The sequence below is a fragment of the Schistocerca gregaria genome, chromosome 10 (genome assembly GCF_023897955.1).
Source record: "Schistocerca gregaria isolate iqSchGreg1 chromosome 10, iqSchGreg1.2, whole genome shotgun sequence".
Classification (NCBI taxonomy): domain Eukaryota; kingdom Metazoa; phylum Arthropoda; class Insecta; order Orthoptera; family Acrididae; genus Schistocerca; species Schistocerca gregaria.
In genome coordinates, this window is record NC_064929.1 from 80,635,805 (window position 1) to 80,757,700 (window position 121,896).

Sequence of the window (121,896 nt, forward strand, 5' to 3'; positions counted from 1 at the left end):
AATTCTGGTAGTGTTTGGTTTACCCTAGCCATTGCCGATTGTGAAAATGCCTCCATCCCTGGACTGGAATCATCCGCCGACCGAGATGTCATTGACACTGTGGAATAGATCCTAAGTAGCCCTAGTTATGTTGACCCGCTCCAGTAGAAAAGTTAGTAATGATGAAAAGATACATGTATCATTTACTTGCAAGTATTTGCAAATAATCAACAATAAAACAAAAGCAATTTTTCCTTTTCAGGACTGCTAAATCTTGCACAAGAATACGCTCACCTTTAGTTAGCGAGTGGTTTAGTCTTTTCTTCAGTTAGTCTTTTACTTTGTTTAGTCTACGAGTTAATGAGTTCACTCGTTAATAAGTAGGATGTTTAGTTAGTTAGTTAGTTAGTTAGGAGGTCAGACGATTTGTTTGATACTACAATTAAAAGTTGTGCGACCTCATGACCACGAAAGAAACAAAACTTATCCAAATCTGCAGAAAAAAAGTAATATCTGGGTCAACATTTGTAACACTAACTCCACTCCCTCAAACCTCACCCTATGGGGGGGGGGGGGGGGGGGGGGGGGGGAGTTTTAGTTCTAGCGAATAAAAATTTGTGAAGTAAATTTTTTGTTTATCCATGACTATTTTCCATGCAAAAACGAGAAGATGGATTTTTCTTGAATTACAGTGCCAAATACCAAGAATCAAAACAAATGTTTAAGACAAAATGTAAGTAATTTTTTATGTATAATCTGACTCTGCAGTAAAAAAAAAACAAAGGGGATTCCGATTCGAACTTTTAATGTTGCCTCCCACCCCACCCCAATGGGCTGGGGTGGCAGGCTAATTTTAGCAGCAGAAGATGTCCCACTCGAAAATAATCAACTTTACATTCCACATATTTTTCGTGTGAAGCTTACTTTTCGAGTTACTCTGGTCTGTCAACATTTACACCCTGTATAATGGCCACCACAGCAGCAGTGAAGACAGTCAGTTGCTCCTGACAATGACGATGGAGGCTATCGTTGAAAGCTTGAAGGCTTCCAGCCTTTTTCAGTTGTTCAAGATTTTAGGCTAGATAGTTTTGAGTGGGTTCTTAATCCTCCTTATGAAATCCCAAGAAACAAGCACTTTTAAGATTTAGTGCTGCCAGCAGCATAAACATCAGCAAAGGTGAAAGTGAGATACACCTTTACTGTATAATTAAATGATGATGGCGTCCTCTTGGGTATAATATTCCAGAGGTAAAATGGTCCCCAATTCGGATCTCCGAGCGGGGACTACTCAGGACGTCGTCGTTATCAGGAGAAAGAGAACTGGAGTTTCACGGATTGGAGTGTGGAATGTCAGATCCCTTAATCGGACAGGTAGGTTAGAAAATTTAAAAAGGGAAATGGATAGGTTAAAGTTATATAGAGTGGGAATTAATGAAGTACGGTGGCAGGAGGAACAAGACTTTTGGTCAGGTGAATACAGGGAGTACGGGTAAGCTACTACAAACAGCATAGTGAATGCATTATTGTGGCCAAGATAGACACGAAGCCCATGCCTACTACAGTAATATAAGTTTATATGCCAACTAGCTCTGCAGATGAAGAAGAAATTGATGAAATGTATGATGAAATAAAAGAAATTATTCAGGTTGTGAAGGGAGACCAAAATTTAATAGTCATGGGTGACTGGAATTCGACAGTGGGAAAAGGAAGAGAGGGAAACGTAGTAGGTGAATATGGATTGGGGCTAAGAAATGAAAGAGGAAGCCGCCTGGTACAATTTTGCACTGAGCACAACTTAGTAATAGCTAACACTTTGTTTAAGAATCATGAAAGAAGGTTGTATACATGGAATGACTCTGGAGATACTAGAAAGTATCAGATTATATAATGATAAAACAGAGATTTAGGAACCAGGTTTTAAATTGTAAGACATTTCCAGGGGCAGATATGGACTCTGACCACAAACTGTTCGTTATGAACTCTAGATTAAAAACGAAGAAACTGCAAAAAGGTGGCAGATGGGACCTGGATAAACTGACTAAACCGGAGGTTATACAGGGTTTCAGGGAGAGCACAAGGGAACAATTAACAGGAATGGAGGAAAGAAATACAGTAGAAGAAGAATGGAGTAGCTTTGAGGAATGAAATAGTGAAGGCAGCAGAGGATCAAGTAGGTTAAAATGCGAGGGCTAGTCGAAATCCTTGGGTAACAGAAGAGATACTGTATTTAACTGATGAAACGAGAAAATACAAAAATGCAGTAAGTGAAGAAGGCAAAAAGGAATACAAATGTCTCAAAAATGAGATCGATACGACAATGCAAAATGGCTAAGCAGGGATGGCTAGAGGACAAATGTAAGGATGTAGAGGCTTATCACTAGGGGTAAGATAGATTCTGGCTACAGGAAAATTAATGAGACCTTTGGAGAAAAGAGAACCACTGGCATGAATATCAAGAGCTCAGATGGAAACCCAGTTCTAAGCAATGAAGAGAAAGCAGAAAGGTGGAAGGAGTATACACAGGGTCTATACAGGGGCGATGTATTTAAGGACAATATTATGGAAATGGAAGAGGATGTAGATGAAGATGAAATGGGAGATACAATACTGCAGGAAGAGTTTGACAGAGCACTGAAAGACCTGAGTCGAAACAAGGCCCCGGGAGTAGACAACATTCCATTAGAACTACTGACGGCCTTGGGAGAGCCAGTCATGACAAAACTCTACCATCTGGTGAGCAAGATGTATGAGACAGGCGAAATTCCCTCAGACTTCAAGAAGAATGTAATAATTCCAATCCCACAGAAAGCACGTGTTGGCAGATGTGAAAATTACCGAACTATCAGTTTAATAAGTCACAGCCGCAAAATACTAACATGAATTCTTTACAGACGAACAGAAAAGCTGACCTCGGGGAAGATCAGTTTGGATTATGTAAAAATGTTGGAACACGTGACGCAATACTGACCTTACAACTTATTTTAGAGGAAAGATTAAGGAAAGGTAAACCTACGTTTCTAGCATTTTTAGACTTGGAGATAGCTTTTGACAATGCTGACTGTCAAATTCTGAAGGTGGCAGGGGTAAAATACAGGGAGCGAGAGGCTATTTACAATTTGTACAGAAGCCAAATGGCAGTTAAAAGAGTTGAGAGACATGAAAGGGAAGCAGTGGTTGGGAACGGAGTGAGACAGGGTTGTAGCCTCTCCCCGATGGTATTCAATCTGTATATTGAGCAAGCAGTAAAGGAAACAAAAGAAAAATTTGGAGTAGGTATTAAAATTCATGGAGACGAAGTAAAAACTTTGAGGTTCGCCGATGACATCATAATTCTGTCAGAGACAGCAAAGGACTTGGAAGAGCAATGGAACGGAATGGACAGTGTCTTGAAAGGCGCGTATAAGATGAACATAAACAAAAGCAAAAAGGGGATAATAGAATGTAGTCAAATTAAGTCGGGTGATGCTGAGGGAATTAGATTACAAAATGAGACACTTAAAATAGTAAAGGAGTTTTGCTATTTGAGGAGCAAAATAACTGATGATGGTCGAAGTAGAGAGGATATAAAATGTAGACTGACAATGGCAAGGAAAGAGTTTCTGAAGAAGAGAAATTTGTTAAAATCGAGTATAGATTTAAGTGCCAGGAAGTTGTTTCTGAAAGTATTATATTGAGTGTAGCCATGCATGGAAGTGAAACATGGAAGATAAATAGTTTAGACAAGAAGAGAATAGAAGCTTTCGAAATGTGGTGCTACAGAAGAATGTTGAAGATTAGATGGGTAGATCACATAACTAATGAGGAGGTATTGAATAAATTGGGGAGAAGAGGATTTTGTGGCACAACTTGACAAGAAGACGGGATCGGTTGGTAGGACATGTTCTGAGGCATTGAGGGATCACCAATTTAGTATTGGAGGGCAGCGTGGAAGGTAAAAATCATAGAGGGAGGCCAAGAGATGAATACACTAAGCAGATTCAGAAGGATGTAGGCTGCAGTAGGTACTAGGTGATGAAGCCTGCACAGGATAGAGTAGCATGGAGAGCAGCATCAAACCAGTCTCAGGACTGAAGACCACAACAACAACATATGTCAAAGCAAACAGTTTAAGCGAAAGATGCAGTGTAGATATGTATTTTACTAAGTAGTGTGGATCTGAAACAACTGACAACACATGAATGGGTTATCTGCTTGGAATTGCGCTCTGTGTTGACACCATTTGAGCAGGTTTCAACACAACCTACTGCTGAGTCCTATCCTGCTGGCAGCCAAGGAAGTTTAACAGCTGTTTCCTCACTAACATGTTAGCTATGGTTTTATGTCATTCTTTTCTTTGTTGTATGGGAGCGAAAGCTGGGTGCATTCAGGTTACCTTATCAACAAGGTTGAGGTTACGGATATGAAAGTAGTTAGAATGATTGCAGTTACTAGTAGATGGGAACAATGGCAGGAATGTGTCCACAATGAGGAAATCAAAGCAAAACTGGGAATGAACTCTTATAGATGTAGCAGTCAGGGAGAACAGGCTTAGATGGTGGGGTCATGTTACATGCATGGGGGAAGCAAGGTTACCCAACAGACCCATGGGTTCAGCAGTAGAGGGTAGGAGGAGTCAGGGTAGACCAAGGAGAAGGTACCTGGATTCGGTTAAGAATGATTTTGAAGGAATAGGCTTAACATCAGAAGAGGCACCAATGTTAGCACTGAATAGGGGATCATGGAGGAATTTTATAAGGGGGACTATGCTCCAGACTGAACACTGAAAGGCATAATCAGTCTTAAATGATGATGATGATGATAGTAATAAACATCGGTCACCGAGCAGCTGACCACCACATTGCCGACCCCCTGCAGGTGTACGTCCGCGCTCCTCAAGGCACGGCAAAGATCCACGAGTAGGGCAAATGTAGATTCCACGGCTAGGTATGAACTGAACGAACCACCCACCCAAATCATCGAGATGGTGTTACAACAACAAATTGAAAAAATGCAGGGACAACAGAAAGCTGTAATGACTGCCAATGACGGTGCCAACATAGCCGCCGACTATCAAGGACAAAGGACAGACTACCATATGGAAGACAAAGATAATGATGCAGTAATGGAGTATCAATTGTCAAACCGAGACACATCAAGCGAGGAGGAAATGGAACAAGGAGAAAATGAAGGAGAATTCCAAAGCCCACTCAGCCGGAAAACCATAAAAAGGAAAAACTCCACAGATGAGGGAACCCCCAATAAGCAGTTCACGGTTACAACTCAAAACCGTTTCGAACCGCTAGCAGGGAGAACAACCACAAGCAACGCTGCAAACATCAAGGCAGCAAATCCACCTACACAAGAAGAACGCAACATGCCTCCAACAGTGGAAAAAAGACCGCGCGTACCTCCGAGCTCAAAAAACACATGGAAGGACAAATCAAAGCCATCCACAAGGTCAAAACAATAAAGTACCATTTCGACACCATCAGCCATCAGCAAACAGCACACTGGCGTTCTTCCAATGCCACAAGATTCATAATTTCACACATCAACCACAGGAAAAAAAGACAACTGAAAGTCGTAGTAAAAGGACTACCGGTCAATATCACGGAAGACGAAGCAGCAGCCGACCTCTGACTACTAAATTTCAATCCCAGACACGTCCACCAATACCGAAAGAGAAATACAGAAACCAAGGATCTTTACCCAATGGACATCTTCGTCATCGCACTAGACAAAAAAAACAGAAAATGACGCGATCTACCATGTCCGGTATATATTGGACATGAAAGTCACAATCGAAAGTTAAGAGAACATGGAAGGCCGCCCTCAATGCAAAACATGCCAGGGTTTCTTCCATACAGCAAACTATTGCGACATGCCCACCAGATGTGTACGCTGTGGAGGGGACCACAGAGCTAGAGACTGCACCAAACCACCAAATGCAACTCTCCACTGTGCAAACTGCATCCTTCAGAGGGTGTGACGAATACCAGAAAGCAATCAGGGCCTACCACAAACAAAGACCAGTCAACACAGCAACTACCACCAGACAACTGCAACAAACCATATAGAAAACTGCAATGCCAACCGCAGCAGAAGCACAACAAATGAGGCGCAGAGCCTGGGCAACTAATGTACAAGCAAACGAAGCAACCACCTCATCCAGAGACAACCAAAACCAGAAGACCACAAACAACAATCAACAGAACAACTTTTCATCCTTCTTCGAAATGTTCAATCAGATCAAATCACTGTGGGAACGTTTTCAGTGGAAAAAATAATTACAATAGCAACAACAACTATTCAAGAATTTACAGCAGCACCAGACATCATGTCAAAGATCAAGGCAATCATCGGAGGAGTGATGAAATTCTTCGGCTCCGATAATGGAAATTAGACCCCCAAAATGTTCAAACCTCCGAATTTGCAATTTTAACGCAAGAGGAGTTAAAAACAAGAAACACATCTTAAACAAATTTGTAGAAGACCAAAAACTCTATGTCTTATTCGTCACAGAAACCCACCAGAGCCCAACAGAAGACTTCAGACTGCGAAATATGACATGCCACAGAACAGGTAAGAGCCAACCAACTGGGAGGAGGATCAGCAATTTTCCTAAGATCGCACATAACACACAACCCAGGACCGACACCACCGATGACATCACTAGAGGCCACAATCGTCACAATAGAAACAGACCACGGAAAAATAGCGCTAGTAGCAGCATACCTCAGCCCACGCGTCGTCTTTGACGAAAACAATTTACTACAAATCTTCGACAATTATAGGCAGGTAATTCTGTGCAGAGATTTAAAGGCAAAAAACACAGCTTGGAACTTGCGTCGAAATAACGCAAGAGGCTACATGCTCCAAAACCTAGAAGGACGTCTCCACGCTGTTATTACAGCTCCTGAAGAAATCGCCTACATCTCCTAAAATCGAAGACACCAACCAGACGTTCTCGACATCACCATCGCAAAAAACATTGACTCCGATTTCAACCTAAGGGTACTAAATGAACTCACGTCCGACCACCTTCCCGTGATCGGCCATGTCGGAAAAGTGATTGAGCTGCCAAGACCGAGATGCACCACCACAATAGACTGGGATCACTTCGAAAGATGGCTGAACAACAATGTACGGCCAAACATCGAACTAAACATGCACCAACAAATTGATGAAGCAATAGAGAAACTAACAGGAAAAATCAAATCAGCACATAGGCAAGCATCAACAAAAATCACATTTCTGGAAGAAAAATTCAACACCCTCGCACCACTTATCCAAGACCTCAAACATCTAAAGAACCAAGCAAGACACAGGTGGTTATGATCCCAAAATTCGGCAGACAGAACAGAAATAAACTGACTAACAAAACAGATCCACCGTACAGTGAAGGAATGGAAGGCAGAAATCTGGGAGGATTGAACGAGTGAACTTCACCTCCACAACCAAGACAATTGGAAGTTAATCGAAGGCATCAGAAACTTCAAACCGAGAAAATCCGCACTCGAAGACAACAACACCTTAATCTTCGACGCCCTAAGAAAAGCGGAACTCTTTGCCGCCACATATGAAAATCAAAACACGATAAAAGACGAAGCTCAGCCACACCCCGAAGCAGCAGACTTCAAAGACAGAGTCGTAGCCACAGCAAATCGCAGAAGAGAGGACCCAGTGAACGATAGACCACAACTCACGACACCTGGAGAAGTCAGAAAAATAATTAATCAGCTAGGAACAAACTCTGCACCAGGACCGGACCAAATCTCCAACATGCAATTGAAAGACCTGCAATGGAATCCCTCGGTTCTCCTAACAACAGTAATTAATGCGTGCATGATCCAACACTACTTTCCTCATGCATGGAAAATCAGTAAAATCGTGCCAATACCGAAGAAAGGAAAATACCTGTAAAAGCCAGAAAACCATAGGCCCATAAGCCTACTCTCCACTTTATCTAAAGTACTAAAAAGGGTGCTATTACCCAGAATCAGACAACTACAATTAGACGGAAACATTATACGCAGGGAACAATTCGCCTACCAAGAAACTCTATCTGCAGAACTCCAGCTACTAAGAATAACCGAATACGTAACAAGAAGCATGAATTTCTCCAAATACACTGCGGCAATCCTACTAGATGTCGAGAAAGCCTACAACTAGGTGTGGAAGGAAAATCTACTGGCTAAACTCCGAGTGGACACAGACATCACACATTGCTACCTAAAAACCATTGACAGCTACTTAACAAACAGGAGGTTCTACGTACAAATCGACGGCAAGAGATCCGAAGCAAGACAGCTGGACCAAGGAATCTCCAACAACCCGTGTTATCGCCCACCCTGTTTACAATTTACATACATAACATACCACTAACTGGAAACGCCCTACTCGCACAATTTGCAAGTCACCGTCGTCTGGATACCACAATACGAAGGCTCCAAGAACAGGTCGACCTCACAGAAAAATGGGTGAAGCTAAATAAAGTCAAAATAAACGTGGAAAAAACAAAAGCAATTATGTTCACTCGCAGAAGACCCATTCTCCATGACAGAATCGAACTAAATGGAAGACGCGTTGAGTGGTCCAATGACATTAAATATCTCTGGGCCACAATCAACAACAAAATGCTATTCAAGAAGCATGTAGAAGAGAAAAAGACAAGGATCAACAAAGCCATCAATGCAATCTACCCACTACTTTCCAGTAAGCAGATGCTACCATCAACGAAACTGAAAATCTACAAATCAATAATACAACCCATGATGCTGTATGGTTGCTCGTCCTGGGGAATCACAAGCAAAACTGACGCCAAACCACTACAAATATTACAAAATAGATGTCTTAAACTGGCGCTCAATTCCCCATGGTGGACAAACACCGAACTGATACACTATGAACTTCAAATGCTGAAGGTAGAACAACAGATAACAGAAACAACAAGACGGCTAATAGAAAAGGTAGATCAGCTCAGACCTGCTAGGAATCAACTAGATAACCTTGTCACTTTTGAGCCAGCCCCATGGCACAAAGTCAAGAGTACCCCTGACGATTATAAGAAATTAAAACAAAATTTCGGAAAAGAAAGACTACAAATCAAAAAGGAATGCCTAAAGGACCAAATTGAGCCCAAAGGCATCTCCAAAGACGACAAAATGGTACCCAAATAATATTAATAAATGGTGTCCCAAGTAAGCAACCTTATCTCCCCAGGAGATAGAGTCCTGTCCTCGAACACACACACACACACACACACACACACACACACACACACACACACACACACACACGTGTGTGGGGGGGGGGGGGGGGGAGGGGGGTAATAAAGGAGTTTTACTATTTGGGAAGCAAAATGACTCACAATGATCAAAGTGGAGAGGATATTAAAATGTAGACCAGCAATGGCAAGGAAAGAGTTTCTGAAGAGAAATTTGTTAACATCGGGTATAGATTTAAGTGCCAGGAAGTCGTTTCTGAAAGTATTTGTATGGAAGTGAAACATGGATGATAAATAGTTTGGACAAGAAGAGAATAGAAGCTTTTGAAATGTGGTGCTACAGAAGAATGCTGAAGATTAGATGGGTAGGTCACGTAACTAATGAGGAGGTATTGAATAGAATTGGGGAGGAGTTTGTGGCACAACTTGACAAGAAGAAGGGAACGGTTGGTAGAACATGTTCTGAGGCATCAAGGGATCACAAATTTAGCATTGAAGGGCACCGTTGTAGTGTAATATGTAATGTACTGAATCAACTGTGAGAAAGCTAAATGCCAAAGATGTTATCTGAAAGACTAAATGATAATTATATGGTTGACTCTGAATATTACTCTCTCTGTAGTTTACTCGTAACTAGAGTTTTCTGTTCGCTTCTTTTGATGTTATGTGGAGAACTGTACAAGAGACACAATAAACCGTTACTATTTTATGGGAACAAAGGTGAGCGTCACAACCTTTATTAGTATTTTTGGAAGTATTGAAATAGCAGAATCGTTTCAGATTGAATACGACGTGTACGGGAAGAGACGTGGACAACAGCACTCGAACCTGCAATCTCATGTATGAATAGTTGCTAAAAGATGTAGCCGTCTCTTCCAAGACTCTTCATACGCACAACAAACAGTAATTCTTTTAACAGCACTATCAGAGACAATTTTATTACGTTGTTACGACCTTTTACTGCAAGCATAATACATCAACAACAGACAAACAAAAATAGGCAAACACACAAAAGGATCTACCACAGCATGGAGGGTAAAAATCGTAGAGGGAGACCAAGAGATGAATACACTAAGCAGATTCAAAAGGATGTAGGTTGCAGTAGGTATTGGGAGATGAAAAAGGTTGCACGGGATAGAGTAGCATGGAGAGCTGCATCAAACCAGTCTCAGGACTGAAAACAACAACAAAATCTCTATCTCTGTTACTATGTATCTGGTTTTAAGATATACTGCTTAAAACACAGATGCAATAGCTGTTCTAAACATTGTTGAAATTTGCTTTGAAACATGTACACCGATTCTGGACTTCTATGTACAAAGCTTGACATACGAGGTGAGTTCATATATTTTTATTTTTTGGTAAGAAATTTGTTTGTTAATCTATAGCAATGTTATCCTTTTCAAAATATCCCCCATTACATACTATACCCTTATGTCAGTGCTTTTTCCATTCCCGACACATTTTTGGAACTGTTTCTTTGGGTAATTTATAGGTCTCTGAATTACGCATTTTTAAACCTGTCATCCTGTAAGAAACGCTTTGAAATGTTTTTACCACGTGGATGGCAATGTTTTACTCATTGCAGATGCACCACCAAAAGCAATATTTAACATTTCAAAAAATTTGATACAGTTTATTCCATTCTTATAACAAAATTTAATACAGATTCTCTACTCTATTCATATACAAAAGAAATAATCTTTGATGCTATTGAAATGTTTGTAACCTTTTTGACAGCTGACAAACAAAACACCTAATATGCATAAGATTGTACAGATACTTTTCAGATATGTTTAAGGAGACAGTGACAAAAAGAGAAGTGCGAATCTGACTAACATGACACATGAAATTATAAATTTCTCGTTACTTTTTTGAACATCCTTCGAGTTGCAAGAATTGTTTAGTTCAATGCAGTCCTTCAGGGAAAACATTGACCTGTTAGTGGAGACACAAAATAAGAAAAAAATCTTCAGTTATACAGATTGATTGCACTATGAAGGGTTCGTTTATTAACAGCAGTAGAGGAAAATACATTCATACGAGCACGTAGTTGGTTCTATGTTTGTAGTAGAATCCTGATGTCTGTTCTTATATTAACATTATTTACTCTATAATGTTGAGTTCTGGAATAAGTGTGTGTGTGTGTGTGTGTGTGTGTGTGTGTGTGTGTGTGTGTAGCGCGCCACAGCAGGGCCGGTACTGTGTTGTGAAGCAATCTGTAGAAGCACCTTGTGATGTAAATGTGTAAGCAGGGTGTGGGTTCACTCACGCTTCAGTTTACCAACAGACTACAGCACTGGCCAAAGCAGGCTCTTCGAAGCAGAAAAATCACATGTTGGAAGCCACCAAAAAGGCAAGAATAAGAAGTAGTGTCCAAAAGAGAAGGGAGGAAACCAACAAAGGAAACAAGGTGACTATGGACCTGGAATGCATTAGTGCCGTGCGAGTTTAATAGAAAAAGTAAGTTTTAACTTTAACTTCAGTTTCCCGATAGTTTAACAGTTCTTGCTCTGGTTGCCTTGGCTAAGAACTATTAAAGATAGAGAGCTGAAATGTTGTATATTGTCTTAAAATTTGCTTAACTGGTAAGTACACTACTCTTGTGACTTAACATTGAAAATAAAATGATTTTTTTTAAGAAAAACTAAGTATCATCGTCAAAAATTTTGGAAATGAATTCAAATTGTTTTTGAATCCATTTTATGACAGTATCTATCTTTTCAGTAGTCTGCTTTAAAGATAATAGTGTAAAGAACTTACAGGAAAAATATAAACCTTCCACTTTGTATGTTGAGTAATGTGTACCTATGATTTACATCAGTAATTAGCATGGTTTATTACACTTGCAACAATAAAATACAATTAAAAGTGTAGGAGCTAAAGCTGTGGTACAGACACAAATGTGTTTCCAAAAGATGTCTTAAGAGATAGTAAGCATTATAAGGGCTTACAAATCTTATTCTTTGAGTTACACTGTTTAGAAAACTGACAATTTTTCAAGGTTTTTCCTGGTATTCATGGGACAGTCCCCTTAAAAAAAAATTATTTTTACTTTTGCAAGAAGCCCAAGGAAGAAAGGAAACAGAGATCAGATTTTTCTAATCTCCGTTCTCCATAGAAAGCACAAGCCAAAGAGAGTGCATACTCTCAAGAAGAATACACGGTTCCCTTCTAGATCAACCGATTTGCAACATGAAGCTCTTTTTTTTAATGCATCTGTAGACAATATTAATTGGTAATCTAGCTTAGCTTGCGTGCCTCAACGACACAAATAGCCGTACCGCAGGTGCAACCAAAATGGAGGGGTATCTGTTGAGAGGCCAGACAAACATGTGGTTCCTGAAGAGGGGCAGCAGCGTTTTCAGTAATTGCAGGGGCAACAGTCTGGATGATTGACTGATCTTGCCTTGTAACACTAACCATAATGGACTTGCTGTGCTGGTACTGCCAACGGCTGAAAGCAAGGGGAAACTACAGCCCTAATTTTTTCGAGGGCATGCAGCTTTACTGTATGATTAAATGATGGTGGCATCCTCTTGGGTAAAATATTCCAGAGGCAAAATAGTCCCCCATTCGGATCTCCGAGTGGGGACTACTCAGGAGGACGTCGTTATCAGGAGAAAGAAAACTGGCGTTCTACAGATCAGAGCATGGAATGTCAGATCCCTTAATCGGGCAGGTAGGTTAGAAAATTTAAAAAGGGAAATGGATAGGTTAAAGTTAGATATAGTGAGAATTAGTGACGTTCGGTTGCAGGAGCAACAAGACTTTTGGTCAGGTGAATACAGAGTTGTAATGCAGAACTAGGTTTAATAATAAACCAAAAAATTGGAGTACGGGTAAGCTACTACAAACACCATAGTGAACACATTATTGTGGCCAAGATAGACATGAAGCCTACACCTACTACAGTAGTGCAAGTTTATATGCCAACTAGGCTCTGCAGATGACGAAGAGATTGATAACATGTATAATGATAAAAAAGAAATTATTCAGATAGTGAAGCGAGACAAAAATTTAATAGTCATGGGTGACTGGGATTCAACAGTAGGAAAACAAAGAGAAGGAAACGTAGTAGGTGAATATGGATTGGGGCTAAGAAATGAAAGAGGAAGCCACCTGGTACAATTTTGCACAGAGCATAACTTAATCATAGCTAACGCTTGGTTGAAGAATCATGAAAGAAGGTTGTATACATGGAAGAATCCTGGAGATACTAGAAGGTATCAGATAGATTATATAATGGTAAGACAGATTCAGGAACCAGGTTTTAAGTTGTTAGACATTTCCAGGGGCAGGTGTGGACTCTGACCACAATCTATTGTTCATGAACTGTAGATTAAAACTGAAGAAACTGCAAAAAGGTGAGAATTTAAGGAGATGGGACCTGGATAAACTGAAAGAACCAGAGGTTGTACAGAGTTTCAGGGTGAGCATAAGAGAACAATTGACAGGAATGGGGGAAAGAAATACAGTAGAAGAAGAATGTTTAGCTTTGAGGGATGAAGTTTCATTTTATTAAATACGTGGACAAAAATTTGTACTGGTATAATTTCAAATCTGCTTTTAGGTCATGTGCTCCTGAAAAAGAGAATTTTTCATCACTGACGAAAGTGTTATCCAACAATAACAACAACAATCTAGCGCAAACTAAGAAAAGTATGCACATTGTTTATAATGTCACATTATTTAGTTATAAAATGGTTACAACATTTTGCACTGATATGTAAGATGGTTTGTGTGTGTAGTTCAGTCATTAATGGTTAAAACACTTCAAATTGCTTTTTATATTATAGATTTCTTCAAAGTATACAGAGTTACATTTCTGCATTGCTTATTGTACTATGTTACATTATACAGTACTAAATGTGCTCTTTATCACATCAGGTTAACAATATTGAACACTTCTGTCATTTATATGTAATTTCAAATAGTCAACAGTACAACTACCCTTGTGTAATATCTATGCATTTGTTTTATCTTTGACCCCATAAGAAAGCTTATTACACAATTCATTTTTTTTACATTCTACACAGATATTATTGCTTCATTTTCTCTGCTGGAGTGTAAATCATGATTAAATGTGGTCTCAAATATCTGTGTCGACCTGTTGGTCAGTTACTGTTAAATGATTTTTTATATATGAAGTGCTATGAATACTATCTGTACATTCCTTTACTAAACACACACACTACTTATAAGCCTGCTGAGATGTGGAAACAAAAACACTGAGTTTTGTAGTTAGGCTGTCTTCTCAGCCTTATTTTACAGATACATCGATATGTTGGTCAAATACACCTAAAAATGAGTATCTCGACAACACATTACTACACCTTTTTGGCGGATTTTAGTACATCTTTAGAAAACTTACATATGGCCAGGAGAGAGGTGTGCTGATCACATGCCCCTCCATATCCGCAGCCAGTGATGCCTATGGGCTGAGGATGACACGGCAGCCGGTCGGTACCATTAGCTTCATGGCAGCTGCCGGTCTATACATGTCACATCATTTTACTTCCATGTTAAAGCGCTACCTACTCAAGATGTTGGTTGCCATCCCCTTATCTGTAGACTGGAAACAAAAACATTTACAAGTCAGGCCATCTGAACAGTTGACCTAATCAAAAGTACTTTGCAAAAATTATTTAAATATCTTCTGTGACTTTGCGATTAAGCATCTGAGTAGGCTTCTGTGACTTGTTTTTCAGCTGTGTGTTATTGTTTTGAGTAACTTTACTTATTAAGGAGTCAAGCATAGATTCATCCTTAGCTGAGATGTCTGAGAAAATTGCACTTGTACTGTTTGAGATTTAGAATCATTTAGATTCACACAGTTTGTACTTACATCCAGACCAACCATTTCTAAATGCCGAGATAGATTGTTTAACTTAATCTCCATTGAAATAGGTCAATAAAAAAATTTTGAACAGAGGGTGTTCCATTTATCTGACGACTGCCTGCTCAGGGTATCGCAGGCCGGCCACGGAAACCGCACCTGCCGGTCGAACGGCTCTCGTGGGAAAACACTATGCCCTCCCCGTTTTTTGTGGGTTTCGGCCTGAATGCCGTACAGACATACGTACTCTGTTGGCCAGTGTCATGCAAGCAGTGAAACAGGCATCACGAGTGTAACATTGAAGTTTGCGAACGCAACAATGGGCAGAGCGAACTATTCAATTCCACAATTACTTAAGATTCATATGTGCTTACTGAGTCTGTGCATACTTTTCGGGGACTGTTTGAACAGAAGTTTCCAGAAGTTCCAGTTTCGAGTTGTGATGCAACTCACAAATAAGTAAACTAATTTCGTGAATCAGAAAGTGTTCAAGACAAGAAGCATAAACGATAATGTACTGTGATCACAGAAGCTCGTCTCAACGTTGCATACACAGAGAAAATTTCCCTAAAAAGTCTATTTGACGTCTTTCGCAGCAAACACAAATGTTGTGAACCTCTGTACAAAGAGGTGATAAGCTGCTTGGGCTAAAACACTATAAAGTATCACTAGTACAAGAACTTCAAACTCATTCATCCTGCACACAGGGTTGAGTTTTGCAAATGGGCTTTAAAACAAGTGCATGACTGTGAAATGGATCCTTACCTCATTCTGTTTTCAGATGAGGCTCTGTTCTATTTACAAGGGCATGTTAATTTCCAAAACTGTCAACACTGGAGTGCAGATGGATCTATTGTGCTTCATGAGAAATCCCTTCATAATCAGAAAATAGGGGTGTGGTGCGCAGTTACTGGTGACAGAATAATAGGCTCAATTTTTTTAAATGACATACTTACAAGTGAAAGATACGTGCAAAACTTTTTGCAACGGTTTTTAGGTGAACTGAGTGAAAGAATGAAGTTTTGCAGTTTTTCAACAGCATTCAGCAAGCTTCGCATTTTCCAAGGTCATTTGGTAAGGGCTCATACAACCAACATTCCTTTGCACATTGTTTCATGACGAGTTTGAGGAAAGATTAATTAGTATCAATATCTATCTCCTTAGAAGTTCTGATTTAACTCTGATTTTTATTTGTGGGGTGCACTGAAGGACAAGGTTTACACAACAAATCCTCACACGATAAAGGACCTCAAGGATAATGTCCTTAAATCAATTAATTTAATATCTCAGAGAGAATTACATTGTGGTATTAATAATTTCTTGAGTAGATGTCAGAAATGTGTGGAAAATAACGGCAGGCAGCTCCAGCACATCCTTGCGTGACATGGGTGAGCGCAAAATTTATTTGCTTCTATTTTAAATGTAATCATGTCATACCACAGCAGTAGATGGGCGACATGGCATCTGATTGCCAGGCAACGGAGCACTCACTGCCCGGCATCTACTGCATTGCACAGGCGGTCATCAGATAAATGGAACACCCAATATATTTTGTTAACATGAAGGCAATATTATGGAAAGGGAAGTGGACACAGATGATGAGAGGGGAGATAAGATACTGAGAGAAGAATTCGACAACACTTTGGAAGACCTAAGTGGAAACAAGACCTCAGGAGTAGACTATATTCCTTCAGAACTACTGATAGTCTTGGGATAGACAGGCAAAATACACGCAGACTTCAAGAAGAATTTAATAATTCCAATTCTAAAGAAATTACTTGTTGAAAGGTGAGAAAATTACCAAACTATCAGTTTAATATGTCTTGGTTAAAATATACCAAAGCTAATTCTTTACCGGAGAATGAAAAAACAGACAGAAGCAGACCTGGGGGGAAGATCAGTTTAGATTCCAGAGAAATGTAGGAATATGCGAGATAAAACTGCCCCTATGACTTATCTCAGAAAATAGGTTAAGGAAGATCAAATCAGTGTTTTTAGCGTTTGTAGACTTATAGAAATGCTTTTGACAAAGTTGACTGGTGAAGGTAGCAAGGGTAAAATACAGGGACCCAAAAGCAATTTACAATCTGTACAGAAATCAGACAGCAGTTACAAGAGGCAAGGGCCATGAAAAGTAATCAGTGGTTGAGAAAGGGTTGTAGTCTGTCCCTGGTGTTATGCGGTAATCTGTACATGCACACCAGCAATAAAGGAAACCAAAGAAAAATTTGAAGCTAGAATTAAAGCTCAGGGAGTAGAAATAAAAACTCTGAGGTTTGCCGATGTCACTGTAATTCTCCCAGAGACAGCAAAAGACTTGAAAGTGCAGCTGAAAAGAATTAACAGTATCTTGAAAGGAGTATATAAGGTGAACACCAACAAAACCGAAACAAGGATTATGGAATGTAGTCAAATCAGGTGATACTAAGAGACTCGGATTAGGAAATGACACACACAAATCAATAGATGAGTTTTGCTATTTGGGCAGCAAAATAACTGATGATGGCTGAAGTCAAGAGGATATCAAATATGTAGGCTGACAATAGCAAGAAAAGCTTTCCTGAAGAAGAGAAATTTGTTAACATTGAATACAGATTTAAGAATTAGGAAGTATTTTCTGACGGCATTTGTGTGGAGTGTAGCTATGTATGGTAGTGAAACATGAACGATAAACAGTTTAGAAGCTTTTAAAATGTTGTGCTACAAAATAATGCTGAAGATGATTAGACTGGTCGATCACATAACTAATGAAGTACTGAACAGAGTTGGTAAGTTGTGGCACAACTTGACCAAAAGAAGGGAACAGTTGATACAAACATTCTGAGACACCACGGGATCACCAATTTCGTGCTGCAGGGGAGAGACAGAGGGGGGGGGGGGGCGGGGGGGGGGGGGGGGGAAGAGGGGGGAGAGAGAGAGAGAGAGAGAGAGAGAGAGAGAGAGAGAGAGAGAGAGAGAGAGAGCTGGGAGGTTGTGTGTGTGTGTGTGTGTGTGTGTGTGTGTGTGTGTGTGTGTGTGTGTGTGTGTGTGTGTGTGTACAAATCATAGAGGGAAACCGAGATACGAATTCAGTAAAAGCTCATTCAGAAAGAAAGCTACGTAGGTTGCAGTAATTATTCAGAGATGAAGAAGCTCCCTCAGAATCGAGTAGCACAGAGAGGTGAATCAAACCAGTCTTCGGACTGAAGATCACAACATATTTCTGAACTCATTTAATTCATTTTAATTTAACCCTTTCATGGTTACGGGTGTACATGTATGCTTGGCAGGTAGAAAGACCGGACAGCAACAGGTGTAGATGCATGTCCAGCGGGCAGGAAGTCCGGATGGCTAATGGCATCCATACACACCCAAGCTCGGGAGAAGGTAAACGTACACAATAAAACAACTACTCGCTGTTGTCCGCATTTCTGACAACAGTGTCATTATCTGGTCTTCGTTGTAATGTAGGAAAGCACTTTAATTTTCATCTTCCCTGGGCCCTTTCTGCTTAAAGAGTTCAACACTCGGCCAGTCCTCTTTGCACTGCTGGTAAGACAGCAGCATTCGCTTGTGTAGCCTTTACCATGTCGGGACAATTTATCCAACAAGGAAATCATGGATATTCCTATGAATAGCAGCGACGGAGACTGTAATGCTGTAGAATGGGGTAAAGTGGATCACAAGACATTACATTAAGTCACAGTCATCTAGGTGACACGAGAGAGCAACACCAACTCTGAGATGTACACAGATGACTGTGACTTGTATGTTTGTTACCTGTGTCATAAGCAACTACCATCTTAGTCTACATTTAAAGATTTGTGATTTCAACAATAACAAACTGTTACAGTGCCCACAGGTTAGTAGCTACAACTATTTTTCAACTGAATTCTATCAGGGCAACACTACAATTACAATGTATGTGAAACTCACTTTCTTGGCATAGGTTATCTATTAGTTATTGTGCCAAACATGATCTTTTTGTAATTCCATGAGTAAAGTGGATCATGTCCCAAAAATACATAAAGCAGCTTGGAACAAAAGAAAAAAGGAATTTTAATGAAGCTTATTTACGTGAAGTAGTAAAAAAAGTAAAGAACAATGAAATGGCTTTGTGAAAAGCTTCTGAAATTTATGCTATGCCTTATACTACACTTCAAAGATGGGTGAAAGAAGGTGATAAATTAATGAAATGTGGAAGGCCAACTGTGTTAAGTGAAAAAAGGATAAATGACTTGTGGAAGTTCTTCATCTATGTGCACATTGGGGGTTTCCACTTGGAAGTACGGACATTAGAATTGTAGTACAGCAGTATCAAAACAGGAAGGGAATAACAGTCATGATTCACAGACAATGAGCCAGGTGTGGACTTCTCAGTCATGTCACTGAACTGTGAAATGTTCAGAGAATATAAAGAGAGCAAGATCTGGGATATCAAAGGAAGTTATTATATCTTATTACAGAAACCTAGTGAACTCTTTAAGAGGAGTTCCATTGTCTCGCATCATAAATTACAAAGAGACAAGCCCAACGAACTGAAGCACGTTATTTGAAAATTTCATTTACTGAAAATGAAAACGGGTTCCCTCTCAGAAGTGAAACATTTAGATTTGTTATTCGTCAGTCGAATACCGGTTAATAATGCACAAACTCCCACTTACGTTCCAGCAGGTAATTTTAATTTATTCGAAGGATTATTGTGATATTGGTAAGGCCAGCACATTAAATATCATTATCAGAAATACTTTCACTTGTCTTTTCATGCCGAGTGAGTTCCTCTGCAGTCAACAACGTGTGAAGGTGAGCGAAGGTGGTCATATGCAAATTATTATATAGTGAATGTGAACGCAATAAAGGAGGTATAATGCACAGTGTATTTCAATAAAATGTGCATATCCAGAATACAGAATTTTTCCAATGCATGGTTATTTCAAGGAACAATATTTGTCTCTCGTGAAGTTATAGTACTGTCATCTGAGGTATCTTCGGGGCTGAAATCTGTATGTTAGAAGACTACGTTTATTACTTTTCTTCTGAAAACTTCTTAAACCACTGGTTTTTTTCCATTATTTGGCACTAAGCCTCTGTGTATAGTTTTTCGGGTCTGAAACCATCCACAAATGATACAATGAAGGAATCTTTCTAACGACTCATAGTCCTGCTATATTCAAATACTGGATGATCTGCAAAATCAAATCTGTGGTACATTTGTTGTAATTACGAAACTTACATACTATAGAGCGCGAATGTGTCAGCGTTGTTCATTTAATACGAAAATACCGCCGTATATTCCATAGTCCATGCTGTGAACACGTGAGTAGGTGATGTCACAGGTGGTGTTGGAATAGCTCCTGCACAAACGAAGACAGCAAATTCAAATTGAGCAGCGACCTGTCAGCTGACGGGAAAGACCACAGATCAAGCAACTATCGCAAACAAAATGGTGTCACATTAAAAAGTCACACACATAAATGTTAGAAATAAACTATTTCTCTCTTGCCATTTTACCTTTTTGTAGTCTGATTAAATAAAAATGCCAATAAATGGTTTACATTATTATTTGTGGACAAATTTTGGAGGAAAGTTTTCATAACTGTTCCTGACAGTTAAGTTTTTCGTTTAAAAATACTATTTTTATCATCATTATTATATATGAAGACATAGTTCTGAGATGAACGTTACCTAATTGTAGTAAAGCCGTATTTGCAGTGCGCAAATGTAGAAAATGGACAAAAGTCGTCTTTTATAGATTTTTTTCCAACATTGTAATGTTGGGAATATTATTCAGATCAGAAGACCTCGTGTAGCGATGATGTGTAAGAAAGGTGCAAAACTTTCATCTTAGGCTTAAGCCACCTCATAAACACAGCTTTCCCAAAGGTCCACTGAAACAAAAATGCAAGACAAGGTAAGAAATGGATCAACAGAGAAATCATGAATGCTAGATTTGAACGAAAGTTGTGGGTCGTTTAATACTCAAGCAGACTGTGAAATGTACAGATACAAGAAAAATGAATATAGCAGGGTGATAAGACAAGAAAATATCCCCATGAACCATGGACCTTGCTGTTGGTGGGGAGGCTTGCATGCCTCAGCGATACAGATGGCCGTACCGTAGGTGCAACCACAACGGAGGGGTATCTGTTGAGAGGCCAGACAAACGTGTGGTTCCTGAAGAGGGGCAGTAGTTGCAGGGGCAACAGCGTGGATGATTGACTGATCTGGCCTTGTAACATTAACCAAAACGGCCTTGCTGTGCTGGTACTGCGGACAGCTGAAAGCAAGGGGAAACTACGGCCATAATTTTTCCCGAGGGCATGCAGCTTTACTGTATAGGGTGGCATGGAGAGCTGCATCAAACCTGTCTCAGGACTGAAGCCCACAACAACAACAACAAGCTGAAACCTCATAAAATATTTCTTAGACAGGCTGGTTAGCTAGTTATATGTTCCATATGCATAAATACAAAGAGGAATGAATTAAGTGGGGACATAGTACTTACAACACAAGGGAACAAACTGACTGACCCATGTGAAGTGTGTTCAACTTTAAATAAGTGTGATGTAAATATAGTTTAGAAGCTGAAGATACACACAAACTTTCCTGAGAAAAATCTGCTAACAAAGTTTCAAGAACCAACTTTGAATGATGACTTAGAAGCTGAAGATACACACAAACTTTCCTGAGAAAAATCTGCTAACAAAGTTTCAAGAACCAACTTTGAATGATGACTCAAGGAATACACTACAACCCACTACATATCACTTCCAAAGGGTTCATGAGGACAAGAGTAGATTAATTACAGAACACATGGATTCTTTTAAACAATCATTCTTCCCACACTCAATACCTGAGCAGAACAGGAAAACACCTTATTACTGGAATGTACCCTCCACCATTCATTTCACTTCACAGTGGTTAGCAGACTATAGCTATTGATGTAAAAGCAAATAAAATGAAGCATTGACTAAAGGGAGTATAGCTTCACCAGAAATAACAGAATGCCGATTTCTAATTCCAACAGATCGAACACATTAAAAATATTATGAGTTTAGCAATAAACGGAGATAAAGAGAGAAAAGATAGAATATCTACAAAAGTAAGCAAATACTGCTCACAGTATCTAGCGTAGGCTCTGACATTCCTAGTAAACTTGGTAACAGAAAGAGGTTTATTTCCAACATGTCTGAGAAAGAGTAAGGTAGTCTAATTTATAAAGTCAGTAACAAGGGGGATCCTGAAAATATAGACATATAACAATATTATGAAAAGGATGCTTCTCGCCTTGTAGTGGAGAAGCTGAGTCACAGATAGGCACAACGAAAGGACTGTTAGAAAATGTGCTCTTGGCCAGTGTGTGGTTTTCGTCTCTGACGAAGACTTTGTTGGCTGAAAGTCCATTTCCTGACAGTCCTTTTTTGTGTCTATCAGTGACTCAGCATCTCCACTATGTGGTGAGTAGCAACTATCCTTTTCATAATATTGTTACATACCATCCTGAATTTTCCATTGTTGAACAGACACATAACAGATACACATACCTTATCAAAAAACTGTAGAAACAGCCACAAAATTCATAGAACAAGAATATCCTGGGTGAAGCGCAACATGGATTCACAGAAGGGAACTGTACGAAAACAGCAGTAGCAAGTTTCATGGCACACTTAATCAGACCTTTGGAAGAAAAGAAAGATTATCGAGTATTCTCCATCAGAATCCTTTGCCTGTGTATGTCATTGCATAAATATAGTATCCAGTCTAATAAAACCATTTGTGGAAAACAGAGAAAAAAGTGTAGAATTAAGATAAAAGGTGAAGAATACAATGGAAACTTTATACTCTGAGTTTCAAGTAGTAAAGCATGTTGTAGCACAAGGCTCAAAACTTGGTCCACTAATGTTTAAACTGTATGTGAGAACATGGCAGTATCAGTAAAAGAAAATGAAATAATGTAAACGTCTTATTTTACATCTATGCTCTGCAAACCACCACAATGTGCATGGCAGAGGGTACATCCCATTGTACCAGTTAGTAGGTTTATTCCCATTCCATTGACATATAGAGTGTGGGAAGTATGACTGAATGCCTCTGTCCATACAGTGATTATTCTAATCTTGTCTTCACAATCCCTATGTGACTGATACATAGCAGATTTTAGTATATTCCTAGAGACATCATTTAATGCTGGTTCTTGAAACTTCGTTAATAGACTTTCTCAAGATGGTTTATGTCTTCCTTAAAGAGTCTCTCAGTTCAGTTCCTTCAGCATCACTGTAACACTCTCCATGAGTCAAACAATCCCATCACCATTCGTGCTGTCCTTGGCTGCATATGTCCAATTTCTCTTGTTCATCCTGACTGGTAAGAGCCCACAAACTTGAGCAATAGTCTAGAACTGGGCACACAAGTAATTTGTAAGCAATCTCCTTTGTAGACTGATTGCACTTCCACAGTATTCTACCAATAAACCAAAGTCTACAATTTGCTTTACCCACGACTGAGCCTATGTGATCATTCCAATTCATCTCCTTACAAAGTGTTACACTCAGGTATTTGTATGAGTTGGCCAATTCCAGCAGTGACTCCATGATATTATAGTCATAAAATAGTACATTATTTCGTTTTGTTAAGTGCACAATTTTACATTTTTGAACGTTTAAAGCAAGTTTCCAGCCTTTGCACCTTTTGAAATCTTATTGGGATGTGACTGAATATTTATGCAGCTTCCTTCAGATAGTTCTTTGTCACAGATCACTGCACCATCTGAAAAAAGTCTGATTTTACAATTAATATTGTCTGTAAGATCACTAGTATATAACATGAACAGCGTATGTCCCAACACACTTCCCTGAGGCATGCCTGAAGTTACTTCTACATCTGACAATGACTCTTCATCCGAGATAACATGCTGTGTATTCCACACCAAAAAACCCTCAACCCAATTACAAATTTCACTTTATATCCCATATGATAGCACTTTTGACAATAAGTGTAGGTGCAGTACTGAATCAAATGCTTTTTGGAAATAAAGAAATACAGCTTCTACCCGATTGCCTCGATCAAACGCTTTTAGCTTGTGATGTGAGAAAAGTGTGATTAGTTTTCACGTGATCAATGTTTTCAAAATCCATGCTGGTTGGCATTAAGGTGGTCATTCTGTTCAAGGTACCTCATTATGTTTGAGCTCAGATTATGTTCTAAGATTCAACAACAAATTGATGTGCTCCCTGCCGCCATTGGATCTGCAACTGCCAGCAGCAAGTCGCATACTCCTAGCTCACTTATTTGTTACATAGTTTAATTCTTAATTTCTTTGTGTGTTTATGGGTACTTGCATTGTTTAATTCATAAATTTCGGTCGTATTATAGTATTTGAGAGTTTTAGCATCGCGCTTTAGTGTTTACTTCATAGATTCTTTCTTAAATTCCGTGAGAGTTTCGTATAAGACGCGTAATTTCGAGTTTTAGTTACTGTAATCATAAATTCAGGCAGATTGTAGCACAGTCATTAGGTATTTGTAACGGTTAGTTAATACATTCTTTGCGTGTTTCCCTTGCGTTATCTAGGCACAGACTCGTGTTCAGGTAACTGTTGTTCAACATCGATTAGAATGGACAGGGACTGCGATTGCTGTGTTCTGATGAGGGCTGAGTTGGCATCCCTTCGCTCACAGCTGCAAGCGGCGCTGACTTCGGTCGCGCAGCTGGAGGCTGTTGCCAATGGGCACCACTGTGGGGAGCCGGACTTGGGTATCATGGGGATGTCAACCTCGTCCCGTCTGTCCCCAGATTGGTCTGCCACTGTGGTTGCCCCGGTTTCTGCCGCAGTGGGGCTGAGCCCTCGCCTGTGGTCGATTGGGAGGTCGTTCCAAGGCGGGGCAGGCAGCGAAAGACGTCACGTCCCTGGAGGCTGATCAGATAGTCTCCCCGGTGCGTCTGACAAACAGGTTTCAGGCACTGTCTCTGGCTGAACCAGATGCAGCTGCCTGCCCTGTTTCAGAGGATGATTCTCAGCCTTCAAGGCCCGGGCAATCGCAGAGGGTGGGCTTATTGGTAGTTGGGAGCTCCAGTGTTAGGTGCATAATGGGGCCCCTTAGGGATATGGCGGCTAAGGAGGGGAAGAAATCCAGTGTGCACTCCGTGTGCATTCCGGGTGGAATCATTCCTGATGTGGAAAGCGTCCTTCCGGATGCCATGAAGAGTACGGGGTGCAGCCAGCTGCAGGTGGTGGCACATGTCGGCACTAATGACGTGTGTCGCTTTGGATCTGAGGAAATTCTCTCTGGATTCCAGCGGCTATCAGATTTGGTGAAGGCTGCCGATCTTGCTTACGAGATGAAGGCACAGCTCACCATCTGCAGCATCGTTGACAGAACTGACTGTGGACCTTTGGTGCAGAGCCAGGTGGAGGGTCTGAATCAGAGGCTCAGACGGTTTTGCTACTGTGTTGGCTGCAGATTCCTTGACTTGCACCATAGGGTGGTTGGATTTCGGATTCTGATGAATAGGTCAGGAGTTCACTACACTCAACTGGCAGCTACACGGGTAGCGGATGCTGTGTGGCGTGGACTGGGCGGTTTCTTAGGTTAGAAGGCCTCAGGAAGTACGGGGTGGTCTGCAATCTCAAAGTGTGCATGGCAAATACAGGACGTGCTTGGGTCAAGGAACAGTCAGAATTGTGGTTGTAAATTGTTGTAGTTGTGCTGGGAAAGTCCCTGAGCTTCAAGCGCTAATAGAAAGCACAGAATCTGAAATCGTTATAGGTACAGAAAGCTGGCTAAAGCCTGAAATAAGCTCTGCAGAAATTTTTACGAAGTCTCAGATGGTGTTCAGGAAAGATAGATTAGGCAGAATTGGTGGTGGAGTGTTTGTGTCTGTCAGTAGTGGTTTATCTTGTAGTGAAATCGAAGTAGATAACCCTTGCGAATTGGTATGGGTGGAGGTTATACTTAACAGCCGAACTAAGTTAATAGTAGGCTCCTTCTACCGACCCCCAGACTCCGACGATATAGTTGCTGAACAGTTCATAGAAAATTTGAGTCTCGTAACAAATAAATACCCCACTCGTATGGTTATAGTTGGTGGTGACTTCAACCTTCCCTCGATATGTTGGCAAAAATACATGTTCAAAACCGGTGGTAGGCAGAAAACATCTTCCAAGATTGTCCTAAATGCTTTCTCCAAAAATTCTTTCGAGCAGTTAGTCCACGAACCCATACGAATTGTAAATGGTTGCGAAAACACACTTGACCTCTTAGCCACAAACAATCCAGAGCTGATAGAGAGCATCATGACTGATACAGGGATTAGTGATCACAAGGTCGTTGTAGCTAGGCTCAATACCATTTCTTCCAAATGCACCAGAAAAAAAAGCAAAATAATTTTATTTAAAAAAGCGGTTAAAGTGTCACTAGAAGCCTTCCTAAGAGATAATCTCCATTCCTTCCGAACTGACTATGCAAATGTAGACGAGATGTGGCTCAAACTCAAAGATACAGTAGCAACAGCAATTGAGAGATTCATACCTCATAAATTAGTGAGAGATGGAACTGATCCCCCATGGTACACAAACCAGGTCCGAACGCTGTTGCAGAGGCAACAGAAAAAAGCATGCTAAGTTCACAAGAACACGAAATCCCGAAGATTGGCTAAAAGTTACAGACGCGCACAATTTCGTACGGACTTCAATGCAAAATGCCTTTAATAGGTTCCACAACGAAACATTGTCTCAAAATTTGGTAGAAAATCTGAAGAAATTCTGGTCGTATGTAAAGTACATAAGCGGCAAGACAGAGTCAATACCTTCGCTGCACAGTGCCGATGGCACTGCTACAGACGACTGTGCCGCTAAAGCGGAGTTATTGAACGCAGTTTTCCGAAATTCCTTCACCAGGGAAGACGAATTGAATATTCCAGAATTTGAAACATGAACAGCTGCTAGCATGAGTTTCTTAAAAGTAGATACCTTGCGAAGCAACTCAAATCGCTTGATACAGGCAAGTCTTCAGGTCCAGATTGTATACCGATTAGGTTCCTTTCAGATTATAGTAGTAGAAGTAGAAGGGGAGGAGTCAGCCACTCTGCAATACACTAAAACCTCCAGCCTAAAAGTTTAGGCCAGAGTCCAGACACATCACAAAACTTAAAAACCCTATACACACACGTCTCATCATTAGCTAAAACAGAAGGCAGATCCCCATCAACTTGTGCTTCTGCCTTTGCATCACAGTATAAAATGCAGTCTGTTAAAATGTGCCGGACAGAGATGTGCACACCACAAGCATCACAAAATGGAGGATCCTCCCGCCGTAATAAAAAGCCATGTGTGAGAATCATAAAAGGAGGTTGTATACATGGAAGAATCTTGGAGATACTCGAAGGTGTCAGATAGATTATATAATGGTAAGACAGAGATTTAGGAACCAGGTTTTAAATTGTAAGACATTTCCAGGGGCAGATGTGGACTCTGACCACAATCTATTGGTTATGACCTGTAGATTAAAACTGAAGAAACTGCAAAAAGGTGGGAATTTAAGGAGATGGGACCTGGATAAACTGAAAGAACCAGAGGTTGTACAGTGTTTCAGGAAGAGAATAAGAGAACAATTGACAGAAATGGGGGAAAGAAATACAGTAGAAGAAGAATGGGTAGCTCTGAGGAGTGAAGTAGTGAAGGCAGCAGAGGATCAAGTAGGTAAAAAGATGAGGGCTAGTAGATAACCTTGGGTAACAGAAGAAATATTGAATTGAATTGATGAAAGGAGAAAAAAAAACACAGTAAATGAAGCAGGAATGTAAGAATGTAGAGGCTTATCTTACTAGGGATAAGATAGATACTGCCTACAGGAAAATTAAAGAGACCTTTGGAGATAAGAGAACCACTTGTATGAATATCAACAGCTCAGATGTAAACCCAGTTCTAAGCAAAGAAGGGAAAGCAGAAAGGTTGAAGGAGTATATAGAGGGTCTATGCAAGGACGATGTACTTGAGGACAATATTATGGAAATGGAAAAGGATGTAGATGAAGATGACATGGGAGATACGATACTGCGTGAAGAGTTTGACAGAGCACTGAAAGACCTGAGTCGAAACAAGGCCCCGGGAGTAGACAACATTCCATTGGAACTACTGACGGCCTTGGGAGAGCCAGTCCTGACAAAACACTACCATCTGGTGAGCAAGATGTATGAGACAGGCGAAATACCCTCAGACTTCAAGAAGAACATAATAATTCCAATCCCAAAGAAAGCAGGTGTTGACAGATGTGAAAATTACCGAACTATCAGTTTAATAAGTCACAGCTGCAAAATACTAACGTGAATTCTTTACAGACAAATGGAAAAACTAGTAGAAACCGACCTCGGGGAAGATCAGTTTTGATTCCGTAGAAATGTTGGAACACGTGAGGCAATACTGACCCTACGACTTATCTTAGAAGCTAGATTAAGGAAGGGCAAACCTATGTTTCTAGCATTTGTAGACTTAGAGAAAGCTTTTGACAATGTTGACTGGAATACTCTCTTTCAAATTCTAAAGGTGGCAGGGGTAAAATACAGGGAGCGAAAGGATATTTACAATTTGTACAGAAACCAGATGGCAGTTATAAGAGTCGAGGGACATGAAAGGGAAGCAGTGGTTGGGAAGGGAGTGAGACAGGGTTGTAGTCTCTCCCCGATGTTATTCAATCTGTATGTTGAGCAAGCAGTAAAGTAAACAAAAGAAAAATTTGGAGTAGGTATTAAAATCCATGGAGAAGAAATAAAAATGTTGAGGTTCGCCGATGACATTGTAATTCTGTCAGAGACAGCGAAGGACTTGGAAGAGCAGTTGAACGGAATGGATAGTGTCTTGATAGGATGATATAAGATGAACATCAACAAAAGCAAAACTAGGTTAATGGAATGTAGTCGAATTAAGTCGGGTGATGTTGACGGTATTAGATTAGGAAATGAGACACTTAAAGTAGTAAAGGAGTTTTGCTATTTGAGGAGAAAAATAACTGATGATGGTTGAAGTACAGAGGATATAAAATGTAGACTGGCAATAGCAAGGAAAGCGTTTCTGAAGAAGAGAAATTTGTTAACATCGAGTATTGATTTAAGTGTCAGGAAGTCATTTCTGAAAGTATTTGTATTGAGTGTAGCCGTGTATGGAAGTGAAACATGGACGATAAATAGTTTGGACAAGAAGAGAATAGAAGCTTTTGAAATGTGGTGCTACAGAAGAATGCTGAAGATTAGATGGGTAGACCACATTACTAATGAGGAAGTTTTGAATGGAATTGGAGAGAAGAGGAGTTTGTGGCACAACTTGACAAGAAGAAGGGACCGGTTGTTCTGAGGCATGAAGGGATCACAAATTTAGTATTGGAGGGCAGCGTGGAGGGTAAAAATCGTAGAGGGAGACCAAGAGATGAATACACTAATCAGATTCAGAAGGATGTAGGTTGCAGTAAGTACTGGGAGATGAAGAAGCTTGCACAGGATAGAGTAGCATGGAGAGCTGCATCAAACCAGTCTCAGGACTGAAAACAACAACAACAACAACAACATGTGTGAGAGGACAGTGCCTGATCTGAAGACGTGTGAGGGCCACCTCCTCCCACCTGAGCTACCGGCAGGAGGAACACCATGGCCGAGTGGTTGACTATCAACCGCAGTTTATTGGCCGTCACCGCCAGCCATTCGTCCTCCCGTAACTCCATGCACTTCCTGTGGAGTGCAGCGATGACTGACTGCAAGGGGATGGGACACTGGACCACATCCTGCTCTCTGCAGGCCTCCTTGGCAGCCCGATTGGCCTGTTCATTGCCCCATATTTCTACATGACCAGGCACCCAGCAGAAGGATACTTCTGTACCCCGCCATTGGAGCAAGTACAGTTGGTCATGTATCAGCTGGACCATCTCCTCAGTCGGATACAAGTTCTGCAGTGATTGTAAGGTGCTAAGAGAATTGGAGCAGACAAGAAATCGATCGCCCCGAACACGATTCATCTGCTCCAGCGCCTTCAGGATCGTGTGGAGTTCCGCTGCGAAAACGGTATATTCAGCAGGGAGCCGAATCCGGGTAACTTGATCAGAGAACATTAAAGAACAGCCAAGGAAATTCTCCTGTTTGGAGCCATCAGTGTAAATGACAGTGAAGCCGTGATGCACATCTAAAATGTTAAAAAACAGAGATTGGAATGTAAAATCTGGTGTGCTATCTTTCTTAAAATTAGTCAAATCTAAAATAAGTTTGCGTCTCCGGAGGAGCCAAGGTGGAGATCTGCTCCAACTGTGATGCAAAACACGAAGACCAGCCATAGACATCGCAGCGGGGCAATCCTGTGCGCGAATCCCATAGGGCTGCGTCGCACGTTGCCGGTTATGAAATAACTGTGCCAGTGGAGGCTGAGCACAGTTATGCAGGGGTGTTTGGTGTGGACAAAGTTTTATACGCCTGGCACACTGTAAGTAGCCGTCGCCGCATATGAAGTGGCGGTTCACCTGCCTCTGCACACAGGCTCGGTATGGGGCTCGTTCTGAACGCTCCAGTGGCCAACCGAAGCCCTTCATCGTGCACAACGTCCAACATCTTTAAGTAAGAAGGCCTCGCAGACCCATACACAGTGCACCCATAATCGAGCCGAGATCGCACAAACGCCCTGTAAAACTGGAGCAGACAAGTCCTGTCAGCTCCCCATGTACTGTGGCTAAGACATTTTAAAATACTTAAAGCCTCAAGTGACCGCCGTTTCAGGTCTTTAAGATGAGGTAACCACATGAGCTTCGAGTCACAAATGAGCCCCAGAAACCTCACCGTGTCTTTAAAGGTAAGAATAGCGTCCCTCATCTGCAACTCGGGAAAGGTTAAAATCGAACGAGTTAAAAAGAACACATACAGACTTCTCGGTGGAAAACTTAAAACCACTATTCCGCGCCCAGTCATCCAAACGCCTAATCGTAAGTTGCAACTGATGAGTTGTCATTGCAAGGCTTGAAGAAGAGCAAAAAAAGAGAAATCATCCACAAACAAACAATACTGGACAGGACTTTTCACTATGGACGTAATGCTATTAATAGCAATGGCAAAGAGCGTCATACTTAAAACGCTACCCTGAGGGACTCTGTTCTCCTGCTCAAAGCGGTCAGACAGGACGTCACCAATTCGGTATCGAAAATATCGTGGCGAGAGGAAAGACTAAATAAAAAGAGGAAGACAACCACGAAAACCCCATTCAAGGAGCTGCTCCGGGATGAGACGCCTCCAAGTGGTATCGTAGGCCTTCTCGGCGTTGAGAAATACACCTAGAAGGTGATGACGGCATAGGAAAGCGCGTTGTATAGCCGCCTCCAGGAGGGCAAGGTTATCGAAGGTGGAACGAAACCTCCTGAACCCACACAGAAACCGACTAAGGAGTTGCCAGGATTCTAACATCCAGACAAGGCGGCGGTTGACCATCCGCTCCAAGGTTTTCCCTATGCAACTAGTGAGGTCAACACTACGGTAGCTACTTGGGCTCGTGCGGTCTTTCCCAGATTTTAAAAAAGGGATTAAAACTGCCTCATGCCACGCATCAGGAAAGTGACCCGACACACAAATGGCATAAAAAAGTGTGAGGAGGATTTCTTTGTTGTGAGGTGCCATAGCATAGTGTAATGGATCCTATCGTGACCAGGGGATGTGTCACGAGCTCCAGACAAAGCAGAATCCAGCTCCCACATAGAAAATGGGCAGTTGTAAACTTCACGACTGGTGGACTGGAAGTCCATCTCTCAGCAACGGCTCTATGGCACTGGAAACCTGGATCCTGACTGGTTGTTGCAGTAACTGTGGCAAAATACGCTGCCATAGTCTGGGCAATGTCTCGCAGATCCGCGTGGAGAGTGCCGTTATTCATTACAGCAGCTATGGGGTACCTCCTTCCTCTGCCAGAAAGTCTCCTCATGGTCACCCACACGATGGAACTTTTGGTGGAACGGTTAATGGTGTTCAGTAACTTTTGCCCCAACCTCTTCTTGCTCTCATGAATAATGCGGCGACATCTTGCCCTCGTCACTGGAAAGGCTGCAAGATTCTCAGCAGTCGGCCGACACTTGAACCGACGCAGAGCCGCACACCTGGTCCTGATTGCAGAGCGGCATTTGGCACTCCACCAAGGCACAGGTGGCCTCCTCCGGTGGCCTGTGGACTGTGGAATGGATGCTGCAGCGGCGTGGTGGACCGTTTTGGTAATATGATCCACCTACACCTCAACATTCGCACAGTGTTCGAATTGGGCCAACTGGCTAGTAAGTGTCCAGTCAGCTCCACTGCGCACCCATCGTGGTGGTCTCCTTTCGGGGGCCACGGCATCTGGCAGGTGAATCCACATTGGGAAATGATCACTGCCGTGCAAGTCAGCGACCACTTCCCGGTGAGCGCTGGCAACAAGAGCAGGAGAGCAAAGTGAGAGATCAATGGCAGAGAATGACCCAGTCGCTGTGCAGAAATGAGTACTCTGTCCTCCACTGAGCAAGTAGGTACAGGATGACAGGAGAAGCCTCTCAATTGCTCTACCCCTGGGACAGGTAATTGCAGAGCCCCAAAGCACATTGTGGGCATTAAAATCACCACAAATAATGAATGGCTGGGGGAGCTGTGTCAGAAGGTCGGTAAGAGCCGCTTGATCGAGTACTTCATGTGGGGGAAAGTAAAGCGAACATACAGTCAATGGAGTCCGTCCTGACGAAAATACCTACACCTCCTCTAGCTCTCTCCACGCAGGTCGTCCTTTTTGTGGAGTGTATAGCCTCGTATCTCAGGGGAGTATGATGGATGGAAATACATCTCCTGGAGACATAGAGACAGTGGTCTACCCTGAGAGAGTAGACGAAGTTCCTCCACATGCGTCCTGAACCCTTGTAAGTTCCACTGAAGTATGGGAGCCATCCATGTTGGGGGTAGCACCTTCATACTGTCTCTCCGACGGGGCGGGGAGACCGCAGCAGGTGGAGGGGCAGGCGTGGGACGAGATGATTGCCCCACACATACATCGAATTCCATCAACTCAGGAGAAAAGTCAGATGAAGCCTCACGTAAAACAACATCCGTGTGGTCAGACGGTTTACAACGGGATTTGACCCGCTGTTGCTGTACAGGAGCTTTCTGTGGTTTGGTGGGCTTTGGGGGAGCTGATGTGGGAGCAGTAATTGGCGCACTGGGCTTGGGAACAGCCTCAGCTGTTGGAGGCGCCAGGGGCTGGCCCAAGTTCGCCACTGTCCCTTTGTCTGCCGTTCGAGTAGGGGCTACCGGCTCTGAAACACTGGCTGCGTTGCAACTGCACTTACAGCTGCAGGTGTTAGTGCCAACACTCACCACCTCGGTCTGCATTGAGCCATCGACTTTTGGTGTAGGCTTCTGAACCAGCGATGCAAAAGATGTAGCAAATGTGGGAGGTTGCATCGAGTTATAGATCATCTTGGCCTCACCGTAGGGGATACGCTTGGTTGTTTTTATTTCTTGGACTTTGCGTTCCTCTAAAAATATTCGGCAGTCCCTACTCCAAACAGGGTGGTTCCCAGAGCAATTAATACATCTGGCTGGAGACGAGCAACCAACTCCTTCATGAGCAGCCTTACCACAGTTTCCACAAGTTGCTTCGCCTTTACATCCTAAGGTGGTAAGCCCAAAATGCTGGCATTTAAAACAGTGCATTGGGGTCGAGAGATAAGGCCTCACACTAAGGCGAAGGAAGCCAGCTTTAACATGTTCAGGAAGTTTTGTGCTACTGAAGGTTAGAATAAAGGAGTCGGATTTGACAAGATTGCCATCAACCCTCTTCATGATGTGTTGGACATCCATGGTACCTTCCGGAGCCCACTCACGTTGCAGTTCGTCCTTGGGAATGTCAACTAGATCCCGGCATGTCACAACACCTTTGCTGTAGTTCACAGTGCTGAGCAGTTCAGTGTCTATGGCATACTCCCCAAGGCATTTAGCAGCTTGCAGGTTAGTTGCTTGCTGGGAAGTGGAAGTTTCCACTAGCAAGGTCCCATTACGTAAGCGCTTCACCAATTTTAAGGAGCCACAGATGCCCTCCAATCCCTTTTGTATATAGAAGGGCGAAATCTTCTCGAAACTACCCTCCTTCTGTTTCACAATGAGAAACACATTCGGATTACCAGAATGCATTCTGTTACCTAAGACTGGACTTGTCAAAGAAGTGCCGGAGTCAGGGGGACTGACTGCACGAGCCCTCTTAAGAGACTGGATGTTAGAACCTTCCAGTGGCCCACCCTTTCCGCTGGGAGGAGGAAAAGAGGATTTCGAAGGATCCATCTCGGTCCCACGAGCAGCTAGGGAACTAGAAGTCCACCTAGACAGAGCCCCGCGTGCCTAGGTGAGCCTTATACAACTGAGGTGCGGCAGGTTCCCCAGAGGTTGCCCGCTAACGACTGTTCCACCTCAACAGCCATGCACCTCATCGGCGCGCAGCACACCTTGAGACTGAGTGGTTGTTTATAGATGTTTATTCCATCCTCGCAATCCGGGCGGCCAAGCCAAGACCCCCAATCCCTGAGACACACAACATTCCACCGCCGCGCCGCACGGAGGTAGTTGAAGCATGCCCAGAGCTTACGGTGACAGGGGGCTGGCGGCGCTTACCAGTCCCCAGCTCAGGAACCCCAGGGTCGCCAAGCCCGTACCCAGCAAATGAATGCTGAGCCCCTGGGTGCTTTCAGATTTGCGCTGCGCTGATACAATAGCTCCCTACTTAGCAATCATATACAACCAATTGCTCACCGATAGATCTGTACCTACAGATTGGAAAATTGCGCAGGTCGCACCAGTGTTTAAGAAGGGTAGTAGGAGTAATCCATCAAACTACAGACCTATATTGTTGACGTCGGTTTGCAGTAGGGTTTTGGAGCATATACTGTATTCAAACATTATGAATCACCTCGAAGGGAACGATTTATTGATTCACAATCAGCATGGTTTCAGAAAACATCGTTCGTGTGCAACACAGCTAGCTCTTTATTCGCACGAAGTAATGGCTGCTATTGACAGGGGATCTCAAGTTGATTCCGTATTTCTAGATTTCCGAAAAGCTTTTGACACAGTTCCTCACAAGCGACTTCTAATCGAGCTGCGGGCCTACGAGGTATCGTCACAGTTGTGCGACTGGATTCGTGATTTCCTGTAAGGAAGGTCGCAGTTCCCAGGGAAGTGTTCTGGGACCTCTGCTGTTCCTGATCTATATAAATGACCTGGGTGACAATCTGAGCAGTTCTCTTAGGTTGTTCGCAGATGATGCTGTAATTTACCATCTAGTAAGGTCATCCGAAGACCAGTATCAGTTGCAAAGCGAATTAGAAAAGATTGCTGTATGGTGTGGCAGGTGGCAGTTGATGCTAAATAATGAAAAGTGTGAGGTGATCCACATGAGTTCCAAAAGAAATCTGTTGGAATTCAATTACTCGATAAATAGTACAAGTCTCAAGGCTGTCAACTCAACTAAGTACCTGGGTGTTAAAATTACAAACAACTTCAGTTGGAAAGACCACATAGGTAATATTGTGGGGAAGGCGAGCCAAAGTTTGCGTTTCATTGGCAGGACACTTAGAAGATGCAACAAATCCACTAAAGAGACAGCTTACACTACAGTCGTTCGTCCTCTGTTAGAATATTGTTGCGCGGTGTGGGATCCTAACCAGGTGGGACTGACGGAGGACATCGAAAGGGTGAAAAAAAAAAACAGCTCGTTTTGTATTACCACGTAATAGGGGAAAGAGTGTGGCAGATATGATACGTGAGTTGGGATGGAAGTCATTAAAGCAAAGACGTTTTTCGTCGCGGCGAGATCTATTTACGAAATTTCAGTCGCCAACTTTCTCTTCCGAATGCGAAAATATTTTGTTGAGCCCAACCAACATAGGTAGGAATGATCATCAAAATAAAATAAGAGAAATCAGAGCTCGAACAGAAAGGTTTAGGTGTTCGTTTTGCCCTCGCACTGTTCGGGAGTGGAATGGTAGAGAGATAGTATGATTGTGGTGCCATGAACCCTCTGCCAGGCACTTAAATGTGAATTGGGGAGTAGTCATGTAGGACAATGGATGATAGTTTTGTGGATCACTTCACTACCCTTCTTGTAGACACGTGTGACCTTTGCTTTTTTACGAGAAATGGACACAGCTCTTTGTCCAAGGGATCTATGATAGATTGGAGGGGCTAACTGGTTGCCAATTCAGTGTACAACCTGATAGCGATTCCATCCGCGCCTGCTGTTTCTCAACATCACTGACACTAATACTGATCACACTCATCTTTAGAATGGTACATGGATTAAATTGGGGCAACTCTCCTGGGTTTTCCTATGTAAAGGAACATTTTGCTTTGCTACTGTCAATTTCAGTTTCTGTCTCATTGACTAGAGACTGGAAAGTAACTGTGGTGCCACTTCAGCCTTCACAGATGACCCGAATTTTTTCATGTTCTGTGAAAGATCATTTGATAATATTCTGCAACGATAGTCACTGAAGGCATTACATACTGCTCTTGACAGCCGAACACAGTTTATGCAGTATCTCTCTATCTAGAGCCCTATCCTTTGTTTTACACCTATTATGCAGTAATCTTTGTTTCTTTGGAATTTTCTTTACAGTGACTGTATACTATGAGATCCCCCTCCCCCATTACAAACTGTTCTACTGGGTACACATCTATCCAGGGTTGGTCAACTAGTCTTTCAATCTTGAGCCAGAGTTCCTCTACATGCTCCTGCCTGAGCTGAACATTTCAAGTTCCTCATTTAGCTATGACACTGCTGATTTTTTATTTGGTTTACTGAACACATATATCTTTCTGCATGATTTAGTTGTACTTTGATAATCATTGTTTTCACAACTGCATCATGGTCACTGATACCAGTTTCAGTGTGGACATCATCACACAGGTCAGGTCTATTTGTTGCCATTAGATCCAATATATTTCCATCATGATCTAGTTTCCAAACTATCTGTTCTACGTAGTTTTCAGAGAAGGCATTTGGTAATGTTTCAAAGAATGTCTTATCATACCCACCACTAACAATACTGTAATTTTTCCAGTTAAATGTTGGATGATTAAAGCCTCCACGATCTATATAGTATGATTGGGGAAATTAATACAAGTGAACTGAGGTTTTCTCTAAAGTTTTCAGTTACATGAGGAGATGAGTCTAGTGGGAAATAAAAGAATCCAATTACCATTTTATACTCATCCATGATAGTGAGACAAGCTAAGATAATCTCAAATGCAGCTTCAATTTCTGTGGATTTGAGTTTCTTGTCTATTGCGCAGGAGAGCTTCTGTGTTGTTTGGAAGGTAGGAGGCAAGGTACTGGCAGAATTGAAGCTGTGAGGATGGGGTGCGAGTCGTGCTTGGGTAGCTCAGTGGTAGAGTGCTTGCCTGTGAAAGGCAAAGGTCCCGAGTTTGAGTCTCGGTCTGGCACACAGTTTTAATCTGCCAGGAAGTTTCAGAAATATTTTAGATTTAGCCGTAATACTACAGGGCGTATCATTTATATACGAGGGTATGTCAATTATTATCCACAAAGTAGATAATCAAATACGAAACTTACAAGAACATCATTTTTCGATATAGTCTCCTTGTGGTTCAATGCATTTGGTCCATCATTGTACCAACTTCCTGATGCCCTCATAAAAGAAGAGTCTCAGTTGAGCTGCAAGCCAGCAATTCACTGCTTCGTCTGAGGCAAATCAATGGCCCCTTAAGGATACAGGGTACTTTTCCGGCTCAATATTATGTAAAAGTCAACACCTATTTCTTTCAGGCACTGTTTATAAGGTATACAGATTATTTTTTGATATCGGGTAATGCAGCACACTTTCCAAGCAAGTATTCAGAATATTATTGAACCTGCTTAGGGTTATTAAAAAAAGAAACTGATGCAATTTTTTTCCAAAATGCTGTGTCAAATTGAGGTATCATTTAATCCAATGTTATTTATTTGAAGGAGACCAAATTTTTACCATATGCGTGACATCCCCCCCTATGAACCGTGTACCTTGTCGTTGGTGGGGAGGCCAAACAAACATATGGTTCCTGAAGAGGGGCAGCAGCCTTTTCAGTAGTTGCAGGGGCAACAGTCTGGATGATTGACTGATCTGACCTTGTAACACTAACCAAAACAGCCTTGCTGCGCAGGTACTGCGAACGGCTGAAAGCAAAGGGAAACTACAGCCATAATTTTTCCTGAGGGCATGTAGCTTTACTGAATGGTTAAATGATGATGGCATCCTCTTGGGTAAATTATTCTGGAGGTAAAATAGTCCCCCATTCAGATCTCCAGGCGGGACTACTCAGGAGGACATCGTTATCAGGAGAAAGGAAACTGGCATTCTACAGACCGGAGCGTGGAATGTCAGAGCCCTAAATCGAGTAGGTAGGTTAGAAAATTTAAAAAGGGAAATTGATAGGTTAAAGTCAGATATAGTGGGAATTAGTGAAGTTCGGTGGCATGAGGAACAAGACTTTTGGCCAGGTGATTACAAGGTTATAAATACAAAATCAAATAGAGGAAATGATGGAGTAGGTTTAATAATGCATAAAAAAATAGGTGTGCAGGTAAGCTACTACAAATACCGTAGTGAACACATTATTGTGGCCAAGATAGACACAAAGCCCACACCTACTACAGTAGTGCAAGTTTATAAGCCAACTAGCTCTGCAGATGACGAAGAGATTGATGACATTTATAATGACATAGAAAAAATTATTCAGATAGTGAAGGGAGACAAAAATTTAATAGTCATGGGTGACTGGAATTCGACAGTATGAAAAGGAAGAGAAGGAAACGTAGTAGGTGAATATGGATTGGGAGTAAGAAATGAAAGAGGAAGCCACCTGGTAGAATTTTGCACAGAGCATAATTTAATCATAGCTAACACTTGGTTAAAGAATCATAATAGAAGGTTGTATACGTGGAAGAATCCTGGAGATACTAGAAGGTATCAGATAGATTCTATAATCTTAAGACAGAGATTTAGGAAGCAGATTTTAAATTGTAAGACATTTCCAGGGGCAGATGTGGACTCTGACCACAATCTATTGGTTATGAACTGTAGATTAAAACTGAAGAAACTGCAAAAATGTGGGTATTTAAGGAGATGGGACCTGGATAAACTGACTAAACCAGAGGTTGTACTGTGTTTCAGGGAGAGCATAAGGGAACGATTGATAGGAATGGGGGAAAGAAATACAGTGGAAAAAGAATGGGTAGCTCTGAGGGATGAAGTAGTGAAGGCAGCAGAGGATCAAGTATGTAAAAAGATGAGGGCTAATAGAAATCCTTGGGTAATGGAAGAAATATTGAATTTAATTGATGAAAGGCGAAAATACAAAAATGCAGTAAATGAAGCAGGTAAAAAGGAATACAAACATCTCAAAAATGGGATCGACAGGAAGTGCAAAATGGCTAAGCTGGGATGGCTAGAGAATAAATGTAAGGATGTAGAGGCATATATCACTAGGGGTAAGATAGATACTGGCTACAGGAAAATTAAGGACACCTTTGGCGAAAAGAGAACCACTTGTATGAATATCAAGAGCTCAGATGGAAACCCAGTTCTAAGCAAAGAGGGGAAAGCAGAAAGGTGGAAGGAGTATATGAAAAGGAGTCGGATTCGGTGTAAAATTTTTATGGAGGTCCAGTTAAAAAAGTAAAAATTACAAGGTACTGTGGGAGCATGCAGACAAATAGTTGCATGTGCATAGTACGGGGGCAGCGGCAAGGACTCTAGTGTCCAAATATTCATTTACTTTTTGCTTTGTGTTTGTTTTTGTCTTACATGTTGTATGTTAATGTCTGGCTCACTAAGAATATGAACGAGTCTATCATTAATAGAATGGAGCTACATAGTGGCTACAAAGTTGTGACCCCAAAGGCAAAAGAACACGTACGGCAAGAGGCAGAGGAGAAGGACAACAAAGGTACACTACAACACACGCAAAACGATGGAAGCTCTACAGCACTATCAGTACACTCGCAGGGTACACTGCGCAGTCACGTTAGGGAATTATGGAACGACGTTCGACACCACGGAATGGATTCAGTGGAGTGGGACAGTGATATTACCAGGACAATATCCGAGGCCTGAACACACATGCAAGAGGAAGATTCGCTGGGACAACGCATGAAACTACGCCCGCCGCCGTTCCTGGCCGATAAACTAGAACTTTGGTTCTCCCTGGTGGAACTGGCATTCATGCATAATCGGGTAACTGATGACTGGGAAAAGTTCATGATAGTGGCAAACAGTCTGGATGCCATGGCAGCGATATTGGTTGAAGAGATAATTAGACAGCCACCGGAAACCAAGCAATATACAACACTGAAGGGCTTTTAAATAGGCCGGCTTACTAAACTGCTAGATCAAAGAGTCTGCCTGGTGTTGCGAGGTGAATGTAGAGGTGACAGAATTCCCTCTGAATATTGGAGGCATTTGCGTGGAATTGTTACGGAAAATGTATTTTCAAACACTACACTTCATTCTGTTTGGGCAGCACAGCTTCCGTCTGCAGTAAGAGCAGCTAAGGCAGCAAATGACAGATACGATATACGAGCACTACTCCAACTCGCCGACAGGGTTCATGCGATGGTTGAACCAACAAATTCTCTCAGTATAGCAAAGGTGGAGGTGGCAACAGAAGAATACGAAGCGGCAGTGATTAATAAGCAGTGGCGCGCTGTTACTGGTACACAACTTCAAAAACTCAAGGAGCAGCTAGATGGGCTGCAGAGGCAGATGGAGGCGTTGAGAGCTACCGGTTCGTAGGTCCTGCCGACACGTAAGGACAGCGGAAATGCTGGGAAGGAGCAGTTGTGTTGGTACCATCGACGATTCGGGGAGCGAGCTTCAATGTGCATCCTACCGTGCAGTCACACTTGCCGCGTAAATAACGTGGAGACCATAAGTACAGATGTTTCTTTATTAACAGTATCTCAGCGACTTTATGTTCGTGATGTGACGGCTTCTCGTTATTATTTGATAGACACGGGGTCTGATGTCAGCACGTGGCCAAAGGGAAAATTTATTTCCCTCAGTGACAGCACATCGTTTTGACTTAAGACTGCAAATAAACAGCCCATAATGTCGTATGGTAGTTGTGTCGAAGAAGTGAAGTTAGGACTTAGTATTATTGGTCATTGCAGATGTGGCAGAGTGCATATTACGAGCAGATTTTCTACAAGCAGTCGGTATTGGGGTGGACATTCAGTTATCACAGCTTAGAGGGGGCATGTCACTGGTTGTGGCCTAAGCACTGCTAGCTAGGGCATAGCCACCTATGGTAAACTAACATACAGAAACAAGTGACAAACGTCGGCAAGCCCTTGCAAATCAGCAACACTGACTGGTAACTACCAGCTGCTATTAGAGCCGACCAACAGGCCACAGCAGGGACACCGACGAGCTCGCCCACAGACGAATAAACAATCCGCCAACATTCCCTCACACTGTGCTTCCAGTATATGACCTATCGGACACAATATCGATAATAAACATAACTGTTGCAGGTTGCTGACGCTGAACGAGGACTCTGTACCAGCATCCAGCGCCAGCGGCTGAGCAGCATAAATGCACGTCAAGGTATCGACATGCATGATACCCACTACTAACAAAGCCTATCCTTGCACAATCTATTGCAGGCAGCGAGCCAACCGCTACTGCTCTTACCACCCGACCAAACTATTGCAGAGGTTTTTTTCCCTTGGCTCTTGCCTTGGCACTTTTTTTCCTCTGCCCTTCAAACCGCTACCCTTCATTCGATTTCGACCCAATCTATCTCCAGATGAGCGCGTATTAATGGTTAACCCTAACCAGACGTACACAAACATCGCAGTACCCACATCCTGTGACACCTCAGTTTAGCGAATACTAACCCTTATGCAGAGATGGCAGTAGACCTATTGTGTTGGTTATCATGCCGGTGTGGGTGTGGAGGGGCTCCACCTATAGATTTCACTTTCACCTTTTTAGACAATATGCTGGTGTTCTCAGCGACAGCAGCCCTCCACGAAGAGCACCTCCGGACAGTTTTCGAGAGCCTACGTACTTATGGTGTAGTAGTGGATGACACCCAATGCAGTTTGTGTAAAGATTGGGTGACTTACCTGGGTCACACAGTCTCAGCAGCTGGCATCCGTCCCTTGGAGGAGAAGGTCGAGGTTATACAGCAGATGCCTCGCCCGTTAGATTTGCAACAGTTGGGGAGGTTCCTAGGTGTTTTAAATTTTTACCGCAGTCATCTGCCAGAAGCTGGGGCTTTATAAGCGCCACTCATGGAGTCTTTGGCGGGCACGAACACCGGGAAAAACCAGAAGCTACAATGGACATCAAGTATGCAGCACGCGTTCAAGCGGATCGAGGAAAGCCTAAAGCAAGCGATTTTACTAGCTCACCCAGAGAAAGATGCGAAGCTAGCTGTTGTTGTTGACGCAAGTCAGGTGGCAATTGGGGCAGCGTTGCATCAGTGGACTGCTGGTCACTGGCAGCCTTTAGGATTCTTCTCCAAGAAACTCACAGACCAACAGTGGAATTGAAGTGCGTATGATAGAGAGCTGCTGGCTGCTTACGGAGCCATAAGGTATGTCCGGCTTTATGTGGAAGCCAGTCCATTTACATTGTTTACAGATCACAAACCGTTGACTTTCGCATTCTGCATGCGTTCGGATACTTTGTCACCTACACAATTCAGGCAACTGGAATATATAAGCCAGTTTACTACTGATTTATGACATATTAATGGGGCAGAGAATACAGTGGCAGATTACTTCTCACGAGTTGCAGCAATAAAGTATTCAGAGAACTGTGCTACAATGGCGAGAGAGCACAAGGGCGATGCACAACTGCAAGTTTTTCGGCAGAGCACGCCCACTGGGTTGAAGTTAAGAAAACTGTGTCCGGAAGGTGAGACAATACAGTTATGGTGCGATACCTCTCAGGGACGGCCTAGACCTTTCGTGCCGGAGAGTTTGTGCCGGGAAGTATTCGAAGGGTTAAATGATTTGGCTCATCTGGGACCCCGAGCGAGTGTAAAATTAATGATGGAGTGTTTTGTATGGCAAGGAATTAAGAGAGACTGTCGGAAGTGGGCACAGACGTGTCTGGATTTCCAGCGATGTAAAGTGGGATGCCATGTGAAGAAGCCAGTGGGTAAAGTTGACGGGCCAACTGGTTGTTTCAAACATGTGCATCTGGATATTATTGGACCATTGCTAATGTCCAAAGGCTATTGACAGATTTACGAGGTGGGCAGAAGCAATCCCCATTTAATTTCAGACATATCAGCAGAGATAGTCAGCCGGGCATTCTTGACGACGTGGATAGCACGGTTCGGATGTCCGGTACATGTCACGATGGACAAAGGACGTCAGTTTGAATCTTCCGTGTTCCTGGAGCTGGCAAACATGTGCGGGTTCCGCCGTCACTGTACCACAAGTTATCACCTGGAAAGCAACAGGATGGTAGAGCGGTGGCACCAAACACTTAAGGCCGCGTTAATGTGCCATGGTGAGCAGCATTGCCACTAGTGTTACTAGGCTTATGCACTGTTTTCAAACCTGAAATCTGAGCATCTACAGCAGCATTAGTATACAGGAAAACCTTACGTCTACCTGGTGAGTTTTTTCAGAAGAGTACATGCGAGACGGACCTACTGTACTTGTCAATGAGAGTAAGGACTCAACTGGCCGAGCTTAGGCTACAACCAGTGACATGGCATGGCGTTAGGCCATCATTCGTACATCGAGGATTGAGCAAATGCTCGCATGTAATGTTGCGAACCGACGCAGTCAGAACTCCATTGCAACCGGCATGTACGGGACCTTATAAAGTACTACACCGTACGGACCAGGCCTTGTTCACGGAAAGAGTGTTACTGTATCAATAGACTGGGTGAAGCCGGCTCACTTACTGCTAGAAGATGTAAGACAAGAAGAGGAGGCGGGCCTGCAGCAAGGCAAGGGGCCCCTGCAGGATCCAACAGACGGTAGGACAGCGAACCAGATGAAGCCGCGAAAGGATACAACGATGGAGGAAGTACAGCCGGAAATTCGCACAAGAGCCGGGCGACGGGTCCGGTACAAATTTACACACATTCCTGGAGCTCCACTCTTCATGGAGGGGGCTGTGTGGGAGCATGCAGACGAATAGTTGTGTGTGCGCAGTACAGGGGCAACAGCAAAGACACTAGTGTGCACATAATCATTTACTCTTTGCTTTGTGTTTGTTTTTGTCTTAGATGTTCTACGTTAATGTCTGGCTCATTGGTTCACAAAGTTGTTTCAAGAATACGAACAAGTCTATCATTAATAGAATGGAGCTACATAGTGGGTGTATTTTATTTTGTTTTCAAGACGAGTTAGTTTCCAAAAAAAAAAAAGGGTAAACCAAGTAAAACAAGTAGTTCTCAGTTAATATTATAATATTATTGAAATGGAAGAGGATGAAGATGAACGTGAAATAGGCGATATGATACTACGTGAAGAGTTTGACAGAGCACTGAAAGACCTAAGTCAAAACAAGGCCCCGGGAGTAGACAACATTCCATTAGAACTACTGACAGCCTTGGGAGAGCCAGTCTGACAAAACTTTACCATATGGTGAGCAAGATATAGGAGACAGGCAAAATACCCTCAGACTTCAAGAAGAATATAATAATTCCAATCCCAAAGAAAGCAGGTGTTGACAGATGTGAAAATTACCGAACTATCAGTTTAATAAGTCACAGCTGCAAAATACTAACGCGAATTCTTTACAGACGAATGGAAAAACTAGTAGAATCCGACCTCGGGGAAGATCAATTTCGATTCCGTCGAAATGTTGGAACACGTGAGGCAATACTGACCCTAGGACTTATCTTAGAAGCTAGATTAAGGAAGGGCAAACCTACGTTTCTATCATTTGTAGACTTAGAGAAAGCTTTTGACAATGTTGACTGGAATACTCTCTTTCAAATTCTGAAGGTGGCAGAAGTAATACAGGGACCAAAAGGCTGTTTACAATTTGTATAGAAACGAGATGGCAGTTATAAGAGTCGAGGGACATGAAAGGGAAGCAGTGGTTGCAGCCTCTCTCCGATGTTATTCAATCTGTATATTGAGCAAGCAGTAAAAGAAACAAAAGAAAAATTCGGAGTAGGTATTAAAATCAGTGGAGAAGAAATAAAACTTAGAGGTTCGCCAGTGACATCGTAATTCTGTCAGAGACAGCAAAGGACTTTGAACAGCAGTTGAACGGAATGGAGAGTGTCTTGAAAGGAGGATATAAGATGAACATCAACATAAGCAAAACGAAGATAATGGAATGTAGTCAAATTAAGTCGGGTGATGCTGCGGGTATTAGATTAGGAAATGAGACACTTAAAGTAATAAAGGAGTTTTGCTGTTTGGGAAGCAAAATAACTACTGATGGTCGAAGTAGAGAGGATATTAAAATGTAGACCGGCAATGGCAAGGAAAGCGTTTCTGAAGAAGAGAAATTTGTTAACATCGTGTATAGATTTAAGTGTCAGGAAGTTGTTTCTGAAAATATTTGCATGGAGTGTAGCCATGCATGGAAGTGAAACATGGACAATAAATAGTTTGGACAAGAAGAAAAAAGAACCTTTCGAAATGTGTTGCTACAGAAGAATGCTGAAGATTAGATGGGTAGATCACATAACTAATGAGGAGGTATTGAACAGAATTGGGGAGAAGAGTCGTTTATGGCCCAACTTGACAAGAAGAAGGGACCGGTTGGTAGGACATGTTCTGAGACATCAAGGGGATCACAAATTTAGCATTGGAGGGCAGCGTGGAGGGTAAAAATCGTAGAGGAAGAGCAAGAGATGCATGAATACACTAAGCAGATTCAGAAGGGTGTAGGTTGCAGTATGTACTAGGAGATGATAAGCTCCTGCACAGGATAGCGTAGCATGGAGAGCTGCATCAAACCAGTCTCAGGACTGAAGACCACCACCAGCAGCACCAGCACCAGCACCAGCACCAGAACAACAACAACAACAACAACAACAACAAGTTGTCTGCTCATGAAAATCACACCTATAGATTTCCATCCTGTTCGGATCATTCCTTCATGACGCATATCTCTCTCTCTCTCTCTCTCTCTCATTTTTATTGTAGAGTGTATGTGATGATTGCAATCAGAAACAGATTAACATTCTACACTGCAAAATATGGACATGCTCTGATTTCTACTAAAATGGATTTATTTTAATTTCTGTGTATTCAGTCACTAGAAATTTTCTTTCTTTAAATTTATGAAACTCTCAAAATATTTCTTCACACTGGCTGAAAAACAAATTGGTAGCCAAAGATGTACACACTGCACGAGTGTACCCAAAATTATTTTGTTAATGACACGAAAAGAAAACATAGCACATGATAAATTTTTATCATTTCTTTCCCAAAAGTCAAATTTCTTTTGGTTGCACCATTGCCTTTTAAGTAATGAAATGAGTTGTAAGTTCAACATTCGTTCTTGACACTTCTATTTACTTGTCCTTAGAAAACATTGCCATACATTTCTGAAAATGAACACATAGATCGTTGCCAACAACACTTTAGTCATTTTAATTCAAAACTCTTCTTTTGCCATTCTCAAGTTCATGATCTAGAGGTGCACCTAGATCAGAGAAAACAAAAGACCAACAGCAGAAACATTCTTCTGCATGAGGTTACGCTTATTGTAAGATCAAAAATACAGTCGGCAATTTTGTGTACACTTAGCAATTTTAAGCCAACATAATCACTTAAACTGTAGAAATTCTTCTAAACAACAATTTCTTTTACATTCTGTTCTAAAAAAAACCCTGTGATTCTACAACATCTTATTGTATATCAGCAGTGTATCCTAAAGTATGACACCACTGTAACTCCCATGTCAAGAGTTGTTCTCGCTTGCACGCTAAGGGACCCCCAGTTGAGCATATTGTAGCATTGTACACTGATGAGCCACTTGCTGATAGGTTTGTGGGGGCATGTGGCATTAGATGTCTATGCACAGGTCATGCAATATGTGTAAATAATGGGCCACTGATTTGTGGGTTGTTACCTCTAGATTACGTGGTGCTGAGTTTGATTCCCAGCTGGGTTGGAGATTTTCTCTGCCCGGGGACTGGGTGTTTGTTTTGTCCTCATCATTCCATCATCACTCATGAAAAGTGGCGAGATTGGCCTGTGTTCAGATTGGGAATGTGTACGGACACTGATGACCATGCAGTTGAGTGCCCCACACACCAATCACCACCACCACCACCACCACCACCACCACCACCACCACCACTGATTTATGTATGTGGTGGTGGTGGTGGTGGTGGTGGTGGTGGTGGTGGTGGTGATGCCTGATAGTGACTTGGAAGTGTTCTACAGGATTTACATCAGGCAAATTTGGTTGCCGAGACATTAATGTGTATTCATTATAATGCTTCTCAAGACACTGTAGGATGGTTCTGGCTCCGAGATATTTGCAATTATACTGCTGAATAATGACATTGCCTTGGTGGAAGACATCAAGTACGGACGAATGCAGGTGGTTCACAGCTGTCAGTGTGTCTTTGATTACTATCGCGGGTCCTGTGTATGTGGAAGAGAATGTCTCACATAGCATAATACTGATCCCACCAGCCCATGTCTGTGGCACACTGCATGAATGCTACCATTCACCTTAATGGGGGTGTTTGTGGAAACGACCATCGACCTAGTGGAGCAAAAATGTGATTCACCTAAAGAATCAACACATTTCCATTGATCGATGGTTGAATCTCAATGGTCAGATGCCCACTTCAACCCTAACTGACAGTGTAGTTGGATCAACATGTGAACATGTAGGGGTGGTCTGCTGCAGAGCTGCATCTTCAAAAATGTATGGTGAACGGTGTGCTCCAAAACACTTGCGTGAGGACTAGCATTTTGCTCTTACAGCAGAGATGCTACAGATCGCCATCTACCTTTCTTTACAGAGCAGACAAACCTTCAACATTCTGTAAAGAATCATGGATGTACAGCCATTTAGCACCTAGTGGTAGTTTCACTATCATTCTACCTCTTTATGTAGATGATCACAACAGTAGCCGGTGAACATTTGACCAGCTTCACATTCTCATGATCCTCATTCACAGGCTCTGCATAGTAAAATGTGTCCTTTGTCAAAGCCGCTTATCTCAATGGCTCTCCTTCTCAGAAGCCCATATCTTCACTAGGGTGATCCCTTGTCCTTGTTTGTTCTCCTGACATGCTTCTGTTATCACATCATTTACCTGCATCACCAGGTGGCATCCAATGTTGCGGTGGCCAGTGGTCATAATGCTTTGGCTTATTGGTGTATAATCCCTGTTGGTTTGCACAGCTCCAAGTTTGGCTTCAGAAATACCACATATTTTCATATGTAGTACGTAGTTACTATAATTTTGGATTGTTGTTGTTGTGGTCTTCAGTCCTGAGACTGGTTTGATGCAGCTCTCCATGCTACTTTATCCTGTGCAAGCTTCTTCTTCTCCCAGTATTTACTGCAACCTACATCCTTCTGAATCTGCTTAGTGTATTCATCTCTTGGTCTCCCTCTACGATTTTTATCCTCCACGCTGCCCTCCAATACTAAATTTGTGATCCCTTAATGCCTCAGAACATGTCCTACCAACCGGTCCCTTCTTGTCAAGTTGTGCCACAAACTCCTCTTCTCACCAATTCTATTCAAATCTTCCTCATTAGTAATGTGGTCTACCCATCTAATCTTCAGCATTCTTCTGTAGCACCACATTTCAAAAGCTTCTATTCTCTTCTTGTCCAAACTATTTATCATCCATGTTTCACTTCCATACACGGCTGCACTCCACACAAATACTTTCAGAAATGACTTCCTGACACTTAAATCAATACTCGATGTTAACAAATTTCTCTTCTTCAGAAACGCTTTCCTTGCTATTGCCAGTCTACATTTTATATCCTCTGTACTTCAACCATCATCAGTTATTTTTCTCCTCAAATAGCAAACCTCCTTTACTACTTTAAGTGTCTCATTTCCTAATCTAATACCGTCAACATCACCCGACTTAATTCGACTACATTCCATTAACCTAGTTTTGCTTTTGTTGATGTTCATCTTATATCATCCTTTCAAGACACTATCCATTCCGTTCAACTGCTCTTCCAAGTCCTTCGCTGTCTCTGACAGAATTACAATGTCATCGGCGAACCTCAACATTTTTATTTCTTCTCCATGGATTTTAATACCTACTCCAAATTTTTCTTTTGTTTACTTTACTGCTTGCTCAACATACAGATTGAATAACATCGGGGAGAGACTACAACCCTGTCTCACTCCCTTCCCAACCACTGCTTCCCTTTCATGTCCCTCGACTCTTATAACTGCCATCTGGTTTCTGTACAAATTGTAAATAGCCTTTCGCTCCCTGTATTTTACCCCTGCCACCTTTAGAATTTGAAAGAGAGTATTCCAGTCAACATTGTCAAAAGCTTTCTCTAAGTCTACAAATGCTAGAAACGTAGGTTTGCCCTTCCTTAATATAGCTTCCAAGATAAGTCATAGGGTCAGTATTGCCTCACGTGTTCCAACATTTCTACGGAATCGAAATTGATCTTCCCCGAGGTCGGATTCTACTAGTTTTTCCATTCGTCTGTAAAGAATTCGCGTTAGTATTTTGCAGCTGTGACTTATTAAACTGATAGTTCGGTAATTTTCACATCTGTCAACACCTGCTTTCTTTGGGATTGGAATTATTATACTTTTCTTGAAGTCTGAGGGTATTTCACCTGTCTCATACATCTTACTCACCAGATGGTAGTGCTTTGTCAGGACTGGCTCTCCCAAGGCTGTCAGTAGTTCCAATGGAATGTTGTGTACTCCGGGGGCCTTGTTTCGACTCAGGTCTTTCAGTGCTCTGTCAAACTCTTCACGCAGTATCTTATCTCCCATTTCATCTTCATCTTGATCCTCTTCCATTTCCATAATATTGTCCTCAAGTACATCGCCCTTGTATAGACCCTCTACATACTCCTTCCACCTTTCTGCTTTCCCCTCTTTGCTTAGAACTGGGTTTCCATCTGAGCTCTTGATGTTCATACAAGTGGTTCTCTTATCTCCATAGGTCTCTTTAATTTTCCTGTAGGCAGTATCTATCTTACCCCTAGTGAGATAAGCCTCAACATCCTTACATTTGTCCTCTAGCCATCCCTGCTTAGCCATTTTGCACTTACTGTCAATCTCATTTTTGAGACGTCTGTATTCCTTTTTGCCTGCTTCATTTAGTATGTTTTTATATTTTCTCCTTTCATCAATTAAATTCAATATTTCTTCTGTTACCCAAGGATTTCAAATAGCCCACGTCTTTTTACCTACTTGATCCTCTGCTACCTTCAATACTTCATCCCTCAAAGCTACCCATTCTTCTTCTACTGCATTTCTTTCCCCCATTCCAGTCAATTGCTCCCTTATGCTCTCCCTGAAACTCTGTACAACCTCTGGTTCTTTTAGTTTATCCATGTTCCATCTCCTTAAATTCCCACCTTTTTGCAGTTTCTTCAGTTTTAATCTACAGGTCATAACCAATAGATTGTGGTCAGAGTCCACATCTGCCCCTGGAAATGTCTTACAATTTAAAACCTGGTTCCTAAATCTCTGTCTTACCATTATATAATCTATCTGAAACCTGTCAGTATCTCCAGGCTTCTTCCATGTATTCTTGAACCAAGTGTTACCTATGATTAAGTTGTGCTGTGTGCAAAATTCTACCAGGCGGCTTCCTCTTTCATTTCTTTGCCCCAGTCCACATTCACCTACTAAGTTTCCTTCTCTCCCTTTTCCTACTACCGAATTCCAGTCACCCATGACATTAAATTTTCGTCTCCCTTCACTATCTGAATAATTTCTTTTATTTCATCATACATTTCTTCAATTTTTTCGTCATCTGCAGAGCTAGTTGCCATATAAACTTGTACTACTGTAGTAGGTGTGGGCTTCGTATCTATCTTGGCCACAATAATGCGTTCACTATGCTGTTTGTTGTAGCTTACCCATATTCCTATTTTCCTATTCATTATTAAACCTACTCCTGCATTACCCCTATTTGATTTTGTGTTTATAACCCTGTACTCACCTTACCAGAAGTCTTGTTCCTCTTGCCACCGAACTTCACTAATTCCCACTATATCTAACTTCAACCTATCCATTTCCCTTTTTAAATTTTCTAACCTACCTGCCCGATTAAGGGATCTCATGTTCCACGCTCCGATCCGTAGAACGCCAGTTTTCTTTCTCCTGATAACGACATCCTCTTGAGTAGTCCCCGCCCGGAGATCCGAAATGGGGGACTATTTTACCTCTGGAATATTTGACCCAAGAGGACGCCATCATTTAATCATACAGTAAAGCTGCATGCCTTCGGGAAAAATTACGGCTGTAGTTTGCCCTTGCTTTCAGCCGTTCGCAGTACCAGCACAGCAAGGCCGTTTTGGTTATTGTTATAAGGCCAGATCAGTCAATCATCCAGGCTGTTGCCCCTGCAACTACTGAAAAGGCTGCTGCCCCTCTTCAGGAACCACACATTTGTCTGGCCTCTCAACAGATACACCTCCATTGTGGTTGAACCTACGGTACAGCTATCTGTATCGCTGAGGCACGCAAGCCTCCCTACCAAGGTCCATGGTTCGTGGGGGGAGGAATTTTGGATATTATGATTAATGTTATACAAAGATTATTGAAATGATTTAAATTTTGTCCTCTCTTTAAGTTGTTGTTCACACAGTAGCCATTTGTTCAATTTTTTCTTTTTTTTTCTTTTTACATACTTAAATATGATGAATTATATAATTGTCTTCTACAGCATGTTCATTGTAAAATACTATATGGGGCAGGGACAATATTTTTTAAAAATCATCATGTGTCCTTCAGAAAGCTGATAATAGACAGCCCTTAGGAAAATCATAATGCTTCTACTAACTAGTTTCTTCAAATGCTGTAAATAAATGAGTATCTGTGGTAACAGATGACGAAAGACTGGTTTTACAGGTTTCACAGTCTTATAGTACATCTACATTTTACAGTACATAGCCTGCTATGTAACTTAAGGCCTAGTAATCTTCTACAGGCTCACTAAACTGAGTAAGAATTAAAAATTAAATGAGGTAGATAAGTGACTTAAATTGTTCAGTGGAATGTAAGCATCAGTTTCACAGTACTTACATGAAAGTTGAAGCCAAATGATTCATAAAACAAGCCCTCAGAGCTTGTACAAACTAAAAACAAGTTGGATTTTTTTTAGCAATACCATGTTGCCTTATAAAACAAAAATGTTCTCTGAAGCAATTTGAATGAAGGCCTTTAAATTTAAAGTACTTAAAGCCAACTTCTTTTAAAGCCTTCCTGAAGAAAAATAAAAGACTCAAATGTTATCTGCCTGCCACCACATACAGTACAAACTTCTTTGAATCCAACATTATGAAAGTCACTTGTGATGTGGACAACAGTGTTTTCAAATGACCATAGTGAAATGCAGTTGCGGTAAATTAATTTGCAAGAACTTGTTTCCAAGTTCTGTGGATGCCTTTTAGCAAAAAAAAGGCTGCATGATTAGAAGCTACAGGTAGTCATCCTAAATGATCAAAGTCTATGACTTGAGAGCCATTGATAAGCTGTTTGTGCGTCTATAATATATACTATCATCCAGAGATATTTCATCAAAGACTAAGATGTTTAGCAAAGCAGATTAAATTCTGTATCGAGTAGTAAGCAGGAATGCACAAACTGGAAAAGTCTGAAGATAGATGGCATGTGGCCAAGTATTCATACAACTGGGAACTACTCGTATAAATGGATAACGCAAATGCATTATCTTATACAAACCATCATATTGCTGTGGATGTTTCACTGGCATTCCTTAACTGGCTATTAATAAATGTTTTGGTGAGATCATTTAACTTTTCAATTAACTGAAATTTCCAGTCATCATATGGCTTTTTTAGTATTTTCAACTGGTTCACCTCATTTTATAGCTGTGTTTTTCAAATTTACCTAATCTGCAACCTGTATTTTGATGCAATTTATACATTCTTTCTTTTCTTTGAATTGAATCACATGTTGAAACTCTAGAGCCCATTACATCCTTACTCCTTTCACTGTCATAAAACAGTGTGGATAAGAATCTGTTATCATACTCTGTGTGCTGAAAATGGGAACTGGTTGGCTTTTCCAATATTTTATGGTTTGCACTGCAACCTATGTCATGCACAGTTATATTTGCATCTGATTGGTGAAAACATTGTCCCCAGTACTAATACCACTACCACAACTACTACGACCACCACCACCACCTCCCATGTAACCTTAACAGGGCAAGTGCTAGTATAATGCCAATTCTATATGTTATGGAATACCTGTGCCTAGTGATGTTTACAAAATCTGCTTGCTAGAATTGATTTTCGCACACATAATAACAACTACAGTTAACTTATTCAGCTACATTGCAAATTAACTTCCATTTTTTTAATACCCCCTTCTGATGCAACTGGGAATTCATAGATGTTAATCTGGCATTTTGTATTTGCATTTAAGTTTATAAGATTGCCACTAGTGCATTCAGAAATCTTACACAAGTATTTCAATTCCAAATTCTAATTTTTCTTTCCTGTACAATTCATCTTCGCTTCCTTAAAGTACGCTTAAAACAAAAAATTCTGAAATAAAAAATTAATAAAAATAAAAATTAGGTTTTGCAAATATGGATAGTAAGCATATTTCACACACAGTTTTCTTTAGGAAACTTTCACAAATCAATTTAATTTTTGTTTAAATACAGTTATGATTCTGCTTTGTTTAACATGATGAAAACTAAAGTTCCTTTAGGTACAATAATATTTACATGAGGTTAACCACACTCTCTTATAGAGAGTTGTTTTTTTGTACATAATGAGAAAAATATTTCAGTGTGAAGCTTTAGTCCTCACTGAGATAGATAAAATTGAATGCATTGTTTTTATGGTTGGAGGGAGAGTTGCTGAGCTTAAGTTTGTGACAGATTTTAAAGTGTTAACTTTGTAGTAGCAGTGCAGGGTAGTAAAGGACAGGTTATGAAAATAGTGATTCTATACTTATTTAATGCTACTGCTTCGTAACACTGAAGATATGTGCAACTTTCTTGTACTGACAGACATTGGTTATTGTCACTAAGTAGGCCTATGGCCTGTTCAAAAAATGGCTCTGAGCACTATGGGACTCAACTGCTGTGGTCATCAGTCCCCTAGAACTTAGAACTACTTAAACCTAACTAACCTAAGGACATCACACACATCCATGCCCGAGGCAGGATTCGAACCTGCGACCGTAGCAGTCGCACGGTTCCGGACTGCGCGCCTAGAACCGCGAGACCACCGCGGCCGGCCCTATGGCCTGTGATTTTGGTGATGAGCTACTGCTATAAAGTGGTCTGAGAAAAACAAGATTCTCCCATTTGCACTCCTTATCTGTACATTCTGCTACTTATTTAATATTACAGTAAATTTATACAGCACATATCTGTAATGCAACTGCATGAATTAGTTCTATACAAAGAAGACCAAACCCAGTAACTTGTGCAAGGAATCATTCTCCTGAGGTATGTTATACAAGCAATGTGTGATGACGCATAGCTGTACATATTCGGATTACAGATGTGTAGGGCAAGACTATTGAATATATACCCATCATCCATAATGGAGATAAAAATAGGACAGCTTAATGCCATGAGAAGTGTCAGCATATTGCATGGGGTTAGAAGAGTGGCAGTTAGATGTAATGTGCCTCCAAGAACAATATACTAAATCAGGAAAGAACCCCAGTCTGCCAATAACTGACTAAATAGTTACCGAAGGACAACATTCTAGGGCAACAGCACAAAATGATGGATGATAATGATAACAACAGCAATGCTTAACACAGTTAATTCAGCTGCTGTTAAAATTTATTCAGTGGGCTATATACAACTTTACACATGAATAGCTAAACTATATTAAATGTCATGGAAATATAAAAGTGTAAGTATTTTTTAAGGTGTTTTATGATTCATTCACAAGAAAAAGCACTCCAGTCTGCAGTGCTGGCTTTTGCAATTTCCTCCCACAACTTATCTTCATTGGGAGATTCCTGTGAAAATGGTTTCACATAGTAAGTTTTCTTATTCACAACATCTGAGGCAAAATTAAGGAAAACATTCACAACAAACCATGCAAGAGTTTGAACTTACATATACAATATCTAACAATAGTTTACCGAAAGACCTACAAGAGCTCATTAAATCAGTGTATGATACACACATATAAATGCTCTCTGATTTTTCCCCCAATATATTTAAAGGCTACAATTGCAGCATACTGAATTCTCAAAGCACATTTAACAGGCGACTGAAAGCAGAAAAATTGAGTTTTATATTAAACCAATGTCAAAGTGAAGAGTCAATACAGGTATTAGCATTTTTATATTCAAACAGCTCAACAAGTAAATTACAGAATCTGAACATCACTTAAAAAGTCAATCCCTAATTCGTGAAATGAGTGTTGGGGGCAGATGCGGGAACTGTGCACCATCATCTTGGACAAGATCCTAGCAGATGATGGTCGATTCGCTGGAGGAGACCAAACAGCGATGTTATCAGTCCCATCAGATTAGGGAAGGATGGGGAAGGAAGTCAGTCGTGCCCTTTCACAGGAACCATCGCAGCATTTCCCTGAAGTGATCTAGGGAAATCACAGAAAATCTAAGTCAGGATGGACGGATGGGGGTTTGAACTGTCATTCTCCTGAATGCAACTCAAGAGCGCTAACCACCGCGCCACCTCACTCAGTAAGATCCTAGTGGAAGTGTTTTGTAGCTGTCTTCCTCCAACCTGTTCTGAAGTGCATATCTGTGTTGTGTTGGCAACTGTGAGAAGTGCTTGTATAGAGTAATGTTGTGTTTGTATTTATATGGATGAAGGGAAAGGAGAAGATGAAACCAGGGCTCAGCAGACAGGCAACTGTAATTGAATAGCTTTTAAGATTTGCATCTGACGGACACATCACCTTCACTCCATAGGACACTGTCGATCGGTTTGTAATGTAATACAGGATGTTGGCGTAATATTTCTGACTCGTGCACATACCAGCCAAATAGTGCCACTGAAAAATTTTTATACCACTAGGTTTTGAAAGTATCAGCCTCCGAGTCAAGGGAAATCACACATGTATGTGTTAGTGACCTTAACTGCAGAGATAGTTTAAGCTCTACGCCAAACAAGTACAAAATTAAAGAGAGAAAAGGAAATTACACAAAAAAGATGACACTGATAGTTGATAACAGATAACTTACAAAGCTCTATAACCGTCAACAGAACAGGAAACAGCTGAACAGTTTTGTAATACAGGAATGAGTAATTTAATTTTTAGAACATTTCTCTTAAGAGAAAATCCGCAGCCTAGTTAAAATATTTTAGAATGGATTAAAAACAGTCTTGGTTGCAGTAAAATACTTATGTATAACGGTAACTGGTTTCAATCAGAATAAGGCCATATTCAGATCATTTATACCATGACGGTAAGTGGTGGCAGTGAATGGAGAAGGTGCCGTTGACCCACAAACGTCTGCTACTCAACTGAGTATCATCACAAATAAATATTTTATTGCAGTCAAGACTCTTAATCCATTTTAAAATACAGGAACAGATAAATCATTATCCAAACCTTTTGTATTATGAACTAAAGAAAAACGTGCCTAACACAGTAAGATGGCCAATGTTTCAACGTTGAAGTTGGAGTCTTCTACGGCTAATTAAGCTGCTCTACTGTATTCTTTTTAACTATTTCCCTTATATTACACACAAACCCCACTTGTTTATGTTAAACTGCATTTCGCTGGCTGTTAATTGCTGATGGTATACGAAAATGTAGCTGCATCGTGACTGACTGCCACTGTGGTAATTGAGTGACAAGTGGTAAACTTGGGTTCTTGCTTATGCTGATATTTACATTTTCTAAGTAGCAATCAGCAACACACATCAGTGCCAAGTATTCGACTCCCTAGTAGCTGGTACAAAAACAATTTAAATTATTGAGGAGACTGCACGAGATTCCCTTATCTTCTGCAGCAAGAATGTGTGTGTTTCCAAAGTGTTCCTTTACGTGTTCTTGAATAAGTTCCAGCCATCTGGTACACAACAACACTCTCATGATCTGGAATACAGAAAGGAACAGCTTGACTGGTACGACAAGCATGTAAATGGCAGTCACCTCAACATAATCTTAAGGATTGAGGAGACTGACAATATTAAAAGGAAGATCAGGATTTAATTACCTGTCAACAAAGGGGTCATTAGAGACAGAGCACACGCTTGAGCTTTGGAATGTGGGTAGGGAAACTGGCTGTGGCCTTTTCAAAGGAACCAGCCTGGCATTTATTTTAAAAATTTAGGAAAACCACAGACCATCTAGATCTCTATGGTTGAACAGAAATTTGAACATCAGTCCTTCCAAACGAGTCCACCTTGTTCGATACTGACACTGAAGTTGCGGCTCTAGATGTCCTGGTTTGCAAGATATTAGTAGAAAATGTAATATAGTATAGCTTTCAGAACCCAACTTTTTAGGGCAAGAAGGATGTAGGTTGAAGTAGGTACTGGGATATGAAGAAGCATGCACAGGATAGAGTAGCATGGAGAGCTGCATCAAACCAGTCTCTGGACTGAAGACGACGACAACGACAAACCAGGAGAAAACCGGGAAAATACCGGGAATTTTTTAGAATTCCGTGAATTTGTTAGAATTCCGGGAACTTTTCCTTGTTTTAGTTACCAATTAAATTTTTGTGATTTTGCCTGGTAAGAACCAATATTCTAATTAAGGATATTGCTGTATTCCGCTTCTGCAGAATAATGCTGCATTAAAAAAACATGAATGAGAGGGGGAGGGGTAAGCTTAAGTCGCAAAGGAAATGCGCCATATACAACAACAAAGCACAGTGCTCATACAAGCGTCTGCCAACCAAAGTGTTTCAATGGCTTTAGGAAGAATATGCAGTGCTTCCTAACAACAAATTGCCTCTGATGAGCTGACATGACACCTGTTTACATTTGATTCATTTGAGCAGTTACGGGCGGGCTCTTGCGCATGCACAGTTGAGTCGCCTGTGAGTAGTACATTTTCCCGCTTCTGGCTACAGATGTAAGGCTGGACACCACTGTCTAATTGCTCCGGTTCGGAAACATTGTATATCCAGGGCTGATGCATAGAGCAGTCTTGAGGTGTAGTGGGGAGGTGGGTAGTCTCCACGTGACCTGTGTTTACGTTTAGTGATTTTGCTGTTTCCTCTTCGTTTATTGCTCTCACATTAAATGAAAACAAAAATTATTTCTGTGGCCGGGAGCTACCAGATGAATTAAAATACGTTGGCAAAGTTACAAAAGGCTAAAATATGTTACTAGTTTCAGGTTTTGTTTCCACCTTTCTTACAGTCAAGCATTAATCACCTTGCAGAACAATGAAGTTATTTTGTCAGTTTATTAAAGAGATTTGGCTTTTATTAATATTTTCCACTGAGGCAGTCAATCTATTTGAAACGAAGTGTTTAATTTCACAATGTTGGCTTGTTTCAACTGTTCGCTTCATTTCAAGTGCATGTTTTCCATCTTGTGGCTTGTATGACATTATGCCATAATAAAGAACCAAACACGAGATGATACAGTACTGGTACTCAAGAAAATTTACATCAGAATCTGGACATACGATTGTGCACTTTAAGCCGAATTATGCATTTTAGTATAGTTCACGAAATTTCAATGCTCCTGAAGTATCCTTTGATGTCTTCGTTCTTTTATGACATAATGCAAGATCTTTTAATGTTTTACATGTATGAACGTGTGGGCTTCCTGCGTCACCGTAGCTGCTTAGGCGCAGTGACGCCGGTTAACTGGTGCTCTCTTGTAACTGCTGAAACGAACCAATTTCTAGCAGGTCACAGGAAAATATTGCGAATCATGATTTGAAAAGTGTTACTTTCAAAGTAAATTTTCTTTTACACAAGATGAACTATGTGCGAGAATGTACGATGAATTTCTTAAATCACAGAGCGTGTGACTCATTTAAAAAATCAACTCTTTGAGGATGACCATGTAGAAGAATTTCGAGCCCAGAAGATCAGACATTTACGACGTTATTAAAAATTTTATTGGCACATTTGTGTGATGTATCTTAAAGTGTAACACACGCAAAATGATCAACGTTATATGTGGAAGCTTAGCTTCTCTTGTAGCTTATTAATCTTCGAGACCAATATTATTTGTGAAAGCTTTGTTTTTCTTTTTAGCAAAAATATGTATATTAATTTAAACCATTAACTTTTCTTTTTGTGTGTCCGTGCTACTTAAGAGTGATCTTGCTATTGGTTGACTACCCTATGTGTCCTGTGCTGTCATCAGCTGCCAAGGTCACGTGACATGAGCTATGACTGGCTTACAAAAGCGCGTCACAATCTCTATTTCATTGCTTCGGAAAGTAACATGCAGTGTTTGGTGGAATTCGAATTTACACGTCCGTAAAACAAAGAAATGTTGCTGCACATCAAAGATCTTCCCAAAACGGTTTTTGCTTTTTTTCCCCTAAAGTGCCAGCAAATTCTACGTCTCTGTATAAAACCATAAACATTCTAAGGATTGATAAGTTTTACAGTGGGGAGGAAAATTATACTGTCATTTAACACGGAGAAAAAGTGTATTTTCTCCCGGGAGAAAATGTATTTTCAACCGGGAAATCCGGGATTTTTTTTTCCTTGTCCACGTATACACCCTGTTCAATATAACACAGGAAAACAACACAGAGAGGTTGGTTTTTATCTGTAATGATACTTATACAGATGAAGTAAGGTTCCACAACACAAATTACCATGTCACACAGGCTTAAACCATCCATTACAACTAACAATTTCCAAATATGGCAAGGAATTTGATCAGGTAGTCAACTTTAAAAGCTTTATACTTGTTAATAAGCTGCACATGCTCTTGAGGAAGGTGCAAGAAGGTCTGGAGATGACAGTAGGTCCCAACAATTTTAACTGAGATGGACTGCTATTGGGGGTAAGCAGCAGTGCTACTAGGCAACGAGCAACAAGGAATACTTATGTCCAGTGAGTATGTGGACTCCCTTAATGGTATCCACAGAAAATGTAAATATTAATGCAAATGTGATTGCCCATTGCAGTCTAAAAATAAAGATATCAACATCAAAGTACATTTACGTTTGCCCCTTTGGCCACAGCAATCACACTGACTGTCCTATGTCAATCATGATACGGTCTTCAATGATCTATTGCTTTAACTTCCAAGTAGCCAAAGAGATCAAAGAAATGTATTAAAAATAGAAAAATTAAAGATTTTTGTCTAATTTAAGAGGCAAAATTTGACACAGCATATCAATCCTGGAAGAAGACTCTATGTATTATTTGCATAGAGCTCCTGTTGGCTCATACAAATAATTCTGTCTTATTTTCCATAATTCTCTCATTGTCTTCTCCGTGGAGTCTCTTTCTACCTTCAGTGCACTTTGTTCCTGGTTTCTTCTGGACTGCATTCAACTAGTATATCTTGTCTCTGTATAATGTTTCAGTCTTCAATTTCTGTTGGATCGATTTGTGTGTGTGTGTTTTTTTTTCCCCCCCTAAGTCAAGTTTGACTAGTGTGGTCCATGGAATTGTTGAGTTGATCCCTTGTCCGTATGTCACAATTCTGTTGGTGAGTATGTTGATGATGGCATGCAGATGTGTCTGTAAAATTTTTAACCTTTTTCTGACATCTGCTACTAGGTCAACTTTAGACCAAGAATTTTTCTCATGATTTTGCAGTCTTCCTTCAGTATGTTTTCCATCTTGCTTTCTGTACAGAGTGTTAGCGTCACACTTGCATACAGAATTCAGGTTTGATCACTATGTTGTAGTGTCTGATCTTGGACTGAAAGGATATACATTTCTTTTTATATAAATCTTGTGTTTTGCTATTAGCTCTCTTCATTTTTTATAGTCTAGTCTTCTGCATGACCTTTTCTACTTCTGTAGGTTTAAGGATGTCACCTAGCTATTTGAAATACGTAACTCCATTTATCTTGCCACATTGTGTGTAATTTTGAGCAGAGGAATGCAGACTGTTGGAAAGAGATTTGCAGGCCAACTCTCTCTGCACATTCTTTTAGTGTTTTTATTTATTTGGTTGGTGATAAATGTTTTTAAGAAAAGTTTGGATGAGACGACATGGGGGTAATAGGTAATCCATTCCATGATATATTCATACCATTCTTTGAAAATAGCTTCCCACATAAGCTAATCAGAAAAGACACTAAACAGTCATGCAAAAAACCATCGATCACTAGAGGGATTAAAGTGTCTTGTGAAAGGAAAAAGGAAATGTATTTACAATATTGCAGTGCCTGTGTTATTCTCATTATGATGCAATGCTCCTTTGCATGTGCAAAGGAACTTTGCATCATAATCAGAACAACACATGCACTGCAATGTTGTATTTACGTGCTGATACCAGGCAAGCCACTTTCAAGTACAATGTCTGAGCTCTATGGGAATATATTTATAATGGATGTACGAGTACAGGTTACAGTCGCATGGTTAGCGACATACAGAAGTCCGGGTTTGGCCTTGAGTCATGCACAGATAGCCAAATGGAAAGGCGCCTACTCGCAATAAGCGAGAAATCCGGATTCGAGTCCCGGTCTGGCACAAATTTTCATTGTTGTCTTTCCATTCTACAGCTGATGGTTGTCCCCATTGACAATTGTGAATTCATTTAATGGTAATGTGTCTTTTGGCAAGAACAAGTAGATCATGCAGTAGTTTCACACTACAAAAACCTACTCAAAATTACTAAGAGAGGTTATTAAAAAATCAAAGAACATGCACGTATCATCAAAAACCAGTACTTTGAACAGACTTAAGGCTATATGATATGGATTGAAATGAGAGACAGGACAACCAGCCACAGAACAAGACATCATCACTATTGTACTGAAGATAAGAGCTGTAAATGACGAGTCACATGTAGCAAAAGTATTTAATAACCATTTCTTAAATATAGCAGAAAGCATAGGGACAAACAGTTCAGAAGCAAAATCAATGCAGTATGTTGAAAATGTAATGTACCTTCCATAAAATTCAATCATATGAGTGTATCAATAACTTCTTCTGAAATCAATAAACTTATATGTTCTCTCAAAAATCAAAGCTCATCTGGTTTTAATGGTGTTTCCAGTAGAGTACCAAAAATCTGTTCCCCTGTAATAAGCCCAGTCCTACCTGAAATATGTAATGCATACCTAACTCAAGGCATTTTTCCACAGAGACTGAAATATGCTGCTGTTAAATTCCTCTTTATGAAAGATGCTAAGAGAGATATCAATAACTACTCATCTGTTCCAGTGCTGACAATATTCTCCAACATTTTTGAGAAGCTGGTGTATTCTAGAATAATATTAGCAACAACAGTATCCTTGGCAAACCATAGTCTGGGTTTCAGAAGGGTTGCTCTACTGTGAATGCTATTTACATGTTCACTCACCATATTTTACAAGCATTAAATAACAAAATGGTGCAGGTTGGTACTGTCTGCGACCTCCCGAAAGCACTTGACCTTGTGAGTCACAGTATTCTCCTAGGTAGACATTTTATGGGATTGATGGTATAGCCAACCAATGGATGATGCCATATCTAACCAAAAGAATGCAGAAGTTGTACTTAGTAATTCAATGTAGTCCAGGGACATGATTCTGACTGGGGAGAAATGATGTACGGGGTTCCACAACATTCAGTCTTAGTTCCCGTACCGTTCCTCAGATATGTAAAAGATGTTCCATCTAGTATATAAGCACAATTAGTTCTTTTTGCAGATGGCAGTAGTATTGTAATTAATCCAAGCATACATACAGAAACAGAAGAAATGGTTCATTCAATAATGTCATACGGGATAATGTTCTGTGGTAACTGATCTTTAAGAAAGTCTTCATTGCACAAAAAGTGCCATAAGAATAATACGTGGTATTCACCCACAATCGTCTTTTAGTCACCTATTTAAGGAATTGAGCAGTCTGTCTATGTCTTCACAGTATATTTATTCCCTCATTAAGTTTCTTGTAAATAATCCACTATTGTTGAAAATTACAGTACCAGAAGAAACAAATGGCATTCATTACTCAACATTAAGGTTGTCCTTAGCACAAAAAGGGAGGCTTCAACAAAAAAAATTTTATCACTTACGCTGTGATAAAAATGTCTTGTGAATGTGGACAATATTACAGTGACTATATTATCAGGGACACAATCACACAGAATGTGACAGACAATAAGATCAGAAAACAGATTGTGAAATATTCCACTCCTACTCTTGAGCAGGTATTGCAGATCACTAATCACCAAGGCTCTTGTGATTTTACTGTAGACAGTTTTCAGCACTCTGGTAACATTTGTGCTGTAGAATGGAAAGGTGCAAATAGCTCCAGTGCTACATGGTCTCGTAAACAGCCACACTTAACAGCACACAAACAGCCTCACGGACAGAAATCGTAACATGTCAACAGTTCAAGTGCAAGCCGTGCTTCGATCACCAACAGTGTGGTGCGAAATCTTGTCCCCCATGCTATTCAGCAAATAAATGTGAAGATCGCCTGTCGTGTCAAGCTACTTTAAGCCACTTGCTACTCCTACCACCGAATTGGACATGTACAAAGTGTTTGCTTAAAAAGAAAGTCCTCGGGTCACAATGTGAAACACTTGCTCCTTGCTATGCAAGTGCATGTTGTAAATTCAGAACAAGTTGCCCACACAGAACAATCAATAGTTCCCCTGTACAACATCTCTCTACTAAATTTTATGTACCTTTAGTGATTCCAAGCCACATGGTCAAACTTCAATTAGATACAGGTGCATCAGTGCCCTTGTTAAGCTATGAAACTTATGAACTGTTAGTCAAACCAGAACTGTGTCAATCTACAAATATGCTTACAGCATACAACGGCCAGAACATTCCAGTGATAGGAACACTTAACATTGCAGCCAAGCATCGCAATCTGCAGAAGACAATTTCCTTTCAAGCGCTACAAAGTAGACAAATGGGTTAATATTTTTGGTCTCTACTTGTTTGGACTAAACACTGTGGCCTACGTGATAGCTGTGTCTCATTTCAATTCAAGTGACAGTATTGCTAAGCTCTGTGGCGAATTTCAAGAACTGTTTGCTTCTGGCGTACGTGAAGCCAATAACTTTGCAGCGCACATCATGCTTAAAGACAACGTGCAGCCACCCTTTTTCACAGCATGTGTAATGCCTATTGCACTTTGTGAACAGGTTGCGAAAGAGCGGCTCACTGGCAAGATAATGGCATAATCACACCATCTTTGCAAGTCAGTGGTCTTCCCTAGTAGTTTATATTCACAAATAATCAGGAAAAATTAGGATTTGTACTTAATTTCAAAACCCCGGTCAGTCCTCAGGCAGTTATGCATTACCTCGACGTGACAGACTCGTGGATTACTTAGGCACAGGTCGCTATTTTTCAAAAACTGACCTTCGCAATTCCTACCTGTGTCTTCAACACACATTTAGGACTTTTCAAGTTCCTTTGTTTGCCTTTCAGTAGCACATCAGCACCTGCCATTTTTCAACACTACCTAGAACAGCTAACTACGTCTGTGCCTTCATGTACAAATTACCGGGACAATATTGTAGTTGCTCGAGTTGTTCATTCGACACAGGCACATTTGCAAGCAATACGTGATCTCAAACCACCTCAGAATGTAAAAGAATTGCAATCTGTCTTATGGAAGTCAATTATGACATTTGCTTCGCTGGTGAGGCTGAACGTTTTGTTCACATGTTCAGAAAGCAAATGGACAAACTTTGCTCGCACCATCGATGCGAACAAGCCTTGCTTCACTTCTTGTCCACTTCTCACTCTCAGCCCCACAACGGGCCATCATTGGCAGATTTGCTACACAGGCGACGCCACCGCACGCTCTTAAATTTGTTCCAACCCCTGCTGCAGCTGGAACCTGCAGATTCCAGTCAGCCGACATACCACATTAGCCAACATGTGTTTTACAGAATCTATGGCAGAAAAAAGTCACGGGAGTGCGGCATCATTACAACTTCAACTGGTTCACATATGTTTCAGATTAGAGGACCCGATTAACTGCAGAAGTGGCACCTAAATCAAATTCGCCTTTGTCACTTGCAACGTTCTGCCACTTCTTATATGTTCACAGCTTTCTCGTCTTCTTGGTCGACGCATCCCAAGCACCACCCTTCACAGTGGGGTCCCGCGACGCTGTTTTCAGACCTCAAGTTGATGGACATCAATCAGACACCGGATCCACCCACTAGCAGATGTCCGGCAGCACCTGCCACGTTACCACTGCTGGGTCAGCACTGCGCCGAGGCTTACCAAGGGGCCTCCTGTTAGAAAGATGCTGTTGCGGATTCACTCCATCAAGAAGATGCCCTGCCAATGGGTGTTGGGATGAACCTTCTGCATCATTTTTCGGCCAGTGTTCCCTCGTGGTCTCAAGACGGATGTCAGGGTGCGAGCAGCAACTTGGCATTGTTTAAAGCAACGGTCGCCGCTCCAACAACGGTTCCAACACCCGTGCCTCCCCCTCACCATCTATATGGTGCTCAGCCGTACATGACAATGGTGTGGTGTGGTGGTTTGGAGAAGCACCACAGACAATGATGCGAGCTGGTGCCTGTGCCATAAACACTCACGACTTGAGTGAGTTTCACCAGCATCACAGGCGGCACTGGGGCTGAAGATATCAAATTCGCCTCAGCCAATTGCCAGCCGAGTAAAATTCGCCAATGACTGGATGACAACAGACAGAAGGCCACTCTGAATATAGAAGAGCAGTTCTCGCCCACATGGTTATAGATCCTCGTCCAGAGCCAACTTAGATGGGGAATGCTGTGTAGTGAACTTTTAGAAGTCAACAGACAATTGTTGTAAATTGCATTTGATATGTACTGTGAAGTTTACTTACTATTATTTGCACTTGGCCATTGAGGGACTTTTTGTTATATTACATGCAGTGTTGCAGACTTCATCATTCAACAAGTCACAAAGATAAGTAAACCTTTATAACTCACTTGTGTGACTGTTACAAACTGCTGGAGTGTTGTAGAACCTTCATTGTCCTATCCTGTTACGTGACCATATGCCATAGCTGTGAAATAGTGGCAGAGAAAAATTGTCTTAACAGTTTACTGCACCCAAAGCCATTTCACAAACTCACGAATTCTGCCTTCTGTATCGACAGTGTCAACTCGGCCTCCACAACAGTAGCGTTGAGGTCTTTACAAAACCGGCAACAAGTGTTTACAAAAGAATTATTTTTTGTTTCCACTGCAGGGAGGCCTTTCAACGCACCACAATAACAAATCTAATTTTCAAAACATGAAAATTTATTGCTACTGACTATGCTTCTCCTACAGATTGTTGGAAATGTGAAAAAAAATTGGCTGCACAATATCGATCTAATGTAAAACATTAATAACAACAAATTGTTGCTTGTTGTTTCGAGAACAATGCAGTATTTCACACACAGCAAGTGTAACATTTAACTCATAATACTGTAATAGAAAACACACACTCAACAATAGTAAACTTCACCCAAAATGTGTTATGTGCAAAACAAATTAAAGAATTTTAACTAGCAGCAGCAACTCTATTGACACAAATAATGAAACAATTGTCTTTACAGTCTTAAGTTTAAACATGCACTTTATAAGGATGCACTTAAAGAGTTTAGTGTTATTGCAAAATTAGGCTGTATGCCAACATTTGTAACACTACGTAATGTGACGTATGTTACAGTCCAGCATGCAAATCTGAGTGGAAATTTCTGCATATATTCTTGTTTTCTGATTGGTCATCTTAGCTTAGTACTATGTTTGCCAATTTAGAAATTTCTCTATAAAAAAGAAATACTGCTAGTTTTTGATTGTTTTCTTGAAATATCATCTATGTTCTACAATGAAAGTAGTGTACTTTAAGACCAAACTCAAGTAAGCACTTCACAACCTGACGGTCATGGAGCTATTTAACATAATGCAATTACTTCATTGTAGATTATAAATTTAACAGTAAACTCACAATTACTAGAAGAATGAGGCATAAAGTTATCAACCAAAACACAAAGATGTTGACAGTAAGAATCAGCTGTGAACTGTGGCACTCACTCTGTTAGAATTATAGTGTGACATTTGAAAAAGTAAAGAATAGCCACAAACAAATTTTAGGAATTTTGTCAAAATAGGTTTGGATTTGAAAATAGTTTGATGTACTTAAAAGCTAAATTTTCCTATGTTCAGGAATTTCTCGAAAGCAGGTTTTACTGTATATGAGAATTGCCATTATGCTACACAATATTAAAACTAAATCCAATTAGACGTAGAGCAAAAGTTCTCCATGGTAGACTTATCTACCATAATTTGCACATAATGTAAATGCTACGATGGTTTGTTAAGCAAGGCCACAATCAAGTCCACCTATCCATATCTGACTATTGTTAGAATCAAATTTGAAGCACTGTTCCATGCTTGTAGAAAATAATAATGAATTTCCTTCCTGCAACTAAACAAACCAAACCAAAAATTGTGTTGTTGCAAGAAGGCAGACCCACTTTAATTCATTATCATATCTGACTAAGTTAGTAGTGTGGTGTGTGTGTGTGTGTGTGTGTGTGTGTGTGTATCTTTGACCAAGGGCTTGTTGGACATAAGCTTATTTTGTGACAGTCTTTTCATTGTGCCTACCTACGACTCAGCATCTCCTCTATATGGTTAGTAGCAACAATCATTTTCATAATATTGTTAGTACTGTTACTCTCCTCCAATGCCTTCTAAAGTAACAAAGCATTAAACTTTGACCTTACTTCCTTTCTCGCATAATTTTAAAGCAAATACATACATAAAATCTCACAACCATTTCAACTGTGCAATACTTTTCTTGTCATATTGCCCACTGTAACATTCACAGCAAAATGAAAAGTTGTAAATTACATAAGGAGCTTAATGCAATAATTGTTTTCTACTGCATATGAAGGAAAGTTTTGTAATAGCACGTCAAAAATCAGAAATGAGGTAACTAATCAAAGTGGACTAACAATAACAAAACCGTATCTATTGAAATATAAAGGAAGAAAGAAATGATACTTCACGAAATGAGTATGACACTCATAATCGACTTGTGTTTGAGCCCACAAATTAAATGCATACTGAGTGTGTAGAAGTGTCATGTACTGCCTAAAACATGTTTATTCAAATATTGGGACAAAAAGTATACTGATGGGTAATTGAATTAGAGATACTAGCCTTATCTCAACAACAACGTTTCAACTAGGTATGCAACCATGAGGCAAATTTACTATGAATACACTGACTTGGGTAAAATCACGACCATCAGGGTCAAGTCTTAATGTTAACAGCATCACCTGACAGCAATGGCGTAGTATAGACTATAAGAGCAAACAATTCAATGTTCAAAAGCAACAACAATATGTGAAATGATATTCCCATCAAAGCCATTACCTCACTGAGGAATACAGAGCCGAGTACTCTACTAGCCCTGCATCATAGGGAGCACATATAAACATGGGTGCACAACATTTCTAATACTTTCTCACACTGTAAAAGACTGCTTCCTCAACTATGAAGTTATGGAACTGGTTAGTACACACAAATGACAAAGTGTAAGTAACTCAAAAAGTGAGATATTTAACATTAATAGCAACATTCCTGTATGGTAAATACTTGTGAATGAGGAAAGCACACACTTTAATCTGTATGTCAAGTTTTTCATAACACAACAGTACAACAACCTGTTGGTAGATCATGTGCACTTGTCTGTTCACCTACTTAAAACGGGTATATCTATCAGGACATTACTTTAATCGCCCTTGAATTATGTGAAAGAGATTTAATTACCTCTCCACAAAGGTTCTTCATTGCCCCAAAAGTCATCTGAGTTTCATCATATTGAGTAAATGTAGGGTGTGCATGACTGCTCATCACAAATTGTGTTTGAAATTGAACGGTTGTCTCTTCCAAAACACGAGTTTTGCAGACTTCACGGCATGATGAATAATTATCATGATAATAGTAAAAGGTGGTGCTACATGCTATAGTGAATGCTTTCTTAACTCATCTGATCATCACTGTACACCAAAATCAGAAGAAATATGTTATTCCGTTAAAGGATACAGCCCTGAGGTGCATTAGATTTATAATCCCAGCGCACTCCAGTTATGTCCTTGTAGAGCTGGTATTTGAGCCTGTGAACAAACAAATAATTGCTAGCAAGTGATCTAAGCTAATTACTTCATGAAAATTTCAGTTACAGTTATTAATTTCCATTTAAGTTAGTCTGAGAGAGATACTGTGGGTTAATTGTACGCAGGCTGATTTCAGAGGGTGTTGCAGGGAATGGAGAAAGTGCACCCAGCCCCCACATAAATTGTTGCAGGGTAAGAAGTCAAGGGTGGGGGTGTGGGTGGGGGGACCCAGCCTTGCCTATCTCCAGTACTTTACACTTTCGCAAAAGCAGAAGAAACGCATGGAGATAAAGATGACAAATTTTGTTCACAGTTGAAACTGAAATCACCTTATATATGACATATTTAATAAAGATCCTAACTGCAATAGTTATATACACCTATACAACAGAAAGAAAATGAATCGCATACATCAGATGTAGTTGTATTTATGATTTAAATAAAATAGAAAGAAACTTCCACATGGGAAAAATATATTAAAAACAAAGATTCCAAGACTTACCAAGCGGGAAAGCGCCGGCGGACAGGCATAATAAAATAACACACACACACACACACACACACACACACACACACACACACACACACACACACACACACACACAGAATTACTAGCTTTTGCAACCGATGGTTGCTTCTTCAGGAAGGAGAGGGAAAGATGAAAGGATGTGGGCTTTAAGGGAGAGGGTAAGGAGTCATTCCAATCCCGGGAGTGGAAAGACTTCCCTTAGGGGAGGGGGCGGGGGAAGGACAGGTCTGTGTGTGTGTGTGTGTGTGTGTGTGTGTGTGTGTGTGTGTGTGTGTGTGTGTGTGCGCGCGCACGAGAGTGTACACCTGTCTTTTTTTTCCCCCCTAAGGGAAGTCTTTCCGCTCCCGGGATTGGAATGACTCCTTACCCTCTCCCTTAAAACCCACATCCTTTCGTCTTTCCCTCTCCTTCCTGAAGAAGCAACCATCGGTTGCGAAAGCTAGTAATTCTGTGTGTGTGTGTGTGTGTGTGTGTGTGTGTGTGTGTGTGGTGTGTGTGTGTTGTTCATTGTGCCTGTCTGCCGGCACTTTCCCGCTTGGTAAGTCTTGGAATCTTTGTTTTTAATGTATTTATGATTTCATTGATAGCAGATGTAGCTATATTATGATGATGATTTCATAGACAGCAATTTCAATGACACCATCATGTGCCATTTATTTTTTGATTTTATCAGTGCTGAACACCAGCATCTAATTATTCTTCCTCTACTTCTGCTCTTTACTCCAAAATCCTTCTCAACCCTTGGCAGTAACTAACTGGAAGGAAGTGTTTTTAAGAACCCACATGTCCCCTGATATGTTGCGCCCCCAATACGCCTTTAAATATTTTCCTATACTAATTCAATTGTGTTTAGACTGTGATTATAAGGTTTGAGTGTATGACACTGTGTTCTTGCTTTCGGCCATAACATATGACTTCTCAGGTGGCTTCTTCACACAAACTATAGTGTACAGCACATCTTTTCTCATACCTTCTCAAAATTCGTCAAATTCATCTGGCTGTGATAGTGGTCCTCTGTTGATTTTGCACAGCATGGAAGTTGTGCTTCCCTAATGAACTCATTCTTGGTTCTGACAATTGCAACTACAAGTCTTCTCAAAACATTGGCGATTATGACATCCGCAATAGCCTCTTCATCAATTCACCGTTCGTATGCCAGCATTTACCTCACAGCAGATTACCAACAATCTACAATTCACCAAAAAATTACTGTACTACTCTCTCTCATCTGTAATCTATTTCACTCTACGAACAGATATGTCCAATTGTGACCATTTTTCACAAAAAAATCTGGAAATTAACTGATCATAGTCTGCAAAACATATACCTCCCGAACTGACAACAAATATCTTGAAAAATTAATGAAAACAACAATATCATAGCAAGGATCATTATGCGAGAAGTAATAAACATTAACAAGCTGTTTTGAAACTTTATGGCACATTAAAACTGTTCAGGTCTGACACTGAAACACAGAACTTGTCATTTGTGGGCAATGCTCCAATCGACTGAGCTATTCAGGCAGATCCTCACAGCTCCAATTCAACCAATATTACCCTCCTACTCCTATTCCCCTGCAGAGCGGAATATTTATTTTGGAAATGAATCGACCCTCTGAACACACTTGTTTCACATACATTTTAGTTAGGGCCAATAATTTGCAGACTGTCACTGGCGGACGCGATAGATCACATCTAACTGCGTGTGCCCACTTGCGGGTACACACTGAATGCCCATATATTGAACACCTTCAAACATTTGATTACTTTACAAATGAGTTAACGTGTTACATATTTGACATTAAGTACGTATGTGAAAAAGTTTAAAAATCATTTGATATTATGTTTAAATTCACTAAGTGCTCTCATTATCAAATATTGATTGAGTATAGCATGAGTAATTTGAACACCACTTTAAGCAAAAGATAGAATTATAATGTAACAAATTAAACAATCCTTAGATGTCTGTACTCCCATGGCATCATTAGATAGTCAAGATTTTCAATCTACCACTTTTATTTTTGGAGAGCATTTCTCCACAAGCCTTGTTTTTAGTCATCTTCAATCAAATGTCTGTAAACATCTGTATATGTGTGGTAGTTTCAGATCCACTTGAGAATGACTAAACAAAAAAGCTCAAGCTGCTAGTGGACTAAATAAGGTTCAACAAAGCAATTGGAGTGGCCTTTTCATTAAATAAGACTGTAATTGTTAATCCTTCAGAAATATCCCTCATCAGAGCTAAGCAACCAATAAAAACACACATATATACACGCATCACAATATTATCCTAGTGCTACAGTGTAATGATGATTATGAGGTGTGTCAGGTTGAGTGGGTGAGAGGAATGAAGGGTAGGAAGGCAAGGAGGGAAGGGCGGCTGTTGGCTGGGAGGGAGGGGGTAAAAAAAACAGTGTAGTGATTTCGGAGGCAAGGGATAGAACACGGGAAGATGGAGATTGCAGTGAGACCACAGTGGGAACTGAGAGGCCTTACGACAGGGGTGGATCACTACTTTGTTGTGGACTGATGACCATAGATAAGTCCCAAAGTGCTCAGAGCCATTTGAACCATTTTACTCTGTTGAAAGACATTATCAGGACTCTTAACAACAGTTTTAATCTTTTTTAGGCCCTTGTTGATTGCTCAGTACCTCAGCCATACTGTGAGATTACCATAACTCATTCCATTACTTTTTCCCACTTTCCAACATTATATTAAGCAATTTGGACTTAATCTTCATGTTTACACATTTATTTCCCAACACAGTCACCTTTGCAAGGAACACTTTTCTTCCAACAAAAGATCAGTTGGTTGACACTGGCACGGTACAGTGTGATTTTGTTGACAGCCACAACCACATCTCTGATTGCACCACTTCATCCCTATCAACACAAAGTCCTTGAAGGTGGTCTTTAAGCTTTAGAAATAGATGAAAATCAGATAGGGTCAAGTCAGGACTGTACAGAAGATTGTCAATGACAGTGAATCCAAGGCTTCAGACTGTTGCAGCATTGTCATACTGAAGGAGAGGATGCTTCAGTGTGTGGGCGAACTCTTCAAATTCGTGCTTTCAGTTTTCTGAGGGTCTGATAGTTGCGTGATACAGTTAAATTACATACCACCACACTACAATTTATAGCCCTCTAGCAGCACAGGTTTGCAACTTGCATCAGCGACTGATTAATATGCATGGCACGTAATACATCAACTGATTTTGAGAACAGAACAAAAAATTTTTGGAGGCATTAGTTTTCAACACACTCACATGCATATATCACTGCTGGCCCTTCATGCTGTGTAAATTATTTTTATTGAATGCTGCTCTTCACAGAGTAAACTTCAAATTCACTTAAGTACTGATGTTATGCACTGATACAAAGAGGTATGTTGTGAGGGAATGAGAAAGCCAGAAAGTAGCAGTGGGATACGATCTGACAGCTAGTAGAAGATGGTAAACTAAGATTTAATGGAACGACTCCATAACTGCCAGCAACTGTCGTTTTCTTATTTTGTTCTCAGTATGATTACAAAAATGTTGCCGAAAGTTATTTTCAAGTACAATGGATATAAATTATGATACAGATCAAATATGTGATGGCATATATTGTCATGTTGGTCTCTTGCACTGTCTTTTTATATAAATCCGTGTCCTGAACCCAACATTTTGGAGAGTGAAATAGTTTATAGTATTAAGAGTAAATGAAATATTGGTAGCAAATGTGTGGAGAGTTGCAAAACTGACACTTCCTGGCAGATTAAAACTGTGCACTAGACCAAGACTCAAACTCAAGACTGAGGTACTGGTAGACTAAGCTGCAAGGACAAGTCATGAGTCATGCTTGGGTAGCTCAGGCAGTAGAACACTTGCCTATGAAAGGCTAGGTCCTGAATCTGAGTCTTGGTAGCACGCAGTTTTAATCTGGCAGGAAAACTCATATCATCGGACAATTTCCTTTCATTGTACACTCCACTGCTAGTTGCAAAACTTTTTCACAAACATTTAATATACTACTGCTGATAAGATAAGGTTTTCACATTCAATAGATGCTGCCATTGAACATCTCACACTAGCCATTACTAATAACTCTTAGTAATATGAATGTGGCTCTCTCTACACTAGAAGAAGTAATAACCAGTATAAAATTTTTGAAATAAAAAATGTCTGGTGGTTATGATAAAATATCAGCAGAGTTAATTAGGGTTTCAAATTTAGTGACATACTAAGTTATTTGTGTAACTTAGTGTCTACCACCATAACATTTACTGATCGGATGAGATATGCTAAAGTTTACCATCTGTATAACAAAAGAGATAAAGAAATACGGTCAAACTTATGTGCAGTTTAACTTTTGCTAGCAGTCTCAAAAATGTAAGAAAAGTTGATTTCTTAACCACCTAACCAGAAATAATGTATTGTGAAAGTTACGGTCTTGGTTTCTGAAGAGTTCCAACACTGAGAAAGTTATTTACTGAAACAGAAAGAATGTAATTAATTTGTTTGACAATAAATTACAGGTTACTGGTATAGTCTGTGATCATACAGTGAGAGATGGCTTTATATTTGGACATATTCAAATTTGCAGGCTGTAGAAGTAAGAGGGTAAAACCACTTTTTTTTATAAAAATTCAATACTCTTCCAGTGTCCAGGCCAAGTAAAGAATTATAGTCATATTGTGACAAAAGTTGAACTACAGGGAGCTAAAGTGTTTTTTGGTATAGCTTGAACATGTTGTGGGCTGCTTACAGGGCATATTTACAAATATCTGGATACCATTTTGATACAGCTACAAAATTGCGGAGTAATTTTAAGTGTGCATTACATGAACAAATGTAAGCTTGGTTTTGTTCATATACATGTATACTTCTATCATATGTATAGCAGTTTCAAACCAACTTGAGAATGGCTTAGCAAAAAAGCTGAAACTGGTTATGGACTGAGTAAAGTTCTACAAAGCAATTGAAGTCGCCTTTTCATTAGTTCAACAAACAGTTGTGGATCACACAGAGAAACTAATAATTTCAGTTTTATGTGGGTGGTTACTTTACTCATTCAATAATTTGTATCACTGTTCAAGTCGATTACTGTTGTAAAATTATCTGTCACTGTTTGCCATTAATGTAATGGTAGCAACTGTCCAATATTTGTTTTGAAAAAACTAAGAGATCTCCTCAAGGATGTAACTGAATTTGGAAGTAAAAATAAAAATAAATAAATAAATTCATGACTGAATTCTCAGAGCATTTAGAGATCCTAAAAAAAAGAAAAACTTTAACTTCACCTTGAAAACTTACCGACATAACTGTAAATTGGCAGCATCCTCAGACGATGGCTGAAAATTTTTTAACGCTTCTATTTTGTTCTTCAGCATCTCTCTCTTATTTTCAAGTTTGTGATTCTTGTCTTTTAAAAGTTTCTGCAAAGAACAGCATTATGATATTTCTAGATATGTATGATTTAACAACGACTGATCTGAAAAACATTATATTACCACATGAAAAACATTATATTACTACTCACAAATATGGAAACACTGCCAGAAATGCATCCTTGAACATAAAGGGATAAGTCAGCCAAGCATGTTTGTTGTGCTGTTGTATCTGACCATGAACAGCAACTGTACAATATCCCAAATATGCTGCAAGTTCCAGTTATGGTCAAAACTGTGTTCTGTGTAGTTGTGACAGCGTTATGGTGGAGTTAAGTGACTTAGAATGTGGGCAGGTGTTGGTGCTCATAAGGTGGGTGCTTCCATAAAGAACGTAGCTCAAGTGTTTACTGACTGAAGAGCCACCAAATCAGAGATTTAGACCACATACAGGTGAAATGGATAAAAGTCATCCACAAGGTTATAATGCAAACAGAAATGAGAATTGGTTATTATGACAGACAGTCATTGAACAGGATTGTGATGGGAAATAAGAGAACGACAGCTGCAAAAGTATGCAGCTTTTTACTAGCAGACCTGTGTAATTTTGGAAGCGGAGAGACTGAAATTCTCCATGTACTACATTCATCAAAGAACATGAACTAAATATTGATAATATAACAGCATGCCATTAAAATGAACAGCCTGAAAGAACTTCTACGCAAATTTTAGTTCTACATCTACACCTACATCCATACTCCGCAAGCCACCTGGCGGTGTGTGGCGGAGGGTACCTTGAGTACCTCTATCGGTTCTCCCTTCTATTTCAGTCTCGTATTGTTCGTGGAAAGAAGGATTGTCGGTATGCCTCTGTGTGGGCTCTAATCTCTCTCGTTTTATCCTCATGGTCTCTTCGCGAGATATACGCAGGAGGGAGCAATATACTGCTTGACTCCTCGGTGAAGGTATGTTCTCGAAACTTCAACAAAAGCCCGTACCGAGCTACTGAGCGTCTCTCCTGCAGAGTCTTCCACTGGAGTTTATCTATCATCTCCGTAACGCTTTTGTGATTACTAAATGATCCTGTAACGAAGCGCGCTGCTCTCCGTTGGTTCTTCTCTATCTCTTCTATCAACCCTATCGGGTACGGATCCCACACTGCTGAGCAGTATCCAAGCAGTGGGCAAACAAGTGTACTGTAACCTACTTCCTATGTTTTCGGATTGCATTTCCTTAGGATTCTTCCAATGAATCTCAGTCTGGCATCTGCTTTACAAACGATCAACTTTATATGATCATTCCATTTTAAATCACTCCTAATGCGTACTCCCAGATAATTTATGGAATTAACTGCTTCCAGTTGCTGACCTGCTATATTGTAGCTAAATGATAAGGGCTCTTTCTTTCTATGTATTTGCAGCACATTACATTTGTCTACATTGAGATTCAATTGCCATTCCGTGCACCATGCATCAATTCGCTGCAGATCCTCCTGCATTTAAGTACAATTTTCCATTGTTACAACCTCTCGATATACCACAGCGACATCCGCAAAAAGCCTCAGTGAACTTCCGATGTTATCCACAAGGTCATTTATGTATATTGTGAATAGCAACGGTCCTATGACACTCCCCTGCGGCACACCTGAAATCACTCTTACTTCGGAAGACTTCTCTCCATTGAGAATGACATGCTGCGTTCCGTTATCTAGGAACTCTTCAATCCAATCACACAACTGGTCTGATAGTCCATATGCTCTTACTTTGTTCATCAAACAACTGTGGGGAACAGTATCTAACGCCTTGCAGAAGAAACACGGAATCTACCTGGGAACCCCTGTCTATGGCCCTCTGAGTCTCTTGGACGAATAGCGCTAGCTGGGTTTCACAGGATCGTCTTTTTCGAAATCCATGCTGATTCATACAGAGCAGATTTCTGGTCACCAGAAAAGTCATACTCTAACATAATACATGTTCCAAAATTCTACAACTGATCGATGCTAGAGATATAGGTCTATAGTTCTGCACATCTGTTTGACGTCCCTTCTTGAAAACGGGGATGACCTGTGCCCTTTTCCAATCCTTTGGAACGCTACGTTCTTCTAGATACCTACGGAACACCGCTGCAAGAAGGGAGGCAAGTTCCTTCGCATACTCCGTGTAAAATCAAACTGGTATCCCATCAGGTCTAGCAGCCTTTCCTCTTTCGAGCAATTTTAATTGTTTCTCTATCCCTCTGTCGTCTATTTAGATACCTACCATTTTGTCATCTATGTGACAATCTAGAGAAGGAAGTACAGTGCAGTCTTCCTCTGCACTTATGTTACCTGTAAAAAGAGAAATATAAAGAAATTTTAAAACCTCTGTATAGCAGATCAGTACATGCCATACCCTGTTCTAGCCAAATTTGCAACTTCCCCTGAAGAAATGATTTCCATGACCCTCCTCAACATACCATGAGATTCCTGCAGGTGACACTATGCCAACCTACAGTACCATCACCATATTAAATAACTTATCACTTTTAGTCTTTAGTAGAGTAAAATATTTCAGGTTTTTCTAGAAACAAAAGTAAGTCAACTTTCTTTCAATCTCTTAGCTTCATCTTCAGAGATAGCCCCTACAAAAATCAGTAATGAAGAAGTGTTATCACATCTGTGTAGGCACGAGAGCAGCCAATGAGTTCACAACACTGAAAATCTATTCCCTACCAGGGGTTAGCGACACACTGGATAAGCTCGGCAAATGCAAATTCTTCACCGGCTTAGGTAAGCAACCTGGTTACTGTCACCTAACAAAAGCTGTGAAATATTGGCAGTGAACAGCCTTAGTTGTGCCCTTTGCGAACTATAAACACATAAGGATGTCCTTTGGCCTCCAAAATGCTCATGTCTTATTTCAGTGTATCATTGATTTACTTTTACAAGGTTTAAACCCGACCATGTGTCTAGTGTAGTACCTGGTGACATAATAGTCTTTTTGAATACAATGAGAGAGCATGCAGTGTGACTAAGGAACTTCCTAACTTGTGTAAGCACTGGTAATCTAAATTTGAATTCAAAAAATGGTGGTCTCACACAATTGCAAGCGTGCTGTCTAGGGAACATAACTGAGTCAGATGGTATACAACTAGACCCACAGTTAACGTTCACAGCAAATGGTTTTCCGGTGTAGCCTATTACCACTGAAATTTCATGGAGAACTATACAGCCACCATGAAAAATCTCACAAAATTACTAGTGTCTGGGCAGCAAAGTTGGAGAGTATAATTTTAAAATTAGAAGAAATTCTTACATATTTGCCTCTCTTGGCTAATCCAAAGTTTGAGCAAATTTTCATTTCTTATGTGATGCTAGTAACTTCGCTTCATGCTGAGTATGGAGTTAAAAACAAGACGGTGAGAAAAAAATTCATTATGCATTAGGTCTTCTGAATCGAATTGAGTAAAACTACAGTACTGCAGAAAAGGAACTTCTGACACTTGTTTTGGCTGTCATTACCTTAAGTATAACCTATATGGGCACCAACTGGTTGATTGGTTGGTTGACTGGCTGGAGGATTAGAGGGACCAAACTGCAGCCCCCTTATCCTCAACAGACAGGTCTATATGCTGTAGAGCGTAGATAGTCTACCGCACGAAACCTAGGGGAAGAAAAGCCCGAGGCCCATGAAACATAAAAAAAAGGGGAGTCACAGGAAAAGAGGTAGGCAAGATGTCCCATATAAGGAGCAGCTGGAAGCCCCCAAAAGCAGACTGTAATGAGGAGATGTATAGCCCTCAACACCCACTACTTACCAGATGCACTCCACTGAACAATTGCCTAGGAAAGACTAAAATCATGAACAGGGCAAGAGAAGCACAGAGAGACAGAAGATAATCAAGTCTAACAGACCATGCGAGAGGGGGGGGGGGGGGGGGGGGGGGGAAGAACAGTATATGAGCAGGTAGGGTGAGGACCGGGCCGGTCACGAGTTAGAGTCTCCGTCCAGCACACAGTTTTAATCTGTCAGAAAGTTTCATAACAAGCTGTTGTTGGCGCATTATCCACAATGGCGGAACCTGTTATCAGGACTAGTTCTAAAGGCTCCTGTGCAGGTCAAACCATACAGTGGTGTACCAGATCCAGTATCTGCAATGCTGAGAGTGATGCAAACAGTATCTCAGACTCCCATAATCGAGACTGGATTGTATCACGGCTTTGTAAAGCTGCAGAACGGTAGTGCAATTTGCACCCCAGCTGGTACGATTCAGGCAGCGAAGTGTATTAAGGTGCAGCCAGCACTTTCCCGTATGTTCGCGAAGATGAAGAATTTCGTCAACCAAGAATCGAAGACCAGTCCTAAAAAGTGATAAGTCTCCACCACATTGAGTAGCTGGTCTGCAAGCAAAGTTCTGGTTGTGGGTGAATGGTACAACATAGACAGAAGTGCATGACGCGGGTCTTGCCGGTTGAAAACCAAAAACCATGTGAGAGGACCCATGCCTGTGCCTTTCATATGGCACCTTGCAGTCACCCACACTAGAGGAGCAATAGTAGAGGCCAAAGTTGCCAGCATACAAGGATGGTGATACTGAGGACCCCACAGCTGTTGCTAGACCATTGATGGCTACTAGAGAGAGAGAGAGAGAGAGAGAGAGAGAGAGAGAGAGAGAGATTCTGGTAATGTGGGAAGCACCAACTCAAACCCAGAACATACAGCATGACAGGAAGACCCCACTTGTGTAAGGAAGGAAGGATGTGGTGTCACCAGGTGGTGTCACATGCCTTTGGCAGGTCTACGATGAAGGCTATAAGTTGTTGATGTCGAGCAAAAGCTGCTCGGATGCACTGAAGCAACTTACAGAAAACATTGGTGAGACTTATTGGGTGATAGCTTTCCATCTTTACAGGGTGTTCACCCAGTTTTAACACTGGGACAATAATGCTTTCTCACCACTGTGATGGAGACTTGCCCTAAATCCAGATGCAATTAAAGATGGGAAGGATATGATGCTGACAATCCACTGGCAGTTCCTGATCATAGCCCTTGGGCTATATCAGGGCAGTAAGTTAAGACTATGACTAATTCCGAATTCCCATTGACAATGATGCATTATATGGCTCACAGTGGGTTGTAGTAAAAGATAATTGCTTTCACTCCACCTGGTGTTTTAGAACACAAAACGCAGTCTGATAGTTCTCAGGCGCTGAGGCTTGAGCATAATACAGAACAAAATGTTTGGCGACAGCGTCTAGGTCAGTGTAGACAGTGCAATTCAGTGTAATACAAGCTACACCTGCAGGTGTCAGGTACCTGCAGAGATGTCTGATCTCAGTCCAAACCTGTGAAGGAGAGGTACACAGTCTGATAATTGAATGTATCATTCCCAACATTCTTGCTTCTGCTGTTTTATTAGGTGGCAGACCCATGTGTGGAGCCACTTAAAGGCAATGATGTGCTCCGTTGATGGGTGCCGCTTATGGTGTTGGAGAGCCCGGCTATGATCTCTAATGGCCTCAGATTTCTTATAACCACCAAGGTACGGTCTTCCATCAGTGTGGGCTAAGGGACAGGGGATCGCTAGATCAGCTCCTGGTAGAATGTCTGTAGTTGTATTCTTTAGCACTGTTGGGAGCACATCTGGGCATGTGTCCAGGAGAGTGATGCTGAGGGAGGGACAGGAAGATAGGGAAGTGGACACTACCACACAGATCATCATGGACTCTCCAGTGGATGGATGGGAGAAGACAAGGGCTGTAAACAGAAGGGCAGGAGGATTCGTTTGTGAAACTTTTGTCCTTTATCCGTGGCATCTATTTGTTGTAGAATCTTAGAACATACTCCGAGCTCTAAAGTACTGAGGTATTGTGAACAGAGTCACCACATCCACACCAACCAGTACGGATTCCCAAAACATCGATCATGTGACACCCAACTTGCACTTTCCTCACATGACATACTGAAATCCAGGGAGCAAGGCAATTAGGTATGTGCATTATTTCTCAATTTCCGAGAGGTATTTGATGCTGTACCACACATATGCTTATTATCGAAATAATGATTGCACGGGGTATAAAACAAAATTTGTGACTGGTTTGAGGATTCTTTGGTAGGGAGGACACAGTATGCTATCTTGGATGGAGAGGTTATTTGATGTAGAAGTAACTTAAAGTGTACAGTAGGGAAGTGTTTTGGGACCCTTACTGTTCGTAGTCTATGCTAGTAACGTCAAAAACCATGTTAGTAGTAACCTCAGGGTTATTGCAGATGATGTGGATGACTGTAATGAAATACTGTCTGAAAAAGCTGCACAAACCTTCAGTCTGTTGTAATGGCGACCAGAACAGTCGCGGGGTTTAAGTGACGGAAATGCGGGGGGGACCCGCGGAGCGGCCTGCGACCAACAACACAACGGGAGAGGACGGACAAGAAGGACCTCACGACAACTAGAACAGAGAACAACAGACTCAAAAAAACCAAACAAGACAACCATGTCCACTCGTAAAGAAAACACAAAAGTAAATACACTGCGTAATGCGAGGCGATATGTCCTGAGACGTACGCAAGGTTAGAGTGGCAGACTGAGCGACAGGCAGGCGCTCAAGTACTCGATTAGGGACGTCGCTATTGGCTGCTGCAACATGTTCCACTGTGACTCCCTCACTCTAAAAGCAGGCCAGGAGGCGCACGCTGCCACAGCTTATGGCGCGATGGTGCAGAGACCTCTATGGGTCTTAGACGTCCACGACGTCTGGCGGGGATTCAAATTCCGCGGCGTGCGGTACCAGACAGTTGGGTGTAGATAAGTTTTCAAAGAAGTGCAAACAATGGGAAGTTGCTTTAAATGTTCAGAAACACAAAATTGTGCCCTTCACACAAAAAAGTAGTACAATATGCCCACAATATCAACGACTCAGTATGCAAATACTTGAATGTAACACTTTGTAGAGGTATGGAATGGAACAGTCACAAGGGCTCAGTTGTAAGTAAAGCAGCCGGCAAGCTTTGGTTTGAACAGCCAGGGTAAATACTTCTAACATACAGGTACTGGTTTCTGTAATTATGCCTCTGGCTCATTTCTTTTCAAACGCCCCTTATATACAAAGTTATGTTAACATCTGACCACGCCTTCTATATGTTTCACTTTCTGCAGTGAACTGCTCCTGTAGGGATCACAAGGTCAAGACTGGATTGATTAGACTGAGCAAAGAGTTGTCTTAAACAGTCATTTTTCCTGCACTCCATATGTGGTAGGAATGGCAGAACGTATATGTGGACAAGGAAAGAAATTCCCGGATTTTTCCTGGTAAAAATAAACTTTCTCCCAGGTGAAAATACACTTTTCCATGCTAAGTGACAGTATACTATTCCTCGAAACTGTAAAGCGTAACCAAACAAAGGATTGATATGGTTTTATACACCGGCGTAGTGTTTCCCGGCACTTTAGGAAATTAAATTCAGGGGGGGAAAAAAAACACATTTTGGAAAGATGTCTGATGTGCAGCAACATGTACACTGTATACGTTCGTATTATGAAAGAATAAATTTGAATTCCACGGAACACCGCATGTTACTTTCTGAAGCATTGAAATCTAGGTTGTGATGTGCTTTTGTAAGCCAGCCATAGCTCACGCCACATGATCGCACCAGCCGATGACAGCAGACATTCAGAGCACAGGACACATGATGTAGTTAGCCGATAGGAACATCACTGTTAAATAGCGCGAACACACAAATAGGAAACACTAATGGTTTAAATTAATATACATAGTGTTAATACTAGAAAAGTAAAGCTTTCACATATTAGTGTCAAAGATCAAAAAGCTGCACGAGAAGCTAAGCTTTCACATATAATGTTGCTCTTTTTTTGTGCATGTTACACTTTAAGATACATTACACGAATGTGCCAGTAAATTTTTTAACAATGAGATAAATGTCTCATCTTTTGGGCTCAAAATTATTCTAAATGGTCGTCCTCAAAGAGTTTACTTTTTAAATGAGAGTGCGACGCTTTGTGATTTCAGAAATTCACCTTACATTCTCACACACAGACCACCTTCCGTAAAAGTAAATTTATTTTGAAAATAACACTTTTCAAACAATCACTTGCAATATTTTCTGTGACCTGTTAGAAATAGGTTCATTTTAGCAGTTGCCAGAGAGCACCTGACAACTGGCATCACCGCGTTTGTGTAGCTACGATGACTCAGGAAGCCCAAAAGTTCGTACGTGTAAAACATTAAAAGATCTTACATTATGCCATAAAAGAAACTAGACATTAGAGGATACTCCAATAACAACAGAATTTCATGAACCATACTAAAATGCATAATTCAGCTTTAAGTTCACATTCACATGTCCTGACACGGATGTAAATTTCCTTGGAGTACCAATACTGTATTATCTCATGTTTGGCTCTTCATTATGGCATAATGCCAAACGTGCTGGAGGATGAAAATGTGCACTTGAAGTTCAGTGAACAGTTAAAACTAGTCAATAATGTGGAATTACACACTTCGTTTCAAATAAATTGACTTCCTCAGAGGAATAGACTTATAAAAGCCAAATTTCTTTAGCAAACTGACAAAAATAACTTCATTGTTATGCAAAGCCATTAATGCTTGACTGTCAGAAAGGTGGAAATAATATAGTCTGAAACCAATAACAAATTTTAGCCTTCCATAATTATGTGAACATATTTTAATTCACTTGATAGCTCCCGGTCACAGAAATTCATTTCATTTTCATTTGATGTGAGAGTAATAGACAAGGAGGAAACAGAAAAATCACTATACATAAACATGGGTCACCTGGAGACTACCCACCTCCCCACTACAACTCTGACTGCTCTATGCATCAACTCTGATCTACAATATTTCCAAACCAGGGCAATACTTCCTAAAGCAGCCTATGGGATTCTTCAGGGATCATGCTATCTCCACACCAAATACCATCGGAATAGGTTAAATGGTTAAGAAATGAAAATGTATCAGCATGAGTCACTTTAGCAATTAATAATACTGGTGTTGATATTTAAGTATGGATTGAACATGTTGAGAATTGAATAAGAATTTTATTGGTTACATTGAACCATGTTCAAACAAATTTTGGGCTTACAGCCAGTCATACTTTAATTCATTGTAGGATATTTCAACTGAGCACCTGCCAGTTACCTTCAGGTGAGCAATCTAAGATTGACGAAAGCTTGTTCTGTTGCGCCCCACATTCTGTGCATGTGCCAAAATTAAAGTTGACAGACAGACCACACTTCACTAGAGGAACCGCAAAACTCAGCTGTCCTCTGTGTTACTGCTCGCTGCAGGCATTCACACACACTGTCGTCTTTGACTAGAACAAATCGTGGAGATGGAGTTCCACGCACTGACCAACTGGTAGCCACCATCACAGTTAATCGATTTTATAAGGTGGAACAGAGCAAGTCTTCGTCAGTCTTCCATGGCTCCCACTCAAGGTACTGGCAGGTGCCCAGGCAAAATGTTGTGCAATGAATTAAAACTATGATCAGCTACATGCCTGAAATTTGTTTGAACATGATTCAATGTAATCAATACAATGCTTATTTAATTCTGAACATGTTCAATCTACACTTAAGTATTAATGCCAGTATTATTAATTGTGAAAGTAACTCACTCAGTTACATTTTCATGACTTTACCTTTTAATCTATTCTGATGATATATGGTATAGAGACGGATTGAACCCTGAGGAATACCAAAGGCTACTTTAGAAAGTTGTATCATTTTGAGCAAACATAAGGCTGATTTAGTGTATAGTTCTAAGAGACTTCAAGCTGCCAGAACTTTGATGCAGGACATCAGGCAGCCTTGAGAGCTACAGAGACATTAAAACTGTCACAAGTCCATCACATTTTAGACATTTATTGTCATGCACATCTTACAGCTTCTAATATACTTGAAAGAATGGTTGGTCCAGTACTAGGTGGGCCAGAAAAAACCCTAAAATTTATACTTCTGCAGGAATGTAATGAATCAAGCCACTGTTTTAATGTAATTAGAAAATACAATGCATGCTTTCAGATTTGATATGCAGTAAAATAATATAAACACATTCATTATGTACCCACATAACGGGTACGCTTTTTACATGTATGTCTCTGCGCCACTACAAACACAGAAATTTTGTACAATTACTAGCTTGCTTACTCACCAACACTAATCAGAAAAAAACTACTGATAAGTGAGAAAAACAGCAGGTAACAGCCAGTAATAAATAAAATAATTCCCGTGAGCATAAACCCAAACCCAAACAAAATCCCAGTGTGCAATGAAAGATCACACAGGACAGCAAACTGCTTAAAATTAAAGTATATAGTAAGTGGGAAGTGTTGCGGTGGTGGTGGTGGTGGTGGTGGTGGTGGTGGTGGGGGTGGGGGGGGGGGGGCGATGTTTGGCAACTGTGTGCGTTTGGTATAGCTACAGATCTCATGGGATTAGTGGAATGTGTGCTGTGCCTCCAGCAAGGGCCTCATCATCATAGCCATGCATCCTGAAGTAATTTTGTACATGCTTTAGTGTGGATTATGTATTGAAACGTTTCATTTGTGTCTAATCCCAATCACATAAATGGCTTAGAAGTTAAAATTAAAAGAAAAATTCAATTACAACTACAGAACTCACCACACTGTCTTGAAATGACCCATTATCAGTATAAGAACAGGGAGTAAAATTGTTTAATATGTGGTACAAATCAAATTAAAAACTCACCATTTCATGCTTTAAAGAATCTGTTGCAGCATCCTCCTCTCTCTCTTTCATTTCCATCTCTTTCTGATATTCACGTAGCTCCCCGAGTTTATCCTTTTGTTCCTTTACCTTCATTTCCAGCTCTGTTAAACCAGTTTTTCATATTACTATATTACACTAAGATGAATTAACAACACTTTATCCATGGGATAGGCACAATGGGTTGAGGAGGAGGAGGAAGAAGTGAGAGCAGTAAACAGGGAAGGTGTGATGCAAAAGGATTCAGTCAATGCAGGTGTAAAGGAGAAGTAAACAATATCAGTATGGCTGCATTTATTCATATGCGCTGCTGGGTATCACAATTTCTGCACCAGGAAAGATTGAAAATAAAATCTTACAAAAAGGTTTTTGATAGATGACTACCAGTCAATAGATGTATTGGCTACTTAAATTATTTAATGAAGCCACATATTTCAAAACACTTCCTTTCTCAGAAAAGTTCCAGGACTTTTTTTTTTATTTTTTTAATAGAAAATTGCACTTAGCAAGTGATGAGCCCAGCTCCTATCAAAGTAGTTCCCTTGGCTATCTATAGGCTACACAGTTGCCAATGGTTCTGGAGGTCTTGGAAGCAAGCAGGGAGATTTTAAAATGGAATGCTTCTAGGCTCATTTGTCACAGGCCGTTGGATGTTTGTGATATCTTGATGAAGCTTTCCTTTCAGCTGCCTTTTCACTCACAGAAACAAGAAAGAATCAAAAAGTGAGGGATCGAGTGAATATGGCAGATGTAGGATGGCAAAAACAGAATGTCTGGCCAGACACACAGTAACACAAAGCCGTAGGGGGTCTTGCATTGTAACACAGCAAGAACCAGTCCTGAGAATGTAACACATCTGGGTAGTGACACTGAACTGCTTGTCACAAACATTTCAAGACTGATGTAAAGAGTTTGGTTCACTGCTTGACCTGGAGGAATATACTCATGGTGAACTAATCCCTTACTATCAAAGAATGCTATAAACATTGTCTTTGTTCTCGAAGGTTCCTGGTGATCCAAGATCCCTTCATTCAGCACTTTAACGCTTCGCATGAGAGTCATACTGGTAGCACCAACTCTCATCCCGAGCAACAATCTCTGACAAATGTGGGGTCACATCTGTCACAATCCAGCAGTTCAGCAGAAATTCTTCATCTTTCCTCTTTTCGTTCATCTGTTAGTGTGAGAGGGACGAGTTTTGCAGTAAGTTTCCGTTTCCTTAAATCTTTCCATAAAATTTTATGACACACACAATTCAAATTTAGCTCTTCTGATATTGCACGCACAGTTGCATGACAGTCTTCTTGCAGTAACTGCCTTACATGCTATATGTTTGCATCGTAATTTGCTGTACACGAGTGACCAGTTCTGGAATAATCTTGCACTGAATCTCTGCCTTCACAAAAAAAACTTGTGTGCCACTTTAAAACAGCACTCCTTGAAAGTGACTCACCTGCATATGCTTCCTTAATCACTGTTCACGTTTCACTAGGGATTTTTCCGAGCTTAATGCAGAACTTGATATTCCCTCTTTGCTTACAACCAGCATCCATTGTGTCACCATAACTCAAGAACCCAAACAGTGTGTTGCTAAGAACGGCCCTGCCACCTACTGAGTTTGCACAGAAACATGACCAAGGTCATTTTAAGGACACATACATACCAGGTAGCATAAAAGCTACATTTGTACCTTTCTAGTATTGCAAACCCAGAAATAAATTTTAAAAAACCGGTCATGGAAGTTTTCTGACAAAGGAAGTATCAATTTCATCTTCCGGCTACAATGGCAATAAGAACATAAGTACACATAGATATTAAAAGTGTTCTATATTTTCACTTTAATGTTTCTGTATGCTTGGAATATTTTTAACAACTTTGCTTGTTAGTATAAAAAAATGTTTGTATTACTACTGTAATCTGAAGAAGTGAAAACACGATGATTCCTCAAATAATTTAAGTAGTCAAATTCTGTGATGAGTAATGGCCTCTGAAAAACCTTTTCATACTTGAAACACGTCATGTTCTATAAACAGTTATTATCTTTTTATAAAACAGAATTTTTCCTCTTAGGCACACAAAGTATTGTCGAAAGAAAACATAACATTTATAGGAATCCTGGAGATATAGGGGTTTGAAATTTAGTACACAGACCTGCCACCTCTGGCAGCAGCAATGGCTCTACCATAGCTAGGCAACAAGTAGAACTACACATGGATGGCAGATACGGTTACATCATTCCACACTGCTTCAGCTCTATTCCAGAGTTCTTCAAACAAAGGGGCAAATGGTGGAGTTCCAGTTTCTCTATAACTTATGACCAGATGTTTTCAATGGGTAAGATCTGGAGAACATGACAGCACAGACGACATGTGGTCTTGCATTATCTTGTTCAAAGATAATGGAGTACCTGAAGACAGGACACATGCGATGACCTTAAAAAAAAAAATCAGAAATGTAAGGGCTGTTGTGCAACTTATCAGGTATGAAAACCAATCGCACCAGGTGCCACTCCCGCATGACGACGACAAAGGCAATTCAACAAAACCCATCCTCCTCGAAAGTTCCACAAGTGGATATGTCCATATGATTCTGAACACAGAAACACGACTCCCCTGAAAAGACAACACGGTGCCACTTACGTGTCCAGTGCCATCGTTGGGCGATCCACTGTTATCAAGTCCCTCTCTGCTGCAATGTCAGGTAAAGCTGCAACAATGTTTGCCACCGACACGGTCTGTGGAGCTCTAGACATCACTGCTCTGTCCTGCAGAGTGATTGAGTGGGCGTAACCCTTCAAAATGGATTGACTTTGCCTTCTGTTATGTTCTGGCAGGCAAAGTCCATTCTGGTCACTGTCAGTGGCACACTTGGTACTGGCCTCTGATGGTTCTGTGTGCACAATTTTTAATTAAAGGTTTGCTTCAAGTACATACAGTGGGGGAGGGGATAACAAATCGCTTCTGCAGAAGTGATGCTATTACACAAAGCCTCTCCTTCTGCCTTCTTGCATTGCCCCTCAGGCTGGACTACATCCACTGTCTAAAGAACTCTACATTTTAGTCTGGTGCCATTAATAATTTTTCTCTTACGTAGAATGGAAGCTTCCTCTTCAGAATCTTAAAAACGTCTACTTGTAGCATGTTCTGCTCCCACTACTTCACTTCATTTGGATACTTTTCAAAATTACTTATCTTAAATTTTATAGTTCCAGATAGAAAACCTTGTGCAACTTCTCTTTGGATGTTGATGTTTGTGGCATGTGTCAGCAACTTATGTTGCCCACAGTGATGAATCACCTTGTATATAACCACCGATTAACCTAATCTTCTGATTTTTGGTAAGCATTTGTGGTAATACAATTTGGAAAGGCTTTATAAACACCACTGGACACACATTTTCTGGGTGTAAGTGCAGGAAACTAACTGTGCTGATTCATAGTATCATCCTCTATTATGTACACAGTCATTAGCACTTCTGCCTCCCTATACCGACAGTTCATTTCTGACGTGATCTCAACAGATAAAGTTCTATTTGGAAATCTGTTTTTCCTGTACACAGGCTTCACAAAATACCATCTGTTTGGCACACTCATCCTGGTGTATTTCCACCACTGACTTGGGGTGCTGTCTTAGTTTGATATGTCTTTCATGTTCATATACCTGTGTGCTGATAGTTCACCCCATCTCACCTTCATAGACTAATCCACACATGCATCCAAGCTTTGTAAATTCCAGCAGCAGGTAAGTTGTCAACTGCACCTTTTGTTGAGCCAAGAACATCTTATTGTGTTACTGTTTTGTAAAATTGGCACGATACCTGATCGGCGGAGAAATTTGAACATATTCATCCTTTGCTGCCATGGTTTTATCAATTCTCCTCATCCCATAACCACTGGCTCCAATCAAGAGAATCTCAGGTCCATTCTTGGAGACTAGAGAGGTGAAAGAAATAGCAAACTGACCTGCCAACACAGATAGATAGGACAGGTACTGACTTCCAGTGCCTTGGCTGCCAAACAGTAACAGTGTTATGGAACAGGAGCTCACATGAAGCAACACATACAGGCATGCGGGAGACCACACCAGCCACAGGTACACAGAGTACTGTTATGCCTCAGCCAGCACCTGGCAGCAAGCAAATAATGCTAAGTTACAACTATCGCCTGTTTTCCATTTACCGTATCAATCTGTGGCAAGCAATAAAGCAAACACCAACCAAGAACGCCTATTTCCACCAATGAAAATAAATAATGAAAACACCAATAAAGGATGTCCAGCACCCCTCCCCCTCATTGTCAATAGCCTAGCAGTGTTCAATAACAGCCTCTTCCACCAGCATATAAGAACCAAAACTTCTCATTCAGCAGTTAGCAAAAGCACCTTGAGGAAGGCCATCTGCAACAATGGCCAAAACGCCAGAAGTTTTACACACTGACAATGTAGTCAGAATTTTCTGACTGTGACAATGGCCGCAATATCCTACGACTGCATCTTCCCTCCAGCTGAGCACATACGACAGCCTATCTAGCGATACTTTCCTTAAGCTGTGTTGTTTGAGTTACGTTTATTTTTCCATTTTTGCTGTTGCTGCTGTCAAGGAGATTCAGAAGTTCAGTGTGCTGCTCACGGACACTCATCTCTTTCAGTTAAGTACGATTATGAAACAGTGTAAAAAAATTGGAGCCCTTCTCTTGTCCCTGAGTGGCTCCTCTAATTTGTGTGTGTGTGTGTGGGGGGGGGGGGGGCAGAGTGCAGTCCACCCATCAGGTTTGCCCCAAGACCATGGACACTTCTGAGCTGCACAGTTCGCTGCACCATTGCAAGCTCACCAGTCCACTTCAGTGACAATAATTTCATCCAATCCTCGCCGGCAACAATTAACCACACTCCAGAGAAGTGGATGCTCCCTCACCCTTGCTCCCTACTAGCCCGTGTTCATGTACCGAGGACTAAAAATCCACACCTACTCAGGTTGAGGGCTGGTCCGTCAGATGTTCAGAGGTGTGGACTTAGCTAATCTAACACAAACAATCCCACCACCCTTCTGTGTTAGCTGAACAAGCCCTGGCTTAGCCAGGGGCACAGGAAGGCATTCTGGCAAACTTAGATACACACACACACACACACACACACACACACACACACACACACACACACACACACACGTCTGCAGTCTCGGTGAGCTGAAACCCTACTGAGAGCAGCAGCACTAGCGCATGATTGGAGTGGCAACTGGGAGGGGCAAGGAGGAGGCTGGGGTGGGGAGGGATAGTATGGTGGGAGTCTGATGTCATGAGTAGCTAAGAAAAACAATGCCCACCTCTGGAGGACAGGTAGGAATATTGGAGTCTGCTTTCAATAATGGTAAAGGAGCTTCATGTTCAGCCAATAACATGAAACATCAGCCGTAATTGTGGACTTCTTGAGTGCCAACACAGCAACCATGGCCTCCTTTCTACTTGGATGTAGTTGCATTGTTCCTGTGTTTGAGTTTTGGATATGAATGCAATAGGCTGTTCCACACCATATATTATATAACACAGCACCAAAGCTGTAATGAGAAGCATCAGTTGTTACAATTAAAGGTTTTGCTGCATCAAAGACCACAATTTCACATTTTTACGTAACAAATGATGGAGCAGTTCCGATATGACCATGGTATGTGGGACGAACTTACAATAATAATTAAGGTGGCCAAGCACAAATTGTAATTACTTAATGTCCTTGAAGTTACTGGACTGTTTAAATATATTATCGTGTGGATTGTATTCCTGAAGCACTGAGAAGATGATCAAGATACTCCACCTGAGGGACAAAAAATGTTACACTTGTTAAAGGACATCAAGGTTGGCTGCAACTCCTCTAATGACTAGAATTCATACAGATAGTTTGCTATGCCGGGTACACTGGGCATGCACTGTTCCAAGTACCACTGAAAAATAGCTGGAGCATTGACAACACCAAAAGAAAGCCTGTTATAGTGGAATAGTCCAAAAGGAATGTTAACGAGCAGAATGCTACATAATGCTTCGTCCAGAGGGAGTCTAAAGAAAGCATCCTGCTAATAAATCTCGCCTCCTGCAAGTCACGCCATAATGTCATCAACTTTTGGAATTGGATAGGCGTTTGCGGCGGATTGTGCATTGGCTTTTCCACAGTAACACTCCGACTGCTGAAGACTGCATTGAGACTACTTTTCTCTTAGATGCACTGTAGTTCTGACTATAGCTCATCTCAGAGAATGAATGGAACATTTCACACTTTGAAGAAAAGGGAAGTGGCTGTTGGCAGGAGGGTGACATGACTGAATTGCACTTGGAACAAAGTGGCTTAAGTCTGAGCTAGGCTCCGGCAGCTGAATGCTCTTGGTGGAGTCATGTACTTCCGAGTCCAAAGTATTAAAAAGGTTCAAACCAAGGATGTCTGTGGTTCCTTAAATGCATACCAGCAAGATGTTTGGCTTGAAAACAGTGGAATGATCCTGAATGCAAGCCAAAAATTGTCCTTTGATAGTACCGTTGCATAGCTACTATGCATGTGTCCTGAGAATTCCTGTAGTGTAGGTGAGCTCAAAAGGCGATAAGTCTCCCAACTTGTGCACTTGCAAAAGTGTCGTGTAATGCTGCTGATGACCATACAGACTGTTCAAAAGCCCTAATGATGGGGAAGTAAGTCTAACAGGGGATCCTCGTGCTTGAGGTGGTCATTACGAAGTCTTCCATCTGGTGAATGTACAGTAACCATTTCTTTGACACGGGAAGTTGTGTAAGACTGTTTACATTTAGTGCACTAGAACCAATAGTCATGGGATAAACCCTACAATTTGGCTATTCTCTGCCGGTAAGATGGTCCATTCACAAGGGAATCACAATGCCTACTCATCATCACCGATTTCATCCAAATTTATCGTGTGTGTACAGCTCGGCCAGAAATGAAAGAACGGAAGTGGGAGCTCCAGATAGGCAAGCATTTAGGAAAGTAGCATTTTTGGCATGGGTCAGGCAAGGAAGGCACGAGCTATTTATACTAGTGTAGTTCCCAGGCAATGGTTGACGCACTGGGAAGAGACCCGAACTGTTCTGACATAATCACAAGCACCGGAATGAAGACAAAGAACGCAAGACTGGAGAAGGCAGTGAAATGACCAGCCAATTGTGCGCTGATTAGGACCGCGCCGCAACACGAGCGACAATTGCAAGAAGTGAATATAAGTGACGCTGCTGCCAGCCTCAGCCGAGCATTAGTGCTGAGTATTCGGACATTAGTGGACAGCATTAAAACAGCCTGACAGAGTGGTACAATATCAGATTGTAGTGATCCATGTCCATTGCTTGTTTGAACATTGTGTATAGCCAGGAATCTGATTTATGTCGCACGTCACCCATCGCTTGCAACACCTTCGTACATTAAAGTTAAGTATTGTAGATCTGCTTTATAGAAATAAAACTACTAATGCCATTGCTTGAATTGCTGTATAGCATGCCACGAATGCAGCATCCCTTGGACACACTGTATGAGACGAGTGGGCAGGACCCAACAACTGGTGATTAGTCTCATCCCAACCCAGTGCCCGACGGCCACAGAATTTCATTTATATTGTGCTGGCACAGTAATTCTCTGTCCTTACTTTGCAGGAGCACTTCATTTCTTTAACAGTTTCTTGTCAATTTTGCTAATCAGTGTTTTCAGGTGGGCACTGCAAAATATTTCTTTGATCTTGTCACGATTTAGATTGCTTGCCTTGTATATTTTTTGCATTTGTATCTTCCAACAGGCCCACAAATCCTGTCCCGTCCCCTGCTCAGGCTTCGCACTACAAGCATTCAATGCAACACAGCTAATGCGCGTTTCAGTCACAGAAGCAGCAGGAGCAGATCTCAGCACTACTCAACACAGTGCAGCAGCTACTCGCCAATGCTGCACCCCTGACAGAACAAGCACCGCCAACTACAGCTGCTATATCACCTTTTTGACAGTTTAGTGACCAAGAAGAGGAATAGTTCAAGTGGTTGTCACAGTTTGAGGCACATTTACTAGCCCACAATGTTGCAGGTTCTCCGAAACATCTGTATCTCTTATCCATGATAGGAAGTGCAGTGTTCAGATTTGAATCTTTCCTAATGCCACTCCGTGTGAACTTGCTTACGACACTGTGGTAGACTCACTAGCAAACTATTATGAACAACAAGTGAATGTGGTAGCAGCTAGGTATCAATTCTTCAATTGCAAAAAACAGTCCTAACACACTTATTGCAAGTGGGTAACAGATTTATAGGGTATGACAAGGAAATGCAGTCCGCTCCTGGTAGCCGAGTGGTCAGCGTGACGGAATATCATATCTAACAGCCTGGGCTCAATTCCCGGCTGGTTCGGCGATTTTCTCCGTTCTGGGACTAGGTGTTGGGATGTTCACATCATCATCATCATCATCTCATCCCTATAGACATGCAAGTCACCTAAGTGGTGTCAACTCTTAAGACTTGCACCAGACGAACAATCTAACCGACGGCAGGCCCTAGTCACACGGCATTTTCAAATGCGCTTGCAGTGCTTTATAATCTGTTATGTTGCGTGATGTGATCGTGTACAATGTACCTGATGTCAAACTCAGAGAACAAATTTCCAAACATTCGGTGAACGCATTGGAATACAGCATGTAACTATTGCACCATTTCATCCACAGTCAAACAGTGAAGAGGAATGTTTTGTCAGGACCTTTAAGTAGCAGAAGGCCAAACTTTGCTCCACACATACCAGGGATCAAGCATTGCAACTGTTCCTCACCTCACATCATTCACACCAATAAGATGGACAATCGTCAGCAGAACTGCTTCATGGCCACTGCCATCAGACACTGCTGCACCCTCCTCAACATCCGATGCCAAAGGAAAGCCTCAAGTATCGCTTCGCGCTGCATGATGATTTTTACAGGGTTTTTAGTGGCAGCAGACCATAGGCGCGAGGCGAGATTCTCTGTCGACTTGGCACTTGTATGTATCTTCTTTCAGGTCCACATGGCTTGCAGTGCCACCATCAAAATCACCTTCACCTTTGTCATGTACCCGACGATTTTTCAGTCCCTCTTCTCCCAGATTCACGGGTCCAGAGGAGAGTGAGGCCACTGCACCACCACAGGGTATCGTCACGACACCGCGGGATGATCCCATGGAGAAGGAGCCTTCGTCTCCTCTTGTCCTACCGATAGAGCTGGAACCACCCACACCACAGCAGTCTCCGCCTTCTTCATCTGGTTCATGGCAGCAGGAGGTGGATGCGTACCCTTTTGGCCATTTTCCAGGGGTCGTTTCCACCAGAGTGAAAGCCAGATGGCGGGGTACGGCCAGAAGGTCGATGTCCCCTGCAGCCACACCTTCCAGCCTGACGCTGTGCCCACACTCCTGCATCCTACGCCATGGTCGCACTCCCCACATGACTGTCTGTCTGTCGTTTTGGGGGGGGGGGGGAGGATGGGAGGGGGGGGGGGGAAGGGAGGGGGGGGAGAATGTTCTGGTGTAACCACAAGTGCCAGAACGAAGACAAAGAACACAAGACTAGAGAATGTGCTGCAAATACCATCAATCTGAACAAAATCAGTGATGACGAGTAGGCACGGTCCTGTTGTAAACTTGTGGCTGCTAAAAAAGATTGCGGGACATCCCATCATGCACCTATCAGGAATAGAATTAGAGTCTGAAGGATGTTGGGAAAGGTAGTGTTCAATGGTGGTACAATCATTGGCATGAGGGATGTTGGTGTATAGGGTATAGGGAGTGATGAGTAGAAATCCAGGAGATAAAAGGGCGGGGATAGTGGAGAGTCAGTGAAGGAAGTGGTTGGTGTCTTTGACATAGGAGGCTAGATTACGGGCAACTGGTTGGATGTGTTGGTCAACGAGGGCCAAAATTCTTTCAGTGGGGGTACAATAACGAGACACAATGGGTTGTCCAGGATTGTTGGGTTTGTAGAGTTTTCAAAGCACGTAGAAGACGGATGTGTGCAGTGTCATGGGTGTGAAAAGGGAAATGGGGAGAGGGGAGAGGTTCTGGAAAGCACATAACATAGGACACGAGATGGAAGTTTACCTACCTTCCCTCAAGATGGAACCCCTTCCCCTACAGCTGAGGGGGGACATCCCACTGCCACCTCTGGGCACCACCACTCAACCACTATCCTACCCACAGTGTTCCTCCTCATCCACCCTCATAGCACTTAAACCCTGCCTAACTGACCTTTTCAAATCGTCACATCCCCCATAATTGCCTACCAACTCTTTACCAAATTCAGAGCCAAACATTCCCGCAACACTGTTGTTAACCTTTCCACTGAAACTCTCAGCTTTAAAGAAGTTCAGTCCTATCGAAAGGCCTCAAAAATTTTACTCTCCTCCTCCTGCACCCTGCAATTGAAGCACTTCTTTGCTGCCAATCCCTCCAACCAAAAGCACGCAAATTTCAATATTGAACCCTGCCTTTTACAGTCCATGCCACCCTCCAACCGTGATACACTCCCACCCCCCCCCCCCCCCCACCCAACTGTATCACACCTAAACACTGCTGGTCACCTTCCAGGAATTTCTTACCTCCAATGTAGCATCACCATCCTGCCCCAGGTCCCTTCCTCAGACTATCAACCTTTCAGAAGAAGAAAGAATAGCCACACAACCTCAAAACAAATCCTGCCTAATCTCCCTGCCTGCATACAAAGGTTCCATCACTGTTATGAACTGCAGTGACTAGATGACAGATGGCCTCCACCAATTTTATGACTCCTCTATCTATAAACTCTGCCAGAATGATCCCATCCATTAAGTCCAATACAACCACCAATCCCTGCTTAAAGCCTTATGCCCTTCCCAGAACCTCTCCCCTGAATCCATTTCCCTCCTCACCCCTATGATACTCCACACATCCATCTTCTACATGCTTAGAAAAATCCACAAACCCAACAATCCTGGACACCCCATTGTGACTCGCTATTGTGCCCCCACTGAAAGAATTTTTACCCTCGTTGTCCAACACATCCAACCAATTGCCTGTAATCTAGCCTCCTACATCAAAGACACCAACCACTTCCTTCACCGACTCCACTATCCCCACCCTTTTATCTCCTGGATCCCTATTCGTCACTCCCTATACCCTATACAACAACACCCGTCATGCCAATGATTGTACCACCATTGAACACTACCTTTCCCAACATCCTTCAGACTCTAATCCCATTCCTGATATATGTTACCAACTTCATCCTAACCCACAATTACTTCTCCTTTGAAGGGAAGGTATACAAACAAATCCGTGCCACAACCATGGGCACCTACATGTAGTCCTCCAATGTCAACCTATAATGGGCCATCTGAGGAACCTTCCTAGCCTCCCAAAATGCTAAACTCTTAGTCTCGTTCAGGTTCATTGATGATATGATATGGATGTAGGGCCAAGACACCTTACCTTATCATCATTTCTCCTATCCGCTTCAGTGTGCCACCTACCTACCCCCATTTACCTCCTCTCTGATGGCTCCATCTGCATATACACTCCTGGAAATTGAAATAAGAACACCGTGAATTCACTGTCCCAGGAAGGGGAAACTTTATTGACACATTCCTGGGGTCAGATACATCACATGATCACACTGACAGAACCACAGGCACATAGATACAGGCAACAGAGCATGCACAATGTTGGCACTAGTACAGTGTATATCCACCTTTCGCAGCAATGCAGGCTGCTATTCTCCCATGGAGACGATCGTAGAGATGCTGGATGTTGTCCTGTGGAACGGCTTGCCATGCCATTTCCACCTGGCGCCTCAGTTGGACCAGCGTTCGTGCTGGAAGTGCAGACCACGTGAGACGACGCTTCATCCAGTCCCAAACATGCTCAATGAGGGACAGATCCGGAGATCTTGCTGGCCAGGGTAGTTGACTTACACCTTCTAGAGCACGTTGTGTGGCACGGGATACATGCGGACGTGCATTGTCCTGTTGGAACAGCAAGTTCCCTTGCCGGTCTAGGCATGGTAGAACGATGGGTTCGATGACAGTTTGGATGTACCGTGCACTATTCAGTGTACCCTCGACGATCACCAGAGGTGTACGGCCAGTGTAGGAGATCGCTCCCACACCATGATGCCGGGTGTTGGCCCTGTGTGCCGTGCCTCGGTCGTATGCAGTCCTGATTGTGGCGCTCACCTGCACAGCGCCAAACACGCATACGACCATCATTGGCACCAAGGCAGAAGCAACTCTCATCGCTGAAGACGACACGTCTCCATTCATCCCTCCATTCACGCCTGTCGCGACACCACTGGAGGCGGGCTGCACGATGTTGGGGGCGTGAGCGGAAGACGGCCTAACGGTGTGCGGGACCGTAGCCCAGCTTCATGGAGACGGTTGCGAATGGTCCTCGCCGATACCCCAGGAGCAACAGTGTCCCTAATTTGCTGGGAAGTGGCGGTGCGGTCCCCTACGGCACTGCGTAGGGTCCTACGGTCTTGGCGTGCATCCGTGCGTCGCTGCGGTCCGGTCCCAGGTCGACGGGCACGTGCACCTTCCGCCGACCACTGGTGACAACATCGATGTACTGTGGAGACCTCACGCCCCACGTGTTGAGCAATTCGGCGGTACGTCCACTTGGCCTCCCGTTTGCCCACTATACACCCTCGCTCAAAGTTCGTTAACTGCACATACGGTTCACGTCCACGCTGTCGCGGCATGCTACCAGTGTTAAAGACTGCAACGGAGCTCCGTATGCCACGGCAAACTGGCTGACACTGACGGCAGCGGTGCACAAATGCTGCGCAGCTAGCGCCATTCGACGGCCAACACCGCGGTTCCTGGTATGTCCGCTGTGCCGTGCGTGTGATCATTGCTTGTACAGCCCTCTCGCAGTGTCCGGAGCAAGTATGGTGGGTGTGACACACCGGTGTCAATGTGTTCTTTTTTCCATTTCCAGGAGTGTATGTCAACATTAAACCCACCAACCACCAACAGTATCTGAATCTTGACAGATGTCATTGCTTTCACACAAAAATATCCCTCCCATAAAGCCTGGCAACCTGAACATGGAGTGTCTGCAGCGACAAGAACTCCCTTGCTCAGTGTACTGATGGTCTCACCAAGGCCTTCACACAAAGGCACTATCCCCTAGACCTAGTCCACAAACAGATCTCACATGCCATGGTCACCCCCCCCCCCCCCCCAAATCATCATACCATCCCCCAAGAACCACCCCGGAGTTTAACAACTGAACCATACCCTTTGTCAGGGCTTTGATTACCTATCATCATGCCCTGAAATTAGGGACATCCTACTCAAGATACTTCCCTCCCCTCTGAAAGTGGTGTTCCGTCACCCTCCCAAACTCCAAAACATCCTAGTCCATCCCTATGCCACTCTCAATCCCAGCCCCTTACCACAAGGATCATATCTCTGTGGAAGATCCAAGTGCAACACCTGCCCAATCTACCCACCCAGCACTTCCTGCTCCAGTCCTGTCACCGGTTTATCCCACCCCATCTTGGGCCGAACTACTTACAAAAGCAGCCATATAATTTACCAGCTCTGCCGCAAACATTGCACAGCCTTTTATATTGGGATGACTACCAACCAGCTGTCCTCCAAGATGAACAGCCACTGCCAAACTGTGACAGAGGAAAGTAGATCACCCAGTGGCACAACATGCAAGCTGAACATAACATGCTTGATTTCAATGGCTGCTTCACTACCTGAGCAGCTGTTCCTCCCCTCCACCACCACCAGTGTTTCTAAACTGGGCAGTTATCTCCGCCACAACCTATGGTAACATACTGTCCTCACACCCTCCAACCAACAGTTTACAGCCCCTCTGTGCTATCATCTCTTCCCCTTTCTTGTCTCCCACCATCTTTGTTTGCTGCTCTCAGACAAGGCAGAGGCAGAGCATAACCACATATCAGGGAAGCAAATAGGTTGCATCCTTTTAAAACAAACAATCCAACCATTTTCCTAAAGCAATTTAGGGAAACTATGAAAAAACCTAAATCCTTAAAGTTGGACAGCACTCTTCCAGATGCATTCTTTTGAGTGGAGTCCAGAGTCCATAAAATACTGATTGGTGCAGGAACCTGGAACTTCACCCATACACAGCATGTAGGAAACTACTGGAAATAATGGGTCAACACAATGCTGTTCCTTTGCTGATAAACTGTCAGAATTTCATTAGTTTATATTACATTTTGCAGTGTGAATTAGAATTTTTTTTTGAAAATAACAATATTCAAAGCTTTCACTTCATAAAAGAATAAACTAGTTAATAAATACCTTTCAGCTTCTTCATCAAATTCGCCTCTTTTTCTAAAAATTGCTCATGTATTTCGAAAGAACGAGCAATGAGGCTCTGGCACTTTTCGGAGCAATCTGCAGTTCCATTCACTTCAGTCATAGCCATATTGAGACAGTGCAGCTGTTATAAAATACAAAGAGGAAATTTTACACATAAGAGGTTACAACTAAACAGATTGCAATATCAGTATTTCTGCTTCAAATTATATGCCAACATTGTGTTAGAAATAAATTATTGCTACCCATGGTAGCATGACAATTATATATCAATGTTGACAAACAAATTAATGATGATGTAAATAAAATAGAAAGAAACTTCCTCATGGGACAAATATATTAAAAACAAAGATTCCAAGACTTACCAAGCGGGAAAGCGCCGGCAGACAGGCACAATGAACAAAACACACAAACACACACACAGGATTACTAGCTTTCGCAACCGATGGTTTCTTCTTCACGAAAGAGGGAAGGAGAGGGAAAGACGAAAGGATGGGGTTTTAAGGGAGAGGGTAAGGAGTCATTCCAATCCCGGGAGCGGAAAGACTTCCCTTAGGGGGAAAAAAAGGACAGGTGTACGCGCGCGCATGCACGTACGCACACACGCGTGCGCACGCATGCACGCACGCACGCACACACACACACACACACACACGCACGCACGCACGCACGCACACACACACACACACACACACGCGCGCGCGCGCGCACGCACGCACGCACGCACGCACACACACACACACACACACACACACACACACACACACACAAGCAGAAATATATGTCTGTGTGTGTGTGTGTGTGTGTGTGTGTGTGTGTGTGTGTGTGTGTGTGTGTGTGTGTGTGTGTACACCTGTCCTTTTTCCCCCCCTAAGGGAAGTCTTTCCGCTCCTGGGATTGGAATGACTCCATACCCTCTCCCTTAAAACCCACATCCTTTCGTCTTTCCCTCTCCTTCCTTCTTTCCTGAAGAAGCAACCATCGGTTGCGAAAGCTAGTAATTCTGTTTGTGTGTTTTGTTCATTGTGCCTGTCTGCCGGTGCTTTCCCGCTTGGTAAGTCTTGGAATCTTTGTTTTTAATATATTGACAAACAAATGTTTTGATATATTAAGTACTGCACATTTTAGAGATAGTTAACTGTATTTGCAGTCCAAAATTATTTCTAATTTAGGCAAGATATCGCGAAATATCAGAAACACAAACACTCTACGAAATGATTTTTTTTTCTTGCCCCTAAACTGGCTAAATGGCAAGTTTATTGTCCGGTTTCTCATCTTCAACAGATCCAGAACAAAATTGATCAAGCCAAAACATATGCAGAATAGTATGTATGAGTCATCATTCATTAACTAAATTTCAAGTTCATCAACTTCACTGCTGTGGCAATTAGTTTTCACGGAATCCACAGTTTGGGTGCACGCAAAAAAATTGCTCGTGGCACTTATAACAACTACTCTGCAACATACTAGTAACAAGCTACTCTGTGATATCATGGTCCATACAGTATTATTATGGATAATGCAAAGTGCACCGATGAGAAGTGCTCACCTCCTTTCAGTGCCATATTTGGCCATCATTCTAATCCAGGCTGAAGCAAGGCTCAAAAAATGAAATGAAATGCAGCAAACCAGTGCATTACAGTCAGTACTGAATCTAATGGAGCTGAGGCAGTGCTGGGCTGTAGAGATGGGAAGGGGTGTGGTGGTGTGCAGTCTGCCCCAGGCATGGGGTACTTCCAAATCTTGAAGACCTCATGATTAGCCCCCCCCCCCCCCCCCCCCTCCCAATGACCAGATAAATTTTAATAAACTCTCAAACAAGCTCAAAATAAGCTCAGTAAAGAAAAGGCAGTTTGAAATTCGAAGACTGATACATATGAATATAAACATTACCAGCTAATGGCAATTTTTGATGAGTGGGTTTAGAATTTTTACAGTTTTCGTAAAACACTGCGAGGAACTTAAGAACTGTAGAAAGATAATCAGTTGTCTGTTGGATGAAATTATTCTACATGAACCAAATTTTGGTATCTATGCCACCTACATAGGGGTACTAGACGTAAATTTTACAATGTTTCCAAATTGCTGAAACAAAATTAGTGCTTTAAATTTCTAATGATGCTGTGGCCGTAGCACAGGAGAATCTGTTAGAAATTTACTATGAGTCTGAAAAACGGCTGGTGTTGCAAGAAATAAAAAGGTATCTTAAAGGCATTTACGTGCAACCGATACTAGTGTGAGCATTGCTGTGGAACTTCAGTGAATAATTACCCTTTGAATCACTAATGATCCATATTTTTGGAACCCTGAAAGAAGATACTCTTGGCTGTTGATTTGCTTCAGACAAAGAGGTGCATGAATGTATCATGGTTCCTTAGGCATTCTTCCATGCTAGCACTGACTGACTCATCACACAGTAATTATTTTTGAAATTATGAACAATTTACTTAAATTTTTTCAATCTGTGTCATTTTTATTTGGCTGCCCCTTATATTTTATAATTACCTGAGCATAGTGTACACACATTATAAATGCCTGATGTTTTTGTCCCCTTATATTTTATAATTACCTGAGCATAGTGTACACACATTATAAATGCCTGATGTTTTTGTCAGCCATTATATATATATATATATATATAACTAGAATTATAATTAGAATAAATGTGCACAGGTTGTGTGTAACATTTCTGTGTTCACATTGTTTATTATTTACAGACATCTACCAGTGATTTTACTCTCTCTCTCTCTCTCTCTCTCTCTCTCTCTCTCTCTCTCTCTCTCTCTTTTTTTTTTTTTTTTTACAGCTGGTCACATGGTAACCGTCACAGGATTGGTTGCACAATTCACACATACAGTTGCTGCCGGGATCGTGGAAACACATGTTCTCGCATATTTTTGGTCATATCCAAGCACTGCTATTGAGTTTACCAGGAGAGGAGTTCTTGATCTGAGTTGGTCCAGCATATGTTTGTCATGGCTTCTGTTGTATAAAAGTCCAGGCAAATTTCCCTTTTCTTCTCTTCTTCTCTCTTTCATGTAGGAGTTTATTCGAGTTGACGTTGGATGGGAGCCTCATACGCAGTTCCTCTATGAAAAAGGGTTCCCTGGCGAGTTCGTATACTAGCATCCACTTTGTGTGTGTTGAAACACCTAGGGCAACTTTCAAGAAGCATGACTTAACTGCTTCCAGAGTCCTTAGGTCTTTCAGACTCAACTTTTCCCACATAAGATCTATTCCATAGGTTGTGATGGGAACTATTTTTGCAGTGAACAAGGCCATGGCTGCTTTCAGTGACAGTATGGATATTGCCTTCATGTGAAACATGACTTTTGTGACAGCTGTTGCTCGAGATTTTACACATATTTGGAATGACCTGGCAGTGGTTTGCATATTCTGTCCCAGATATTTGAAGCTATTGACGGTCATAAGAGTTTCCATCCCAAGAAATATTCTGTCCTTAGAGCTTTACGTCTGCCAGTACCGTTCGCAGGAGAGCTTCTGTTAAGTTTGGAAGGTAAGAGACGAGGTACTGGCAGAAGTAAAGCTGTGAGGACAGGGCGTGAGTCGTGCTTGGGTAGCTCAAATGGTAGAGCACTTGCCCCCGAAATGCAAAGGTCCCGAATTCGAGTTTCGGCCCGGCACACAGTTTTAATCTGCCAGAAGTTTCATATCAGCGCACACTCTGCTGTAGAGTGAAAATTTCATTCTAGTATCTATTATTGGTTGGAGCAGTAGGCTAGCTGAACTTTTGATATGTTCATCACATATTCTGTCAGGGCCTGGAGCCTTCTTGGGTTTTAGAGATTATGTTATCTGGTGTACCTCTTCCATCGTGAAGGGGTTAGTTTCCATTAGGTCTGTCGCCATATTGATCGTTTCACATGCGGTGCTGGTTTTAACTATGTTGAGAATATTGCTGAAATGTTCTTCCCCAACCGTATCTATTTGTCCACTGCTCTGAGCTTTTCATAGCCTCATTGCTAAGTATGGGTCCCTTATGGCTTCCTTCACCATACTGATTGTTTCCTGTTCCATGCATTCCTTTCGTTTAGCCTTCAGAAGATTTTTGTATTCTTTTCCGATTTAGCACCAGGATGTTACATCCTCTAGGCTCTGGCTGGATTTTGCAGTATGTAGTGCATGGAGGGTGATCTTTCTTTTTCCGTAAGATTCTTCATCGAACCATTTCTGCGCTCTCCTTTCGGGGCTGCGCATTAGGGCAGACTGAATTGTTTTTGCCAGGGTTATGGCAGCCGATGCAATGTAGTTTCCCTTTAAGTGGTTCTCAAATTCTTTCCATTCTTCTGTCTACTGACTTGGTACATGGCTATTTAGCTGCCATGAGGCTTTAATTGCTGTGGCTTTTACTCTGTTCTTCACATTTGGGAAGTAAAAATTGGCCATGACTAGGAAAATATGACTCGAGATCTCCAGCTACGATCATGTTTCGTCCTGGCATCACATGTCTTAAGACAGTCACAATGGCTGCTATTATGTCTTCTATTGGCGTTAGTGGTTCTACGTACATGGCTATTACAGAGAGGTTTTCGAAATTCATCACAAGTGTGTCTTGATCCTGGTGTGTTCTTAGTAATTTTCCCATTTTTGGCTTGAAGATGCAGGAAATTCCTCATTTCAGCTGTCCTCTTGGTCCTTGTGTTGCTTGTATATGTTGCAAGTAAAATCTGTTTACCTCTAAGGATATAGCTGTCAGATCTTCTATGAGGATTATTATGTCACATGCATACAGGAAGGTGTCATCATTGAGAACTGTAGGAGGATACAAGATGAGTTGGACAATATTTCTAGTTGATGTGGTAAATGGCAACTAGCTCTAAAAGGAGAAAAATGTAGGAAAAACAAGTCCATAATGTTCGAATACAGCATTAGAAGTGCGAGGCTTGAGAGAGTTACGTTGTTCAAATATCTAAGCATCATGTTGCAAAGTGATATGAAATAGAATGAGCATGTAAAGATTGTAGTAGGGAAGCCGAATTGTCAGATTCTGTTTAGACAATTTTAGGTAAGTGTGGTTCATCTGTAAAGAAGACTGCATTTTACGAAGATGCTTGGGGAATTGAAATAGGAAACCCTGGAGGGAAGGCTACATTCTTTTTGAGGAACACTATTGAGAAAATTTAGAGAACTGGCATTCGCAGTTGACTGCAAAATGATTCTACTGCTGCTAACATACATTTTGCGAAAGGACATTGAAGATAAGACAAGAGAAACTGGGACTCTTATGGCGGCATAGAGACAGTTGCTTTCCTTTGTTCTACTTGCATGTGAACTAGAAGGCACAACATACCCTCCGAGAAGCGCCATACAGTGGCTTGCAGAATATGTATGTAGGTGTAGTGTAGATGAAGATCTTGATGTAGAAAGAAACTGCACAAAAAGTCAGTCACCAGATATATTTTGAGACAAGTCCCATAATTTACGGAGAAAAAATATGGAAAAATTAAATGAGTTCCACAAGTTAAATATCTTGGTGAAACCATTCAGGAAAATGGAATCAAAACAAAAGTAAACAAAATTAGATGCAGACAGATGGAACTGCACACCAACTCACCCAAAATATCTACAACAAGAAATTATCCTGCAAGCACACAAAACTAAGACATTACAATATGGTAATTAAACCACAATGCCTCTTTGGATTACAAACACTAATTTGGAATGAGAAAACAATGCAATCAAAACACTGCGAAAAAGGAACGCAAAATCGTAAGAAAAATTCTACGCCGAAAACTTGCGCATGAACAATACCAACTCAGAAGCAATCAGAAAATCCAACAATATACAAATACCCATAATGAAATTAGGAAACACAGGTTAAAATTCTATGCACACATTAGAAGAATGAACCCAGACAAACTTACAAAACAAATTGTCTGCTTTTATGAGAATATGAGCAAAGCCAAAACTGACAATGAATTACTCCAGAAAATATTCACAAATGCCAAATCTTCAGGCCCAAATTTTACAAATGGCAAGTTGACCACATGAAAAAACCAAAGAAGAAGAAGAAGAAGATATTATTATTATTATTAACCCCGTGGAGGCCCGGGAAAAGAATAGGACTCTGGTATGTTCTGCCAGTGGTAAAAGGCGACGAAAAGAACAAACCACTAATCGGGCTAACCCCCCTTTTAGTGTGATTAGTTGGTTCAGGACAGAACTAAAGAAGCCTCGGACAAGCGCCGTCATGGTCGGGGACGACGCCTGAGCCCTAAGCACACCCACAATGGTAACGACACTGCTAGCCAACTGGAAAATGATTTAAATCCTAATAGAGGTGTTTTGCAGGATATGCTTCTTGCAACCACCCTAGAAGGAAAACAAAGACAGAGGGTGAGATGGTCAGATGAAGTTAACTGACACCTCATCTTCTGTTATTACCAAGCAACAAACCTAGGAACCAACACAACTGGATACAGATCACAAGTATACAAAACATTTATTACCAGATACCCAGAATTAAAATTTTTAACCGAACAACGACTAGCTGATCAGATCCGTGTAATAATCAAAAATAACAGGATACCCCAGTCAGAAAACATCAAACAACAAGTACAGCAAATACTGGAATAAAATAATGTGCAATCAGAAGAAGAAAATACGGTAATGGACTCAAACTTCCCAGAGCAAACAAACAAAGAACAACACGCATCAATTAAACAATCAGAGGAAAACGAAATCTTAAGACTGCCACCAGAACAAGTACAAATAGAACACGAAGTGAGACACATGTTAGATTTAGAAGAAAAATTTCAGCTGACATATACAGAATACAAAGACACAAATACAGACATTAGACCATTCTTGCATAGACCGCCAAATAACCCACAAGTCCAAACAACAATAAAAACTATCAACACAATAATACACAACAAGATAAAAGAAAACACAACGATGAAAGAGTTACAACTACTGGTTTATATAGGAGCACTCACTACACTAAATACACACACTAGGCAGAGATCAGAACTGACCAACACACAGAAGAAACCCACAAAACCAGCATGGCAACACAGGCTACAGATCAGAATAGAAAAGGTGAGAAAGATATCGGACAGCTAACACAGTATATAAGAAAAGAAATATCAAACAAAAAACAAAAAGGTTAGGTAAAATCTCACAACAAGAAGCGATAGAGCAATTACGTGAAAAGAAGAAGAAATTACAAGCATTGGCCAAACGTCTTACAGGATACAAAAAAAAAGTGAAAACAGAAGGAAACAAAACCAAACATTCAACACAAACCAAAAGAAATTTTACCAGACAATAGATAACACACAGATTAAAACAGACAATCCACCAAACATAACAGACATGGAACACTTCTGGAGCAACATATGATCAAACCCGGTACAACATAACAGACATGCACGGTGGATACAAGCAGAAACAGAAACATACAAGATGATACCCAAATGCCTGAAGTGATAATTTTGCAACATGAAGTTACCTGAGCAATTAATTCTACACGCAATTGTAAAGCCCCTGGAGAAGATAAAATAGCAAATTTCTGGCTAAAGAAGATCACTCAACACATTCACATCTAACTAAATTATTTAACAATTACTAACAAAGAGATAGAGGGGCTGCCCAGTACTTACCTCAGCTCAGTACAGCCGATAGAAACACAAAAAACAACCGAAAATTTAAGTTCCTAGCTTTCGGAATAAATGTTCCTTCATCAGGGAGGAGAGAGGGGAAAGAAAGGGAAGAAGGGAAAGTGGATTTAGTTACTCACAACCCAGGTTATGAAGCAACAGGCAAAGGAAAACAGGGAAGGTAGCAAGGATGGAGGCATGGTTGTCAGAGGGAAGCCAAAGATATTCTACTGTAGGTACTGTGCCAGCTTCAAACCAAAGAGGACGCATACAGAAGTAAAGAGGTGTATAGCATAAAGATGTAGGATGAAAAGATGCATGAATGGCTAAAGAGGAAAGGGAAAGAGGAGAAGACTGAAAAGTAAATGGGAGTGAGGTTGTTTAACGTATGTTCAGTCCAGGGGGATGGCGGGATGAAAGGATGTGCTGGAGTGCAAGTTCCCATCTCCGGAGTTCAGAGGGACTGGTGTTGGGCGGGACAAGCCAAATATCACATACGGTGTAGCAGGTTCCTAGGTCCCTAGAATTATGCTGGAGGGCATGCTCTGCTGCTGGGTATTGGACACCTCCTAGGCGGACAGTTCGTCTATGTCATACCAATGTAAAAGGCTGTGCAGTGCAGGCATGTCAACTGATAAATGACATGTGTAGTTTCACACGTGGCCTTGCCTTGAATTGTGTATGTTTTACCAGTAGCGGGGCTGGAGTAGGAGGTTGTGGGGCGATGCATGGGGCAGGTTTTGCAGCGGGGTTGGTTACAGGGGTAGGAACCGCTGGGTAGAGAAGGTAGTCTGGGAATATTGTAGGGTTTAACAAGGATGTTACGGAGGTTAGTTGGACGACGAAAGGCAACTCTGGGTGGTGTGGGGAGAATTTTGTCAAGGGATGATCTCATTTCAGGGGTTGACTTGAGAAAGTCATATCCCTGGCGGAGTAATTTATTGATGTATTCGAGGCCAGGATAATATTGGGTGACAAGGGGGATGCTTCTGTGTGGTCTGAGGGTAGGAATATTGTTGTTGGACGGGGAGGAATGTATTGCTCGGGAGATCTGTTTGTGGACAAGGTCTGCAGGATAATTACTTCACTTTTGAAGGCCAGACCTACAAACAAATCAGGGGAACTGCCATGGGAACCAGGATGGCTCCCTCCTATGCCAACCTCTTCATGGGCAGCATGGAGGAGGCTTTCCTGAAGACGCAACAGCTGCTTCCCCTGGCCTGGTATAGGTTTATAGATGACATCTTTGTGGTCTGGACTCATGGTGAAGAAACACTCCTTAAATTCCTCCATAACCTCAACTCCTTTTTGAATCTGAATTTCACCTGGTCCTTTTCCAAAACCCAAGCCACCTTCCTGGATGTTGACCTCCATCTTGTTGAAGCTCACATCCACACCTCTGTCCATATCAAACCCACCAACAAACAACAGTACCTTCACTTTGATAGCTGCCATCCATTCCACATCAAACGCTCCCTTCCCTACAGCCTAGGTATTCGTGGCAAACGTATCTGCTCCAGTGACGTATCCCTCAACAATTACACCAATAACCTGACCAGTGCTTTCCTCTCCCGCAACTATCCTGCAGACCTTGTCCACAAACAGATCTCCCGAGCAATACATTCCTCCCCGTCCAACAACAATATTCCTACCCTCAGACCACACAGAAGCATCCCCCTTGTCACCCAATATTATCCTGGCCTCGAATACATCAATAAATTACTCCGCCAGGGATATGACTTTCTCAAGTCAACCCCTGAAATGAGATCATCCCTTGACAAAATTCTCCCCACACCACCCAGAGTTGCCTTTCGTCGTCCAACTAACCTCCGTAACATCCTTGTTAAACCCTACAATATTCCCAGACTACCTTCTCTACCCAGCGGTTCCTATCCCTGTAACCGACCCGGCTGCAAAACCTGCCCCATGCATCCCCCCACAACCACCTACTCCAGCCCCGCTACTGGTAAAACATACACAATTCAAGGCAGGGCCACGTGTGAAACTACACATGTCATTTATCAGCTGACATGCCTACACTGCACAGCCTTTTACATTGGTACGACAACAAATAAACTGGCTGAGCGCATGAACGGACACAGACGAACTGTCCGCCTAGGAGATGTCCAATACCCAGTAGCGGAGCATGCCCTCCAGCATAATTCTAGGCACCTAGGAACCTGCTACACTGTGTGTGCCATTTGGCTTCTCCCACCCAACACCAGTCCCTCTGAACTTCGGAGATGGGAACTTGCACTCCAGCACATCCTTTCATCCCGCCATCCCCCTGGACTGAACATACGTTAAACAACCTCACTCCCATTTACTTTTCAGTCTTCTCCTCTTTCCCTTTCCTCTTTAGCCATTCATGCATCTTTTCATCCTACATCTTTATACTATACACCTCTTTACTTGTGTATGCATCCTCTTTGGTTTGAAGCTGACACAGTACCTGACAACTATGCCTCCATCCTTGCTACCTTCCCTGTTTTCCTTTCCCTGTTGCTTCGTAACCTGGGTTGTGAGTAACTAAATCCACTTTCCCTTCTTCCCTTTCTTTCCCCTCTCTCCTCCCTGATGAAGGAACATTTATTCCGAAAGCTAGGAACTTAAATTTTCGGTTGTCTTTTGTGTTTCTATCGGCTGTACTGAGCTGAGGTAAGTACTGGCCAGCCCCTCTATCTCTTTGTTAGTAAATGTTTCATATCTTTGTATGACATTTTCCATTAATTAGTTAAATTATTTAACAGTTACGTTGCAGACCCATACACATTCCCTGATACACTTACACATGGAATAACTTATATGAAACCTACAGATCAAGCAGACACAGTAAACCCAGCAAAATATCGCCCATAATATGCCTACCAACAATATACAAAATATTAACTTCAGTCATTACACAGGAATTAATGACACATACAACACACAACAAAATTATAAATTAAGAACAAAAAGGCTGTGGCAAAGAAGCACGAGTGTGTAAAGATCAACTGATAATAGATGCAGAGGTGACATATCAAGCTAAAACTAAACAAAGGTCGCTGCACTACGCATACATTGATTACCAAAAAGCTTTTGAAAGTGTACCTCACTCATGGTTACTACAAATATTGGAAATATACAAAGTAGATCCTAAATTGATACAGTTCCTAAACATAGTAATGAAAAATTGGAAAACCACACTTAATATCCAAACAAATTTAAATAATATCACATCACAGCCAATACAGATTAAGTGTAGAATATACCAAAGAGACTCATTAAGTCCTTTCTGGTTCTGCCATGCTCTGAATCCACTATCCAACATGCTAAATAATACAAGTTATGGATATAATATTACTGCAACATACCAACACAAAATCACACATTTGCTATACATGGACGAACTAAAACTACTGGCAGCAACAAATTGACAACTCAACCAATTATTAAAGATAACAGAATTATTCAGCAATGATATAAATATGGCTTTTCGAACAGACACATGTAAGAAAAATAGCATAGTAAGGGAAAACACACTAAACAAGAAGAAGATAAATATGGCTTTTGGAACAGACAAATGTAAGAAAAATAGCATAGTCAAGAGAAAACACACTAAACAAGAAGATTACATATTGGATAACCACAGCGACTGCATAGAAGCAATGGAAAAAACAGATGCCTATAAATATCTAGGATACAGACAAAAAATAGGAATAGACAATACAAATATTAAAGAAGAACTAAAAGAAAAATATAGACAAAGACTAACAAAAATACTGAAAACAGAATTGACAGCAAGAAACAAGACAAAAGCTATAAATACTTATGCTGTACCAATATTGACCTACTCATTTGGAGTAGTGAAATGGAGTAACACAGACCTAGAAGCACTCAATACACTTACACCATCACAATGCCACAAATATAAAATACATCACATACATTCAGCAACAGAAAGATTCACATTAAGCACAAAGGAAGGAGGGAGGGGATTTATCGACATAAAAAAACCTACATTATGAACAGGTAGAAAATTTAAGAAAATTCTTTATAGAACGAGCAGAAACTAGCAAAATACACAAAGCAATCACTCACATAAATACATCGGCTACACCACTGCAATTTCATAACCACTTCTACAACCCTTTAGATCACATAACATCAACAGATACGAAGAAAGTAAATTGGAAAAAGAAAACACTACATGGCAAGCACCCGTATCATCTAACACAGCCACACATCGATCAAGACGCATCCAACACATGGCTAATAAAAGGCAATATATACAGCGAGACTGAAGGATTCATGATTGCAATACAGGATCAAACAATAAACAGCAGATATTATAGCAAGCATATTATTAAAGATCACAATACAACAGATAAATGCAGACTTTGCAAACAACAAATAGAAACAGTAGATCACATCACAAGCGGATGTACAATACTAGCAAATACAGAATACACCAGAAGACATGACAATGCAGCAAAAATTATACATCAACAACTTGCCATACAACATAAACTAATAAAACAACACGTTCCCACATACAAGTATGCACCACAAAATGTACTGGAGAATGATGAATACAAATTATACTGGAACAGAACCATTATAACAGATAAAACAGCACCACATAACAAACCTGACATTATACTCACCAATAAAAAGAAGAAATTATCACAACTGATTGAAATATCCATACCCAATACAACAAATATACAGAAGAAAACAGGAGAAAAAATTGAAAAATACATCCAACTGGCTGAGGAGGTCAAGGACATGTGGCATCAGGATAAAGTTGACATTATAACAATTATACTATCAACTACAGGATTCATACCACACAATATCCACCAGTACATCAACGCAATACAGCTACATTCAAACGTATACATACAACTACAGAAATCTGTAATTATTGATACATGTTCCATTACCCGAAAGTTCCTAAATGCTATGTAACATATACCGTTCAGTTAAAAGGAAGTCATGCTTGATCAAGGTCCGCGTCGCTTTCCATTTATAACCAGGCATAACGTCTGAGAAAGTCAAAATAATAATAATAAATGAAATATTATGAAGTGTTGTCCTAAAGCAGTTGTCTGGAGTGTAGCCTTATGCAGAAGTGAAATACAGTCAATAAACAGTACATAGAATATGATAACAGAAGATTTTAAAATGTAGTGCAACAGAAGAACAAGATTCGATGGTAGATCATGGAACTAAAGAAGATTACCTGAATCGGATTGGAGAGAAAAGAAATTTGTGGCACTGCTTGACTAAAATAAGTGAACAGTAGATAGCAAACATCCTGAGGTATCAAGGTATAGTCAATTAGAAAACAGAGTTTAGTGTGGGGCTACAAATTGTAGTGAGAGACCAAGAACAGACTACAGTGAATGTAGATACAGTAGTTATGCTAACATGAAAAGAGTGCACAGAATACACTATTGTTGACAGCTGCATCAGACAAATCTTCCAATTGAAGGCTGGAACAACAAAAGCTATGTTAACGAGTTATCAGTTTGGAAATTGCGCATGCAACATCGTAGGTCCATGGCGTTAATTTCTAATGGTGACTGACGGAAGGTTGACAACTGTACAGAAGGCAAATTTTTTTTTTACTATTCGTAGAAACAAAGTGAATGATAGTGACATATGTTTTCATGCCAATTTCGGCGAACAGTGAAAAATCACTCTCAGGCTAGATGCAAGTTCTCTCACCAATTTCAATGTAGTGGGTCTGTTAAGACGAGTAAGAATTCACATGTTGTTAGTGTTTGCATGCAAGAAAGCAATGAAAACATGTGAGTCATCTTCATCCATATGGTGTTGCGAACAAGCAGAACATCTAGAACTGGCAGCTCCAGAGCCTGTGACCTTAACACTGTTGTTGAAGACCTATGTGACAGCAGCTTCAGTCAGTTGGTCAAAACAAACAAAATCCAGCTGGCTAAAAACTGTAGCCGGTCACTGAAGGATACTCTTAACAAGGGTCACTGTAGTCACAATTACTAAGCTACACTATGTGATCAAAAGTATCCGGACACCTGGCTGAAAATGCCTTAAAAGCTCATGGCATCCTCCATCGGTAATGCTGGAATTCGCCATTCGCCTTTTTGACGGCTTCCACTTCCACTCTCACAGGCATACGTTCAATCAGTTGTTGGAAGGTTTCTTGGGGAATGGTAGCCCATTCTTCACAGAGTGCAGCACTGAGGAGAGGTACTGATGTCGATCGGTGAGGCATGCCACGAAGTCGGCGTTCCAAAACATCACGAAGATGTTCTGTAGGATTCAGGTCAGGACGCTGTGCAAGCCAGTACATTACAGGAATGTTGTTGTTGTGGAATCACTCTGGCACAGGCTGTGCATTACGAACAGGTGCTCGACCATGTTGAAAGATGCAACTGTCATCCCCGAATTGCTCTTCAACAATGGGAAGCGGGGTGATTAAAACATCAATGTAGCCTGTGCTGTGACAGTGTCATGCAAAACAACAAGGGGTGCAAGCCTCCTCCATGAAAAACACGACCGCCCACATCTCGTGGTCATGCAGTAGCGTTCTCGCTGCCCACGCCCGGGTTCGATTCCCAGCGGGGTCAGGAATTTTCTCTGCCTCTTGATGGCTGGGTGTTGTGTGATGTCCTTAGGTTAGTTAGGTTTAAGTAGTTCTAAGTTCTAGGGAACTGATGACCATCGATGTTAAGTCCCATAGTGCTCAGAGCCATTTGAACCATTTTGAAAAGCACGACCACACCATAACATCGCCACCTCCGAATTTTACTGTTGGCACTACGCACGCTGGCAGATGACGTTAACCAGGCATTCACCATACCCACACCTTGCCATCAGATTGCCACATTGTGTACCATAATTCATCACTCTACACAATGTTTTTCCACTGTTTAATCATTCAATGTTTACACTCCATACACGAAGTGAGACGTTTGGCATTTACTGATGTGATGTGTGGATTATGAGCAGCCACTCGACCATGAAATCCAAGTTTTCTCACCTCCCACTTAACTGTCATAGTACTTGCAGTGGATCCTGATGCAGTTTGGAATTGTTGAGAGAGTCTGGTTAGATGTCTGCCTATTACACATTACGACCTCCTTCAACCGTCGACGATCTCTGTCAGTCAACAGACAAGTTCGGACTGTACACTTGTGCTGTACGTGTCCCTTCACATTTCCATTTCACTATCATATCAGAGAAAGTGGACATTTAGGAGCCTGGAAATCTCATGTACAGTCATATGACAGAAGTGACGCCCAATCACCTGATCACGTTCAAAGTTCACGATTTCTACGGAGTGCCCCAACTTGCTCTCTCACAATGTCTAATGACCACTGAGGTCACTGATATGGAGTACCTGGAAGTAGATTCCTGAGAGGCTTGCACTGAAGTATACCAGGCCCTGGTGGTCACCTTGTTTGTTCTCAGCTTGTAGAAGGTTACGGTTGCCTAACATCCCATATCTCAGATTTCCCAAATTGGATGTTGCATTCATATGTTTGGGGACTGTGGGCTCATGTCTTCTGTGGTTGATTATTTAGCTAATTTGTCAGCACGTTCATTTCTCAGAATACCCCACTTGGAGCAGAGTCCAGTTCCGGAACTGTGAAGGTTAACTAGTTGGTCTTGGACCTTAGTGAGCAAAAAGTTTCTGTGGTAGCACTGAGTTATGACATGCTCATGGACTCGCTATGAATCAGAATGTCCTTTGTGGATAGAGTATTATTGTATTGTACTGTAGAGCCCATGTGTACACTGCATGAATGTGGCAGAAAATGCTTCTCATGTCACCTTACATATGAAAATGCACAACCAAAACTGTCACTAACTTTTCATCCATTTGTGAAGATGGATGTCGAATTTGGGTAACTGCAGAGAACCAAACAGAATAGGTGTCTGAGGAAGGTAGGGTCAACAGTTTTCTTAGGGGCACAGAAGAGGATCACCTAAAACAGAGGACTGGGTACTCACCACCGGGGATGTTGAGAGGGAACTCCGTGCACACAGACAAGAGCAGCAGTTGGAGGTCCTCGCATGGAGCCTCCAATCGTATCTCAGCGTGTCTAATCAATTTTGGGCAATTTGTAAGCAGTCAGAACTGGTGGTTATGGAACAGTGAAGTAACACCGATGGAAAGGCACCCAACAGATTGTGACTGCATAGACGCCAAGAATTGCTGGTGTCTTACCGTCACTCCCTCGTGGGACACCAGCTTCCACCAGGAGGTTGTCTACAGGACTCATATGGGGGGTTCCAGTTGCCAACTGCACACCACTGTGCTGGACAGTGTCTAACAAGCTGTACACTTCAGGAACACCCAAACAGATACAGCATGAAATAAACACATTACTTTCTCTTTTCTAAAGAAGGCTGGAGTGTGATAGTGCCTTTTTCCCATTTAAGTCATGGTTGTCGTAACATACATACATAGCACACCACAAGATCTAGGTTAGGTTTGAAGGTAACACTCTGGTTGTGAGTTGGTGAAGCCAACAAATGTGAAAAAGGTCGTGGTAACAGACTGGACTGAACTGTACAGTAACCCAATGTATATGTTTGCTTCATATTATGAGCACTTTTCACTGTAAAAGTGAAAACTGTGTAAGGTAAATAAAGAAAATATATTATCTACTAAGTGGTTATAATTAAACTCGGATGAGTTTGCAAGCACAGGATTGCATTCTCCACATCAGAAAGAAGTATGTCCATGGGTATGCTGGCTACCTCTCTTGATATGCTGCACTTCAAATCAGCAAGTGTGTGGATGTTTCCTTGGTAAATCCTGTCTTTCAAGTAGCCCCACAACCAGAAATCACAGGGAGTGAGATCAAGCGATCGTGCCAGCCAAGCATTTGGAAATGATCATTTCCAAATGTATTTCAGAGAAGGAGATTAACTTCACAAGCAATGTGCAGTGGGGACACTGGTGAAGCATATTGCAGTAATGTGGGTTTTTTTCCTACCCTCTTTCCTGACGAAGCAACCGCCGGTTGCGAAAGCTCGAAATTTTGTGTGTGTGTTTGTGTGTTATTTTATTCTACCTGTCTACCGGCGCTTTCCCGCTTGGTAAGTCTTGGAATCTTTGTTTTTAATATATTTTTCCCATGTGGAAGTTTCTTTCTATTTTATTAATAACAGAATCAGTAACATAAGTGCAAGACAAATTTTAAATGCTCTTTCTGACTGTAACGGCCAGCTGTTGATAAAGCACGGTGCAAGCTCTGATAGTAAAGAGTAGTTTTATCAATTAATCCTTTAGATTAATCAACAGCGAAGGTCTGAAAACCTTCAGCAAGCATTTGGAGGAGTTGGAATGGGACATATAAGAAGGCTAAAAGGGCCAGTGATAAATGTAGCCTATGCAAATATGAATGTGTTGCCCTGTTTGCAACTGTGTAGGAAACAGTGGGCCACTAAGGGAATCAAAACAGCAGAGAAAATGCTTTATACTTCACTCAGCAAGTCTGATAAACCACAGGATAGGGAGTTTTAAATGTTATACTGTAGTATCCTAAGGACTGTGATTAAAGAACCGAAGAGGAAGTTCATTAAATCTGAAACTAACAGTTCAAATAAAAAACCAAAAACAATTTGGATGATGGTGAAAAGGGTGGACAGGTAAAGTTTAGCCAGTACAGGCACTACTGAAGCGTGTCATGGCAGATGATGAAATAGTTGGCAATATTTTCAACCACAATTTTTGGACAATAACTCATGAAATTGGTAGCAGAGGGTTTGTGGTTGATGCCGTGAACTTTCTACAAAAATCTGTGGAAAACAAAATCAGTCAGATGCATGTAGGGCTACCCCACATCACAACATATGAGGCTGGAAAGGTGCTAACACAAAGTAGAAACAAAAATAGCACTGGTGTGGACAATGAATCAATTAAAGTACTAGAGCACTGCTATTAATTTATTTTTAAGAGTTTTGTCAAATATTTAATGGAACTTTAAATCAATGTGCTCTTCCTATTGGATTCAAATGGGCAACTGTCAAACTATTCTTCAAAAAAGGTGATAAAGCTGAGGCTTCCAAGTCATCCTCAAATGCTCGATAAGTTTATGTAGAAGAGGATTATGGACCATCTAAATGCAATATCCATAATAAAATTCAACTATGGCTTAAATGACACAGCAGGGATGTGGCACGAGTCAAGAGGGCAGCAAGCAGCAAGCAGAAGGTAGAGTCAAATAATTCTGCAATAGCTACTGCCTGTTCTGACTAGAGTACAGTGAGATGTCGAATATTGTAGGGTTCCTATTCTTAATCTTTATCAATGAGCTGCCATTGTGTGTGAGCCAAAAAGCACACTTTATCCTATTTGCAGACAGCACAACCATTATGGTTGACAAAGCAACCAACTGCAGTCTAGAGAACACTTCACCCACGATATTCAATGGAGGTCTAGACTGGTTCACATCAAATCGTCTGTCTTTCAGTGTTAACAAGACTCAGTTCATTCAGTTTCAACTGCACATAAACTGGAAGATGCTGAAATAAATTGACAACTAAGCCTTCAAAATTCCTGGTATTACACACTAATAATCAGCTCTGAAACTGTCAATCCACATCCTCAACCTATGAAAACGACTAATTTGACAGCAGATGCTGTCTGTTCACTTACAACTCTTTGTGATTTGCAAACAATCAAAGCTGTATACCTTTGATATTTATGACATATGACATCATATTCTAGTGAAATCAGTCACATGTAAACAAAGTATTTATAAAAGTTTTCAGTATTGTGAATCTTGCAGCACTCAAATGTTGAAGAAAAAGACTTTAAATGTTTGGCACCAAAGCTTTTACATTAAACATTTAAAAATGTCTTTTTTCCCCCCAAAGTCTTTATGGCACTGATGGAGGTCATCAGATTTATGAGTAGAATCTACCATAGACACTCTTGCACAAATTTATTCAAACAGCTCACCATGAATGCCAGTACATTGTTTCACTTGTATGCTTGGTCAACAAGAATAGTTTAGTTTACAAAACAAAAATCGCAATGCAAGTAGTAAATGTGATCTTCACAAAGATACAAAACTCTCAGCATATGACAAAAAACAGTACATTATTGAATCATACAGGTATACATACAATAAACTTGTTCATGTAAAATCAGTCACTGGGGGTCTGATTAAAATTTTTCTTTTGGACAGCTCTTTCTATTCTTTACAGGAATTGTTTGACAGTGTGTAATACTTTGTGGACTGTGCTTAATTTTAAGCATACTGATATGAACTCCCTATGAAAACTGGTATCTCACTTGAGAACAGACATCTTTACATATGATTAAGAGGTGAATATGGAAGTATCAGATTTCACCTGTCTGAGAGAGAGAAGGGGGGGGGGGGACTCCATCAAACACAACAAGACACAAGACAACATCTACAAAAACAACCAACTCAAACTATTGAGACAATGGTCCTCACATGATTGAGCAGGTTCTAAATGTAGCCATCAATGTCCTGATCAAATAATTTGGAAAAACAATTGAAAAATATCCAGATTATAGGTAATAACATAATGACAACATGCGCTAAATGTGTTTCAGCTGTATCTCTAAAAGTAAATATTAAATTAGGTTCTCTCTACAATATCCCCCCCCCCCCCCAACATATGTGATCATTTAATCAGTGAAAATGCAAACAAATATCCCAACCTTTTTTGTATGTAACCCACTAATGAATGTCAGTCTTTTACAGTGCACAAGAACTTGACTTACTTCCATGAAAAAATCACAACTGAAAACTGAAGTCTTACTGGCAGTAATAAGAAGTCAAACAGACAGAAACGCAAAGTAAACCAGAATGGCGAAATAGTGGTGACTTAAGTCAGTCCTCTAATACACAGATACAACATTTCAAAATTTTTGTCAAGGAGCTCCTCTTTGCAAGTCTACCTTAATTTAACCAAAGGTGTCATTTATAAAGGTGAGACCAACATCAGTCTCACAAGCTATTTCTGATATTTCTTTACAGATAAACTTCATTAACAACACTTCATAAAGTTAATTTATTATGAAAAAGATTGAAGTTCTTTATGGGAAAGAATTTACATCAAGTAGACTCAGTTCCACAATCTAGCTGCTTAATTTGAGAGACTTATTTCCCCAATTTCTTTCCTTTCTTATATTTGTAGCTTGGTGTCATTATACAGACCATAAGCCTTACAATCTCATAAAACAGTATGACTGCACTGTATTCTGTCTTAATATATGAACAGTTACCACACAAAAACTGCCCTCCACTCTGCCAGCACAAATCGAAATCTTGACGTAATTTTGAATCCTAAAAAACTGTAGCATGTTATTTGAAAACTACTGAAAATGAAAACAGGTTCCCTCTCAGAACACAAACATTTAGATTTGTTATTGGTCAGTCGAATACCAGTTAATAATACACAAACTCCCACTTACGTTCGAGCAGGTAATTTTAATTTATTCGAAGGATTATAGTGATACGGCCAGAACATTAAATATCATTATCAGAAACACTTTCATTTCACTTTTCACGTTGAGTGAGTTCCTCTGCAGCCAACAACGTATAAATGTGAGCGAAGGTGGTCATATGCAAATTTATTATATAGTTAATGTGAACACAATAATGGGGTTGTAATGCACAGTCCATTTCAATAAAATGTGCATTTCCAGAATACAGAAATTTTCCACTGTATGTGTATTTCAAGGAATAACATTTCTTTCTTTATATCGTGAAGTTTTAGCATTGTCATCTGAGGTATCTTCGGGGCTAAAATCTGTATAAAACTAAATTTTCTTTCTGAAAACTTCTTAAACAAGAGGTATTTTTCCGTTATTTGGCACTAACCCTCTAAGTCTAGTTTTTCGGGTCTGACACCATCCAGAAATGATACAACGAAGGAATCTTTCGAACTATTCACAGTCCTCATAAATGCAAATACCCAATAACCTGAAAATAAAATCTGTGGTATATGTGTCGTAATTATGAAACTTACGTACTGACTACTGAACAGCGCGAATGTGTCAGCTTTGATCATTTAATACGTAAATACCGCCATATATTCCATAGGCCATACTGTGACCACTGAGCAGCGACCTATCAGCTCACGGGAACGACCACAGATAAAGCGTCTATCGCAAACAAAATAAACGCGATGGCGCCAAATTAAAAAGCCTCACACGTAAATGTTCTAAATAAACTCTCCCTCTTGCCATTTTGCCTGTTTTGTAGTCTGGTTAAATAAAAAATGCCAATACATGGTTTACATTATCATTTGTGGCCAAATTTTGGAGGAAAGTTTTCGTATCTGTTCATGATTGTTATGTTTTTCTGTTTTAAAAAATATTATTTTTATTATCATTATTATACATGAAGACACAGCTCTGAGTTGAACGTTACCTAATTGTAGTAAAGCCGTATTAGCAGCGCGCAAATGTCGAAAATGGATAAAAGTCGCTATTTATAGATTTTTTTCCAACATCGTGATTTTGGGAATGTTAATCAGATCAGAAGATCTCATGTAGCGATCATGTGGAAGAAAGGTGCAAAGCTTTCATCTCAGCCTTAAGTCACCTCATAAACACAGCTTCTTCAAAGGTCCGCCGAAACATAAATGTAAGACACAGTAAGAAATGGATCAACAGAGAAATCATGAATGCTAGATTTGAACGAAAGGTGTGGGATGTTTAATACTCAAGCAGACTGTGAAATGTACAGATACAAGAAAAAAAGAATATTGTAGGGTGATAAGACAAGAAAATATCGTTATTATAAGCACGAACCTCATAAAATATTTCTTAGACAGGTTGGTTAGCTAGTTATATGTTCCATCCGCATAAATACAAAGAGGAATGAATTAAATAAGACAGAAAGTGGGGACACAGTACTTACAGCATAAGGGAACAAACTGACTGACCCGTGTGAAGTGTGTTCAACTTTAAATAAGTATTAGGTAAATA

The 121,896-nt window shown here is 41.2% G+C and overlaps 1 protein-coding gene across 3 annotated transcripts; it reads right to left on the reverse strand.

Moving 5' to 3' along the window:
• Positions 1 to 54,971: 54,971 nt before the first annotated feature.
• On the reverse strand, positions 54,972 to 121,041 carry LOC126293522 (uncharacterized). 3 transcript variants are annotated; one of them, XM_049986780.1, is made up of 6 exons: positions 120,937 to 121,041; positions 100,306 to 100,447; positions 85,990 to 86,111; positions 75,191 to 75,312; positions 69,296 to 69,366; positions 54,972 to 55,215 (listed from the first exon to the last, which is right to left on the reverse strand). In XM_049986780.1, exons 2-6 carry the CDS (start codon positions 100,430 to 100,432, stop codon positions 55,091 to 55,093), a joined length of 567 nt encoding a protein of 188 aa, XP_049842737.1. In that variant the 5' UTR covers positions 100,433 to 100,447; positions 120,937 to 121,041; the 3' UTR covers positions 54,972 to 55,090. The 3 variants fall into 3 exon arrangements, with proteins under 3 accessions (XP_049842737.1, XP_049842736.1, XP_049842738.1); XM_049986779.1 differs by having other exon boundaries at positions 120,933 to 121,041; XM_049986781.1 differs by having other exon boundaries at positions 120,785 to 120,947.
• Positions 121,042 to 121,896: the final 855 nt, after the last annotated feature.

Excerpts from the sequence above, each read along its gene's own strand:
- LOC126293522 (XM_049986779.1), bottom strand. The coding sequence starts at position 120,974 with ATGATCAAAGCTGACACATTCGCGCTGTTCAGTAGTCAGTAC. Across the intron at positions 86,112-100,305 it reads TTTGATGAAGAAGCTGAAAG|AGCTGGAAATGAAGGTAAAG; the intron begins GTATTTATTAAC and ends CTGGTTTAACAG. Across the intron at positions 55,216-69,295 it reads ATCTAATGCACCTCAGGGCT|ATGTTGTGAATAAGAAAACT; the intron begins GTATCCTTTAAC and ends ATTTTGCCTCAG.